This window comes from Myotis myotis, unplaced genomic scaffold (assembly GCF_014108235.1).
Source record: "Myotis myotis isolate mMyoMyo1 unplaced genomic scaffold, mMyoMyo1.p scaffold_m19_p_3, whole genome shotgun sequence".
Taxonomy (NCBI): domain Eukaryota; kingdom Metazoa; phylum Chordata; class Mammalia; order Chiroptera; family Vespertilionidae; genus Myotis; species Myotis myotis.
The window spans coordinates 161,704,194-161,843,811 of record NW_023416335.1 but is presented as its reverse complement, the minus strand read 5'-3'; the positions used below and the strand labels follow the sequence as shown (position 1 = coordinate 161,843,811).

At 49.0% G+C, this 139,618-nt stretch overlaps 7 protein-coding genes and 3 pseudogenes across 8 annotated transcripts in view; 2 read left to right on the top strand and 8 right to left on the bottom strand.

The window, feature by feature from the left end:
• LOC118650882 (keratin, type II cytoskeletal 6A-like) overlaps positions 1-795 on the bottom strand; it is a 5,316-nt gene extending 4,521 nt beyond the window's left edge. The window contains exon 1 of the mRNA XM_036299378.1: positions 256-795. Coding sequence (XP_036155271.1) covers positions 256-795 — 540 coding nt within the window. The remainder of the gene's footprint in view (positions 1-255) is intronic.
• Positions 796-11,208: 10,413 nt separating this feature from the next.
• On the bottom strand, positions 11,209-17,415 carry KRT5 (keratin 5). The gene is made up of 9 exons (XM_036299374.1): positions 16,740-17,415; positions 15,948-16,162; positions 15,139-15,199; positions 14,933-15,028; positions 14,196-14,360; positions 13,704-13,829; positions 13,235-13,455; positions 12,431-12,465; positions 11,209-11,870 (listed from the first exon to the last, which is right to left on the bottom strand). Exons 1-9 carry the CDS (start codon positions 17,307-17,309, stop codon positions 11,542-11,544), a joined length of 1,818 nt encoding a protein of 605 aa, XP_036155267.1. The 5' UTR covers positions 17,310-17,415; the 3' UTR covers positions 11,209-11,541.
• Positions 17,416-40,082: 22,667 nt separating this feature from the next.
• Positions 40,083-49,143, bottom strand: KRT71 (keratin 71). Its single transcript, XM_036299387.1, has 9 exons — positions 48,579-49,143; positions 46,035-46,249; positions 45,283-45,343; positions 44,702-44,797; positions 44,181-44,345; positions 43,867-43,992; positions 42,388-42,608; positions 41,697-41,731; positions 40,083-40,893 (listed from the first exon to the last, which is right to left on the bottom strand). The coding sequence occupies exons 1-9, from the start codon at positions 49,023-49,025 to the stop codon at positions 40,682-40,684; spliced, it is 1,578 nt and encodes a 525-aa protein (XP_036155280.1). The 5' UTR covers positions 49,026-49,143; the 3' UTR covers positions 40,083-40,681.
• A 9,860-nt stretch (positions 49,144-59,003) lies between these two features.
• Positions 59,004-67,426, bottom strand: KRT74 (keratin 74). The gene is made up of 9 exons (XM_036299385.1): positions 66,915-67,426; positions 66,087-66,301; positions 65,591-65,651; positions 64,991-65,086; positions 64,311-64,475; positions 62,098-62,223; positions 60,131-60,351; positions 59,707-59,741; positions 59,004-59,227 (listed from the first exon to the last, which is right to left on the bottom strand). The coding sequence occupies exons 1-9, from the start codon at positions 67,383-67,385 to the stop codon at positions 59,034-59,036; spliced, it is 1,584 nt and encodes a 527-aa protein (XP_036155278.1). The 5' UTR covers positions 67,386-67,426; the 3' UTR covers positions 59,004-59,033.
• On the top strand, positions 61,862-63,852 carry LOC118650892 (annotated as a pseudogene).
• Positions 67,427-77,459: 10,033 nt separating the features above from the next.
• KRT72 (keratin 72) lies at positions 77,460-86,592 on the bottom strand. Its single transcript, XM_036299389.1, has 9 exons — positions 86,032-86,592; positions 84,243-84,457; positions 83,137-83,197; positions 82,674-82,769; positions 81,953-82,117; positions 81,015-81,140; positions 79,407-79,627; positions 78,740-78,774; positions 77,460-78,017 (listed from the first exon to the last, which is right to left on the bottom strand). The coding sequence occupies exons 1-9, from the start codon at positions 86,488-86,490 to the stop codon at positions 77,827-77,829; spliced, it is 1,569 nt and encodes a 522-aa protein (XP_036155282.1). The 5' UTR covers positions 86,491-86,592; the 3' UTR covers positions 77,460-77,826.
• A 5,937-nt stretch (positions 86,593-92,529) lies between these two features.
• On the bottom strand, positions 92,530-104,142 carry LOC118650884 (keratin, type II cytoskeletal 73). 2 transcript variants are annotated; one of them, XM_036299381.1, is made up of 9 exons: positions 103,117-104,142; positions 101,391-101,605; positions 100,542-100,602; positions 99,777-99,872; positions 98,878-99,042; positions 96,594-96,719; positions 95,994-96,214; positions 95,012-95,046; positions 92,530-94,258 (listed from the first exon to the last, which is right to left on the bottom strand). In XM_036299381.1, the coding sequence occupies exons 1-9, from the start codon at positions 103,561-103,563 to the stop codon at positions 94,011-94,013; spliced, it is 1,614 nt and encodes a 537-aa protein (XP_036155274.1). In that variant the 5' UTR covers positions 103,564-104,142; the 3' UTR covers positions 92,530-94,010. The 2 variants fall into 2 exon arrangements, with proteins under 2 accessions (XP_036155274.1, XP_036155273.1); XM_036299380.1 differs by having other exon boundaries at positions 92,530-94,261; positions 103,117-104,141.
• An 877-nt stretch (positions 104,143-105,019) lies between these two features.
• On the top strand, positions 105,020-107,889 carry LOC118650891 (annotated as a pseudogene).
• A 6,587-nt stretch (positions 107,890-114,476) lies between these two features.
• LOC118650669 lies at positions 114,477-120,624 on the bottom strand (annotated as a pseudogene).
• Positions 120,625-128,031: 7,407 nt separating this feature from the next.
• KRT2 (keratin 2) lies at positions 128,032-135,585 on the bottom strand. The gene is made up of 9 exons (XM_036299368.1): positions 134,906-135,585; positions 133,732-133,946; positions 133,299-133,359; positions 132,373-132,468; positions 131,586-131,750; positions 131,156-131,281; positions 130,146-130,366; positions 129,027-129,061; positions 128,032-128,935 (listed from the first exon to the last, which is right to left on the bottom strand). The coding sequence occupies exons 1-9, from the start codon at positions 135,503-135,505 to the stop codon at positions 128,478-128,480; spliced, it is 1,977 nt and encodes a 658-aa protein (XP_036155261.1). The 5' UTR covers positions 135,506-135,585; the 3' UTR covers positions 128,032-128,477.
• Between the last annotated feature and the right edge of the window lie 4,033 nt (positions 135,586-139,618).

Here is a 139,618-nt window from a genome sequence, read left to right as displayed (position 1 = left end):
CCTTTGTTCCATGGGTATCAAAAGTTGAGAATTTTTCCTGGACAGGAATGAGAGACATTTAAGAAATTCAGCAGTTCTAAATGGTTTCCATCTCCTTCTGCCTGTGATCAACATGGAGCTAATCTGGCATCCCAGGAGGGAGCCAGGCTGAGTCCCTTTTTCCCTCCACCCTATTCTCCCCCCGAGAGAACATGTGTTGGTCCTCTACTTTGGGGACTGTGAGTCCCCACTGGAGGACAGGTCCTTCTGGCTCACCTTGTCAATGAAGGAGGCGAACTTGTTGTTGAGGGTCTTGATCTGCTCCCGCTCCTCAGTCCTCACCCGCTGGATGGTGGGGTCGATTTGCAGGTTCAGAGGAGTGAGGAGATTCTGGTTGATCGTGACCTCTTGGATGCCTCCAGGGGGGCACACAGGGAAGCCAGCGCCCCCATAGCCACCACCAAAGCCAGCTCCACCACCGAGCCCAAAGCCACCACCAGATCCACCGCCAAAACCAAATCCACTCCCGGCTCCACCTCCAAAGCCAAAGCCACCTCCAACTCTGCCACCATATCCTCCACTGATGGCACAGCTGCCACCTCCGATGGAAATCCTCTTGGAGCCCCCCAGGCCATAGAGGCTCCTGCTGCCAAAGCCAGCTCCTCCACACACTCCACCGAGGCCTCCACTGCCCCTGGAGCGGCACACGGAGACACTGCTGAAGCCAGAGCGGCTGACCCCAGGGACTCTGGCTGAGCTGGCACTGAAGCCACGGTGGCTGCTGCTTTGGGTCCTGATGGTGGATTTGCTCGACATGGTTCCTGAAGGTGAGGAGGTTGAAGAAGGCGTGAGAGGCTGGAGGGTAGAGCTGAGAGCAGCAGGTGTGTGATGAGGTTGCAGGCAGCAGTTTATATATAGTGGAAATGGGCTGGGCTCAGTCCTGGAAGGTGAGCTTGCAAATTGGGGAGGGTTGGGCTTTACAAATAGTGAGGTCACCCCCAGCACCTAGAAAGGTATGAAATATGAAGATTGTATATTTGGCTTCCTTTATTCATGGAGAAATTCTCCTGCCCTCCAGCCTTGTCTTGATCCCCATACAATAAGGCTGGATATGAATTCACTGAAGTCATGAGTTAGTCATGATCTCAAACAAAGGAGACAAGGCACTGATTTGTGTAATTGTCTCTTCCTTCTGCTTACTCAGCCGCTCCTCTGTGTCCCCTTCCCACACAGGTTTTCTGGTCTACCAGCACCACCCTTTTCATCAGGGTGGGACTGTCTCCGAGGGCTCACAGGTATTTGCTCAATGCCCTGAGCAAGAAGTGGCCTGCAGTGTTTTTTTCCAGCTCGTCTGAACCTGCCCTTTCTTCGGGAGCTGCCACATGTTGTTCCTGGTGGCCTTGTCATGGGAATGGGGGATACTTTGGGGTTAAAACCTTCCTTTGCAAGGCAAGAAGGACAAAAGGGTTGAGCTTTTCCATCACAATTGCTCTCTGTCCTATTCCATAAACTTCCCAATTGCTAGTTTCCTGAGAGGATAAGAACCTTCACCCAAGGCCACTCTGCCTCTGAGTGTCTCCCCACGCCTGTACTTCCCTCCCTAAGTGTGCTTTTCCATTGAACTGATGATCATGTCAGCTTGTCTTTCCAACTGGAATTCATGGGACACCATTTCTCTGCTGTTTGCGAATGTTCACTTAGATCTTAACTTAAAGAATCTAAAATGAGTAGGACAAAAATCATTAAGAAATTCACTAAATTTTGATTCCCACAGATTTTGATATTTTTTGGGTTCAAGGATCAGACATCTTAATGGGTGTGGAGAGAAAGTTGAGGGGCAGATAGAAGCAGTGAATCATAAAAATGTGCCCTTACATGTGTGATGCTGTCACAAGTAACTTTCGAGTGTATATTTCTAATCTCAGCTCTTGAAATCTTAAATCTCTACACATCTTCTCAGAGGAGAGAAGGCTGTCGGATGAGTGCTGTGTTTGGTTTAGAGGAGGAGGAGGTTCATTTTTTTTTCAGTCCAGACATTAAAAACTGAGTGCAATGAGCATTGAGAGCAGTTGTAGGCATGTTGTTCTATGAGAACATCTGGTTAAATGGGAAACCAGGGGAGGAAAGACAAACTCCCTCATTGGGGTGACCTGAGGACAGGACCTGGTACTATTTTATAAGCAGTCCCATCTTTCCAATGTTTTTAGGGGCATAGCATCCAGGCGGGCAGGGCATTTCCTACCCAAAGGAGGTGCTAACTCAGCGTCTGGCTGGAAAGAGATACCTTCTCAAGACAACGGAAGAAGCTCCCCTCCCTCCACCCTGGTTGCACAATGGTTGACCAAGAAATGTGCTGTCACCAAGTTCTGGGAAAGAAACGATCCTTCCCATGGCACTGAGCTCTGATACATGCTACTTTTCTCAGGCCTGAGGCTTTAGGCTTGGCACAGATGATATCAGGTGGGGTAGGAAGCTTTGGCAAGTCAGGTGGGAGCAGCATGCATTTGCCCAGTGTTTTATGTCCATGTCAATGCCCATGACTACTTTCACACTATGATGGCAGAGTTGGGTAGTTGTAACAGAGAATATATGACTTGCAAAGCCTAAAATATTTACTAGTTGACCCTTTCAAGAAAAAGTTTGCCTCCCTGTCGGTGTGGCTCAGTAATTGAGTGTTGACCTATAGATCAGGAGATTATAGTTTGATTCTGGTCAGGGCACATGCCCCAGGGGGTTGTGGGCTTGATCCTCAGTAGTGGGTGTGCAGAAGGTAGCCGATCAATGATTTTCTCTCATCATTGATGTTTCTATCTCTCCCTCTCCCTTCCTCTCTGAAATCAATAAAAATTTATTTTAAAAAAGAAAATGTTTGCTAAGCCCTGGTTAAGAGCATGGGCTCTGGAGACCTAGTACTCAGGCTTTCATGTGTCTGTATGCAAAGTACTCATTTTTACAGATGTCAACTGGGGGTGGGAATTGTACCGATCTCTCATTATTCTGAGGATTATAGGAAATAATTAATGTAAAGGCCTTAGCAGTGCCTGCACATAAGTTCTCAATGAAGATGAGCTAATATCATTATTATAATGGAAGTATGGAAAAGACTTGGTGTATTCAGGCACCCTCCAGAAGCTTCAAGAACTGGAACACAGGTGCAGCTTGTGTGTGTGTGTGTGTTTGTGTGTGTGTGTGTGTGTGTGTGAGTGAGTGTATGATATGAGGGGGTGGGGTGAAAGAAAATAAAAGCAGCATTAGTAAGGACCTAGAAGTCACACATAGGCGGATGCCTAGGCAACACCTTGCCCAACTTGCTGGAAAGTAACAGTAGCAGGAAGTTGGAGGGAGGATCAGAGTCATTGACGGGAACTCAGCAGGCTGCTCCTTCCCTCCTCTGGAGTCAGGCTCCTCTGCTGGGTCCTCATCTGTCCTCTGGACTGTGCACACAGGGGCAGGCTGTGGTCAACTAGCACAGGTGACCAGATCAGTTCCGCCTTTAGTCCTAATTTTATCTATTTCCAGGGTGGGGGTGGACTCATCGCTGAATGAAGTATATAATTTAATTGCAGCAGGGGCATCACATTCAACCATTTAGCTTATCAGAGGATGGTTTAACTTCAACATATTACCCAATCCCAAGTTTGACATACACACCAGACAGCACCAGCAATATAAAGTAACATTCAATTTCCTGATACAAGTATTTTGCCACTTCATTGTACTGATGGGGTCATAATAATCTGGCCACTCAGTGTATATTATATATAACGATATACTTTTTTTCAAACTTTCCATTACCACCTGCCAGAGAAGGATGCCCTGGAATCCAATTCCAGTGACCCTGAGCATGAGTGAGGTCACTTGAGAGGGCTCATGGGAGATGGTGAGGGCTCCTGAGACAGTAAAGGAGGAGCTGGAGAGAAGCGACCCTGTGGCAGATCCATTTCTGATTCTACTCTTTTCTAGTCCCATCAGCCTTAAGGTCAACTTTGTACTTGATTCATTTGCCCTTGATTTTCTATATCTTTCTTTGGGTCTGGGGAGATGCTCTGTGTTTCCTAATTCACTTTTAGACAGGCATCCTCCCGCCTATCCACCCACCCCCACACCCCGCCCCCGCAAGCTAAGCAGTACTTCTTTCCTCCTCTGGAGTCCAGCCTTCTGCTTTGGCATCCAGGAGTGAGTTGTGTTCATAGGTCGGGAGTAGGGGGCGGGGAGGGGGGAAGGGGTACACTGGATGGCTAGAGAATTGACTTTTTAGATGAAATCTCTCCACTGATCCTGAATCATGTTCCATAGTAGAGCCTAGAGGAGTTATATCTTCCCAGAGTAACAGGGTGGGGAAGGCCAGACCTTCATAACAAGATTAGAACAAAGAGTGATAGTTCAGACAACTATGTGAAAGAAACTAAAGCAAGCTGTGTGAGTAAGTCCAATGACAGCTGGCCTCCTCCCCAGCAGCTTGCTGAGCCCAGCCTCTACTCTCTCTCAGGAGAGCCTCCTTGCAGTCCGGTGCTGTCTCTTATTGCCAGGGAATGAGGAATGCCTGTGGTCTAAGGCCCAGGGGTTAATCTGTACTGCATTTGCCCCAGCATAGCTGAAGGCAGGAGGGAACCCCTGACGTCTGAGCTCATGGAAAATCTGCCTCAGGAGGATTTGCCTTGTCTTTCTGCCTCCCTGGGTGGAGCTGACAGATGAGAATGAGGGATATAGGCTTTTGTCATCACCTATCAAAAGCTTAAGACTAAGTGCCTACTCCTGCAAGCTCCAGCGCAGGATGATGCTGTTCAGAGGAAATCCCACAGACCCAGTCCTGTCCCTAGGGAGCACCCATGGAAAGAGAACATGCAGCCACACGTTTATAAAGAACATAGACAGTAGCACCAATGCTGGAGCAGAAAAGGCAGCCTTCTGTGATGTATAGAGTGGTTCAGAAAGTATAGAAACTTTCAAAAGTCCATTACTTAGTAACTAGGCTGTTTATGAACATGCATTATGCACCAAATTGAAGCATTTTCCTGTATTTCTCGCATGGTCCACCCACTTTTTGCATAGAACACAGTGATGGGGTCACATCTCTGGACATGATACCTGAGTGGGCTTTGTCCACAGCTGCTAGAAGTTTCTGACAACTCCATTTCCAAGCAGGATGGGGCTCCACTTTAGGTCAATTGTGAGGTCCAGAGGCCATTGAAAGAATACCTTCCACAGTGCTCGATGAATGATCCATTCAAAGCATTGACCTGCCTCTGGAACTGTGGTCCCAAATCCCCAGATGTCATTCCATGTGGCTTCTAGTGGGGATAAGTCAAGAACCTCAGATTTGTCCCACCTGGTCCTCATGGACTGGAGGAGATGTGGAAAGCATTGTGGTTGCCATTTCAACCGCCAACAACAATATGCAACACAGGGTCTGGGATGAACTGGGGTATAATTATTAGCCTACAGGATTAAAGCATGTTATGTGCCGAGAGCATTTATACAATTATGGAAAAAACTGTGAATTCAACTACTTTTGTTACATATTCCTATAAAACCTAGTTCCTGAGTAATACCTTTTTGAAAGTGTTCATTTCCTTTTGACTTGGTGTGTACATACTGATACTGGGTAGGTGGTACACTTGAATGCTTAAGTAACTGGTAACTGCATAATTGGACTAGGGACTGAAGGACTTATTCAGACAAAGGGGGGCACCCTTGGCTTTCCTAACCAATGAGGGGAAACTAGTTGGAGGAGGAGGAGCATGTGTAAATATGAGAGAGGCATTTAGATGCTCAGAGGCAAGTGCTGTTGGCAGTGAAGAGAAGTGCTTTAGAGCAGATGCAAGGGTGGAAAGAGAATGAGCTGAAAAGCAAGGTTAGTGTAGATCATGCCTAGGATGAGCAGGGCAAAAAGGCATGGATGAGGGAATGAGGAGCCAGAGTCTCCTTCTGTATGTATTTGAGGTCTTTGACAAGAACAGGGGTTGAAGAGAACCATACCAGAGCTCCAGAGGGGCCAATAAAAATCTGAGAAGAATAACAGGTGCAATGGTATCTTTTTCTCTCCACTGCATCCCTCACATTCCCTGCCTCCCTTCTTAGTCTTGCCTCCATTCTGACCATCTGGTTTCTACCTCCTCACCACTGAAGGTCCGCCTCATTGTACTATGTCATTTTAAAAAGTGTAGTTGGGTAAAACATATTCCAACAATTCTCTAGTGAGATGCACAAGTACCTAACTTAAATAATGTGAATGATTGAATGGGGAGCAGCCTATGGAATGATGCCTCACTACATTTGCCTTCTGGTGAAAGTCCCTTTATTTTAGGTTAATTGTGAATGTACTGCACGATTCCCTCAAATTCAGGATGATTTGGAGTAAGTTATCTCAACATCATCTTATTCTTAGAAAATGAATATCCTAGAGAGTAAACGTGCCTCAGGCAGTTTCCTCTGAGATTCCTTCATATTGAGTGGCTACTTCCATCTGTTAATCCTTTATAATGTCACTATTAGCCTATGGTGGGGATTAGTAACAGGTCATTGATAACCTGGCACAAGTCTGTGAAATTAAAGTTGCAAAGGAGGCCTCAGGGGGATCTAATAAAGTTAACTTCCTTCTGATTTCCCTCTGGCCCTCCCTCAGCTGCTTCTGGGACATAGTCTGGATTTTTTGAATAGACACAGAAGAATACCCAATATGGCTAGGGAAGTTTGTACTCTGTGGTACAATCTAGATCCCATTCCCAATTCACTTCTTTCTTCCCCGTTTCTACCATAGAAACTTGAAAAATGAAATATTCTTTCTTTTAGAAAAATTTGGTTTCTAGATCTATAATGTACACACAGTGAAATGCACAGATCTACAGATGTTAAGTGCAGAGTTTAATCCATTTTGACAAATTCATGCACTTCTATAACTCACACAATATCAGGATACAGAACACTTCCATTACTCTAGGTAATTCCTTTGTGTCCTTTCCCTTTAATCCCATTGCCCCAAGCAATCATTGTTTTCATTTTTCCCTCTTGGATTAACTTACTTTAGAACTTTATGTAAGTGGAATCATATAGCATATACTTTAATGTTTTGTGTGTGTGTGCATGTGTGTGTGTGTGTGTGTGTGTGTGTGTGTGTGTTTGTGGCTCAGCAAAATGTTTTTGAGATTCATACAGATTGTTGTGATATTTGACAGTTCATTCTTTTTTATTGCTGAGTGATATGCCATTGTATGAATATACCATAGTTTCTTTACCCATTCAGACTGGTGGATTCCTAAGATATTCCCAGTTTAGAGTTACCTTATATGAAACAGTTCTGAACATATTGTGAACATTTGTGTGGATGCATGCTTTCATTTTGTGCAAGTAAATACCTAGGAATAGAATTGCTGCATCAAGAGTAAATGTATGGTCAGCCCAGCCACAGGCACACACCACACACACACACACACACACACACACACACACACGTAAATGTTTATTAGTGTTTCAAATGGTTGTACTATTTTTAATAATAGAGTTTAATTTTTAGAGCTGTGTAGGTTCACAGGAAAATTGAGCAGAAAGTATAGAGACCAGAGAGTTCCCATATACCCCCTCTCCACTCACACAATAGCCTCCCCCACTATCCACTCCCATAGCAGAGTGTACATTTGTAACAATTGATGAATCCATCCTATATAATAAAAGCCTAATATGCTAAGTGTCCGATCATCCAGTTGGCTGTTCAACCAATCAAAGCATAATATGCTAATGATATGCTAAGGTCACTCAACCACTCGCTATGACGTGCACTGACCACCAGGAGGCAAACACTCCGACCAGTAGGTTAGCTTGCTGCTGGGGTCCAACTGATCAGGACTGAGTGAGATGAGCTGGACACACCCTGGGGCCTACCTGAAGTCCCTCCCTGGCTGGCCAACCTCCCACATCCCGCCCTGGCCCCATTCGTGCACCAGTGGGGTCCCTTGGCCTGTCTTGCACCTTCTCACAATTCAGGACCCCTTGGGGGATGTCGGAGACCCAGTTTCAGCCTGATCCTGCAGGCCAGGCCAAGGGACCCCACTGGTGCATGAATTCATACACCAAGCCTCTAGTGCTGCTATAAACATCGTGTGTAGGTTTTTGTGTATATACTAGAGGCCTGATGCACAAAATTCGTGCACTGTGGGGGGGGGGGCGGGGTCCCTCAGCCCAACCTGCATCCTCTGGCAGTCCAGGATCCCTTGGGGGATATCCACCTGCCGGCTTAGGCCTGCTCCCTGGGGGATTGGGCCTAAGCTGGCAGTCAGACATCCCTCTGGCAGCCTGGGAGCTCTCAGGGGATGTCCGACTAATGGCTAGTGCTGCCGCCACCACCGCTGCTTTGGCCAGCCATGAGCCAGCTTCTGGCTGAGCAGCACTCCCTCTGTGGAAGCGCACTGACCACCAGGGGGCAGCTCCTACATTGAGCGTCTTCCCTCTGGTGGTCAATGCATGTCATAGCGAGCAGTTGTTTCTGGTCATTCCACCATTAGGGTCAATTTGCATATTACCCTTTTATTATATAGGATACGTTTTCAGCTCATTTGAGTAAAAAATATTAAGAAACACTAGAGGCCCGGTACATGAAATTTGTGCACTGGGGGGGAGGGTGTCCCTCAGCCCAGCCTGCACCCTCTCCGATATGGGATCCCTCTGACAATCCAGGACTGCTGGCTCCCAACCACTCACCTGCCTGACTGCCTGATTGCCCCCCAACCACTCCCCTGCCGGCCTGATCGATGCCTAACTGCTCTCCTCCCAGCCTGATTGCCCCCAACTGCCCTCCCCTGCTGGCCCAGTCGCCCCCAACTTCCCTCTCCTGCTAGCCTGGTTGCCCTTAACTACCCTCCCCTGCAGGCCTTGTCCCCCCCAACTGCCTACCTCTGTAGGCCTGGCCACCCACAACCTCCCTCCCCTGCCAGCCATCTTGTGGCTGGGGGCACCACCATCTTTGAGGGCCTAACAGTCAATTAGAATATTCCCTCCTTATTGGCTGTGGGTGCCGCCATCTTTGCTATGGTGTGAGGGTCAATTAGCATATTCCCTTTATTAGATAGGGTAATTGTTGAATTGTATGGTAAGAGTTTTGTAAGAAACTGCCAAACTGTCTTCAGCGTGGCTGTACCATTTTGCATTCCCACCTGCAATGAATGAGAGCTCTTGCTTGACATCCTTGTCAGCATTTCCTGTTGTCAGTTTTGGATCTTCAGCTTTCTAATAGGTATGTAATGCTCTCTTGCTGTTTAAACCTGCATGTCCCTGATGACTTATGATGTGGACCATCTTTTCATGTGCTTACTTGCCATCTGTGTATCTTCTTTGGACAAGTGTATGTAGTGTTCAGCCTATTTTCTAATTGGGTTGTTAAGTTTTCTTATTGTTGGGTTTTAAATATTCTTTATATTCCCTGTAATAGCCTTTTTATTGCATCTGTCATTTGCAAATATTTTCTCCCAGTCTGTAGCCTGACTTCTTATTCTTTTGACAGTGTCTTTTGCAGGGAAGATTCTATATATTGTCCCATTGGCCCATTTTTCAGTCATTTCCTCAATACCACATTTTCTAATTACTGTATCTTTATATATAAAAAGTCTCAGTATCTGGAACTATAAGAACTTTGTTCTTCTTTTTCAAGATTGTTTTGACTGTTTTAGAGCTTTTTATTTCCATATAAATTTTAGAATAGGCATATCAATTTTTATAAAATACTGGCTGATATTTGATTGAAATTGCTTTGAGTCCATAGTTCAATTGGGGAAAACTGACATGTTTACAAATTAAGTTTTCCAATTCACACAGGTGGCATATACCTCTGTTTGTGTGTGTGTGTTTTTAATTTTTCTTTAGTCATTTTCAATAAGCTTTTGTAGTTTTCTATATATGTCTTTGGCTACATTTATTTCTAGGTATAAGATTTTAAAAAAAATATTTTTTATTGATTTTAAAGAGAAAGGGAGAAGGGGGGAGAGAGAGAGAGAGAGAGAGAGAGAGAGAGAGAGAGAGAGAGAGAGAAACATCAATGTGAGAAAGAAACATTTATCAGTTGTCTTCTGAAAGTGCCTTAACGGGGAATTGAACCAGCGACCTTTCAGTGCACAGGACAATGCTTAACCAACTGAGCCATTCATGTGGGACAGATATTAGATATTTTTGATGCTACTGGAAATGGTACCTTAAATTTTATTTCCTAATTGTTTCTTGCTAGTATGAAGAAATAACATAGTTTTTTGTATTGGTTTCCTAGTGACCTTGATGAATTCACTTACTAATTGTAATAGTTTGAACTTTTTATTTCCTATACATAATTATGCCATTAGTGAATAACTATAATTTGCTTTATTTCTTTCTAATTCTTAAGATGTTTACTTCTTTGTCTTGTCTTATTTCACTGGCTATAATATCCACTGTAATGCTGAATAATTGTGGTGATTATAGTCATCTTTGCTTCCTTACTGATGTCAATGAGAAACTTGATCATTCACTATTAAGGATAATGCATGTTGTCTGGTTTGGGAGAGAGATGACAATTTGATTTCTTTTATTCTGTTAAAGTTGTGCATTATATTATTTTTTGAAAATGTCAAACTAGTCTTACTGTAATAATGTTTGACATTTGAGGGCTTCTAAGCTCCACTCCTCCCTCTCCCTCTTCTACCGACATCTGAGAAAACCAATAAGAAAGCCTGAGTAATGCCTTCTTTGTGACTGGTGGGAACTTCAAACCTGGCCCCACCCCAGCCACCATAAAAATTCCACTCTAGTCTCCTTCCCTGCTCTTTCACGGCATATTTGGACCAGCTTGCTCTCTTCAGAAAGCTTTACTAGTATTACAAGAGTAATATACATTCAAGTAACAGCATAAATCGGCTTAAGTAAAATTTATAAAAGGAACATGTTTTCTTCAGAACCCAAAAAGGCCTAAAAGATGTTGGGCCTGCTCTAACATTGTGGGTGCTGAAAAGATCAATAGCTGTTTCTTATCAACTCTACAGTCTGTCCAAATTGCAATACAATGGACACTCCCATTCATCCCCTCCAGAGAGTCCTTCATTCTAGAAGCGTTAGCAACCTCCTCTCATGCCTCCTGGAGTCTCTGGACCACTCAGGATGGCCACACCCAATTCTACCTGTGAATCATCAAAGGGACCAGCCACACCTGGACAGAGTGACCCTCAGGAAGTCTTTAGGCTGATTGTAGACTGAAAAAATAATTCCGCACAGCAATTTATATTATAAAAGCATTTTATTGAACACACTCTGAAGGCAGTCAGAACCAGAACTAAATTTTGGATTGGGGTGGGGTCTCTGTTTTGATGATTTAGATACTGGAAAACTTTGGATTTTTCTCTCATCAAGGACCACAAAAGGCTGATTTGAAGAATATAGGATCTAGGAGATTGGGCCATTTCGGGAACCAAAGACTGTGGTCCTGCCATAGGCTTGTTCTGAACTACACGTCAGCAAAAGAGAAATCTTAGCTTAGCAACCACCTAGAAGGGGCAGTTGTCAGGGGCCGGTTGCTGCCCTGGGTGGCAGTGACTTGCAATAAGCAGGCTCTTAACTCTTGAAGCTCTTCCGGGAAGACGAGGTGGTGGAGACAAATTTAACGCTGGAGGCGCTGCCTCCTCCACTGACGCTGCCTCCTCCACTGCCGCTGCCTCCTCCACTGCCGCTGCTGCCGAAGCCAAGCGCCATGCCAGGGATCACAGTGTAGCCACTTCCCCCACCTCCACCAAATAATCCACTAGAACCTCCACCAAAGCTGCCGCCAAGACCAAGGCCGCTGCCCAAGCCAGCGCCACCTCCATAGCCACCTCCATAGCCAACTCCATAGCCACCTCCAGAGCCACCTCCGTAGGCAGAGGAGACATTGCTGGTGACGACAGCTGTGGAGAAAGGAAGGAGAACTTGGTGAGACCAGTCTGCCAGATTGATCCTTCAAGTCCAAATTATTTGATCCTGCTAGTATAAGCTCTGTACCTGGCCCCTTTACAGCATAGCAAATGAGGCCCAGGAGAACTAACTCATTTACTTAAGGTCCCTAACAGGAAGTTGGTGAACATAGTAGGCAAGGGATGGTGCTAAACTCAGGGGGAGGGGGTAGGAGGGGAGGGGGTAGGAGGGGAAGGGGGTAGGAGGGGTGGAGAAGGGGGGAGGGGGTAGGAGGGGTGGAGAAGGGGGGAGGGGGTTGGAGGGGTGGAAAAGGGGGGACCATGGCAGGGGGGCAGAGTACAAGATGTGTAAGATACAGTCCTACCCTTTAAAAGATAAAACATAAGCCACGTTGCTTCAAATCTCCAAGTGTACCCTATACCCTCCACTAAGTGTATGAAATAACCAATTATTGGAATGGGGAGTATCTGGAATCTAGAAATAGCAAGATTCTGAGTTGGCACCAAACACTGCATATTATTATCATTGTTAATATTTGTTTAAAGTTACTTACAGATGTTGACTGGTCCAACTCCTTCGCCACTCAGTCTGAAAGGAAACAATTGAAATGAGAGTTAAAAACTCCTCCAAAGACAATACCCATAGTCATGTTTAAAGTTGCCAGCCCTATGAACAAAAAAAAAAATGCCAAAAACATACAAAATAAAGAAAAACCACCCACACCCTGCTTAAATTTAGACAAAAATACAGCTCACTGAAGGGACTTCCCAAAGAAGAGGACCTGGCCTAGAACCAGGTTATCAAAGGGAAAATTATAATTCACTTTCTCCTCCACCCATTATATGAGAACTAAGAGACTGTGGGAACTATGAAAATGTATGAAGCAGTTTTTGCCTTGCAGGAACTTACAGTCTGTGAGAGGACTTGGCATGGACAGAAACACTTCTAACAGAAAGTAGGCAGAGGGCAGTGTTAGAAGACTGAAGAAAACAGAGTAGCTTGAGAATCCAAAGGCAGGTGAATTTAACTTAGCTGGAGGGATCATGAAAGGCTTCCTGAAGGAAGAGGTACTTGAAAAATGGGGAAGACATTGATTAAGTTGCTTAATTGTTTGAAGGAGGGGCAGCATCTGAAAATACTGGTGGTGGGAATCGGTTTAGAAAAGTGAATTGGGACCCTTTTGTATAGGTCAGCTGTGTGCCCAGGTGTCAGATTGGATCCAGATTGATGATGGATAATTATCATGCACAAGAAGTGCTCACTGTGCGTGTGTTTTACATGCTGTAGTGGAGAAGAAGCTCCACTTATCAAATGTGAGGCCATCCCGGGCTTGTGATGTCAGCCCTACGTTGCCCACCTGCACTCCTCGCCCTCGAGCAGCTTCCTGTAGGTGGCAATCTCCACGTCTAGAGCCAGCTTGGTGTTCATGAGCTCCTGGTAGTCTCGCAGCAGCCGGGCCATGTCCTGCTTGGCTTTCTGCAGGGCGTCCTCCAGTTCAGCCAGCTTGTTCCTGGCGTCCTTGAGGGCCATCTCCCCACGCTGCTCAGCTTCAGCGATGGCATTCTGCAGGTTGGCGCACTACTCAGGGAAAGGAAGAAAAGTGGACACTTTAGTAGTGAGCTGGGCCTGTGGTGTCTCTTTCTGAGTTTCCAGAGAGAAGTCAGTACATTTATCCTGGTCATTGTAGATGGGGGAACATTGAAACGCTGGTTCTTGTTCCAGCTGTATGTGTGTGTGTGTGTGTGTGTGTGTGTTTAAAACAAGCAAAATGGGTCTCCCTTACAGAGCTCAGGCCTCCTCATTGCCTTCTTTTGACTTCTCCTTACCTGCTTCTTAACGTTATCGATCTCCGCTCTCAGCCTCTGGATCATGCGGTTCATCTCAGAGATCTCATGCTTGGTGCTGCGGAGATCATCTCCGTGCTGACCAGCTGTCCGTTGCAGCTCCTCGTACTGGTGCCACCAGAAAAGAGGGAAAGTTCCATTTATATGAGGATGGAAACACTTTCCCAACGTTCATGGGCAGGAGCTACCAAGAGGTGGCAAGCGGTGGAGTTATCTGAGGCCTGGGGCTAGTTTCGACTTTATCCAGGTGGACCTGGTCTTAGATAATTTCCTCTTTAGTGCTTTTGCTCTCTTGGAGACACTGGTGTGAGAGTCTCCTTAAGGTTCTTAAATTTTTGTGGCAAAGGCATACATGACTATTCTCATAACTCAACCCAAGAGTTTTCAACAGGTCTCAGGAGACCTTAGCATTCTGTCATGGCCTGGAATCCCAGACACGAGTCCATCCCCTGACTCATTCACCACAGCACTCACCTTGGTCTGGTACCAGGACTCGGCTTCTGTCCGGCTTCGGTTAGCAATGTCCTCATATTGGGCTTTGACCTCGGCGATGATGCTGTCCAGGTCCAGGGAGCGGTTGTTGTCCATGGACAGCACCACAGATGTGTCTGAGATGTGCGTGTGCATCTGGGCCAGCTCCTGCAAGGAGACTTGAAGTTAGTCATCTTAATCTGTGTTATTTTATGCCAGGTCCATTAAAATATTCCACTCATTGTGGTATGTTAACTTGAGAAAAAATAATAACCACCTACATCAAACATTTAGTTATGTTAATAATCCAAATCATCATTAAATTTATTTTTTTAAAAAAAAACTTTAAGCACTCTGAACCTCCAAGAAATGCCTACTGTGTAACATCTCAGATGTGAGTTATGACCCAAGTTGGTCATATTTTAAAAGAATCTAGTTGACTGGTCTGTTACACTGGAACAAGCTAGAGAGGGGAGGTTTGGGAAAGGTGTACTGTGCCTATAACTCACTCTAGACCTCACTCGGCAAAATGATGGCTGAAGAATTTGCTTTAAATGTGACTTTGTTTTTTTAAGGATTGGCTTTATAAGTAATAGGGTGAGTAGTGCTAACGGGATAGGAAGAACAAGGGTGTGTCCACAGCTTTGGAGCCACTGAAACTCACTTCATCTGGATACCCTAATTCCTGGTGATGATCCAGTGACCATCTCTTTGGGGCCTGAGTAGGGGGCATTTCTTACCGCCTCAAAGAACATCTTCAAGAAGTTGATCTCATCCATCAGTGCATCGACCTTGGCCTCCAGCTCCACCTTGCTCATGTAGGCGGCGTCCACATCCTAGAGATACAGGGATGGTTGGCACTACACCCAATTTCCACCCTGACTTAAATTAACGCCATCCTAAGAGAGCATAGCCACAGGCAACAGGTTCTCTTGTACCCACGCACCTTTTTCAGCATCACAAACTCATTCTCAGCAGTGGTGCGCTTGTTGATTTCATCTTCATACCTGGGGGTAAAGGAATAGGAAGGCTTATTAGGAGATGAGGGGCAGGTGAAGCCTAGGGTCTTTATTGCAGAAAGTCACCTGTGAGTCTGCTTTCCCACTGGAAAGGGGCCGCTCTCCTCCCATCATGAAAGCAGGGAGGGAGGGGGCACTGGTAGTGTGACCCTTTGGGAAAGGTCCTTACTCATTAGGATCCTGTTTCCTTTTTAACTGCCCATCAGAGAGTCATTCTATTATTGCTGTAATTCAGTTGCTTGAAGAATATGCCTATAGAAACCTGTGTTGTTTCTTCCCAACTCCACATCTAGTCAATTTCCCTAATTCTTTTTTCAGCTTTCACAGTCTTAAAACAACAAAAACAAACAACTAGCAGCATGGGGGTCTAAAAAAATTACTGGAGCCATGAAGGTGAGTTATGTCATCAGTTCTCGTGTTGGAGGGAATCCATCACACAGCCCATAGTGTGTACTCTGAGTATACTGGGGAGGAAAGCCCCAAGAGCAGGAATCACACTGCTTGCTATTTCCCCAGGGTCATCAAGCTTGTTGCTCTGGCCAGTGGCTAAGTGCCTTGCATAGGGACTGAGCTTGGGGCTGGAACTTTCTAGACATGGACCTGGATTTCATTTCAGTACTTCAGGTGTCCATGGAAGGCATATGTGTCTAGCCCGTGGGGAGGCATAAGCAGTAATCTGGTTATCAAGTTCATCTGGTGCCAAGAAGACATTAGTCTCCATTCCACCCCATCTCACTTGTTCTTGAAGTCCTCCACCAAGTCCTGCATGTTCCTCAGCTCTGAGTCCAGGCGGCCCCTCTCCCCCAGGACACCATCCAGCTGTCTCCTGAGGTTGTTGATGTACTGCTCAAACAAAGGCTCCAGGTTCTGCCTCACGGTCTTGGTGCCCTGCTCCTGCAGCAGGGTCCACTTGGTGTCCAGGACCTTGTTCTGCTGCTCCAGGAAGCGCACCTGGAAGGCACAGAGTCTAAAGATGGAGAAACCTGGATTTCATGTCTCAGTGATCATCACCAGCTTCTCTCCCTTCTCATACTCTCCTCCTAAACCTTTCCCATGTGCCGTCCCTGGTGCTGGACCCTAGGAGGGGAGGCACAGAGTGAAGCACCTAACCTCACTCTCCTGGGGAGACAGGGCACTTATCCAGGGCACAGATAGCACTGGGCACGGCTGGGCAGAGTGGGACCCAGTGCAGTGGTGGCTGTGAAGGCACTCAGGCTACTGCTCGATGAACTCATCCACCTTCCTATGCAAGCAGCCCCATTCCATGAAGCACAGAATTCCTTTCTTTGCCCAATAGTAATCAAGGAGCCCATATGGGGTAATTAAACGGGAAGAACTAAGACCCTGTCTTCCAAGCTGCCAGTCTAGTTGGGAAAGTGAGCCACAACTCTGGGACAGAAACAAGTAGAAACACATTCACTGCAAACTAGGAGGGTATTTGCACAAAGTCAGAAGATGTTCCTCTTCCTACTTTCTTTGGCATTTGCTCCACACTCATAGCGGTTTTTCACAAAGGATTGGGTCCTACCTTGTCGATGAAGGAGGCAAACTTGTTGTTAAGGGTCTTGATCTGCTCCCGCTCCTCAGTCCGCACTCGCTGAATAGTGGGGTCGATTTGTAGGTTAAGGGGAGTCAGGAGACTCTGGTTGATAGTGACCTCTTGGATGCCTCCAGGGGGACAGACGGGGAAGCCAGGGCCACCAGCACCACTTCCAAAGCCTATGCCTCCTATGATCGGATAGCCACCACCTCCACCGAACCCAAAGCCACTACCAGCACCACCGCCAAAGCCAAATCCGCTCCCGGCTCCACTTCCAAAGCCATAGCCACGTCCACTAACGTTAGATAGGGTTCTATAGCTACCAATGCTCATGGGGATCCTCTTGGAGCCCCCCAGATTGTACAGGCTCCGGCTGCCATAGCCTCCTGCTCCACCAGCACCCCGGATGCTGACCCTGCCAAAGCCACCGCCACCACCACCCCCGGATCGAGACACAGAGGTGAAACTGGTGCGAGAGACAGACGGGGTGATGGCAGAGGCGGCACTGAAGCTGCGGCTTCCCCCACTCCGTAAGGACACACTTGACTGGCGAGACATGATGGCTTGTTCCTGGAGGAGCAAGAGGATAGAGCACTAGAGGTTGGGATGTGCTGGAGAGAATAGAGCTCAGCAGGATGCAGAGGTGGCTCTGTTAACCGGACTTGCACTCCCCCTTTTATACTAGAACAGGGCTGGGCGGGACAGTTGTTGAGCTGTGAAATGATTAAGTGGGCTGGGCACGCCTGGGGGGGCAGCTGTGAGCTCACCGTCACACCTGCACATGGTGCGGGGTGCAAACGCTGCCTTCCTGGCAGGCTCCGCTCAGTTAGGAATAACCCTGCCTTGCAGCACTGATGCCTTGGCAGCAAGTCGCACTTCCCCTTGGGGGCCCAGGGCTGGGAACAGCCCAAGATGGATGCCAGGAAGCGAGGGGGCACTTGGCCAATGTCCCGAGGGATCCTTACAGGACCAGGGGCGTTGTAAACCACCCAGCACAGTATGCACTGTCTGTGAGTGACAGACAAAGTGAGTCCCCACTTGCAGTCATCTGCCCTTCTCACTCTTCCAGACAGGAGGTTGCTGCAAGGATTTTCAGCACTTGGCAGGCACCTATGGCCTGATATCTCAGCTATGAGCTGGAGGAAAATAGAGCTGGTCTTTACTGCAGAACTTCCTTTCTTGGGAGAGGCACAGTCATCCCTGAGCCCAAGGTAAGATTCTCCTGCAAGGTTCGGGCCAGAAAGGCTCTCTGAGCCCCAAGCTCAGTCTCTGGTTTGTACCACTCTGCTCTCTGCAGGGGCAGACCTCTCTCCACAGCTCCTCCTAATTCATCATTTTCTGTCGCGTTTGACCTTTTCCCTGGCACTTGGGCCTGGGCAGGACCCTGCAGGGTGAGCGAACCCAGGGGTCCCTGCCATCTCTCACAGAAGTCCTGGGACTCAGCCTGGCAGTCACGTCCCTCTTCAGGGGGAGCTGCTCTGCCTGCTCCCAGCCCCCCAGGTGTGTTCCAGCAAGCCCTGGGTTATGCCACTAGGCAAGGAGTGAGTCATCGAGTATCTGTTGATACAGGCTGAGGGCCGCCACAAACACATACCTGCAGGAGCTTCTAATCTCATCAGGAACGTGTTGAGAATCCGCCGGCCTGTTATAACGGAGAACCACCCGCTCAAACAGCGGGAACTGCTGCGCTTTCTCTGGGCCCGGGCCCAAAGTCTTCTTCAGGGCCAGGGCAATGGAAAATCGAGTTCTAAGTCTTCGGATTGTCTTGCCAGTGAGACTAGACAGAGCAGGTTAGGGGTACAGGGAGCTGGCATAACCACCTGCCCAGTTGTTTGAGGGAGGCCCCTTGTAAGATCTTCTGCAAAGCTTATTTGGGTGGGCAGAGGCACCAGGTGGAAGAGAGGGGTCTGTTAGGCTTTGGCAAATGTCTGCCCTAAACCACACCTCCTCTTTTCGGCTACAGACCTGAATGGAGCCACCTCTTTGCCTCCACCAAACAGAAGCAGGACTCTCAGGCAGCACTTGGGTCATGAAGAGCTATGGGGGGCACCTCTGGGCTGGGGCTGGAGGTAGGAGTGGGGTGGGAATGGCTTGAAAGCCTCAGAGCTGAGAGGCTATGTTCTGAAGAGTAAAGGAGTGGGGACCCAGCCTGAGCTCTGGAATCTCTAGTCAGGGCCTGCCCTTGGCCTTGAGGAAGGCACCACTGTGGGAAAATGACTCGGAGCTGCTGGGGCTGTGATTGCTCACCAGGGGCTGTGATGGGAAAGCTATGGACAGGTAAATCCAGACAGACAGATCGATGGCCCGAGCTACCTTACAGGTTCTGGGCAAGGAGGTTAGGTTGCCTCCCTGCCTGGAAAATTCTTGAGACTCTCAGAGATGAATTTTAATGAGTTCACCAATTTTACACTTTGTGGCCTCTCAGGGAACAGATGTGTGTCTTAGGGTCCCTGAGACATATGAGGGGCTCTTCGGCCCCTGACAGAATCGATGCGAGCTTGAAGCAGGTGTCTGGGGACTCCGAGCATGAGTTCTCTCTCTCCACTGGAAGATCACCCTCAGGGTATGTCCCACACACGCAGGTCCTGGGTGTTGTCCCCACAGCCCTTGGGGAAGCTCCACCCTCTTGAGATGCCGGGACATTTTCTTCTCTCCATTCCTCCTCCTCCCAGCTGTGCTGTGCAAGGGGAAGGACTTGGCGGAACAGGAATGCCTTCCGGCCAGCCTGAGGATCACTAGATTGTCAGGCTCCGATTCACATAATGGGGACCAATGGTGTGTGGGTGGCAAGAGGGCGGGGGGTGGGGCAGCAACACTATTCTGTCCAGCTTTGTGGGAACCCTCCCTCGCAGCAGGCAGGGCAGCCTCCCACAATGCCAGGCCTGGACAGCTATAAACAATGGAGAGGCTCCCCTGAGGGGGAAGAGGGGTAGGCACTGCACACTGCAGTGTGGGAGCGTCCCACCCCAGCCTGGAATTTTCACTGTGGCAGGAGCAGAGGGATTACACGGAGCTTACCCAGTACCCACAGAGGCAGTTACCAAGACTTGGCAGGACACATGACTTAACTGCACCAGGCATCATTGTTCTCATCCACAAAAGACGAGTGCAAGGCTAAGCGAGCTGTCGTGGCTGACCCTGCAGGCGTCCCTACAGAGGGGGGCCAGGAGGACTGCCCTGGCCTTCCTCACAGAGGTGCGCAGGGACAGAGAAGAGGGGCAGTGTTTCTAAACAGGGACACACCTCCCAGACCAGGCAGGGAGCCGACTGGTCCAAGCATCCAGGGGGCAAGGATTAGGCAAATTCTGCAATGCAAGCCCAGGGCTCCCTCCTAGGATTTGCCACTGCAACCTGCATGCCTTTCGTAGAGGAGGTATGGAATAGTGACACAAACACTTGCTAGAAGGTGGTTTTGCCCATGTCCTCAAGGTCTCACAGGACAGTACATTTCCCAAGGTAAAGGGAGACAGCTGGCTCACCCTCACATGGCCGCCCCTGCACACTGGAGGTGCTCAGCAAACACTTTTTAAATGAAACTGACAGATATAGGTCATCTCCCTCTACTCCGTCTCTAGATCTTTGTGTGAGGCCCTGCCCAGCCCATGCTGAGTCCCACAGTGTTATCCCCCCTGCTCTGTCCCTGGATCCATGTCCAGAGGGCAGGTCTTTTGTCCCTTTCAGCCTGGGCACCCTCTGAGGACGGAGTTCACGACTCTTCATTCCTTGGGCTTCCCTTCATTCCTCTCCCCCATCCCTGCCCTGAAGCCACTCTGCACCTGAGCCCACTAGGATTCCCCAGCCACCATGTCCCCCTCCAGTCCCAGCCACCATGCCCCCTCCAGGAGAGAAAGAAAGCTGCAGTGTCGCCTTAACCGGTTTGGCTCAGTGGGTAGAGCGTCAGCCTGCTGACTGAAGGGTCCCAGGTTCAATTCCGGTCAAGGGCATGTACCTTGGTTGCGGGCACATCCACAGTAGGGGGTGTGCAGGAGGCAGCTGATCCATGTTTCTCTCTCATCGATGTTTCTAATTCTCTATCCCTCTCCCTTCCTCTCTGTAAAAAATTAATATATTAAAAAAAGAAAGAAAGAAAGAAAGCTGCAGTGTCCTCATCTTTGCAGATCAAAAGTGGGAGCAATAGCTGAGGCATGAGTCACCTCCTCCCAGGGCGATGGTTGGCAGCCCCACGGCCAGTGTTGAGCCAGCATCGGCAGGATGGGGAAGGGCAGGTGGAGCAGCACGAGCCCCAGCAACTCTTCACAAAACCTGTGCCTCAGGGGGGAGTTGAGGGAAGAATTCTTCTGCCTCCAACAAACCCAGCAGGAATTCTGCCCACACCCAGCTCTGGGTCCCAGCTTTGATCTCAGCAGGATTCTCAGAGTGGCTGTGCCATAGAGGAGACTGGCCCTCTGTGGACTGGGGAGCTGGATACCCTAGCCCCATGGTCAGCAAACTGCGGCTCGCAAGGCACATGCGGCTCTTTGGCCCCTTGAGTGTGGTTCTTCCTAATATTTAGGAGTACCCTGATTAAGTTAATAACAATGTACCTACCTATGTAGTTTAAGTTTAAAAAATTTGGCTCTCAAAAGAAATTTCAATCGTTGTACTGTTGATATTTGGCTCTGTTGACTAATGAGTTTGCCGACCACTGCCCTAGCCCTCTCTCATGTGCCATGTCTGGCCAAGGCTGCCCTGTGATGCTGGGAACCCCAGCAACTTCTCTAGGACTTTCAGGCCCCACCGCTGCCAAGGCTCAGTTGGGCTTTGGAGGTGGCACCTTTCTGCTTGTTCTGTGGGTCCCAGTAACAAGTGGGCCCTGGAGTTGCATTTTCCTGTGCAAGGCCTTCACACAAATCGTGGGTCACAGCATAGGTTCAAGAGCCAGCCGGCCCACTCTGGGCCTGTCTTGTTCCTTGAATTGTGGGGACCCTGGACACATACTAGTATCCCAGCCTCTCACTGCAGTTTTCCACCCCGGTGCTGGGAGATAAGGAATCTGTAGGCGCAGAAGGGAAGGGGCCTGGGCTCATCAGAGGAGGCCTTGCAGGCTGGAATTTTCATTTGGAGCTGGCTGAGGTTGGGCAGGAAGGGTGGGGTACATATGCAAGGGGATATGAGGAGCAGCCTTGGCCCCCACCCCTCAGATATAGCAGGCGATTAGCACTTGTGGGGCGAGACTGCAGAGCAGAGCACTCAGCCTCCCTCCAGCAGGTCCCTGCAAGTCTGGGGAATGTTCTTCCCTCACATGAAGGTGTTTTGCCAATGGCATACCAAAGCCCTAAAAAAATCCCCCTCAGTGGGTTGAAACTGTGGGCTGGAAATCAACAAATACTTTAATTAGAGGAACTAAAAAAAGTAAATACAGAAAAAGCCTCTGCCCTTTGCTTTCTCAGGGAGGGTGGTTTTGTCTTTCTTAGTAAACGCCGGTTTGGGACTTACCACAGGCCAGGCTCCTACAAACTGCACGTATAAACCTAAAATGGTGAATAAGCAAAGTGCTTTTACCATTTTCTTGGCATTTGCTTTGGTCCGTCCATGTGGTGCCTGGTGCTCTGGAAATGTGCAGCCTTTCCCTGCAATGGAAAGGCAGGGACGTGATTCATTTATACCGGCTTCGATGACTGTGGTGTCGGAGGCGTGCAAGGGAGTGTGAGTACATTCTTAGCCAGCTCATGTTCCTTTCCTCCCTGCCCATTGCTGCTCCCGCCACCGGAGCCACAACAGGGATGGGAAGGTGGAGGTAGAGATTGGAGCTGCCCTCTCAGAGCCTCTGCTTGGCACACCGTGTCCTTGTCCCGAGTAGCTTTAGGGCAAGGTGCAGGGGACAGAGTTTTGTTCCCATCTGACTTTCTTTTCAGCTGTGGGTGAGCTCCAATCACACAGGGTGAGGGGTGAGTCAGTGCAGGCAGTGACTGGGTTAGGGACTGGGAAGAAAAGAGAGGACTTCCCCGAGGCGGGAAATGTTGCTGCTCCCAGGGTCAGCCTCAGAAGACCTGGAGACAAACGGACACCTTCCTGGCCCAGCTGCAAATTCCTTTCCATGTCGCATAGGCACATAGACTGCGGGCCTTGCTCGCTGTCCACTGGGACCAATAGGCACTGTCGAGGGCTTGGGAAAATAGGTTAGCTTTGCCCTGGCTGGTGTGGCTCAGTTGGTTGGGCGCCGTCCCATGCACCAAAGAGTTGCCGATTCCCAGTTGGGGCATGTGCCTGGGTTACAGGCTTGATCCCCACTGGGGGCCATTGATGTTTCTCTCTTTCTAAAAAAGAAAAATCAATTAAAAAAAAATAAAGAAAATAGGTTAGCTTTTCCAAGAGAGACATGGCATCAAAGGCAACAGACATAAGAGAGAGAAATGTGTTTTCAGCAATTGTGGGATGCCATGTACTGGGCTGCCACAGTGGGGGTACAGTAGTGAATGGGACAGGTCTATTGGCGGGGGGGGGGGGGGGGTGATGAAGGGTCTGAGGACAGAGCTGGGTCTCCTCCTAGATCTCCTTTCCAGGCCCAGGACAGTAACCCATACCACTCACCTGGTGACAGGGTGGCCATGGAAAGGCTGGCTTAGGGAATCCTTCTGACCTGGTTTTGGGAGACACTCAGTGCCCATAAGCCAGGGGTCCTCAAACTACGGCCCGCGGGCCACATGCAAATACAAATATTGTATTTGTTCCCGTTTTGTTTTTTTACTTCAAAATAAGATATGTGCAGTGTGCATAGGAATTTGTTCATAGTTTTTGTTTTTTTAAACTGTAGTCCGGCCCTCCAACGGTCTGAGGGACAGTGAACTGGCCCCCTGTTTAAAAAGTTTGAGGACCCCCACCATAAGCCATCCAAGGCAAGCATGACCTCTTTCCTATGGGCCTGACTGATTCCTCCCCATCCCCTCCCAGCCATGTCCAGATGTCCCTCAGAGACTCATTCATATAGGAAGAGGCAGAGTTCAGAGAGGTAAAGGCCCAACCCCAAATCCCTCAGCGAGGCAGGCTCAGGGCCAGGGCTAGGTCTGGTCCTGTCCTGCACGCCATCCATTGTCCTGCACTGCCTTGCCTGGGCTGTTTAGCAAGAGCCACTCAGTCCCACTCCAAGGCTGCATGTCTCCGTCACCTTCAGAGAATGACTTCCTGAGGCCCGTGTGGAAGGCCTGTGTGTATCAGACGGCTGACCAGCGGCTGTCATGGGGGATGAGGTTTTACTGCTTCTCACCACTCCCTGCCCAGAGCCCTGAGAATTTCTGGCATTGACCTGGGCCTTTCCAGGGCGGAGACTAGCCTCTGAGCCAAAGTCAGCACCAGGGCCCATTCCCCTAAGGCGCTTGCCTGTGGGTGCTGACACAGGTGGGAAAGGAATGGGTGGTGGAATCCCCTTTCTATCTTTCCCCTTCCCTACCCCCCACTCCAACCAACTGATAAAAGGAGTGATAATTCACACATGACTCAGTGTTTGGAAGCCCACTGTCAAATCCATATCCCCTGAAACAGTTTCCAAGGGCTTCCGTTGCCCTCATGCCACCACCAGTCCCTGGGTTTCCATGGCTGATCAGCCTCAACCCTGCACCTCTAGCGAGATGGGTCCATTCACACCCTCACCCCAGGACTTACCCACTCCCTGCTTTCATGCTAGGATGAGGCAGTTACTTGGAGCGCTGGCTCTGTCTCTCTTCTGTCTCTGTTTCTCACCATCTCTCTGTCTTGGCTTCCTTGCCACAAAACATGAGGCAGAGATGCAGATGCATTCTCAGGCAGTCTTTACCAAGTGGCTGAGGAAATGTGTCTGACAATTGCTGGACAGGGCACCTTTCTGAAACTCTGGACTTTCCCTAATCCCAACGCAGCTCAAAATATGGCATGCGCCAGTGCCAGGGTGTGCTCTGGGACGTGATAGGAGATGGCACAGCAGCTGCACTTACATTGTTCTGAATGTACCCGGCACAGTTCTGGATGTATTAATTCATTTAATCTTTACAGCCTCATGAGGTGGACCTATCATTATCCCTATTTTATGGATGAGGAAACTGAGGCCCAAAGAAGTTAAGTAGCTGGTAAGTGACAGAGCCTAGATATTAACCCAGGCAAGTGTGGCTCCAAAAGCCCTTGTCTTCACCATAGTTCAGTTACCAAGACCCTGACTTGACCCTTTAGAGAAGGACTGGAACAGTGGCTCTGGTCTCCTGCCAGCCTGTGAGGCCAGAGGGCTTTAGATGCCACTCAGCAGTCAGTGTGTCTCAGCATCTTCCTGCAACCCTGTGGATAGGAAGTTCTACCTTGAGCGGAAGTGGTGGATGGATCCTTAGGGAGACCTTTCCCCTCTCTGGACTGTCAGAACCCACAGACTCTGGAGAAAACTCCAGTGGGTTGGGGTCACCTCTACAACTTTTCTGGCCATGAACATTGGAGATCACTTACTGTCACTCCTCTCCCTACTTCCCCAGACACAGGGCAAAGGCCTAGGGGCCTCTGTGGCCATCTCTTCCCCATGGCCAAGAAGTGTCTGATGACCACCCCCCAATACCTCCAGAGTCTTGGTTCAGCCTTTTTCTTTCTAGTTCTCATCTCTCCTGACCCAAAACTCCCTATGGCCAAGACACCCAGATAGGACCCCACAGAACTTTACTCTGAATGAGTAGAGGCCACGAACAGGAGAAGATGATAGGGGACAGCCCAGCCTGGGGGTTATTTGGCGTTTTTGATCCTTTGGGATGGGCCAAGCTACCTAGTGGCCTCATAGGGATTAGACCATCTCCTTGCACAAGGCTGCCTCCTACTCTGAAAAGAAATTAACCCCATTTCATTCAAACATGCAGCCTCATTTCTTTTGGTAACATTGGGTCTGATTTCCTCCAGTCCCTCTTTGAAATAAATGGCAGTTGGAGTGCTTACTATGAGCCTGAGATTGTGCTAAGCTTTAATATGCATTGTCTTATTCACTTCTCACATTATCCAATGGTATTAATGCACTATTATTGCCCCTGTTTTCTGAAGCTCAGAAAGGAAATGTGTTTTATCTAAGGTCACACAGCTAATAAGTGTTGAACCTGATATTTGATTCCAGGTCTGGTTGTTCCTAGAGCCTATGTTCTCAACCAGAACATAAGCGGTGATGCCCCAGGCTCTTCAGGGCGCCCACCACCCCAATAATCTCCACCAGCAGCCCACACATCAGAGCATCCTCAACTAAAGAGACCACCTAAATGAAAACCGTGTGCTCTACTGCAAACAGCTTTGAGACAGGTCTGCCACTCCATAGCTTCTTTCTAACTAGATCCTAGCCTCTAAACGTCATGCCCACCCATGAAGAAATTCTGGAGGTACCACTAGGGAAGCGGTTCTCAACCTGTGGGTCGCGACCCCTTTGGCGATCTAATGACCCTTTCACAGGGGTCGCCTAAGACCATCCTGCATATCAGATATTTACAATATGATTCATAACAGTAGCAACATTACAGTTATGAAGTAGCACCGAAAATAATTTTATGGTTGGGTCACAATATGAGGAACTGTATTTAAAGGGCCAGAAGGTTGAGAACCACTGCACTAGGGTCATCGTTGCCAGTGTCCCCACAAGATGGAACTTCATACCTCTCTGGATCTCTGAGTCCCTAGTGTTCACTTAGCCATCAGCCTTCCCAGGCAGGGTATGTGCCAAGGAGTGAACAAAGCTCCATTCACAATGACCCTCCTCCCACCCTCACCATACCTTGCTTCCCTCCTCAGCAGTCCAGGACTCCCAACCGGTTTCTGAGTTTGTCCCAAGGGCTTGTCTGATCCATCAGCCTCCTCACCCTCCAGGCCTTCCCCAGAAGGGGCAGCCTCACTGTCCAGGGCTAGGAAAACACTTGGTGCCTCACAGCCAAAACATCATGACTTATCCAGCTGCCAGCTGACCTGGGCATCCTGGGCCCCCTCAGTCTGGCACCAGTCATGGCCTCCTGCAGGTTGGCACACTGCCCTAAGCAGAGAACAATAGTACGTTATGGTCTGCAAGACCTCAGACATAACATGGCTTCATTGTTTGGAGTCTGGAAAATGATCTCACGCTGACCCTGAGAATTGAGGTTATCTCTAGTCCCCGAGTGAAGCACAGCCCTTCTTTGCTCAAGAACACACAGTAGCTACCTATTAGCCTTATTCTTATCTCCTCATTCCTCTGGGTCCCTGTTTCTCACCAACCCTCCTACCAAATGTGGTAGTAGAATAATGGCCCCCAAAGATATCCAAACCTTAGTCCCCATAACCTGTGGATACATTTTACTACATGGCAAAGGGAAATTAAGGCTGCAGAAGGAATTAAGGTTGCTAATCAGCTGACCTTAAAATAGGGGAATTACCCTAGACTACCTAAATGGGTCCAGTGTAATCCCAAAGCCCTTAAATGTACAGGAGGGAGGCAGAGAGGAGGTCAGAGTGATGCCATATGAAAAGAACTTCATCATTGCTGCCAACTCTGAAGAAGGGAGGAGCCATGAGACAAGGAATGTGGGCAGCCTTGGAAGCTGGGAAAGGCAGGGACTCTCCCCTGGAGCTTCCAGAAGAAATGCAGCCTTGTCAACACCTGGATTTTAGCCCACTGATATTTATTTCAAATTCTGATCTCCAGATCTCTGAGATAATAAATAACTTTTTATAGCAGCAACAGGCAATAAGTGCACCATCTCTATCGAGAGTCTGCTTTGGCCAAGGGAATCTACTCTGCATCCTCCACACCCAGGTTACCCTCTCCCAACTTCTCTTCCCTGCCTCCTCTACTCAGCCCTGCTGGCCCTTCCTGCTTCCTGAATTCTGCTCCTCACAGATCCCCTCCAAAACTTCCCATTGCAGAGGCTCACTTTTCATCTCATTTATGTGCCCATTACACATGTTACCACCAGTCCCTGGACTAGGTCCATGGAAAACAGTAAATAGGCTACATTCACCATCTACTGGGGAGCTTCTGTTGGATGCATGTTTTCCTGTCCCAGGGTCTGTATGCATTTTGGCTTTCTGTCCACAGGTGTTCACAGGCCCCTGAGTCCGCCTTCCTCAGTACTGACCTTTCCCTCCTGACCTCTCTGAATTTCCTTGCTCCAAGGCTTAGCAGGAGCAGTGTCCATTGTGAACTGAGAGGCACAGATGCTCCCTCATTGGCTGAGGGTGGGAAGGATGCAGGCTGGAGTCAGACCCATCCTTCGGTTACTACTTAATGAGAGTGAGCCATCAAGCCCATTCCTGCTCCATCCTGGGCCTGGCCTCTTAGGGTGGACCCAGGCTGCTTGATGAAGAGCACCCCACTTTGCCAGGCTTCATTATGCTTCTTGGAGGGGATTGGTCTCTTGGTGGCCTCATTTACTGGCCAGTTGATTTCGCCCATTGCTACCTTTGTCTGCCTTGGGTTCTCCTCCTATCTCCTGCTGTTAGCTACAGATCTTCATGCTAGTGAGATCAAAAAAAGCAAGATGGGCCCTAACTGGTTTGGCTCAGTGGGTAGAGCTTGGGCCTACAGACTGAAGGGTCCTGGGTTCAATTCCGGTCAAGAGCACATGCCTGGGTTGTGGGCTCAGTCCCCAATAGGAGGAGTGCAGGAGGCAGCCAATCAATGATTCTCTCTTATTATTGATGTTTCTATCTCTCTCATTTTCCTTTCCTCTCTAAAATCAATAAAAATATTTTTTTAAAAAAGAAGAAAGAAAGGAAGAAAGAAAGAAAGAAAGAAAGAAAGAAAGAAAGAAAGAAAGAAAAGATGGTAGTTTGTAAGGATGAGTCTCTGTGGGATGGTGAGGAATGTGTCCTGGAATGTGACACCATGATTCGTGTCTCCCTGAGGACCTTGTGCTGGTGAACAAATGCTGACATTTCCCAGTGGTCTAGCTCCTTGTGAGGGAGGCAGTGGAAATCAGCCTCACCTTTCTCTAAACAGTCCCCTGAGGGCTCACCCCAAACAGAACAGGCTCTGTCTATCTTCCCAAAGGCCCATAGTTTTCTTGGTTGGTAAGAGCAAAGAGCACTCTTTGTGTTGGAATTTTGACAGAGGTCAATTCCTGGAGGAGAACAGGGTCATGCCTAATGAGTTCATCTCATAATGACCTCAGCTGGGAGCATAAGCTAAAGACAGTCTTTCACCTGAAAATAGCTCTGGGCTGCTCAGGAATTCTGCCCTCTGCTTAACCCTATACCCTCATGAGGATTCCCACAGCCCGTGACCTTTCCACATCCCTCCAGGGAAATGAGCACGGGTTACGGCTCTTCCACTGGTGGTGTTCAACCCCAGATAGAAGTTGAAGGAGCAGAGTAAGTGATATTTTGGGTTCACTCCCTGAGGAAACCAATTCAGCATGGATGTTCTAACCCCCTAACAATGGATTCAGATTACCCAATTGGGCGCCACCTTCTGAGTCAGTGGGACAGGCATCTTCCAAGGCCTCCAGCACCATCAATTACCTGCCTCGTCCTGGTTCCAGGATTCCAGTTGAGCTTCGGGCTGGCAGCAGGTGGGCCACATTCTTCACTCTGATATGCTCAGATCCAGGCTGTGGTGGTTTTCCATGAACAAGAATCCTAATATGTCTGAGGCAGGGTCTGCATCCACAGATCCCCTGAGGGCTGAGGAAAGGAGCACCTTCTTTCACCTTTCACAGAGCCTCACTCTCCCTGCTCTCCTTCACCCCACTTCCAGCACCTGGAATAGGCCTTCAACTGGACTATTAAGCCTCTTCCCTGGGGCAGATGGCTAGGCCCTGGGAGCACTGGCCCCCAGTCCCCTGGTGGCAGCCTGTCTCCAAACAATAGGTGTTCAGAAGTTGTCTCCCTTCTGCCTTCCCTCATTGGAAGGTCACACTGTACTTTCTGGGAGGAACCAGAGAGGGTGCCATCCCCCAGCCCCACTGCAGGTCAGAGAGGGGAGCTCTCCTCTCCTCAGACCCACCAGCCCATTTTCAGACAGTTCTCATTAGAAGCAAGTTCTTCCTCATCGTGAGTTGAAATCGGCCTCCTTCCAACATTGGCTTCTCAGTCGTGGTTCTGTTCTATGGATTTCTGAAAAACAGGATCAGTTCCTCTTACTCCTTTGAAAAATTTTCTCTGTTTGGGGTCATTTCTTAGTCACATCCCTTCTGTAACTCAGAGGACACTGACCCTCAGGGAGAATATGTGGGTATACCCCCAGCAAGCCACACTGCAGCAGCTTGTCCTACCTCCCTTCTCGCAGCCCTCCAGAGCTGGCTGCAGGCCTCAAGGACTGCCCAACCGCATGTAGGGATCTGGCCTCTCCAGCCAGTGCCTCTTTGCTCCTCTCTAATACGGTTACAACCCCTTAAATATTTCCCAAACGACAGTCATTCGAGTGCCACCCTCATGATTTTGCCTAAATCCACAAGCCACCTGTATTGTTATTTTCTTTAATATTTTTCATTTAAATTGGCTTGTGAGTTTATCCAATATATTTATTATTATAAGACAACTTTGTTAACTACTGAATGCCATCTTTTCTGATGCACATCCGTAAAACGCCAGGACTGTAAAGCAGCTGCGATAGAGTCTGGGATGAGTTTGTGTGCCAGCAGTGATGGTCGGCTCTGCTTTGGGAAACACAGCTTTAACACGTCTGCAGGGAGTGAGCTGTGTTCCAGGGCCCTTCCCTCTGCTCTTAGACCTCATTTCCCATGAAACAGAGCCCCCTCTGTGGCACTTAGGAGGGGCAAGGGGCAGGGCAAGGGGCAATACCTGAACTTCTTTCATCCTCAGAATGTACAGCTGCACATTGACCAACAAGTACACCTGACCCAGAGTCAGGGAGGTGGCGAGTCCATTTCTGTAATTATATCATCAAGTGTCTGCAAACCACAAATGAGCACTTAGAAAGACAAATTACAGCCCTAGAGGGTGAGTGTAGCAAGCGGCAGCTTCTGACCAGGCAGACAAAACAACTGGAGCTGTAGGGTGGTTCGGCCCAGGAGTGTCAGGGAAGAGTCACCCAACCCACCCTCCCCTGTGATAGGCAGCACCTATTTAGAGATGTTGGAAACCACTCTCACTGACCAAATGAAGGACCTAGGAGAAATTTCTGAAAAGTTTCTCACCTTGAGGAGTTTCCCTGTCACCACTCCACCAGGTTCATGGCCACAATGGCCACCCCCTAATGATGGCCCTGACCACATGGGCATTCGGACACTTAGGTGGCCTTGACCTTGTCTGAAAGTCCTGCCCAGTCTACCCTTTGTCCTCCCAGGCCCATATCATTGGTCCCACACAATCTCCAACTTCTCTGTTTTCATTACTCTCTGGGACACCTCTGCCAACACCAGTGCCTCAGATCTGGCTCCTGAAGACAGAGCGGAGACCTGGAGCAGACACAAGAGGGCACAGTGATGTTCCCTCGCCCCGTTCTCCAGCACACTGTCAGAGTTCGAGAGTGTGGGGCTGCTGACCCCACCAGACTTCTGGCTGGTGACATTAAGCACGTTTCATAGTCTCGCTGGCCCTAAGTCTCCTTACTTATATAGAATGGGGGTGCTAATGGAGTTGTTGATGAGGATTTAATAAGAAATATTAACTTGAAAAATTAACCTAGCCCATGTTTTGGCATACAGGACACCCTCAATAGACAATAGTTATTATCATTATTCCTACCTTCCACACTTCTCTCTGTACTTATTTCCCATCTCCTTGATGGGCTCAGCACTGCCTCTCTGGCTGCTCCATCCTCCTGACCTTTGACCTAGAGCTTGGCCTCAGTGCCTAGTTCTTCTCTAGCCTATGTCCCAAATGTGGGTCCTGTATCCAGGAACACCCTTATACTTAATCACAAGGGCCACTGCTCTGGCCCCACTTTAGCAGGCCCTGCTCTGGCCCCTTCCAGCTGCTCTCTCCCCACAGAGAAAGAATCTTCAGGGCTACAGGGGCAAGCACATCTGGATCCACACTCCCCTTCAGACCAGCTAAGACTCCAGAATTCCCTCCTCAGTCTTCACTCATCCCCAGCCTACTTGTCTAAGTAGGTTATTTACATCTATTGAGTCTCTATGGTGGAAATGCTATGTGATCATGCCCCATTGTACATCTCTTTGCAAATCTAATCAGTGACATCTTATTGGTAACTCGAAATCATTATTGTGGGAGCATTTACACCAAAGGAATCACCAAACACTGCCAATCAGATCTTCATTTATTATTTTGTCTATTGTCCAGAACCACACTTTCAATCATCGTTGCCACCAGCCCCATGTGGCTACTGAGCACTTGAAATGTGAGCAGTTCAAATTTAGATATGTTGTAAATGTAAAATACACACTGGATTTCAAAGACTTAGCATGAAAAGTATATCATTAATAGTTTCATATTGATAACAAGTTGACGTCATAACATTTTGTACATATTGGGTTAAGTATACTATAGTATTAGAACCAATTTCAGCTGTTTTTTAAATATGGCTACCAGAAAACTTAAAGTTCTATGTATGGCATGCATTATGCTTATGTTTGATAGCCCTGGTCTAGATTTAATTAAGTGATGGAGAAAACGTTACGAGGATTAAACTTAAAAGTATGTGTGTCTGTAGCCATTATATTGTGAACAGGTAAAAAAACTGACAAAATACTCATCCAGTATTTAAAAACTGCCATTTGATTTAGCAAAGAGGTGGCCACTCACATCACTGCGGGACGAGTGAAGTTCCAACGTCCATCTTCACTGTTTCACTTCCAGCTTAATTGTTGGGATGGAAATATGGACCAGTGAGCGAGATGGAGCTGGACTTGTTTGTCAGATGTAACCATGAGCTAGTTATGGGTATACGAGCTTAGCAAAACTCAGCTGAAAGCATTTTATGAGACTCAGTAGTATTACAGGGTTTACAGTAAAGAGTGGTGAATATTTTATTATACTTTGTAAATTGTGAGTTATGTATATATCATTACAACTTACAATAAACTTATGTACATACATATAAATATGTAATATGTATGTATACATATTTACATCTATGCATATGTATATATGTGTGTTTATAATGAATATACACTTTTTTTTTTCAGAGAGCTGCTTGCTAAGCATTTACCAGCACACACTGTCTCCAACCTTCCTGCTACCCCAGGGCACTCCCCAGGCCCTGGCCTTGGGGACACAGACAGACTGTCCCTCTCCATCCTTCACTTTCCAAAGCTGCAAAGCTCAGAGATGTGGAAAGAGGCCCCTCCACCTCCTCTCCCCCCTGCCCTTCTGCTCCATTTCATTTGGGAAGACTCTTCAGTCCATTTCTCCTCTCACTCATCCTGGCTCAAACCCCAGTTTCCAGACAGCAGCCCTGAAAAGTCAATCACAGAGCCATGGAAATTCTACTCCCGGGCGTGGCCCTGAGCCAGAGCCCTGCCTGCCTGCTCTTGCCCTGAGACCCTTGCAGCTAAAAGACAGCTTTGGCGATGACTACTGGCACACCTGGTTCTCCGGGCTGTCAGGTGATCCTTCCCAGCCCCATGGAGGATAGGTCTGAGTGAGACAGGGTGGTGAGTGAGCACAGAGAGGAGTGTGGTGGGGGTGAGTGGTGTTCAGAGCGCTGGGGACACAGCTCTATAGGTTTCTTGTACCCACCCTCATCGAAAACCCCTCGGCAGCCTGGGGGGAGTTCTGTCCTGAATGCTGCACCAGAAAACAAGGCACTTCCCAGGCTCTGCCTACCAGGGTCCTCTGGAGGAAACTACTCTTTGACTGAGACTGCTGAAAGGCTGGGCACTTGGGGAATCAAACTAGCACTCCTGTTTAAAGTAAATCACAAACTTAGCAACACATACATGTCAGGGGCAAGGCATGGCTTTAGGAGATTCCGGGGGTTTTGTTCAGGAAAAAAGTACAGGGCACAAGCCCCATTACGGTTGGGAGAGACTGAGAAGGAAGCCGTGGTGGGCTCAGAAGACCTGGGGGAGCTCCCTGGAGGAGGCAAAGTTTTCAAAACATGAGCTCAAATACTTCAGTCTTGCATAGAAGATGAAGAAAGGAGGTGACAAGCACTCTTGCTCCTGGGAAATCAAATTAGGATCAGAGTCTCCAGTGAATCTCTAAAAATTACTCGCGGTTTCCTAGGTAGTTCTCATTGTCTCTAATAACAGTAATAACAATGACGACAATATAATAATAGCTAACATTTATTATGGTCCTGGCATGTTATGTCTCAACCACAGCAATGCCAGGAGGTAGTTATTATTATTGTTATTATTCCCATTTTTGCAGAAGAGGAAATGGACAGGATAATGAACTTGCTGTAAGGCACAGCCCTACCAGATGGAGTCTGGGATCAGAGTCCTCACCCTTCACCCCACATGGCATTGCCTCTGCAGGATCCCCATCATGCCTTCGTTCCGTAGTTCATGCCATTTTTCTGCAGGTTTCCCCTTCACTATCCCTTTTGGTGATTTTTTAAATGGTAAGCAATTGACTAAGTGGTTTTATTCTCATTGTTTAGATGAGGACACAGATACAAAGAGGTTGCAGAGTAAATGCTGAGACAGGAACTATGCACTAATCTGGAGCAAATGGAGGAAAATAAGTGTGGCTAAGTATTTTAATCTAAAGGACCAAACTTATTCTGACAGAGTATCTTTCCTTTGTGCCCTTCCTTGATAAAATGATGAAGGCAGTAGCTGGAAATTGTTGCTTTTTAATATCCTTAAAAAAAAAAAATAGAAGACTGGCAGCCCTGACAACTGATTTGGAATCCTCTTCACATCCCACCCGATGGGCCCGGAGTTCTGGGCTTGCTCAGTGCTCACCGCACACCTCTCCCAGCTGGGGCATTTATCCCGGGGCGCCTATGCTGCTGAGGAAATATAAAGGATGCTCAAAAGGTGGTGCCCACCTGCCTCCCACCAAGTTGGGAAGATGCCCTCCATTCTTCCTGACCGTGGACGAAGGGATCTCAGAGAGCGCTGGGCCTAGGCTGACTTGCCAGCTGAGGGTGGCAGAAGGAATACCCCCATCTTTCTGGCTTAAGAGGGTGTGGTGTCCTTACCAACCCTCCATTTCAAACCTGCCTTAGCTTTTATGCAGCCCCTTTCCCCGACACTCTACCTTCTGGACTGGGGGAGAAAATCAACAAGAATCTTCCCACAACCCACACTTGTCCCATCCATTCCTCAGGCAGTCAAAGCCATGAATCATCCACCTTTTATTTGTTTTGAGGATTTGCCATGGCAACCTCTCTCCTGATTTGGCTGTTTTCCAGGACTATTCAAATTCTATTCAAACCAGAAAACACTAGTTCCTAGAAGACACGTGTTTTCTATTGGTATTGAATCCCTGGGTCATCTAGGTTCTGAATGATGTGTGGCCTCGCCTTTGGTTTTAGGTGGCTTTTTCTCCCTCTTCCACCAGCACTGGCCATGGGCAGTGCTTACATTCCAGACTAGAATGGGAGGAACAAGAAATTGCTAAGGCAGAGAAAGGAAGAGACTTGGACTTGGAAAACATCTTCTCTCATGGAGCTGGTGTTGTGACAAGGCCACCGTTGAATGAGGGCGCTTAGAGGACTGCGGTCAGGCTACATAACCTGAGAACCTCCACCCCTGAGAAGGCAGATGGGTGAATGAGGCAGGTAAGAAGCAGTCTTTATCACTAGGCAAGGTAACACATACTCAACAGGGAGTCCCGGTTCCGTGTAGCTGTAGGAGTGACAGTCAGACAGAAAACAGAACTTTTCTAAGGCCAGGCTGTGAAACATGAGGGCTCTGGAGTCTCCTTGGGAGGTCCTCATGAGAAGTGGAGACTCAAGGGTGGCTGTAGACGTGGCTGGACTGGCCACCCCACCTATGTCGAGAGAAAGAACTGTCCATTAGGAGCTGTCCTGATGCCCCCACCACTAAGAGGAGAGGCTTCTATGACTGAACGGTGACAATAGGGCCACAGTCTCTGCAGGTAGCCTCTGGTAGGGAAACCTGAGATGGGTTACATGGCAACCACTGGGAAAGGGAACCCAGCCCAGTGTCCAGGAATCGGAGACTTCAGCCTTCAGATGATGGAATATGATGGATGGAAGTTCTGACAGATAATGGGCAGAGAGCCTTCAGGATGTCAGGGCAGGGTGGAAAGGCACAGCAGCTGGGTGGGCAGAGACAGGTGGTTCCCAGACCCAGAAGCAGGGTGGCAATGTGGAAAGAGTGTGGGCTTTGGAGAAAATGACCTCACGGAATCCTGGCTCCATGCACTGGCTCTTTGGTCCTGGGTTTAGTATGTTTCTGTCTTAGGAATAACAGCATCCTCCTCGGAGAGGTGGCACAGGAGAAGTGCCATGGGTGACGTGCCCAATGCAGGGAGACTCTGGTCCACAGGAGGTGCCCCATAAACACCCGTTTCCATTCCTTCCCTTCAGACCCTGGATGGTACCTGGGCCTGGAGCTGGGAGAGGGAAATGGAGATGAAAAAAGGAGTTGAGCCTTAGTCACGGCCAAGAGGCCTCAACCCCCTTGAGTGGACCCTTGGGTACCAATGTGGACCTACTGAAGCATAAGGTGCCTTATAATAAAATCTCCAGAAGTGGGATATGCAAATAATAATTTTAGAAGCGTTGGTCTAGTCAAACCACCCTTGCAACTCTTGAGTCCCCTGTAATACCCCTTAAGAGCTGTTGAGTCTGTTCTTGAACACGTCCAGCAACGATGAGCACCCTGTTGCTTAAAGCGGCCCATTCCATCCTGAGTTTAGTTTACACCAGTCAGTCCTTCAGTGCAAGGTGCCCCACTTCACCTTCATCCTCAGTTTCTCACTTCTCATCTCTTACTTTCACCCAACCATGCTACAGGGGCTTGGTACCTACAGTTAGCACCCCAGGAATACACCGCAATCCCAAATCCCATAGCAACTCACTCAGGTCAAGGGAGATCTCATTTCAGTGAATTTTCCTGCCCAGATTTTATTGATTTTATTAATCTTCCCCCCTGGTGTCCTTCCAGCCTGGATTTCAGGAAGCAGAGGAAGCCCAGCAGAGACTCTGGTCTTCTAGGACCTGGCCTGGGCTTCCCGCCTCTGGGCCATGTTTTCATGCGTGTGCCCCTCATGATGACGCAGCCAGTCCAGGAGCAGCTTGTTGCCATGGATAGGAACATGGATGTGTCTTGGGCCTTGGTCTGCAGTCTGTCCCCTCCTGAAGGACCATGGGAAATTCAGCCCCAGGCCAACAGGCCACTTTCCTGACATGGCAGCATGGGGAGCTCCCTGATTAGGGCCGCACTTTGTGCTTCGGATGCTTGTGAGTAGGTTTTGCCCTTCTGGTCCTCATGTTAGCTGGGTGTGGGGCTCCCGCAGGCATTGTTATGGCAAGAGTGGCATGTAGGAGCCATGGGTTTGGAGTCAGAGGCCTGGGGTGGGCTCTGTCCAGGACCCTTTCTGAGGCGTGGCTTCAGCATAGGTGTGTGGGAACTGGGCATGAGGCACAGCCTCTGCATGTGGTCCTGTGGGAAGAAGGAAGCAGCTGGGCAGCAGAGGAAACCAGGCTGTGCACAACTCAAGGACCCCAAAGACCTGCGCTGTCTGGGAGAGACCAGGACTGGCCCAGCTGTAATTCACTCAGGGCAGCCCCAGTGATGCTCCTGAGAAGCTGGTCCCCTGCACAGCTCCTCCTCTGGGCCTCCAACTCCACCCTCCTGCTGAAGGCCTCCACACCCTGAGGGGAAGAATGGCCATGGGCATCATCCCCACTGTAGTGCGAACTTAAACTCCATTTCCTCCCTTGCATGTCTCCAGACAGCCTGCTCCTCCTGGGCTTCACGGAGCAAGGACTGAGTGGGAATGAGCCAACTAGGCTGCACATGATACACTCTCTGGCTTCCCAGACAGCTGCCCTGCCTCCCTTCCCCTGCTGCCTCAGGCCCCACCTGCACTCTCCTCCCACCCCACTGAGTGCCACTGATCAAGATAAAAATGTGTTCAGAATCCCCTCTGCTCCTGAGACTATCCAACCTGCTCACCTCGGGGACACGACCTCCTCGCCCACGCTGAGCAGTGCCACAGAGCTTTGGGGTCTGAGCCTGGCTCTGCCCCTGACAATCCAGGTGACCTTAGAAGTGACCCCTGCCCCTGCCTGGGTCTCAGCTCCTCCAGTGGTGAAATAGATAGAGCAGATCCTGCTATGCAGCACAGAGCGCCCCACATCAGGGTATCAGGGTATCAGGGCCGAGCAAGGAGTCACAGCAGCCCTGAGTCCCCTTCCACGCTCACCCTACAGTCGAGTTCCTCCTGGAACCCACCCAGTGGTAGACACAGGCGGGGTGGCACCGCCAAGGACAGACTCCTGCCCCTGCACCCACTCTCCACCCAGCCCCCTAAAGGGCAGGCAGTGGACAGGGTACCTTTGGGATTGTCTCCTTCCCAGGGTGGTTGTAGGGAGGCAGGGGATCTGAGTCTCAATGTCTTATCTGTGAAATGGCAATAGCAGTGTTCCCTCGCCCCCAGTGCTGTGCTCAGAAAGTGGGTAGGCAGGTACCTGGTAAACTGTAAAGAGCCAGTAGACACCAAGAGGAAGGCAATACGTGCCACCACTCCCTCCAGGGTGGCCGGGGCAGGCATAGCTGACTGGTCCTGCCATCCTTCCCCATGGATATGGACACAGCCACGGGATCCTCAAGTTCACACTCTTGGCCAGCGGTGCTCAGCGCCAGCTGCTAACTTTTAAGACACCAGGGAATGCTTGGACACCACCCCAGTGGCCTGCCTTAATTGGTTTAGGGTAGGGGCTCAGAGAAAACTGTAAAGTTCCCAGGTTATTTTTCAGCCTGTGTATAGAGCCACTGCTCTTGGTAATCACAATCAAATGACCACGTTGCTGCATCTAGCATAGTGGCCACCTACCCTTCCTGCTAGTCATAGTCATTCACCCCTTTCCCTAGGGCCCTCTGTTTTCCCAAAATCATCCACCAAGCCCTGCCTGGTCTGTAACCCACACCCAGCCTAGCCCTGTCATTCTGGGACCTGTCAAACTGATAGCAGGAAGTCCCACTGTCTCCAATACCTCCATCTGCTGCTCGAGAACAGACTTGGGACAGGAAAACCCTGCCCACCTAGGAGACCCCTGTAAGCCCTGTGCACAGAGAGGTGCGGGAGAGTTATCCACTCCCTCCCTGGACCTGGGGATAAACCAGCAGCCTCCAGAGCAGCAGCCTTCATCCCTGTGAATCCAGCATTTCTTCTAAGCCTCTGACTGGAAAGTTCTTTCTGCTATCCAATCTCAGTCCCTACTGCTGCAAAGGGAGCGAGGGGACAGAGGCAGCAGGTGTGTGTGGGTCCTGTGCTAAGGATATAGCAGTGTCTCCACCCGGTTCTGAAAACACACACACACACACACACACACACACACACACACACACACACACACGCATGCACCAGGCCTCCCCTTGTCCCCAGGAAAGCAAACTTGTTACTGAATCTTGATCTACCTTCTTTCTTCCATCCACACCTGCAAATAGTGGTGTTTACTTCCGGGTTGAGGGCATCCAGGAGACTCTGGCTGAAGGTCACCTTCCGGGTGGTCGGAGGTTAGAGCCTGGCTCAGTGACCTTGCCATAAGCCCCAGCCACCACTCTGAAGTTCTATCCGCCCACCCAGCCCACCGAGCCCTTCCTCCAATCTCTCCACCTCCATCTTCAGAAGCCCCAGGGCCCCAAGGATTTCCCGGCTGAAGTTTGTGGGCTCGTGCTGGCCACTGGGGAATCTGCCCACCTGTCCTCCTCGCCTTCCTTCTCACCAGAGGGCAGGACTGGCCACCACCATAGTGATTTCAGGGTGAACAGGTGTTTGGGGAGGTGCCAACTACAGTCACTGAAAGTCACAGCCTGCCCGACCCCCAGCTCACTCCACCCCAGTTGAACCTCAGGTTCTAAAAACTTGTTTCCTGTCTTAACTTTCCAGCAGAGAGGCTCAGAGTGAGGGGCCCCCACACACTCTACCCCCCAGAAGTCCAGGCCTCTGAGCAGAGAGGAAAAGGTTGAACAGATGCAGATTCCTGTCTGCCAAGCCCCCGTCCTCCTTCCAGGGAAGACCCAGTTCTTAGAAAGAGGCCAGGTCCCTGTTAGGAGCAGGACCGATTCTGCCATTGGGCACAAACAAGGTGGCACACACCCTTCCCACGTGACTCCTTCTTCTCCAACAAACCCTCCGCCTCTTTCCAGACTCTGCGCCATGCTCCTCTCCCTGCAGCCCAGTGGTGTTCGCAGCCCCCCCGCCATGTCTGCTCTGGGAGGGGCTTCTATTTCCACTCTACAGGGAAATTAACCTAGTGTGATATGTGTTCTGTGTGTCCCTATGTGTCTGTGGAGTGTGTGGGGCCTGCTCGTGTGAGTATCCTAGGGGAGTCCATGTACACAGCAATCCTCAGAGAGACCACCATCAGATTGTGCTGTTTATTGAGGATGCAGTGGGAGGGCCTATGAGAAGAAAGAAGTGAACGGGCCTCCTCTTCTCTGCTTCTGGGCGCAGAGAGTGAAGAGAGACGCTGCACTGTGCTTGGTTTCATTCAGAATGAGTTGTGAGTCTGAGCAGGTTAGGTGGGGACTAGGCCTCTCAGTTGTTTGTCCTTTAGTCCTCCTTTTCTTGGACAGAGAGATAGCTCCTAGGGCAGTCAGGTTCCGGGATAAAGGTCCCAGTGTGAGAGGGGCCTTGGTCTGAGATCCAGGGCCCAGACAGAGTAGTTGGAGGCTGGGCCAGAGCCCGGAACCAGGGTCTGAGCTGACGGCATGGCTGGAGGACCACAGCCAAGGATGCCAGGCGTGTGCAGGGAAGAATTTCACAGGGTTAGTCGTCCACACCTCTCCAGGCTCCGGAAGACACAGGTTGGGAGAAATGAGGTGGCCAAGGCCAGAGCCTGGGGTACAAGAGCAGGGCCAGCAGGGTGGGGGTGGGGCTGACAGTGGGCTGGGCAGAGCACGTGTGGGAGCCAGAGCCCCTGCTGGGGATACAGGGGTGGCAGGAGGGCATGGCAGCCCTCTCTACCGACTGGCTTTCTTGGAGGGGGCGCTCAGGCTGGAGCCCTTCCCCAGGGTATCCTTGTAGTCACTGGTGCTGCCCCGGCTCCGGGCATCTCCTCCACGGACGCTGCACACTCCAGAGATACAGCTGCCGCTGCTGGCCACGTAGCCGCCACTGACAGAGCTGGGCCGGAAGCCATAACCACTGCTGCCACTGGTGCTGCTGATGATGGCTGCAGGGGAAGAGCCGGTCAGCACCCCTCAGCCAGAGCTGGGGGCTCCTCTTGGAGCAGTGGGTTGGGTGGGGGCTCTGATCACAGTTGACCCTGTCCCGGGGCAGGGGTGGGGGGTGGGTTCCCGAGACATCTTCACCCATATCCTGCCCTTGGCTTGCCCAGCTTATACCCACTCTGGCTGCTGCTTAACTCTCAGAAGCTCATATTTTTGGTCCCGGCACCAATGTATCCACCTGTCACTCTGGACACTACCCTCTGCCCTTTCTATTAACCTTTTCTGCTAAATTTCCCATCCCCAACCTCCCCTCTCTGCTAACTGTCCCACAGATGGACTCTTCCAGAAGCTCTAGTTTAACACTCTTAGCCCCGCTGAGAAAGAAACCTAGAGATCTAGCACTGTCGGCTGGACCTCCAAGGTCCCCCGTTCACTAATTCCAGCCGCTATAAGTCCCTAGCCCAGGTCTGATCACAACTTGCAGACGTGGCTCCCCAAGCCTCGCCTACACCCATATTCATTTTCTTGCAACATGTCCTTTGTTTCCCCATCCCAGTGGCATGTCTCCCTGTTCCTAGCTGCCAGCCCCTGGGAATAGTAGATGGAGTGATAAGGAGAAAGGAACACTGGGCTGGGAGTCAGGAGGCCTGGTTTCTGACCATGCCTCTGCTATCTGGCTCTGTGATCTCAGGCAAAGGTTTTTCCCTCTCTGGGTCTCAGATTGCTCATCAACACACAGGTGTGACTAAGCCCCTTTCCGGTCTGCAGATTCTGCAATTTTAGGTCCAAACATACAAGTACTTACAGATGCTGACAGGGGAAGGATATTCTCCTGACATCCTGTTAGGGAGAGAAATAAAATGAGAGCACGCAATCATACAACCCATGATCTATTAACCTCAGAGCAAGTGCCTCCAGTAGCCTGATGTGGGTTTCTAAGCCCTATGGGCACCTATGAAAATTCCAGGTCTTCTTTGGCACAAGCAGAGCCTGAGAAGTTGGGGAGCTGTCCCTTAATATTTGTGGTAACCAGGCAGCAACCCAAGTCAAAAAGTAGTTCTTGTGAGGTGCACATGTAGGGGTGGTATGCACACTTCCCAGGGGCCAGGCCTAGGCACTGAGCCTTTCTGTCTCCCAAGAACATTGGGGAAACCAGAATGGAACATCTTCCACAAGCTCATCTTGTGCCTGGACAGGTAAGGAACATGAAACAAGAAGACTTAACATAGCAGTGAGGGTTTTTTTTGTTAGGGAGCAGGGGGAGTACACTCAGGGAGGTTGTGAGGGTTGGATGAGTTTGTCCACATAGGACAGTGCCTGGTATGAAGTAAGTACTCACGCCCATGTAGGGATTGCTAATAACTATTACTATTATAACTATTCGGTCATCACTGCCCCTTCACTCCCCAAGAACTCATCTTTTCTGGGTTAGGATGTGTTAGGCTTTCTCCTGAGGTCCCCCCCAAACCCTTTCCTACTGAGCACGCCCCCCTCACCGGCACTCCTCGCTCTCCAGCAGCTTGCGGTAGGTGGCGATCTCCATATCCAGGGCCAGCTTCAGGCTCATGAGCTCCTGGTACTCACGCAGCATCCGGGCCAGCTCCTCCTTGCCTTGGTGCAGGGCAGCCTCCAGCTCATCCAGCTTGGCCCGGGCGTCTTTCAGGGCATTGTCCCCCCGCTGCTCGGCATCGGCGATGGCCGTCTCCAGGTTGGAAGCCTAAATAGGGAATTGGAGACGTTGGAAAACTGAAAGGGGTCATTGGAGTCACTTAACATCCAAATACCACTCATTCTTTGAGATTCCAAGCAGAGATGCCCACCTCCAGCCTTCACACCTCTTGCTCCTCTTCTAGGCTGGGCCCCTTCTGGCATCAGCAAGTCCTTCCTTAGCTCTATCTCCACTCCCCTGTGTTTAGACGTTGGTGGTGATAACAAATAGAGTGCCTCCTGCCCTACTGAGATGATGGCTAATTCACCACCACTTCAGTGAATGCAAAGACATTTTACTTGGCCAAGGATACAAAATGAGTGAGAGTCACATTGGCTTTCTGCTCTTGAGTTGTTTAAAGTCTGGGAAGAGAGATCACTGGAATATGGTGTTACAGCTACAATGACAGTGCCTGACCAGGTACGTGGGGCCACAGTGAGGGGACAGGGAAGGATTCTCCAGGACCTACTCCTATTTCCCAAGTACTTACCATCTGCCTGGCACAACACTCAGCCCTTTATCCGCTTTTTATACACCTAAACTTATCTAGTCCTTATAACACCCTGTACAGTGAGGACAAGTGACTTAGTGTCTCAGAGCTACTAAGTGTTAAAGCTTGTCAGAGAGTGGGAGGAGCACTGGACTCGGGATCAGGAGACCTTGGTTCAAATCACAGCTCTGCCGCTTACCAGCTGTGTAACCCACTTAACCTCTCTGAGCCTCAGTTTCCTCATCTGAGTCTTCGTGAGGATTTAATGTGATACAATTATAGGAACTTGGCTATAACAATTATATACCTGCACCTTGTCTTGCCATCTACTAAAGCAGTGTCTGCAGCCTATATGTCAGGCACCATACTAGATGCTGGAAAAACAATAGGGAACAAAGCAGCCAGCTCCCTGCCTCCTTCAGTCCAGTGGAAGAAGAGATGGGCAGGTGCAATTATAGAAGTGTGACAAGTTCAGGCAAAGCACCAATGCCAAGAGAGCACATTTATTGGGACAGGGGGACAGGGCGCCTGGCACCACACTCAGCCTGGGGGATGAGAGAATGCTTCCTGGGGCAGGGGGTTCCAAAACAGAGGTCCTTGGCTGAGTAGGTACTGAGATGCCCCAGGGATGTCTGCTCTAAATGTTTGAGGCAGCGACCTCATCTGGCCCCTTTCCTCTCATGGGTGGAGATTTTGGGAAGTTGCCATCCTCAGCCAACTCATCTCCCCTCCAATTGTGCCCACCTGCCCCAAGCCACAGGCAACCTGACCCCTCACCTGCTTCTTCACATTCTCAATCTCTGAGCGGATTCTCTGGATGAGCCGGGTGAGCTCCGAGATTTCATTCTTGGTGTTTTTCAGGTCGTCCCCATGCCGGCCAGCTGCCAGCTGCAGTTCCTGGAACTGGGGACCCCAGAGCACAGAGCCAAGGATAAGCATGGTAAACATGGTGTGGGAGCACCCGATGTCTCAGGTTGGTGATGTCATGGGGCAGGGCACACTGGACACTTGACTGGACACTGCCTCTGTCCTGGGAACGATCAGACCCAGCCCTCATACTTGCTGAGGCTGCCCTCTCAGGCCCAGCTCACCTTGGTCTGGTACAGGGCCTCGGCCTCGGCCTTGCTCTTGTGGGCAATCTCCTCATACTGGGCCCGAACCTCGTCTATGATGCTGTCCAAGTTCAGGTCCCGGTTATTGTCCATGGACAGGATGACAGACATGTCACTGATGTGGGACTGGATCTGAGTGATCTCCTGCAGGGAAACAAGGATAGTCTCAGGACTTGACAGTCAACGGCAAAAACCTACCCCAAAGAAGGTGAGCAAATCCTGGTGATGTCAAACATGAGGTTCCCAACCAAGGCTGCTGCTCCCTGGGCTTGGCAAGTTCCCTCTGGGCCCCAGATTCCTGCCACCATGGAGCCAGGGTTGGGTCCATTTCCTTCCCACCCAGAGGTGGAGATTGAGGAGCCTCTCAGAGCCAAGGTAGGAGGTGAATAACTAACCGGGGGAACTCCTTGAGATCGAGGGCTCCATGATCTCCCAGCCCCCAGAGTAGAATTTTACCCACTGGCTGCCCTCAGAGGGGTGGAGTGGAGAGACAGACTCACGGCTTCAAAGAGACACTTGAAGAACTTGATCTCCTGGTCCATGGAGTCCACCTTGGCCTGCAGCTCCACCTTATTGGCATAAGCTGCGTCCACGTCCTGAAAGATGCCCCAGCCATCCCCTGGTCACTGCCAGTGCACCCGAGGAGGCAACAGCTGCCCCAGCCTGGGTGCCCTGCACAGGTGAGTGCCCCTCTCTCCCCCCCGCTCCTTGATGGTCCCATGGAAAAGGAGAGGAAGGAGCATCCTGAAACTCTGCCCCATCAGCAGGGATGGGCACCCCTAAAGGAAGGAGGCCCCAGCCCATCTCTGTGATGTATGAGCAGACTCTGAGGCTGCAGGGGGAACCTGTGTGTCACTCTCGGCTGCTCTTCACTATGGACAGACCCATCCATGGGAAACATCAGCAAGGCCATCCTTCTCCTGCCTTTGTTTTCTCTCTTCTGAGTAGTTTTTCATAGCAGTTCACTGCCTTCACCTCACTGTTTCTGAATCAGCTCACGTTCTCTGAGAGCAGAGCACACTGCAGGCTCAGCGTCTCCGGGTTCCAGGCAGCCTGGACTCAGGGCCTGCCTCCCCCTCACCTTCTTGAGCAGCACAAACTCGTTCTCTGCAGCTGTCCGCCTGTTGATTTCTTCCTCATACCTGCGGAAATGCCAGGGCGGGGTTGGTTAATACGTCTCACTGAGAAACCTCATTTGCCCAGGGAAGACCCTGAATGAGGAGTAGTATGCCTGTCAGAGGGCACAGGTGCTGAGGGGCTGTGGAGTACTGGGCCAGGGGGGCCAGCCAGGCAAGGAAGGCTTCCTGAGGGAGGAGACCTGGTAACCAAGTTTGGAAGAAAGAGATTGTTAAAGGTTCAGCTTCAAAAATGAAGAAAGAACATGTAGAGTGAATGTCCTGTGGGAAATCCCAGAGGAAGCAAGAAACAATCTTCTCCCTCGACATTTGAATGGGAGCGTTTCTGGAGTTACTCCTCATAGCAGTTCTGGGAGGTCAATGGGCTTAAACCTCCTTTTACCAAGGAGGACACAGAAGCTTGGGGAAACATAGTGGTTACCCAAGGTTTCCCTCACCCTAGAGCCAGAGTTAATCCTTTGACCACTGGCCAACTAACTAAGCTGGACATTTGTCCCAAGTGTCAGGCCAGAGGCTGGAGGGGCAGAGAGCAATTTCTGGAGTTTTGTTCCGGGGGGTGATTCTGTTTCATGTGACAATGACACTGCCCCCCACCTCCAAAAACTTTAAGCTGGGGTAGCTGCCAGGGCCCCAAGGGCAGGATGCATTCAGAGGGACAGGGCAGCTGTTGAGCTGCAGGGGGCCCCTTCTCGCTCACCTCTTCTTGTAGTCCTCCACCACGTCCCGCACGCTCCTCAGCTCCGAGTCCAGCCTCACCCTGTCCCCTGACAGCGTCTCCAGCTGCTTCCGCAGGGTGCTGATGTAGCCCTCCAGGATGGGCTCCAGGTTGTTCTTGCAATTGTTCAGGTCCAGCTGCTGCAGCAGCTCCCACTTGGTCTCCAGCACCTGGTTCTGCTGCTCCAGGAACCGCACCTGGAACCCGAAGCCCAGAAACTGTTGAGCCCCCACAGAAACAGTCACACCTGTCACTCACAGGGCACTGTGCAAAGCTCTCTAGCCCTCACAACAGGCTGCATGAGGTGGGCGAGTCCTTAACCGTATTTAATGGAGAGGAAACTGAGGCGTAGAGAAGTTTAGCCTCTTTCCAAGATCTGATGGTTTAATAAGTGGTAGGGCCAGGACTAAACCCAGACATGGGTCCCATAACTCATGTATCCAGTTGCTCAGAGCCCACTGTGGTCAAGTCAGCACAGGACAGGGATGTGCCTGTAGGTGCCAGGACAGAGTCAGGCTAGGTTCATCTTTGGGACGGTTGACCTCTCTGAAGATTGGTCTGCTGTTTATTTTATAACACATCAAGCTCAGCGAGGCTCAGTGGCCCAAGAGCTTCAGTTATTCTAAACTCCTGAGAGGCCCCAGCTCTACTGGGCTCATGGCCACTTCCTCCTCCCCTTGTCCTGCTCTTCAGAACCATTTTCTCAATGGACAGAGGGGACTCCTGCTTCCACCATGGCCATACTGGGCCAGGGCCTTAACCAGAGTGGGTGGATCTGCATATGCCTCTCTTATTTGGCTTGGGGTGGGGAGGAGGAGCACTACTCTTTAAATGAGGTTGAATCCCTAAAGTCAGAAACACAGGACCTTGAGAAACAGTCTGGGACTCAATGTTGGGACGGGTTAGCCACCAAACAGCTTGCCTCCAGCAGGTCAGCCAGCGTTTGGTTTGGTCTAACGGTTAAAGTCTAACCAGTCCTGACTTTTTCATGTATATCCATAAGGCCGAGCATTAACCACAGAGTAAGCCCTACACCGAGGACACCACAATACTTATCTAGACCACACACTGGACACCCCTGGATCTCTGAGAGGATGTACTACCTTCTCTGATTGTATTCTTCTCGAGACTAAAATGGTTTGGGAACTGCCCAGGCCTTTGAGCCTGCTTTCCTCTCACCCCAGTCAGACCACCTTTGTTCATAGAAGTGATTGTCTTTGTGTTTGTCTTTCTTCCCATTTCTCCAGACTTCATCCTTTAATGGTATTTGACCAGCCCAGCCAATGTTCAGTTCACTCCCATCCCCCAGCCCCATACCTCAGAACATCTTGATCTTCCAAATGACTTAGAGAAGTAAGAAGCCACAGCAGTGGTGTTGGCCCCTTAGGTGAGCAGGGGCAGCAGGGAATCCTCCCTTGAGCAGGAGATGAGAGTTGCAAGGAGTTGGGGGTTCAAGGGTGCAGCTATGCTCTGGTGGCTATTGACCGTCTCAACCACTGGCTTTGTCCTGGGCTGACCTGTCCTTAGTGTGTTACTGTGATGTAGCCATCATGGCCCTCAAGTCCCTAGTACTTGGTTTGGAAGCAGGAGGCTGAGTGTCCAACCTCATCTTCTCTCCCTCAGATGACCTTGGGCATGGCATTCATTTCCATACTTTTGCTGACTTATAAAATGGGAGCAATAATCTCTTATCTACCGAAAGTCAGGGGCCTGTCTAGACTGGATGATCCCTTGAGGTCTCTTCCAGCCCTTTGATGCTCTCCTTCCCCTAGCTCTCTGGAGATTAAAATGATAGTAACAATAGCAACCACTGGGAGTATTAAGTATGTGTCAGGCATTGTGCCAAGATCTTCCCGTGCATTTTCTTTTATAAACCTGACAATGACCCCAAAAGGTAAGTATTATCTCCATTGTAGAGATGAGAAAACAGAGGCACCGACAGGATAAACAACTTTCCCCAAGCACACAGCTGGTAAGTGATGGGCCAGGGTGGAAGCCAGGTCTGACTTCCCCAGTGCACTATTCTGCTTCGAGAAAGGCCTCAGCCAACTGAAACACATGCTCTGAGCAGAGCCACCGGGAACGACCAGCCCTGATGCTCCTGAGCCAACAGTCAAATGACAAGTGCACGAGATCAGCTAGCTATGGATGGGAGGCCAGTTTCCCTGGTTACTCTGGGGCAGATTCCTTCTCCCTGGGGTCGTTTTCTGCACACAATCTGCATAGACCCAGGCTTAGCAATGGCCCCAATCTAGCCCTTGAGAGTAAGAAGCAGGATTATTCTCTTGGGCTCTCCTGCCACTAGCCCTGATAAGCCCTTGCCAGTAGAGATTGACCTGCCTCTGCCTTTTCTAGGAAAAGACTACACAAGGAACCTTACACAAGTCACACTGATGTTAGAAAATACCTGTCTTGTCCACAATAAGTCTCTCTTCATCCTTAACTTCAGTTTCTCATGCTGTAACAAAAGCTCACATCCCAAGAAGAGACACTGCCTACAGATTCCCCAGGTCCTAGCAGACCCACCTTGTCGATGAAGGAGGCAAACTTGTTGTTCAGCACCTTGATCTGCTCCCGCTCCTGGGCACGCACTTTCTGGATCTCAGGGTCCAGCTCCACATTGAGGGGGGCCAGGAGGCTCTCATTGACAGTGACCTGGTGGATGCCTCCAGGCGGGCACACAGTTGGGCACACAGGTCCCAAGACCACACTGCCAAACATGCTGCCAGCAAAACCGCTGGCCCGGCCCCGGCCAAATCCATAACCTCCACTCTTCCCGCTGCCACTGGCCACGTTGAAGGAGATGCCCCGGGAGCCCCCCAGGCTGTAGAGGCTCCGACTCCCAAAGCCCCCGCTGAGCCCTTTACCCCCTGCCCGGAAAGAGGGCGAGCTGCCCCCTGAGAGCACAGCGGAGCAGCCACTGAAGCCCCCCTTGGTGGCAGCTCCTGACTTGCAGGTGAACTGGCGGCTCATGCTGCTGGTGGAGGCGGAACTCAGACTCAGGAGGGAGGAAGGCAAAATCCCACACGGGTTCCACAGGTTGCTGCGAGGACCAACAGGTGCCCTTCCTTATATGTGTTTGGCACTGGGGCTTGTGGATGGGCAGTGAAGAGCTTAATTCGTGGGTTTGGCGTGCCTGGGAGCAAGAAGTCATTTTCTCTATGCTGAGCTAGAGACCAAGCCCTCCCCACCTCTGAGACAACATGAAACCTTCAAAGTGCTGGGCTTGCAAGCCTTGCTCATGTAATTTGGGTCTTATCTAATTAACCTGTTGTCATAGGGCAATTTGCCGCAGGCCCAGCCTCTCCAGGGGGATGTCGCTGGCCCTTCATCCCTATCCTGATTCTCTGGGTTGTGGGCTTCCTCTCGGGGGCTCAGGAGGGTGGAAGGAGGTGGGCTGCTCTGGACAGAGCAGGCCACAGGGTAGACAGAGTATCTGCGGACTCCAACCACAGCGGTGCCCTCCTCTTCCCCAGAAAGGGGCAGATCATTAGGCGTGCACCCCTCCCCCACACCTCCTGGAGGCATAACCCACCGATGGCCTCTTCTCCTAACCCATAGAGACAGCAGCTCTCTCTGCTGGGCTATTGGGGGTGGGGTGACCCTCCCCCCTGCATGGGGCATGAGCAGCCCAGGTCAGAGTCAGCCATGGACACCGGGGGGCCATGCGCTTCTGCAAGTTCTCCAGAGAAAGGGTGTCCACACTTTCCTTCTCTCAAACTCCCGCAATAAGGCAAGAGACAATTGATGTTTAGTCCTTCAAGCACTAGACAGAAAGAGGAAGAGGAAAGGAGGATGGAGCTGGGGAAGGTGGCCGAGAAATTGAGGGAGTCAACTGAGAGGGGAAAGGGGAGGACAAAGAGAGGCTTGCTCAGAGCCTGGAGGTTTCAAGGGAAGACTCCTGGTGGAGGGAGGTGGGTCCCATTTGATCATTTGTCTTTCCTTCGATGTGTAGGACAGGAGCATGTTTTTAGAGTTCAAATAGAAGAAACTGCTGTCAAAGTGAGACTGAGCTGCTGCCTCTCCCCAGACCCATGGGAGCCAGGAGTGCAGGCTGGCGGGGAGTGGGCTCCCCAGTGCAGGCCTCCCTAAGAAGGTGACCCAGCAAGCATGATGCCATCCTGCTCCAAATGGTCCTGTCGTCCCTGTGATCCCTGTCCTAGATTCTGCCTGCTGCCCCTCTATACTGTGTTCCCGGCTCTGGGGTGGGTCCTGGTTCTCGCACATGACTGCATTGCTGCTGTGGCCCCTTTTCTTCCCCTGGAGATTGCCCTTGCCCAGAGATCGCTGCTGGGCCCTGTGACTCTTGGCTGCAGTGACCACAGGAGGGAGAATAATTTGGAGCCAGGCTGGAGTGGGGTTCTCTCTCACTTTGCTTAGGGGACCTGGATCCCTTTCCCCTGCCATTTTGTCTTCATGGCTCTTATTGAAACCATCAGAATTTCTATTTCCTACCTTCTCTCTTCATCCCTCCTCATCGCTCCTCTCCATCTTCTATCCATCCTTCCCCCTCTCTTTTGTCACCTCTCGTTCTATTGCTCCCCCACCTGCCTTCTTCCCAGGGGTCTTCCTGGGTCAGCATAGCCCAGGTCTGCACTCTCCTCCTCTCCCTCAGCCCTTAGCATGGTCTTGGTATGTGCTGGAAAGACAGTGACTCTGTGGGCAGCTGCCATGAAGTTCCTCTGAAGGCTGTGTCACATGTCATTTCAGTTTTTCTTTGTAAAGAAAGTAGAGGTTCTCTAGATCGAAGACCATCTAGTATACTTTTCCCTCCCTCCCTCCTCCTTCCCACTCTCCCCCTCTCTTATGTTCTCCCTTCAATAAACCTCTGTTGAGCCAAGTCTCTTGGCTTGATCCACTTGTCAAATATTTACTAGCTCTTACCAAGTGCTGAGGGGGGCAATGCAAAGTACCCTGCCCTCAAAGCACTTGGTTTCTGCATCCCTCCAAATACAGTGTTCCTGGGAAAAGCATCTCATCAAGCTATTAACAAGTCATTAACACCTTATCGTGAATTAATCAGATCCTGGCTATTAGGTATGAAACACCCAATGTTGTTGATGAGGATGATGATAGAACAGGAAGGAGGAGAGTTCTAGGCCACCCACAGGAAGGGTGGGCCCAGGTGGGGCTCCTGGGCTGCTTGTATTTTTTTGCTGGAAGGAAAGGGGGAGGGACAGAAGGAAACTCGGATAGGACCACAGTTCACTGAGGTTTCCAAGGCCCTTCCCAGGCCTTAACTGAGATTTAGGGAGACTCAGGGGCAAAATGAGACAGAGCCCCTTGCTTTGGGAGACCTCTTGGGGAAGGTGGAGGATGTGATCTATTATATTTTAGCTTCATTTCCCTTCATGCCTTTCCGGGGATCTCCCAACTTTCTAGGTGGGAATGAAATTCTGAGCGATGCTTAGCCAGGCATGGAAATGTCTGAGCTGCAGTTTAACTCCCTTGTGAAACAGTGGAAGGGAGTGTTTCCGAGCTACCAGAAACATCTAGCCCGGGCAGTCAAGGGAAAATTTAAATTGTGTATTAAATAAATTATATTTTGTATGTCTCTTGGTTTCATAGGCAAAATGTTTTATTTGGTTCGCACAATTTGTAACTTTGTAATTTCATTTCTACCTCTATGGTGATGATCACTTTGCCACATTTGGTGTGATCCCTTGGCCCCAGTAGGGACCCACTTGCACTCCCCTCAGTCTTCTGGGGTCTGAGAAGCCTCCAGAGAAGGTCTTGGAAAGTGATGGGCAAGAACATTTAGTCCAATCCAAGATGTAATTGCTGAGTGAGAAGAAAAGGGAATGCACAGAAGAGAGGCAAGACCTGAGGACACTGAGTCCAAAAGGACTGCCCAAAGGAAAGGGTTTGAATTCGAGTCCTTTAAAGGGAGAGGGCTTGGGTGGATGGGCAGAGAGGAAATGTGAAAATGGCCCAGACTGCCAGGAGAAAGGGTATTGAGGAAAGGACCCTCCGGGCTGAAGTCATCATATGAGTGAAGGGTGACCATGAGGGGAGGGACCCTAGGTCCCAAGCTGTACATGGGATAGGGCAAGTGGTAGGGGGCCACTGAGGGCTTGTGAGCCAGGCAGAGTCTGAGCCACACATGTTTGAGGAAGCAGAATCTAACTGCTGTGTGGGTAGGAGCAGGGGGTGGGGGTGGGGAGAGGCTGGAGGTGCTGAGAGAGAAGCAGGTAGTGTTCTAAGGAAATAATTGTCTCCAAAATTAGAGAGAATGAGCTGGGCGATTTGGATGACATCAGCTCAGGCCCTGCCAGCCCTCCTCAATGCGCAGACCCAGGAAAGGAGCATGTTGTATGTGAACACCCACAAGCCCCCTCCTCATGTCCCTGCATCCTCCTGGAGTTGCAGGCAGGCAGGGTGCTCAGCCCCAAGCCAGTTGGAGAGAGCACAGTCCCTGGGGAACGTGGCCACAATCAGAGCCGCTCATCTACGGGCAGGTCAGCTGTTCAGCAGGTTGGCAGCTGGCAAGGCCAAATGTGAGCTCACCCCAGAGGAGCTGGGATATAAGGGACAGAGGAGAGCCACCCCACCAGGCACTCAGCTCTGCTCCCATCCTGCAGTGTGGCTGCCAGGGGTGCCCCCCAAGGCAACCAGCCCCTCGCTCAGCTCTGAAGCTGGAGGCACCTCCTTTGAGCTTTGCTGACCATCTCCTTCCTCCATCCTCACTCCAAGCCTCCGGCAAAGTGTGTATCCTTGGGCTCTGAAGACCTAAGTCCTGGGCCTGCCGTGTGACCAAGGGAAGGTCTCGCAACTTCCTAAACCTCTGTTTCCACATCTCTAAGAAGGGGGATACTAATACCTATTCCACCTACTCCCCAAGGAGGATGGCAGGCAACTTGTAAATAATAATAATGGTGATGATGATAATAGTAGTAGTAGCTAACACACAGTGTGAGCTCTGCCAGGCACTGCTCTGAGCACTTCACCTATATTAGCTCATTTAATTCTCACAACAGCCTTATGAGGCAGGTACTGTTATTATCCCCACTTTACAGATGAAGATACTGAGGCACAGGAAGTTAGGTAACTTACTCAAGGTTGCACAGTTAGTGAGTAGCTGAGCCAGGATTCAACCAGGCAGCCTGCCTGCAATGTGTACTCTTAGTCTCTGTCTACACCATCCTGGCTTCCTCACGTACAAATGCCCAGTGCAGGTGCCTGCCCTATTCCAGGTGCACGTGCCCAACTCTAGCCTCCCACAAGCTCCAGTTCCGATTTCCTGCTGTCCTTCCTACATCTGCACCACAGTGTGGAAAACTGAGCTCACACTTCCTATCCCACATGGGCTCTGCCATGAAATGCGTGCTCACGGCCATCCTCCTAGGTCAGTGATGGCGAACCTTTTGAGCTCGGCGTGTCAGCATTTTGAAAAACCCTAACTTAACTCTGGTGCCGTGTCACAAATAGAAATTTTTTGATATTTGCAACCATAGTAAAACAAAGATTTATATTTTTGATATTTATTTTATATATTAAATGCCATTTAACAAAGAAAAATCAACCAAAAAAATGAGTTCGCATGTCACCTCTGACACGCGTGTCATAGGTTTGCCACCACTGTCCTAGGTGCTCCCCGCTCTTAGAAAGTCACCTGTCCTCTGTTGCCCCAGCTCCTCTGTATCTATCATCACTGCCATGGCCCAGGCTGCACCTGATCCTCTCTCCCTCTGCAGGAAATCCAGTATGCATTTGCAGTCAGTTCTCATTCCTCCTATCTGGATCCCTCCAACCACCAAATCTCTCTGGATTTATTTATGCTGGACATTTCAGATGAATGGACTCATACAATATGTGAGCCTTTGTGTCTGACTTCTTTCACTTAGCATAATGTTTTCAAGGTTTATCCACACTTGTGTATCAGTGTGTTAGTCCTTTTTATGACTAAACTAGAGGCCTGGAGCATGAAATTCATGCATAGGTGGGGTCCCTAGGCCTGGCTGGCATTCAGGGCTGATCAGGTTCCCCACCTCCCTGCCTCTTCCTTCCCTTGCCACCTGCTTCCACCGCCACCCACCCCCATTTTCCCATCCCAGCCCAGGGGCCCAGCCCTGATCAGGCAATCAGGGCTTGCCGGCTTGGGGGAGAAACTGGGAGGTTGGCCGGCAGGCCCCATCAGCAATCAGGCCCTGCAGGCGGGGGCAGCTCCTGCATTGAGTATCTTCCCTCTAGTGGTCAGTGCACATCATAGCGACTGGTCATTCCAGTCGTTCTGTAGTAACAGTCGCTTAGGCTTTTATATATATAGACTAGAGGACCACTGCACGAAATTCGTGCACTTGGGGGGGGGGCCCTCAGCCTGGCCTGCGCCATCTCACAGTCTGGGAGCCCTCAGGGGACGTCCCATTGATGGCTTAAGCCAGCAGTTGGACATCCTTAGAACTGCCATGGAGGCAGGAGAGGCTCCCACCACTGCCGCTGCACTCACCAGCCATGAGCTTGGCTTCGTGCTGATCACCAAGGGGCAGCTCCTATGTTGAGCATCTGCTCCCTGGTGGTCAGTGCACATCATAGAGACTGGTCGTTCTGCCATTCGGTCAATTTTCATATTAGCCTTTTATTATATAGGATAATATTCCATTGTATGAATATGCCACAATTTTTTTTATCCATTCATTTGTTGATGGACATCGGAGCTGTGTCATATTCCTTTCAGGCTCCTATAACACATACAATAGACTGGTGGCTTATAAACAACAGAAATTTATTTCTCACAGTTCTGTAGTTTGGGAAGTCCAAGATCAAGGTGCCAACATAGTTGCACTCTGGAGCAGGCCCTCTTCCTGGTTCATAGCCAGTGCATCTCACTATGTCCTTAGATGGTGGAAAGGGCTAGGGAGCTCTGCAGGGTCTCTTTTATCAGAACACTAATCCCATTCATGAGGACTCCTCTCATAACCTAAGCAACTCCCAAAGGCCCACCTCCTAATACCATCATCATCTTTAGGGGTTAGGATTTCAACATGTGACTTTTCGTAAGACATAAACATTCAGACTATAGCAGGCTGCTTCCACCTTTAGCTATCGTGAGCAGTGCTGCTATGAGCACACATGTACATGTATTTGTTTAAGCACTTGTTTTCAATTCTTTTGGATATGTATACTTAGGAGTAGAATTGTCTAATTTTATGAGGAACTTCCCAAGTGTTTTCCACAGTAGATGAACCATTTTACATTCCCAACAGCAATGTATAAATGTTCCAATTTCTCCATATCCTCACCAAAACTTTTTATTTTCCATTATTTTTTATTACAGCCATCGTACTGGGTGTGAAATGGTAGCGCACTGTGGTTTGGATTTACATTTCCTTGATGACTAATCATGTTGAGCATTTCTTCATGTGCTTGTTGACCATTTGTATGTTTTCTTTGAAGAAAGGTTCATTAGAGACCTTTGCTCATTTTTTAATTGGGCTGTTTGTCTTTTTTTGTTGAGTGGTAAGGGTTCTTTATGTATTTTAGATGCTACACCCTTTGCAGAGACATGGTTTGCAAATATTTTCTCATTCTGAAGGTTGTTTTTTCCCTTTCATAATAATGTCCTTTAATGTGCAGAAGTTTTTCATTTTGATGAAGTCCAATTTATCTATTTTCTCTTTTGTTGCTTGTGCCTTTGATGTTATATCTAAGAATTCTTTACCAAATTCAAGATCATGAAATTTATCCCTGTTTTTTTTTTCTAAGTGTATTATGGTTTTAGCTCTTATATTTAAGTGGTTGGTCCTATTTGAGTTAATTTTTGTATATGGTCTGAAGTAGGAGTCCCACTTCATTCCTTTGCATAAGGGTATCCAGTTGTCCCTGCACCATTTGTTGAAGAGACTGTTCTTTCCTCCACTTAATGGTCTTAGCACCCTTGTCAAAATGGTCATAGATGTATGGGTTTTACCTCACAAAATATTTTTAAACACATTGTGTGTAAGACCCTAAGAACACTAGCCTCTGGGTGTCTCTGTTGGGTGAAGCTCCGTTGAGTGTCTTCTAATTGCTAAGCCCAGCAATGAATAAGGCCAATCCTTGTCCTTACAGACCCCTGATGGTGATGGAATCAGTCATACAGACAGATCATTTCAATCACATGTGGAGATATCACAGTGGAGATGAACATCGGGCACTGCAAGGTTCTAGCCAATAAACACTCAGTTCAGCCTGGGGGTCCAGGAAGTCTTCCAGTACCTGAGCAGAATCTCAAAGGAGCAGTAAATGTCCAGGGAATAAAAGGTGTCAATGACAATCCATGTACAGAGACTGTGTAAGCATGAATGTCACCCAGCCAGATGACCCACCCCTAACTGGAAATTTCACTGGAGGTCTCCATAGAACAAGTAACCAGATACTTACCCTCCTAGACAGTATGGGTGCTCCCTCACTCCCCTGGGTTGCTCTCCAACCTAAGCTCCCACATACACCTGTTCCTTCTAGTCTCTGCCTTGCATGCTGAAGCTTGACCTATGGAACTGAAGTTGGTCACCACTGGGCCTGACTCCATGCTTTCCCCTTTTGGACTTCAAAAACACTTCCAAATGAGTCCTAAATCAAGAGCATGGTCACCACCCTGCACTTCTCAGGATCTTAAGCCCCAGATGATAAAGAATCTCCCCATTTCTGATGGGGATTAGCTGCAACCAGGAGAGCTGCCCTTCTGCCACTCTCAACATTCCAGCACAGGACACATTATCTCTGTCCCCCAAGATCATATCCATGTAACCTCTGGGTCCTTCACTGTGCATCCAGGGCTGGGCACAGCACTCAGGCCTCATAGTTCAGGGGTTAAAAGCGTGTCTGCATTGTGGCCCTGGAAGAGGCAATTTAATGGATGGTTCATGGATTCCACTAAAGCCTATTTCAAGAAGTGAATCCCATCTACTCTACCCCGAGCCCCTTTTACTGGGTCACTAGGAATTTGGCCTTTTGTGAAAGGCAGAGCATCCGTGCTAGGAAGGACTTTAGGGGTATTTGGTCCTGGAGTTCATGACCCAGGGAGTCCACTAATGGGCTTTGGGGGGTGGGCTGTGACCTCTGAACATGCAGACATAATTCTGTATACTTTCCAAGGAAAAAGGCCCATAGTTCCCATCAAATCTCAAAGGGGTCATGACCCATCAGGTTAAGAACCACTGATTTGGTCTGAGCATAGCAGGTGACTGGCTAGTGACCAAGCTGCAATAGAACCCCCGTAACTCCCAGCGCACTCACTGTTCTCCAATACCCACAGAGATGACCCAGAAACATCAAAGAGAGGCATTTGGTAAGAAAGCCCACCAGACTCCTGGAATCTTGTTCTTCCCAAGGTTTATTGCATCCTGGCACACACAGAAGAGGACCTCCTTAATACATGGAAGGCACAATGAGGTCAATGGAGGCAGCAGCTTGGGACCAGAGGCCCTGTCCTCACTAGGCCCCATCCCTGTTCCCCTGAGAGCTGTCAGAGGAACAACTGGGTGCATACTCATAACACAAGACAAATAAGAAAGCTGACTAATGGGCTGAATTCTTCCAGCCAAATCTGAAGGACTTGGAAACTCAATCAACCCCACTACCAATATCAAGAAATCTGAGCCCTCCCACCGCTCACCAAAACAAGTTCACAAAACCTGCACTCAAACCTACTGCAATAGTGTAATGTAAGTTCTCTCTCTGGGAATCTATGTGTCTATCTTTCTGATTATTTGATAAAACTCTCCTCCTTCTCCAGGAAGTCTTCCTTGCTTAGCTCCTCCATTCTGATCACTTCTCAGCATTACTGCACTGGGCTGCCATTCCCTGATTTGTATAAATGTGTGGCTTTGCATGTGTGTTCATATCTCCTATCAGCCTGACCTCACCACCAGAGAAGGCTGTTCTGGTCTGCCTCTAGCCTCCCAGAAGGTTTGTGCACGTGTGCTAGGTGGGGTACACTATCATTATGGGGTGGGCAATTTGGAGAGATTGACACACTGGCAGGAGTGCAGCTCTGACATTAATTGAGGGCAATTTATTGAATATACAGCAGACATTCAGTCATGACTCATACAAAGGAGGAACTGGGTGTTGCCATTCTTAGAAATATTTACATCAAAGGCCATGGCTTCTGGGCTGGGAGGTACCACCAGAAACAGATAAAGATTCCCTCGCCAAACACAACTCATAGCAAGAAGAACTGAGTCAGAAACTACGGCAGGACACAGCCCAGAGAGAAGACCAAAGATAAATCACAGCGCTTGACTAAAAGAGTCATGAATTTGACATTCCCTTTGTTAAACAGGCAGTGTTGTGCCATGGAAAGAACACAGACCCTGGGGTCAGCCTGATCTGGCTCATCTCCAGACCCTGGCACTTAGTGAGTGATGGAGACAAGTTCTGCAGCCTCTCAGAGAATGAGTCTTCTCATCTGTCCCAAGGATGCTGACTGCATCTTGCAGGAGGGATGAGAATGAAAGGCAAAGCATGTAGGGAGCTTGGCATGTAGTAGGTTCTTGACATGTGGAAGTAGCTATTACTGATAATAAAGGTAGTGGGTGGGGGGTGGGTGGGTGGCAGAAGATCCCCAGTTCTCCTTCATTTGGCCCTGTGACTATGGGCACAGCTGCTGTCTGAGACTATACACATTTTCTCCTGCTTAATGGAGTGGTTCTGCAAAGACCTTTTCCCCTCCCTGCTGACTCTTCTCCATCCTCTCCCTCTCCTTCCTCTCCTCTCTCTGTAGGGATGATCATAGCTAAGACCGAGAAGATAATTATAGCCAAGACCCCTGCCAGTTGAAGGCAGCAAAGAAAACGAGGAGTCACAAAATGCACACAGGACCTGAGGAAACAGGGAGGTGAGGGTTCCAATCAGAATTTGACAGTGAGACAAGCCATGGTTCAATGGCCCAGGGTTCTAGGCCTCGGGGTGGAGGATTGGGGTGTGGCAGGTGTCTTCAGGCAGGGCATGGGCAAGGGCATCTCTTCTCTGAGGTGCTGAAGCAAGGGGCCATGTGGCTCATCAAGTGTCTTTCCTGGCTGGGGCACTGACTGGGATGCTCTTGCCTTGAGAGTCCTTGGGTTCTGTCCCTGGTGCCCCTCTGGTCATGGTCTGCTCACTCCAGGTGCTGCCAGAGCTTCCCGCCGCACTGCTGGCACCAAGGGTGGTACTGGCAGAGGAGCCGAGGTGGTAGCTGCCTGCACTGCTGATGACGGCTGAGGAGGCAGAGCCAAGAGCAGGAAAGGAGTTCAGTAGAGTCCGTCAGCAGGTGAGCCATCCCCCTTAGTCCCACAGCAGCCCTCAGCATCAAGAAACACCACAAAGATGAAGCGAGACCCTCTGGTGAGCCCAGCATGGTATGAGGTGAGGGCCACTCAGGACAGACATGCTCCCTGCCCTCCTGGAGAGTCTCAGACCACCTGCTCCCAAGGCCATATTCTCGACCCTTTCTCTCAATGATGATGCCCAGGGGAGAGCTAGGGAGGACTGGGGTGGGCATTACTTCATTCACTGCTTCCATGGGACAAAAGGGGACTAGGTTTCCTTTGAAGCCAGAGAAGCTTCACAAGACATTTCCAGAAACTCCAAGCTAGGAGCAGACAGTGAGTGGAGAAGGAGCATCACCTTATCCTGGGGTCCCCGCCTTCCCATCCAACCAGGATCCCCACCCAACCCAGCTCTCAGGGATACTTACAGATGCTCACAGAGGACGGATTCTCACCGGACATTCTGAAGGACAGAAAGTTAGAGGAGAAAACCTCAGGGGGTGTGTCTAGATTCAGCTAAGCCTTAGCGGGCTCCTCCTTTTATATGTATATTGTTTTAATTCAACCTTATAACAACCCATAAGATGCAGCTCATAATCCTCATTTTATAGATGAGAAAACAGAGACCTGGGGACAGTAGTGATTTACCAGAACCAAACAGCTGTAAGTGGCAAAGCTAGCAATTAAACCCAGGTCTCTCTGACCCCACTGGCTCTTTCCACAGCACCACCGACCACCTGTGCTTCATGGCGCTCCCAACTGACCTTCCCTTACAGGAGGCTTCCAAACGGCCCTCATCCTAGCGGAGAGCCACCCACAGCCCCTTCTCCCTTGGCACCTTTGCCCCCTCACCGGCACTCCTCGCCCTCTAGCAGCTTGCGGTAGGTGGCGATCTCCATATCCAGGGCCAGCTTCAGGCTCATGAGCTCCTGGTACTCGCGCAGCATCCGGGCCAGCTCCTCCTTGCCCTGGTGCAGGGCAGCCTCCAGCTCGTCCAGCTTGGCCCGGGCATCCTTCAGGGCGCTGTCCCCCTTCTGCTCGGCATTGGTGATGGCCATCTCCAGGTTGGCACACTGAAAGGCAAAAAATGGGGAGATCTTCAGAACACAACAAACTTTTTAGATCTTAAAGGTTAGGTAGCATAACCCCCTCACTTTACAGATGAGGCTCAAGTGACAAAAGGGAATAGCTGCAGAGCCAACACCAGACGCTGGGTCTCCCCTACTTTCTGTTGCAGATGGATATTTAAAGTTGTGAAAAGCTGTCAGAGTGGTTGCCTTTCAGGAATGCAAACTTTTCGATGTTGGAAAAGTTGTCTAAGGGCTGGGGTTGAAGCCACCAATGGCTGTAGGTTCCACGTATGCCAGGTCCAGAGAATTGTGCTGAGACCCAGCCAGGATGCCTCTAAGGATCAAATAACACACCAGTTGCCATTGTGATAGGATTTCTGCCTGTAAGACAGCTCTCATTGGAGACCCGTTCTACCATTTAGCAATAAGAGTGAGCACTCTGTGAGGATGGTCTGTCTATCAGTGGTTCTCAACCTTCCTAATGCCATGACCCTTTAATACAGTTCCTCATGTTGTGGTGACCCCCAATTTCATTGTTACAAATTGAACATAATTAAAGCATAGTGATCAATCACAAAAACAATATGTAATTATATATGTGTTTTCTGATGGTCTTAGGCGACCCCTGTGAAAGGGTTGTTCGACCCCCAAAGGGGTCTCGACCCACAGGCTGAGAACCACTGATCTAGACGGTCCCCAAGTCTGGCCTGAAATTAGGCCTATGGCCGCAGAAACTGGGCTCTGATGAACATCTGGCAGCCCTGTGATGACAGGTGCTAACGGAGGAGGAGCAGTCCGTGGAGCCTGTGTCTGGTGGGGAAGGTTGTGAGGTGTGGGGAGGAGCGTGGGCTCTGGTCTTTCAGTTTGGCAAGCCTGTCACTAGCAGAGTTGACCTGGTTCTCTGGGGAGAACACAGGAAGGATTTGCCACCCCTTAAAATCATCTTCCCACTGACACAGTGCTTAAGGTTTGCTGCTTCCAAGTAAGACAGGATCCTTCCGGTGAAATAGAAACGGTACTTCGGCATAGGACAGGGGACCCGGAGGGCTTCATCTGCTGTCAATCTCACTCAGCCACCATGAACCTGTCTCACCCTGAGGGGCCCTGAATGCACACCCCACACATCCCACCTGTATTGTGTGTCTAGTGGGAGGAAGAGGCATGGGGGCTGCCCTCAGAGGGTCACACTTGAAGGAGGCATGGGCCAGGTTCATTGCACACAGAAAAAAATCTGAGAAAGAGGGGAAAGGAAGGAAAAAACCTGGATTCTAATCCTGGCTCTATTAATAACCAGCTGGGGTCCTGGCTGGGTAGCACAGTTGATTGGAGTGTCATCCTGCTATGACAAGGTTGCAGATTTGATCCCCGGTCAGGGCACAAACAAGAATCAACCAATGAATGCATAAATAAATAGAACAGCAAATCATTGTTTCTCTCTCTCTCTCTCTCTCACATACATACACATACACAGCAATCAATAAAAATTTTTTTAAAAACATAACAAGTTGGGGATCCTGGATAAGTCACTTCCCTCTCCAGCCCAGGAGTCAGATGAAATAAGCTCAAGGCTCCTCCCAATTCTGAGCAGGTGCCTGCTCTGACAGTGGGTGGGAAGGAGGGAGAGTGGATGGCTGAGGAGCTCCTAAGCCCAGGTGGGGGAGATTTGCTTTTTACTGAAGGGTGGGCTCCAATTTGTCCACCGCAGAGGGTGAGATTGACCCTGGTGTTCTCTGTGTGGTTGCTGCCCACCTGCTTCCTCACATTGACAGTCTCACAGCGGATCCTCTGCACGAGCCGGTTCAGCTCTGACATCTCGTTCTTGGTCTTCTTAAGGTCGTCGCCGTGCCGGCCAGCTGCCAGCTGCAGCTCCTGGATCTGGTTTCCCAGAGATAGGAAGTTGGTGATAAGACAGGACTGCTCAATCCATTCAAGGTAGGAGAAGGGTCCCAAGTAAACATTTCCACCCCTGAAATGAGCCAGGGGAGGTGGCTCCAGAGCAGAAGGTGATGGAGACAGGACCTGAGCATCCTTCTAGCTGTTTGGTGATGGTTCTGACCAAGAAGTCCACCTGCTTCTCTAAGCAGAACCTGTTTGCTGGGCCTAACCTCCCTTCTCATCACCCTGCATACAGTCTTGGGTTGGATAAAGGAAAAGGCAGTTCGTATTATTTGTTAAGCACTTCCAAAATATAAGAAGAGCTCTGACTCTTTCCACTCATTTAGTACTTCTATGTAGAGGCATCTTTTAAAAGCTAGGTTCTATTCAGGTTCAGGTTCAGGTTCTGTTCAGCTATGAACAGGATAGGAGAGAGGTCCCTGCTCACATGAACCATACATTGTCCTGCAGCCCTTTCATGTAGACAGGAAGCCGAGGACAGCACATATCCCTGGGGTGATGTGATTTGGGGCACAGGACTTGTAGCTCAAATCTTTCCCTCTCCCCTTGGCCAGTTCTTCAGAGAAGAGGGGCTGATGTGGCTATGGATGGAGAAAGTGAACCTGTATCCTTGCTGTTCTTGGGCTTTAATGACTGTGAAAAGGAGTGCTAGAACTGACAGGAGTGAGCGCTGAGAGCCCAGGTAAGGCTCTTCTCAGTGACAGCCCCAAGGGTTTTACTCCAAAGCATAGCTCCTCTTACTTAGAAGGCATCTAGAACTCTCCTCTTGGAAGCCCTCCCTCACTGATCAGAAAAGAGCTCCTGGCCTTTTTGCCCTCTGAACGCCACCACCACGGTGGTTGACAAGAATGAGCGCCTTATGCAAGGCAACAAAAAGGGAGCCAAGAAGAAAGTGGTTAATCTATTTTCTAAGAAAAATTGGTATGATGTGAAAGCACCAACTATATTCAACATAAGAATATTGGGAAAACACTAGTCACAAGAACTCAAGGAACCCAAATCGCATCTGATGGTATCAAGGGTCGTGTTTTTGAAGTGACACTAGCTGATCTGCAGAATGATGAATTTGCATTTAGAAAATTGAAGCTAATTACTGAGAATGTTCAGGACAAAAACTGCCTGACTAATTTCCACGGAATGGCTCTTACCCGTGACAAAATACGTTCCATGGTCAATAAATGGCAGGCCATGATTGAAGCGCGTGATGTCAAGACTACCAGTGAGTGTTTGCTTCATCTATTCTGTGTTGGTTTTACTAAACACAACAATCAGATTAGGAAGACCTATTATGCTCAGGATAGACAGGTCCACCAAATCTGGAAGAAGATGATGGAATTCATGACCCTAGAGGTGCAAAAGACTTAAAAGAAGGGGTCAATTAATTTGAGATAGCATTGGAAAAGACAGTAAAGACTTGACAATCTATTTATCCTCTCCATGATGTCTTTGTTAGAAAGTCAAATTCTGAAGAAGCCCAAGTTTGGATTGTAAAAACTTATGGAACTTCATGGTGAAGGCAGAAGTTCTGGAAAAGCTACTGGGGATGAGCCAAGTGTTAAAGTTGATTGAGCTGATAGATGTAAGTTCCCCCTCCAAGGATCTATTTAAAATTCAGACTTTTAATGTGACAAATAAAAAAATCCTATTAGTTATTTTTTTAAATGAAAGAAAATAGCTCTAGGCTTCCTCTTCTTCATATCTGCCCACCCCAGCTCACCCATATGCACTGTGCTTTATATCTGTTACACTCCTTCTGCTCCGTGGCAACATGTCCCACCTCCTAGAAATACCTTTGTTTTATAACAAGAACACCTCACTTTTTTCTTCCAACAGAGGATTGCCTATCCTCTGTTGGATATGCCCATCCATGCCATTTTTTAAAAATTATCTTTGATAATGGCCTCTGCCAATGATTCTTTTTGGGTAGAATGTCGTTAAGCCATTGGTAATAACCCCTTTTTCATTCAGCATATCTCCAAAGATATTTCTCCCATTCACTGGTGGAGGTGTACCTTCCCAAGAAAGAAGGGCTGGTGGAGAAAGGAGATCCCCACCCCAGTGCCCACCTTGCTCTGGTACAAGGCCTCAGCCTCGGCCTTGCTCTTCAGGGCAATCTTTTCATACTGGGCGCGGACCTCAGCAATGATGCTGTCCAAGTTCAGGTCCCGGTTGTTGTCCATGGACAGGATAATGGAGGTCTCACTGGCATGAGTCTGGATCTGGGCTATCTCCTAAGTTGAGAAGTGAGGACAGAGTCAGGGTCCCCCAACTTCTCTCCTGTGCTCATCAGTCTCTAGGCCTGCAGCCCTGGAAGAACGGGCTAAGGAAGTACCTGATGGAGATCTGTCTGTGGAGCCGAGGGAGAAGGCTCACAGGAGCAGGACACCCTCTGTACCCCCCAAGGCTCCCCCCTCCACTACACAGGCAACAGGTAGTGGGAGAAATTTCCTATGATTTACAGACACAAGAATTTTTGCTTTAGCAGGACTTCATGGGGTCGTTTTTTTTCTGCCTGTGAGCAAGGTCACTTTATAGGCTCAGATGAGATCGTCTCCTGTGTCTATGGGCTCTGGGGACCAGGATTCTACACTGTCATGGTCTCCCAGTGCAGGGTCTTGCACTTTTCCATCAAAACAGCCTTCATACTGTTTATCCTAAATCCCTCCTATTGGCATCTCCCTGGAAGAGCCAGATGATATTCTCAGCTGGAGAGAGGTGGGATGGGGAAGGGGAGGAATGTCCTTACCGCATCGTACAGACACTTGAGGAACTTGATGTCTTTTTCCAGAGAGTCCACTTTGGCCTGGAGCTCCACCTTGACCATGTAGGCTGCATCTGCATCCTGCCAAGAGGCACCAAAGCCATTGGTCAATACAACCCCCCTCCCATCAGCTGTCTTGTCCCTGCCCCAAAGCCATCTGATTTCCTGTGTTTTGCCCACAAAGGAAAACACATTGATGAATACAATCACTCAATATTGCTTTTCTCTCAGACTCACTGAATCTTTGGGAATAGGAAAAGGAGAATGAGGCCTACTTGTTCTCTGCTACACCTGGAGAAAACAAAGCCCAGGGAGGTGGGGTGAGTTTCTTCAAGTCACACAGGAAGGCTGAACTGAACCAAAGTTTCCCAATTCCCAGACCAGAAGTCTCTCCTGACTGACTCTGTCCATTTCCTGGATGTATGCCCTGTCTCTTCAATTTGCTGGAGACCAGAACTATATATGACTCCATCCCCATTCAGGCACCAGCCCCTCCCCCAAGAGACCTGGGCTGAAATACTGAGCAGAGTTGGTTAGGATGGGGTGTAAGAGAGACCAGAGTCTTTAGGCTCTTCTCTCTCTTACCTTCTTGAGCACCACAAACTCATTCTCAGCTCCTGTGCGCCGATTAATCTCCACCTCATACCTGTGGGCCAGGAAAGAAGATAGCAGAGGCCTCAGTCCCAACAGCCAAGTAGCCTTGTCTTCCCTCTGATTGAGCAAGTGCTCAGGATATAAAGTCCCCACAAGCTCTCCTAAAGGTGAGCAGTGCAGAAGCTGGTGGTGGCAGTGCTATGTCCCTGAGTTACCTCATCTACATTCCACTTGCTGGAAAATATTCAGGTGTCTATTATGCTCCCCAAACTGGCCACTGAACCAGTCAGGGAATCAATGAGCATAGGAACTTTTCCTATCAACCAGATAGGAAGGTATCAAACAGGGTCTTTCCCCCACAACCAGAGAAGGGGTGTGAGCACTGACCCTGGTGCTTGCTCCTTTCCCTCCTAAAGTGGCTCAAAAATTGGCTGAGCCCAGGAGCTTCTGGGAACATGACCCATGATCTTTGGTGGTACCTGCTCACCTCTTCTTGTAGTCCTCCACCAGGACCCGCATGCTCTTCAGCTCTGAGTCCAGCCTCACCCTGTCCCCTGACAATGTCTCCAGCTGCTTCCGTAGGGTGCTGATGTAGCCCTCCAGGATGGGCTCCAGGTTCTTCTGACAGTTGCTCAGGTCCAGCTGCTGCAACAACTCCCACTTGGTCTCCAGCACCTGGTTCTGCTGTTCCAAGAACCGCACCTGCACCCATAATAAATGCTATCATGTCCCATGGACTTACACCATTGACTCCCCAGGTTATGTAGATTTTTCCTAAAGTCATTTGACTCAAGTCCTGACTCTACTCATGAAATTCCATATAAAATAGACCCTTTGCATGCTCATTCCACAGCCTTCTGGACAAAATCAGTCACTGAAAAAGGTGAGTCCATAGCTTTCTTCTGTCACCTGAGCCAGCACCCAGGAGATGCTCTTCCTTGTGTCTGTACATGTTTCTTCTGTACCATGAGCCCTTCCCCTAAATAATGCTGAGTCTGTTAACCCCTTGTCTTCTTTAAAGAGCTGGAGGTTCATCCACCATCCTTCAGAAAACCATCACTTCTTTCTCATGGTTTCTAAATGGCTACCCTTTACCCAGTTTCCCACCCTTCTCTGTAAAATCCCCAAAGAGAGCAATACATACATTTATTTCTTTGTGCTACCTAGCTTCCAGGCCTGTTTTCTCTGTTATGATCAGGGAGTCCTTCTAGGGTCCAGCTGCCACCTTTCCATTTGCAATGCCCTGTCCACTCCCAGGCAGCAGGAACCACTCATATCTTACTCAACTGTCTTATCCTCCTCCTATGAGACCTACCTTATCGATGAAGGAGGCAAACTTATTGTTCAGCGCCTTGATCTGTTCTCGCTCCTGGGCACGTACTTTCTGGATCTTGGGGTCCAGCTCCACATTCAGGGGTGCTAGGAGGCTCTTGTTGACAGTGACCTGGTGGATGCCCCCAGGTAGGCACATGGATGGGCACACAGGCCCCAGGGCAACACTACCGAACATGCTGCCAGCAAAGCCAGGGGCCCGGCCTCCTCCATACCCAGAGCCGGGCCAGAAGCTATAACCTCCAGTCCGAACATCACCACCAGCCACATGGAGGGAACTACATCCATCCCCTCTGAGACTGTAGAGGCTCCGACTGCCGAAGCCGGCCCCAGCTCCTTTGCCAGCCCCGTGGTGAGAAGCCACACTGCCCACAGCCTTCCTCAGCACCACTGCCGAGTACCCACTGAAGCCACGCTTGTCACCACCAGACTTGATGCTCAGTTGCCGACTCATGATGGGAGAGAGGGAGTTGACAGAGCTGGAGAACAGCAGTCACCAACAGATAGAGAATACGAAGGGACACCCACAGCTCTGGCTCCTTTTATCCTGCCGAGCCCTGGACACCGGAAAAGGGCGTCTCTCCACCGTATCCTTTCCTCCTGCTAAAGGGCCAGGGGCCATGGACAATTTGTGGAACAGAGATCGCAAGCCCTTTGCTGCAACAAAGCACCTCTGATAGCGAGCAGAATATGCTGCCCTTGCAGACTGGAGGGGTCTAATAGACGTTTATCTGTGCTCCTAATTAGGGACCTGCAGAGTTATCCCCTTCACAGATCTCCTACCTTCACTTTTCCTGTGCTGCCTCCCTCTAGCTTATCTATTACCAAGGAGCAGGGGAAAGGCCTGCTTTGTCCACGGGGGCTCAGCCCAAACCCCCAGGTTCCTCCCCAGAGGCCCCATCTCCCTATAATCTGATCTTATTGAGGAGCTGGGATGTCCATGCTGAGGATGGAGAGACTGGAAAAGGACATGGTGGGTCTTCAAAGATCTGGACCCAAGAAAAAAGTCCCAGGGGCCACTCTAAGGACCACAGCTGTCCAGCAATGGAACAGACATCAGGAAAATAGTGGAAATGACTGTATGGCCCCCAGCAGTGGTGCTGTCTGGGGCTTTCTGTCCTGGGCAGGGCCTAGGTAGTGGATATTGCCTTTTCAACAGTGAGAACCTTTCCAGGGAACTGGAGGTTCTTCCACTGAATATTTTTCTCCTGGACAGGGTAAGCTCTTCCATTCTAGGAGGTCGGGCCATAGAGCAGCCTCAGGAGCTGGGACATTCGCTCTTCTCTCTCTGGGGATAACATCTGTCCTCGCACTCCCTAGGGAAACACTCCATGCCCAGTGTCCAAGGTACAGAAGACCCTGAGGCTCACTCCTGGGTTCAGGGTGGGCTGTTCTGCTAGTTTCCTGATCACTTTAGGAAGCCACTCAATCTTAGATCAGAAAAGCCAGTTCTTTACAATAAAGTTCAGGTAGTCCTAGGAAAGGGCGATGATACGTTAAAAATGCTAAAAATTATTTCAAAAACAGGCACCTGGTAGCTGCCCTAATGCAGGACTCTGACCACTTCTATAACTAAATTGGGGAGCCTGGAGCCATTGGGATAGCCAGAGGGTAGTAGACAACTGCTGTGGCTGCTGGAGAAGGGAAACGGGGAGACAGTGAGCTGGGTACCAGGATGCCTATACGCCTGGCTGCCTCAGAGGGTTTTCCCTTTATCGTGTTCTCCTCTCAGCCAGAGGCAGCGGTGGAAGCTCCTTCTCCAGGAACCCTGCCTCTCAACCTTCCTGGCAGGGCCGAGCATGAGAGAGCATGAGAGGGCATAACTGAAGTGGGTTCTTGCACTTTTCTAAACCAGATTGTGTGTGAGCCTGGTGTTCTGAATATCAACAAACTATAGTGAGTCCCTTGACTGGGAATGACTAATGTATGGCTCCAGCCCTCAAGGAACCTGAAGATCAATGAACAGAATTCATAAAAAGAATTTAAATCTGGGGCCAAAGCTCCAGAATAACAGGAAAGAATTGTGAACAGGGATTAGAGGTGTGCAGGGGAGGAGGGGCTAATTGTGATTGGCATTTTAGGGGTCTCCAGAAGGCCAGTTTTATACCCCCAACAGTACCCATCACAGGGGCTGGCTCCGAGTAGCCACTCCCAGGCAGGGGGGATTGAAGTATGACCTGAAGTAGGAGGAGCAATGGTGGCAGCAATACAATCAGTTGTGATCATAGTGACAGTAGTAACAACAAAAGTCAATGTTTATTGTTCACTTTGCACGTGCCAGACATTGTGCCAAGCACTACAAGGGTTTCTAATTTAACTCTCATTTTACTAACTCCACTTTACAGTTGAAGAAACTGAGGCCTAGAGATGTTCAGGAACTTGCCCAAAGTCACTCAGCTAGTAAACCAGAGCTGGGGGTGGAATTCAAGAGTATCTGGTTTCACAGTCCCTGCTCCTAACCACCATCATCACATAATGTCATAGAGATTAGTCAGAGATGCAAAGACTTTCTGATATGGACTTCTGAGTTCCTTGGGCCGCGTTTCTCTGGTTCAGAGAGAGAGTCAGCCAAAATAGGGATGGGCAGGGGAACGAAAAGAGTCACTTTTCAGCAGGGCTATTTTATTGTAGACCCCTCCTCCAGTAGCCATCCCTGAGGGGCTCCCTATGGGAAATACACATGGTTCTGGTGGGCTGAGTCTCCTGGGCCAAGTCTGTGCCTCCACTGTGGGGCTGAGCGTGAGCTCTGTCTGCTAGGGGAGCTGGACCTCTTACCAAAGACCTTCTCAGGAGAACATTTACAAAGTAGGAAAAGTTCAAAGCTAGATCTTCAAGGCTAGAGAAGACGTAGGGTGATTAAAAAATAGAGTTTCAGGTGCCTGGGAAAATGCTGGAGAATGAATTAAGCCCATCCATGTTCCAAGGTGATGGGCTGGGGAGAGCCAGGACTAGGGCTAGGGTCCCGGCACCTTTCAGTGTGCATTCCACACACACTGCCTCTCTATGCCAGGTCCTGTACTAGGGGCTGGCAAGTAAGGGCTCAGTGATAGTGGTGGTGGTGGTGATGATGACAGTGGTGATGGTAGTTGTGACACAGAAGAAAGAAGAGGAGGCAGAGGAGGGTTTCCAGACAACAGTGTTGTGACTGTGGCCACACACAGGTGGCCCCCCTCCCAGCTGGTTCCTAGGGAATGAAATTGCAGGCGATTTTCTTTAGCCTGCACAGTCAGATCTCAGACAGCCCCAATTTTCACCTTGCTGGCTACCCTTTAATTAGTCATCACACTCCACACCCTAGTCTTTGAGTTCACTGGACTAATGAATGTCCCCAAGCCTGAAGAGATTGGCTTATTCAATGAATGTAAAATTGAGTGCCTACTGTGTGGACTACTCAATGCTGGACACTGAGGGAAGGAGACTTCTAAGACTTTCTCCTTCCCCCCTAAAAAAATGGAAATTGAACTGGAGGAGAAAAAATATAAACTGAGGAGAGTTGTTTTGCTGTAGTTTAATTCCACATGCCTGTATTCAATAATGTGCTTAACTGAATGGCTTAGATAAGCTGTTATTAAAATCCTGATTTTTAAAAAAATCAAAATGAAATACATTGGGTTCAAAATACATTGAGACCTGGAAGGTGATCCTGACTGGACACGTGCACTGCATCTGAGAGGCCATGAGCAGCCCAGGTGGACTGAAGGGGAAGGTTTGACTTGGGGAGGGGAGGTCAATGGGAGAAAGATGGTGGCTAAGACAGTTCCTGCAGACTGTGGAATTGTAAGAGGGTCATGAGGGGAAGAAACATCACTGAGCCAGGGCTTTAGGTTAAAGAACAGATTCCATGTTACACAAGGAGAACTGTGAGAGAGACAGGACCCTAGAGAACCCTGAAGGAGCCAATCCATTTGCTCCACGCTGTCCTGCCACTAGTTAAGGGAATTCCTGGAGGGTAGAAGTCCCTCTCAGCCGAGCACAGTACCCTGGAGGTACATAGAAAGCACTGCCACGAATAATCCCAAATGGACACATCCAAAGTCATGTCTGCTCGGCTGGAGAATGGACCCTGAAGGTCATTTTCCACCCATTGGTTTTTTGACTACTCTTGGGCATAGTCTAGGGAACCAGCGTTCTGTAGATTAAGGTCATTAATGGAAAGAGTAAGAAGCTTGAAAAGTTTTGGGGCTAACTTTGGGGTGACAAGATTTGGGGATAAACCACAGCACGTTGGAATCAGAAAGGACTTGAAACTGAGTTATCTGATCATTTGAAAATGAGCTCAGTGCAAAAACCTAAAGCTCTCTGCCTGTCTGAACCAGTTTGAAAGGTGCCCGTTTTTATCCTTGTCCAAAGTTAGCTTAAACAGTAGATTCATCAGCTTTTCTTTCATTCTTTACCTCCCCTCCCAACACCCTACACCTTCCTGGCATGAAATTCTCCGAGTCCTGGCCTATCGAGTCCCACAGCAAATGGGATATGCACCAAGCAGTAGGGCAGAGCTATCGCTGCAGTCCAGGGCTCTAGACTGACCACCTGGCCCAACTCCCCAGGATTGATGACTTATCCAGTGCTACGACCTGGGCGGCCAATCACCCAATCACCCCTTATATTGCAGAGTGCAGAGTCCCAGATTCCCCAGTAGTTTGTAGGGGTCACTGAAGTTGCATCTCTCTTCATCCATCTAGTCCCTCTTCCCCATGCCCATCCTTACACACACAGGTTAACGTGAATCCTCCAGATTATTAAGAAAACAGGTAGCTGGATCTCATCTATTTAATTTCAGTTTCACTCTCACTTATCAAACGCAGGCACTGTGCTGAGTGAAATCCCAGAGGGCAGTCGGAGCTCTGAATCCCCACCGGTGCCACCTTAGTGTCAAGACATTGTGCAGTGAGCCTCTGCTTGATCGGACTTATCAGAGGATGCTTAGTGATCTGACACCTAGTGGTGGTTCCCTCAGCACAGGTGGTCGTAGAACTTTCTAGCAGCACTCCTTGGCGTCTCTCCACAAACACCTCTTTCTGAGTCTAGGGCCTTCCTGTCAACTCCTCAGTATTAGCACCCCGGATCTTGCTTCTGCCCACTGCAGCCTAGCTCAGGAGGGGCATGTCCCGGCCTTCCTGCCACAAGAGAGTTTAACCAAGAGAGTGTAACTGTCACAGCGGTTTAACCAAGTGGCTGCAGGGCCTCGGCCGCCTTTGTGCCGGTTAGAAAGATGCAGCCCTTAGCCTGAGTGCACAGCTGAATTTCAGGCCCCACTCGCCCCTCGTGTGCACAGACCCCAGGGCCCTGGGGCAGCCTGGTTGGCTTGCCTGAATCTCAAGCACAGGCTCAAGACATACAGGTGAGCTGGAGCCTGTGGCCAGAATTCTGTGCTCTCAAGGGGAAGGCCATCAGAGTCTCCCGGCTCCCCCCACGCCCCAGTTGTCCCCTACTCCTCCAGGGCTGGCTGAGTGCTGTCTTCCAGTCCCCTGGGTCTTTTCCTTCTCCGAGCCCTGGGGAAGTGGTGGCCCCCCTGCTCCCCCCTGTGTCCACTCTGGGCTCTGTCCACTGTTAACTGCCCTACTCCGCTTCCCTCTGGCTCAGGGACCTGCAGACTGTTTTTCATTTTTCCCAGCCCGAGTGTCCTTTTGCCCTGGCCCGTGTCTCAAGAGCTCCTTTCTCCGTTCACTCCCTCCCCCACCCTGCCTTCTTAGGCTCTATGACTGCACAGACCCCTAGTCCTTTAGTGTCAATCAAGCAGTCTTTAGTTCCCTTTCTTTCCTCTTTTTTAAAAGACAAGCTCTCTGGGCTCTTTGCAATCCCCACCCCCACCATCTGCCTCGTCATCACAGGGAGCTAGATGCACAGAGGTATGCCGGACAAGTGCGGTCTTGCTCTAGGAAGGACACGTTTTCTTCCATTTGCTTGTTTCAAAATACTACCAGGCCCCCACTTCTGTATTATTTCATCCAACTCCTTACCTCAGTCCCTTCCACTACCAACCACTTCTGGAAGAAGTTTATAAGTTATTTTCTGGTTCCCCCCAACCCCCTTTATTGCATGACTCTTTTTTTTTTTTTGAAAGAGAATAGAGCAGCTGGGGGAAATGCTTTAATCTTTTGATCGTGACTATGAAGTTTGAAGCTTTATCCGCCTCTTCCTTTACCCATTTCCAAAGCAAACATGCGGGCTGCGCACAGGTGGCAATTAAGCCAGTCATCACTAATGACATGCTCTCTATCTCCCATCAGAGCACCATGCACAGCCCTATTCAAACAGGAGGGAGAAGGTCATCCCTGCCCCTACCCCATCCCTTGGAGAAGCTGCTGGAGAGGTGGGCAGGGCCTGGGGTGGAGGAGCACCTGCCTCAGGTGTGGGGGAATGGCCATCACTCTCTCCTGGGCCCACTTTATAACTGAGCCCGCTAGACCCTGGGGACAGGGTTAGGAGGGGGACTTAAACACCCAGGCAGGGCAGAAGCACTCAGGGCCTGGGTGGCCACAGCAAGGTAAAAAGTGGGAGGAAAATACGGGAAGTAGGATGTCAAGAAAGAAATATAAAAAATAACTGAATGTGTTAGGAAAAGGGAACTAGGAAAGACTGAGTGAGGAGGGATGAGTTTGTCCTGAGGGGAGGGGCTAAAGACACAGAGAGGGTAGAGGATGAGCCCAGAGGCTGGAGGCAGGGGCTGAACTGACCCCAGCCCCACCTGAGCCTGCAAGGAAGGAATGAGATACCTACTGACTGCAAGGAACCACCTCGCCTCACTGCTGTGCCAGGGGGCCCTAAGCACCGCCCTCCAGGATGCAGCCTGCCTTGGATGAAGCCACTCAAGCTGGTGGGGCTTAGGTGATGCTCAATGCTGGCACCTGAGGCTGGGTCAGAGTGTGAGCTTCTCCATCTGGAGCTGAGACCACAGCCCAGCCCCTTTGAAAAGTTCTGTCCACCTTCCCTGTAGAGAAGGAGGCCCACAGAGCAAGTCCCCATCTCCACAGGGTCAGGGGCCCCCGCTGAGGCAGGTGGGACTTTGTGGCCTGGCTACAAAGTGTGACATGCAGCTATCAGTTCAGGAGACTGGTTGTGACATGAACCTGCAGATCAGAGAGTGACGCACACCAGGACGCAGGCGGTCTGTGGGTGTGAGCCGGTGGACACGGGGCACACTGGTGAACATGGGGAAGAAGAGGAACAATGCGGCAGCCTGGAGCACGGACAGGCACTCCGTGTCCCAACAGAGGGCCAAAGGAGAGGGCTAAGAGGAACCAGTGGGCATGGAGGGGAATCTTCTGAAAATGAATGTGGCTGCAAGGGCCAAGGAGAACGAGATGGGGGAAGAGCTGCTGGCCTGGGATTGGAATCAAGCAGGAAGCTAGCAGGGCAGGGGAGCCTCAAGTGTAGAATTGGAGTGAACACTTTTTGACAGCTTGCTTGGTACATTTTAACTTGTTTCATCCTCACACCAATCCAGTGAGGAAAGTACTCTTATTTTTCCCACTTTACAAATGAGAAAACACAGGAGCAAGGAGACTGAGTTGCCCAAGTCATGGTTATAAGTGGCAAAAGAAACGAACCAACAATGGGATTCAGACTCTTGACTAGCCCAGCGCAAAGCATGTTCTCTTACACAGTGTGATTTTGTGTCCCTCTCACCTCCTCCAGGAAGCCTTCCCAGATTGTCAGTGTTCAACTCTGATCCCTTCCTTCCTCTGTAACCCCTTGGCTAAACCTTGCCAGTGTCTCCATGTCTGGATTATCTGCTGAGAAAGAGAGAAAGGGAGAGAGAGTGTGTTTGTGTGTGTGTGTGTGGGAGAGAGAGAGAGAGAGAGAGAGAGAGAGAGAGAGAGAGAGAGAGAAAGTGAGTTCAGAGCCCTCCCACCCCAATACAACCAGGGCAGGGTTTGCACTCAGAGAGGCGGGGGGAGGGTAGAGGGGGGTGGCGGGACGTTATGAGGTAAGAGAAGGGGGTCCTCATTCCCAGGACCTCTGGATCAGCACCAAGATCAACATTCTCAGGCGCCCATTGAGGAAGAGCTGTCTGAAGGTACCGAGTTCTCTGACTAGAGGTGAGGAGGTTCAGATGACAGCAGCACCAGCCACCACCACCACCCCCCCCCCGCCACCTCCTGGTAGAGGAGGGGTCACAGAGGAGAGGAAGGGGGGCCAGGAGCCAGGGCCTGGGCAGTATGGAGGCTGGGACTAGCCTGGGCAGGCTAGGGTGCGAAACAGCTTCTCTTCCTGCTGACAGCTCATCCAACACCTTCTCTACTGTGGGGAAGTCTCCCCTGGGCCACAGACAGAAGGTGCAGTACTTGAATCTGATGGCAGAGGGCAGTATATGCACAAAATACAGACACCAAGGAGTTACAGGGTGTCCCCAAAAAAATGTATGCACGCTTTGAATAATTATTAATTCCAATGGGTTAAATCTGTAAAGTAAGAAACATCAGTTGAGCTTTCAGCTGTTAAAGTGTGTATATATTTTGGGGACACCCTGTATTTTACCTGCTTGGAAATAAGCAGTTGGTGACTGAATGGGGATGTGTGTCAATGAACAGACCCAGCGCCCTCTGCCCTGCACTTAGTTCATCTCAGCCAGGGCTCTGGGCACAGTCCTGCTGTGGATCGACTGGTCGTGAACCAGTGCCTGGCCGGCAAACACAGAGGGCTTCATAAACACGCTTCAATGACAAGTATTATTATAACAACTAACATGTATTGGCTGCAAACTGAGTTCCAGGCACTGTATTTTTTCCATTATCCTTTTTCACATTTTCAACTCTCCTCTAAGGTGAGAACTTTGATAGGTAATGAGGTGTAGTGGCTGGAAGTGTGGACTATGGAATTGGACTGGGGTTCAAGTCCCAACTCTGCTATTTACTAACCATGTAACATTGGGTGGGTTTGGTAAGCTCTCTGAGCCTCGGTATCCTCGGTAGTGAGATGGAATTATTACAATAGCAATAATGCCTATCAGATTACTGGAAGAGTTAATTAAGTTTCCAGACATAGCGTACTTAGGAGAATTGCTACTGAGACAGTATCTGGCAATAAGAACCAGCTTGCATCAATCCTCTTTCACAAGAACAGAATCCTGCACTAGGCCACATGCAGCCATTGGAAGAACCAGGATCTGAAGCCAGGTACACGACCCCTCAGCCAGTGGTAGGCCCAGAGGGCCACCTGCCTGAGATGGTACTGGCTTATACCTGTTGTCTGAGGATCCAGGTCAGCATGTGTCCAGAACAAAAGTTTGGCTGACAAATTACATAAATTGTACACATGTGTATGCATAGGAAACACAATTTTTTTAACCCAAATCTGTTTTATCATTTGCATGCCAAATCATCGGGACGTGCGTGTACCTTGAACTCTCTCCCCAGTGAAGGTATATTGAGTGCTGACTGTGCACCAGACTTGAGGACCCTGGAACAAGGGGCTGAGAGGAGTGTGGGGAGGAGACAGACATGAGTGTAGCTAACATGACACTAGGAAAATAAACACCAACTTAACACAGTTGAGGACGGTGCTGTGGGCTTGCAGGGCTGTGAACCTGGGAAAAGCACTTAGCCATCAGGCCTGTTTGCCTCCCATAAAATGAAGGGACAAGGGAGAGCTGTTGAGCTAGCAGCTCTAATGTTCCCTTGCATTTAAGCTTTATGACTTAATAGAACCCACCTGGAGGGACCAGAAAATGCAGGAACATGGGAGGTGGCATTTCAGCTGGGCCACAGAGGATGAGCAGGTTTTCAATAAATGGGGCGTGATTTCTGTGATTGAAAAATCATATTTGCAAAGGTCCATGGGCATGGAAAGTCCTAGCCTGCTTGGAGAAAGACTGGAGTAAAAGGACAGGAATGATGTGGGAGAAGAAGGGGTCAGGGGCACCTTGAATGCCACTCTCATCCTTGGAAGGTGGTCTCACCCTTAAGGATTCTGCTCCTTAGCACCTTGCTCAAGTCACCTGTGCTGATTCTGAGAAAACAAACACTGTTGCAGAAACATACACACATACCTAAAAGAGCACCCTTCTTACCCCATTAGTTTTCCTTCATAGTAGTTATCACTACTGACACATATTATTTATTCCCGTGTTAGTGGCTTATTTTTACTCTGCATGCCAGACTGTGAGCTCTCTAAGGACAGGGTCTGCGCCCGTGTGTTCACTGTAGTATTCCCAGTGCCTGAGCAATGCCTGCCTCACTAAGGATTTGTGCAGTGAGCCACTACTATGTGTACATAATAGATACAGACGCATCCATACAATTATATATACATGCAGGCCTCAAACTGCAGGGTGGAAAGACTTGGCAGGAAGAAGGGCCACTGTGCGGAAGGTTGGCCAGAGAGCGAGGAGGTGAAGGAAAAGAAGGACTGACCACTCTAGCAATGAGAGGCAGTTGTGTGGAACACTGGGTGCTTTTGAGAACCCGATGGAGAAGCCAGGCTTCCGTGTCAGGGACTCAGGAAAGCAAGAGTTAGACCAAGAGAAGTTAGAAGGGGCCGTGCAGATGTTGGCATCCTGGGCAACAGATTGACACTGAGAATCAAACAGCATTGAGCGTTTATTGCAGGGGAGGCAGAGAACTGGACACGACTCCAACCAGAGGGCAAAGAGGCCCTGGGCAATGAAGGCTCAAGAAAAGCACATGGGGACAGAGGGGCTGGCAACTGGCCACAAGGAAGCGTGCTGAGTCTGCATCTTATCTCTGCATTTAGGGCAGCGACCCAGTGAGAGGTGGTCCAGGAGGAGGTTGCCGAGCGCACCCATGACTGGACTTTCCGCACAGACGTGTCACCCAGCGCAGGACCACAGAGAGAGGGGAGGGGACTGGGATTGTGGTTACAGGGGCAGCACTTCCTGACTTGGGAAGGGGCGGAGAGAGAAGAGATGGATGGGGTCCACAGCTTTCTGCCCTTCATCTGGAGGCCTTCTTTTTGGTTGCACAGCTGCTGCCGGAAGTTTTGGTGAGGGGATCCTTGAACTCGCTGCCACAGCTGCCTTTGGTTTTGAGTTCGGCCCCAGGTTTGTAGCTGTAACTGCTGGAGGCGCCGAAGCCCATGCTGAAGCCAGCCCCTCCAGCTCCGGCTCCCGTGTTGCTGATGACAGCTGCAATGGGCGAGAGGAGAACCCAGCCCTGTCATCCGGGGCCCTCCCTTAGTTCTCTTCCCTATGGTGGCTTCACATTGAGACAGATTCTCTCTGTTGTACCTTTTTAGTGAACTGGCAGATTTTCATCCACACTGTCCTTTTTGATGCACTTGGCCTTTTCCTGTTAGGTGTGTCACTCAGTCACTATCCGACTTTAAGCTTCTGCAGGTTCTACTAGTGAATTTGCCCACAGGAAGGGCCACAGGAAGAAAGGCCTTCCTGGAGGCCTGGGGCTGCCAGGGTGTTCCTGCCTGTCATAGACAGCATCTCCCCTCGCTTTCTCTAGTTTTTAAATCTGGAGGAGATTTTAGCTTTCTTTTTCATCATTTCCCTTTCAGGTTTCCCTCAATAACCTCTTGCTGTCATTCAGGGCTTTTATTTGGGTCCGGCATCAGTAGAAATATAATGTAGCCATTAAGCATTATTCTTACAACAGACTCTTGGATTATACACTGTTGAGTATTATTTTATTTTCTAAGGTTATACTTGTATTTCATGATATTATTCTTTTTCTCCATCCACTGCTTCTCGTTGGTGACTAAAGCCAGCTCCCTTTTTGTGCCCCTAAGTTGGCCCTGAACCCACTCCAGTATTCTGACTTCTCCTTGGTGTCATGGAATTAAAGGAACTCAGACTTGTGATAGGTGACCAAGGGCAGGACTGGGCCTGTAGGTACTTACAGATGCTCACAGAATTTGGATATTCACCAGACATCCTGAAGAGGAAGAAGAAAAAGAGATAAACCCTCAGTAAACCATCACCCGAAGGTTCCAGGGAGTCTCCTGTGAATGAGCTTCTCCTCTCAGAACATCCCACCTCTACCCCATTCCAGACTCTTTTCTTCCCATACACCCCAGTGGGGCCTCTTCAGAAATGGAGAACCAAGATGAAAAATCTGCCACATGGAGTCAACACTCCATCAAAGTGGATTTGAGATTACCTGATGTGTAAGATAATTGTGCCTCCACTGCCTTCTAGTTATGCCCTTGGTCTTAGACAAATAAGAGGAATGAGCGCACATCCTCACTGGGCCCCAACTTTGCTAGAGTGACCTTGAAAGTGAATGACTCTTGGAGGTCATCCTGCACCACGAAGGGCCAAGTGATGCTCTGTTTCTCAAACGTTGCTGAATCAGTACTGCCTCTGCTCCCACTTCTTTGGGATGTTTTATAACTCAGTTCTTCTTGCTATCTAACTTCTTGCTGTCTTTCCTACGCAGCATGTTAAAGCCCATTTTCTATAAGATTTTACCTCAGTAGGACCTGAACAAAACCAAACTGTTTGCTTTCAATCTTCCTACTAATGCAAAGCGATAACTGGTCCAGACAAAAGATATTTGGCCCTCACCGGCACTCCTCGCCTTCCAGCAGCTTGCGGTAGGTGGCGATCTCCACATCCAGGGCCAGCTTTGTGCTCATCAGCTCCTGGTACTCGCGCAGCATCCGGGCCAGCTCCTCCTTGGCCTGGTTCAGGGCAGCTTCCAGCTCGTCCAGCTTGGCCCGGGCGTCCTTCAGGGCACAGTCGCCCCGCTGCTCGGCATCAGCGATGGCCGTCTCCAGGTTGGAGCACTGAGGGGCAGATGAATTCATCTGAGATCCTGCTCAGACTACCTCCCCTCACTGGGTCCTGACTGACAGTAAATGCTTTGAGGTTGTCCTGGTTCCTCCTCCTTCGGACATCACTAGAGGAGAATCTGTCCTTCCCCGACTTCAGGCACAGTGCACCCTAACTCATGCTGTGGCCTGTGAAGGTGGAGCGTCTCTACCACAGGATAGAGGAGGGAAAGGGCACCGAGAAGGTGGGCACCTGGCACGTGGCCCCTGCCCTCTCCCTCCTGGTCTGTAACATGGGCTATATGATTCTAATGCCAACCCAGAATAGTCTCTGGGTAGCTGACCTCAATGTTGCCTCACAGTGTAAAAGGTTGTCTTGGGAGATCCTGTAAATCATGAAAAAAATTGAGGACTAATAGAGTTCCTATTAATTAAATGTCTGTCCAATAAACACTGAGAGTATGGCCTCCAAAATTTTGCAGGCAATCATGCTACATGGCAACGCCTTAAGCGATAACTGGCAGGTTTTACAAGCTGACAGACACCTGTGGTTGAGTGGAAATGTAACTTGCAGAAAGAAGCTGTAGGTGGGGCTCAGAGGCTTCCATGTGAAAGCTGGGGAGGTGGGGGTGGCATGGGATGGGGAGCTTCTGGAGCCTTTAGTCTTGAGTGTGTGTTCTGGTCGCTTGGCTAAGGTTTTGGTGGGATCTAAGTGTCTGGCCTCTCTTTTTGGTGTGTCCCTTTCTCTGGAGTCACATTTGTTTCACCCCAAGGACAGCAGCTGACCCTAAGGCCATGTGGAATTCTGGCCTGCTGTCCATCTGGTGTCACTCTCCTCTATCAGGTAGGCCCCCCGCCAGGCAAACACCCATTGCTTTTTGGGTGAGTGGCTAACAGCCGCAGCGGAGACACCTAGGACCCAGCTGCCCGACCCAAAAAAAACATGTCCCATCTCAGAAGTGGGGCAGGCAAACCCAGAGCAGAGCCCTAAGCCAAGGCGAGGGTGGGAGGCTTTTAATCCCTACTCTTCTCTAACATCCACTGCCCTATTCTCCTTCCTCCAGCAGATTCATCACATGAAATCTCCCAATGCCTTCCTTCTACCTACTGCACTGGGTCTAAACCCCACTGCCTGGCTTTGAAGGCACCTCTTCCTCTCTCCTTTCTGCCTCCCATCCCAGTATAATCCCACCCTCTCAGGCAGCTCCAGCCCCTGGGGACTTCTACAGGACTTAGTGGGTGTGCAGCACACTGGGTGGATGTTTCCTCCTTCCATATCGGCTCAGACTATTCTCTCCTGATGAATTACAAACGCCTGAAGGAAGGACCTTTTCCATATTTGATCCTATACAGATATTGATGCTCAGTTAACCCTGTAGCTGACTCATTGCATAGAACCCACCTGCTTCTTCACACTCCCTATCTCTGAGCGGATCCTCTGGATCAGGCGGTTGAGCTCTGAGATCTCAGCCTTGGTGAGGTTGAGGTCATCCCCATGCTGACCCGCTGTGACCTGCAGCTCCTGGATCTGAAGTTGGGAGCAAGAGAACACGAACACAGGACAGTTGAGCATCCACCTTTCAAGGGTGTTCAGCACGGAGAGGGAGGTCCACATGCCATTCTCATTATCCAAGCATCATAGACACAATCGAATTGAAAAAGGGAGGAGGGGAAGGAAATGGCAGAAAGAAAGGGGAGGAGGGGGAGAAAGACAGCTCTTTCCTTCTGGATAGAAAGGTCCTGCCCCATCAGCAGAATCGTTGGGCTCGCAAATGTGAGAGCCTTGGTGGAGTTCAAATTTCCTGTCCTTATTTTGACAAAGTTAGGGACAGGAAGAAAAGCCAAGGCATCTGGATTATCCACAGAAATGGTATCAGAGTCATGTCAGAGCTGTGGCTGGTGTGGCCTCTGCTGTCAGTAAGGGTCATGGCAGGGGAAGGGCTAAGCTCCATATATGTCCCCAACTCATGCCAAGGCTGCAGTTGGGCTCTAGCCAGTTTGGCTCAGCGGATAGAGCATCTGCCTGCAGACTGAAGGACCCTGGGTTTGATTCTGAGCAAGGGCACATGCCTGGGTTGCAGGCTCAATCCCTAGTTCGGGGCATGCAGGAGGCAGCCGATCAATGATTCTCTCTCATCATTGATCTTTCTCTCTCTCCCTCTCTCTTCCTCTCTGGAATTAATAATTTTTTTAACTGCAGTTGGCCTCCCTGATCCACAGGGAGGCATTTCCACAATCCCAACTGCAAGACAAAGGAGGTCTCCACCCAGCCTAAATACACATGCATGCACATACATGCACACATAATGAGAGGGCAGCACCTGTGGTCACTAGGCACACCTTGGTCTGGTACAGAGCCTCAGCCTCCGCCTTGCTCTTCAAGGCAATCTCTTCGTACTGGGCACGGACCTCATCAATGATGCTGTCCAGGTTCAGGTCCCGGTTGTTGTCCATGGACAGAATGACAGATGTGTCACTGATGTGCGACTGGATCTGAGCGATCTCCTGGGAACAATTAGGGGAGTGGAGCCAGTTAAAAGCTCCCCCTGAGGGGAGCGTGTCTCCTGATCCTCCCTGGTAAAACCCTTGCTGTCCCTTTCTGCCCTTCCTTAGCAGAGCCCAGCAATGCCAGTGTCTGCGGGGTGTAAGATGCACACACTGGGCTTTCAGCCTGTGTGGGACCATCCTCTCCACCATGGACTCAGGACTGCTCCCACTCCTATTTCACACTCTGCAGCAACATCCACCCTCCACCCATGCAATCAAGTCTAAACTCAGAGTGCTCTAGGGAGTTGCCAATGACCTTCTCTTTCTAGGCCCCTCATGCTTTAGCACAGGTCAGATCTCTGAGACTGTGAATTCCTGGAAGACAAGAATAATTTTTTATCCATTATGGTTTCCACAAAACCCATCTCATAGTTCAGCACATAGTAGGGCCTCAGCTGCACCGAGTTGAAAGGCTTCCCTGCCAGCCTTTGGTCCACACAACAATCTTGGCCAAGGGCCAGAAGCCACTTGTAAGAGGAGCAGACCACGCGAAGGAGGGCAGTGAGGTCCTTACCCCTTCGTAGAGGCACTTGAAGAATTTTATCTCATCTGTCAAGGAGTCCACCTTGGCCTGAAGCTCAACCTTGTTCATGTAGGCAGCATCCACGTCCTGGGAAACACAGAGAGCGGCCAGCTGACCCACCTCCCTCTCACCTTCCCTCCCTTTTTTCCTCCCTTCCTGCCATAAGAAGCCTCAGGTTCCCTACTCTCTCCACTCCCCTACCCCATGGTTCTCAGGGAGGCCCCATCACTAAGAGCAAGCCAACTAATATGCAGTGCAATGGTGCACCAGAAGTGTAACAAATGCTGGGGTTTCAAACAGATGGATTCTGGGTGCAGCATATAAAAGACTTGGTGAAAAGAGCAGGAAAATTAGAATCCCAGTCACCCCTGCCCAAGGGACTAAGGTTCCTTTTCCTCAGCCAAGTCCTCAGAGAGCCCTCTAGGCTTTCTCCATCCTTTCCTGCTCCCCTTACCTTCTTGAGCATCACAAACTCATTCTCAGCAGTTGTGCGTCTGTTAATCTCCACCTCGTACCTGCGTGGAGCAAGAGAAAGGAGAGAGCACAGCCACTGGATAATTCAGTTCTGCAAATGCTCACTAAGCAGTTAGTGATCATCTCTGTGCTGAGAGCTGCAGGGCAGTGGTCTTCAAACTGAGGTCATGTACCCCTGGGGCATGCATAGCGTTCCTCATGGGAATGTGACAAGGACAGGCTAAAGGAATCAATTTCTAGCTCCTTAGTTCATATGCCATCTGCTCTAAGATAGATCTGAGATCTATGAGGGAGATGTCATGCAGGTCCCACTGTCCCACCTCCCTTTCACAGCTACCCCTCCCTGAGACAGCAGAAAGATGGACCCTCCTCCATCTGGCACCTTAGTAATGTGCACTAGCCCAGCGTGAAAACCTCACAGACACCAAACAAAACCTTATCCCACCTGTTTCCTCTACATATCCTGTTCCAGGTGCAGCAAGGTCTTGGAAACAGGTGTTTGTATGGGGTGAAATGTTCTTAATACAGATATATTGTGGATCGGGGAGATAAGAGTATTGATCATTCCACTTAAAGTTCTCACTATCTCATCCTTTACTATTATCAAAGAATGTACGATAGGACAGTTGAGGGAGCAAACAACAGAGAACGTTGGAAAAAATAATTAATACTAGAATATGGCTTTTTTTCATACACTTTAACATGAGCACATCTTTTCAGCTTTTATTACTTGCTAAGGCAAATCACTGACTGCCAGGAAGAAAAGCCTTGTTGAATGGCTGAAGTAGTTCATGTTAGTGAATGGGAATGTGACATTTTCTAAAACTGCCAGATTTTTCTAATTACACTGGATAAAACACAGAAAACAAATTATATGATTTATCTCAGATTTCATGTGTGTTATTCAAAAGATAATTGAAAAGTTCTTTTTAACAACTTATGTTATGAAATAGTTGTCCTCCTGTCTGAACCTCTCTCTCTCCCTTACGGGAAAGAAAATTGCAATAGGATCAGCAAAAGATCCAAATCAAAACCCCATCTGTAATCAAGACCCTCCAGGGGCATAACCTCTGCCTTTCCACTCACCTGTTCTTGTAGTCCTCCACCAAATCCTGCATGTTCCTCAGCTCCGAGTCCAGCCTCACCCTGTCCCCCGAAAGTGTCTCTAGCTGCTTCCGCAGGCTGCTGATGTAGCCCTCGTACACGGGCTCCAGGTTCTTCCTGCAGCTGTTCACATCCAGCTGCTGTAGCAGGCTCCACTTGGTCTCCAACACCTGGTTCTGCTGCTCCAGGAACCGCACCTGGAACCCAACGATGGTCATGACCCAGAATCCCCATGCTGTTGACTCTCAAAAGTGGGGAGAAGGCTCCAGAAATCAGATGCAGTCATTCTAGTATGGGGGTGGGGCAGGAAAGAGCAAGTCTCATTAGAGAGTAGATTCAGTCCGGGGGGGATCATGCCTATCTGGGTCTCTAGGACAAGAAATAAGATCCAGTCTAAGAGAAATCAGGAAGTGTTCTTAAGCAATGCTGTAACTGCCTCCATGGTTATCATGTGATTGAGGGAGCGTCTTCTGCTATAAATGCTGGTGTTTTCAGAGTGGAAGGAAATGGGAAGCAGGAGAGAAACAATGACGGGGGGATGGCATTGGAAAGTTACTCCCATGGTTAGTATGTTCTATCTCTTGTACAGCCCAAATGGCTCTTGATTGGCTTGTTTCTTTGGTTTTCAGAGTGGGCTATGACATCTTTACAAGCTTCTTTCCTACTCGACCAAAGGTTTCACATTTTGGGGGCTACATAAGCTCAGGCACTCCGCTACTCACCAGCATTCTTCTTCTCACCTATCTCTTTAGCCTGGGGGAGAGAAGGAAATATCCTAGGGAAGAACACACTTGGAGGAAGAAAATGGGATGGTAGCTCTGTGTTTTCTACTCCTGTCTTCTCTCCTCTAACTACTTCTTTCCTCTTCCCGAGCATAGTGGTGAGGGACAGGCTCTACTGCTGCCTGTTCTAGCAACTGGGGCGCTTTCTTAGCCTTCCTCTGTCTGACTTTCCTCATCTGCGTGGCAGAAGGATAACAGAACCATGGGTTGCACGTTGATAAACAAGAACCACTTGGGACAGCACCGGGCACTGAGGCGTGTCAGCGATTGTTAGTATTATGTCCCCATCACTCATGCTCTAGACCTTCTGCTCCAGTTGGAGAGAAGAGAAGCCCATTCCCCATCTCCTCCCCATTCATTCGGGTCACTAGCTCAGAATCTCCAGAGATATCTTTCCTATCACCCGGATTTCTGAGTACCCTCCACACATACAGAACACACACATACAACTTGACATGCCCTCTTTCTAAATATTCTCCCTCAGGCTCACCCTTCAAATTTCTGGGCCTTTTCAAACGTCTCCTCTAAAAACCATCTTAGCTTACAACTGTATCCCACTTCTTACCTTCCAAGTCCTTCCCCACTCACCAAGCATCATGTCCTGTGACACCCATTGGCCTCTGTCCCACTAGTGACCCTGTCCTGAATGTGTGTCCCCACCCTCTTGTCTGACATTGAGAGCCCTCAGATGGCCATTCCACTCTCCTCCTGCCCCAGACACCAACCCCCTTCCCAGGGTCTTCTCCTGCACAGAAGGAATGAAGCTTTGGTTTATGGGGAGTGAATGCCTGCCACTGTTCGAAGGACAACCAATCATCCTCATCACAACCCTACTAGGTAAGAGCCACTCCTGTGCCCACTTCACAGATAAGGAAAGGGAGGCTCAGAGGACTAGCTAACTCGCCCAAGTTCCCACGCAGCAGTCAGTGGCAGAGGGAGCGTCCCTGTGTACAGCGGTTACCAACGCAGGAACATGTCCCAGGACCCACCTTGTCAATGAAAGAGGCGAACTTGTTGTTCAGCGCCTTGATCTGCTCCCGCTCCTGGACACGCACTTTCTGAATCTTGGGATCCAGCTCCACGTTGAGGGGGGCCAGGAGGCTCTTGTTGACGGTGACCTGGGGGATGCCACCTGGCGGGCACACAGAGGGACACGCAGGGCCCAGCCCGGCGCTGCCAAAGACCGTGCCCACAAAGCCCCCTAGGCGGCCGCCAGTGCCTGCACAGTGGCCCAGCGCGAAGGCGCCGCTCCGCCCCGCGGAGGCGCTCAGAGCCAGGCGCCTGCCGCCCCCCACGCTGAAGAGGCTCCTGCTGCCGAAGGCGGTGGTGCCCTTGACGCCAGCCCTGAAGGAGGCGGAGCTGCTGCTCACCCTGCCCGAGATGACTGCTGAGCAGCCACTGAAGCCCAGGCGCTCGCTGCCAGGGAAAGAGTGCAACTGCCGGCTCATGGCTGCAGGATGTGCTGTGGGGCGCGGGGCGGGCAGGAGGCAGGAGAGGGAGCAGAGGGCACTGGACCTTCTATCCTGGCTCACCCCTTAAATAGCGCGGGCCTGCTGGATGGAGTCAGCCTAATTTGTAGGTCTGAAACATCATTTAGGTCACTGGGGGCCTCTTGGGTTCTTCATTTAGGAAATTACCATCCCCTATCTGAGATTTTTGTCTCTTCCTCCCTGAACCTCCCATAAACCCCCCATAAAATGCCCCCAGAACCCTGCATTTGCTTTGCTCACCTCCTGCATTATAATAATTTAGCTGCCTTATCGCCACTTGCTGCCATCCAATTACTGGGGTTATCACAGCCAACATCTCCTGTGGAAGCTTCCAGCGGGTCTGGCGGCTCTGGATGTGTGGGGGGAAGAGAGAGGATTAAGGAAGCAGACGTCCAGGCCGGTTCTGCTTCAGGACATGACCCAGGTCAAGAATATTCCAGAGAATCATCTTTAGCCTGTCCCCTGCTGCTTTCTTTGGGGTCTGGAGGAGGATGGCTCCACCCTGAGTATGGGAAGGAAGCCGGGAGAGTTGAGACTTCTGTCCCATCTGCAAGGAACTCTCAGTTTGCTTGGGGGGTGGGGGCGCAGGACACAGTGAGAGACTTAGGTCACTGACAGCCCTGGTCACAAGTGCTGGGGGTGACTTGGGTCCAGAGCTAACATGTTTCTCCAGAAAAGCATTTCTGGAATAAGAGTGGGGAGATACTAGCTGGGGGGTGGGAAGAAGATGGCCTGGGAAAGTTTAGGAAGATGGTCTTTCCTGAGGTTGTTGGGTTTTTGGGGGGGGCGGGGGGAGGTACTTCTGAGTTCTTTAATAAGAGAAGAGGGATATTTATCCAATCCAAGGAACCTCTGATCAGGACATTTCCTGCCCTCGTGTCTCTGATTATGGATCAATATGTGACCACCTATTAGGAACAAGGCCAAGAAGGGCTGAGGAAGACTCTTCAGATCTGAAATTAAGAACCAGATTCTAGAACTTCATTCCATATAAGCATAGGAGTATCCTTCTTTGATTCTGGCCCAATTTCCTTTTCTCCAACCTAAGTTGCCTTCAATTCTTCTCTCAGAAACAGCCCCGGATAGGTTTCTACTTCATCATTCTATTCTCAGTTTGGTCCTCGGTATGTGTCCCAGTTCCCCCATCAGATTGACAGGTCCCTAGATTAACCCTCCCTTCCCCTGCTCCCCCCAAGCTCAGCCCAGGCCTTGGCACCAGGGACACTCAGGATGAGTGTGAAAGAGATTGGTGCTTAGGATGAGGCTCATTGCTGTGCCCTCTGTTATACCTTGGAGCCTGGGCTCTCTGCGGGGCCCTCATGGAGTAGCCAGAAGGTACCTGGGGGTAATTGGCTGACTCAGCCTCCACTGAACCAATCACAGAGCATAATAACCACCAAGGTGTTTACCTCATGGAGAACAAGGCTGTAGGGGCATCGGTGAATAATGGAGTTGGCACCAGCCACAGATGAGCAGATAGAAGAGTCTGGGGTGTCCTGCATGGGGAAGAGGGTGGGCTTTCTGTGCTGTCTGAGGAGCGGAGGAGCAATGGTAGTAAGCCTGGGTGACCAGCAGACCCTTTAAGAAGCTGAAGGTTATGTTTTCCATTATTTCATAAGTTTTTTTCCCCCTTGACCCATAATTTTAGCCAGTTTTTTTTCCTGCAAGCCAGAAGGGTTTATTAATTCTGGTCATTAATAATACAAAAGTAAGAAGTGGATTAAAATTGGAACAGGGGAAGCTTACATAGGATTGGCTATCAAAGGGAGCCTCTGAAGTCTCCTTTTTTCTGGAAACTTTCTAAGGAGCTGAGACAGCCATCCGTCTAGGACCTCCCCACTTCTGCTCAGGATTAGGGAACAGGTAAGATGACCTTTTCTTATCTTCCCATGAAAGGTTGACTGGCTGCATGAATCAGGAATTCCTCACTACCCTCAACCCGGGCTCACCTTCCTCACAGATTATGAGGAGACAGAAGTGACACATCCAGGTTCCAGAAGCATCAGATGTGTGGGCAGATCAAAAGGTGGCTGGAGTCTGAGAGGAGGGCTCTGCACTGCACCTGCCTCTGACAGCAGCTTGCTGTGTGACCTCGGCCTGGTGACCACCTCTGCACTCGTTCTGGGTGAAAGCAACCCTCTGACACCACAGCTCAGCCATGTAAGATGGAGAAAACCCCTGTCAGTGAGGGTTTGCAAATGCATTGCTTGTTATATTGGGTTTTTTTGCCCTAGAACACTAGCTCTTGGGAAATGTATAAGGGTAGATTCCATGATGGGTTGAAAAACATTAAACCAGTTACTTATTGCAAGACTTTTTAGATTCATTAACATGTTTAGTGCTTTCTGCTACACAAAGGGTGCTGCCAAAGTCAGTGTTTTCCACACACAGGGACTGGAAGTGGGAGTGTGAATAAGGGTTATTTTTTTCTACCTTTAATAGTTTTGCACTATCTAACATGAATATATAATACTGTATATTTATAAATCAGTTATGTTTTTTAAAAAAAACTAGAGAAGAAAAAAAAAAGGAAGGCTGTTTTAGTATCAGAAAGAGAGGAATATATACTTTAAGAAACACTGAGCAAGTTATCTCTGTTTCACCATTAAATCAACTTAAGTTTCCTATATTAAACATACTTACAACATCTAAAAACATGAAGATCTAAGTGTAATAAATATACTGTGCAATCTGATCTGGTTTATGGCAATATGCCCAGGGATACCCTATCAAAACCAAAAGGAGGGTCTTTGCCTGGACTTGAGAACATGCGCCAGCATCGTCCCAGCTCTGCTCAAAGAGAAAGAATTCTCAGGCTGGTAACCAATGTTGGTATCTACCCAGGAAAAGGTTGTGCCCAAAACTGTTGGTGCTCACCAAGTGTCCTTGTTCTCCTCCTTGTTTCCCAGCCTCCTTTGAGGTTCAGTGGGGGATTTGGTCCAGTTAATATGAGTGGTATTGATCAGACTACACAGTATATTTTTTAAAAATATATTTCTTTATTGATTTCAAAGAGGAAGGGAGAGGGAGAGAGAGATAAAAACATCAATGATGAGAGAGAATCATTGATCCACTGCCTCTTGCACCTGCTACTGGGGATCGAGCCCACAACCCAGGCATGTGTCCTTGACCAGAATAGAACCTGGGAGCGTTCAGTCCACAGGCTGATGCTCTATCCACTGAGCCAAACCAGCTAGAGCCACAGTATATTTATTATACTTAGATCTTCATATTTTTAGATGTTGTGTGTTTAAATATAAGAAACTTCTAGGGTGAGGCAGTTAGCCCATGTGCCTCCTCTGTTCTTTCCCCTGTTGCTGTAGCTTTGCAGGCCATGTGGGCCACGTGGTGGGGCTACAAGAGAGAAGAGCCAGGTTCCTGAGACACCCACTGGGAGAACCATGTAGGAGAGCTGCCCCAACCTGCCTTGGACTATGAGTGAGAAATATCAAGTTAAGCCATGAGATTTCAGAGTTTGTCATTGAGGCAGTCAATGTTAATCATCTGAATCGAAGCATAGAAGTTGGAGGGTAGAAATATCTCTTAGTAGCCAATGCTCTTTATCCTTAATTCATGTCCATCACATAATCTTCTGATCACTATTAGATCTTCTCTACTTCCCTTCTCACTTAGCTGTTGAAAGGATACTCTATCCTAGTAATACGAAGAGTGATGATAATAACAATCCTATCTAATAAAGATGGAATATGCAAATTGACCATCACTTCATGACAAAGATGGCGGCGCCCACAGCCAATAAGGAGGGAATATGCAAATTGACATGACAAAGATGGCAGCAGCTGGGTTGGGATGCTTGCATTGTCACCATGGCAACGACACAGGCGTTCCGCCCTGCCCAGTCACTCCGAGACTCTGGGCATTGCGCGAAGGCAGAAGGGGGCTCCGGGCCAGAGCAAAGGTGGAAAGGTGGCTCTGGGCTGGAGCGAAGGTGGTGCTGGCAGCCAGAGGAAGGAAGGCATATTCTTGCACGAATCTTTGTGCATCGGGCCTCTAGTGGTTTAATAGTATACTATGTGTCATTCACTGAATTAAATAATTCTCATATATTCTTTCATTAAATTTAATTCTCATGACAACTTTATGAGGAACTACTATTATTAACCCCTTTTTATAGATGGGAAAACTGAGGCTTGTAAAGCAGAAATATCTTGCCTAAATCACAGTTCATAAGTGGCAGAGGAGGACTGAAACCTGGGTCCATCTGTCACCCAAGATGTTAGCTTCTCCCACAGCTTTACAACACAAAATCCCAGCTCCTCAGCAGACTTGAAAGGGCCTCTCTTATGTGGCTGCTTCCTGGGGAGCCAGCTCCAGGTGCTACCCTCCCTCTCCAACTGCCAACCCTCCTCATCTTCCACCTCACACCCCGGCAATCTGACCTGTTGTCACTATGCTAGTGCTTCTGGCTACTATGCCCACTCCCTCCTTTAGTCTAGGCCCGTGGTCAGCAAACCGCGACTCGCGAGCCACATGCGGCTCTTTGGCCCCTTGAATGTGGCTCTTCCACAAAATACCATGTGCAGGCATGCATGTACAGTGTGATTGAAACTTCGTGGCCCATGCGCAGAAGTTGGTATTTTGTGGAAGAGCCAGTATTTTGTGGAAGAGCCACACTGAAGGAGCCAAAGATCTGCACCTGGCTCGTGAGCAGCTGTTTGCCAAGCCGTAGTTTGCCGACCACTGGTCTAGGCAATAAACTATCCTCTGAAAACGCTGCACATGGACCTCCTCTGTCCAGGACCTCCCTGAAGAGCCCCACTCTCCTCTGCTTCAGTATCTTCTTTTGTTGCCAATATCTCACTGTGGCAGTTACATTTCTTATAGTTATGTCTCCATTAAGGGCATGGACCAAGTTTATATATCACTGTATCCCTGGCACTAACTCATGCCATGTACATGATAGATGACAGTAACATTCATTGAGTTGACCACAATTTCTTCATTGGCTCCAAGAGTGCATTCCCTGAGACTAGTTATTCTGCCAACCAGTTCGCCTTTGGGCAATAAGTCAACTGGCATATTATCCTATATAATAAAAGCTTAATATGCAAATTGTCTCTTCGGGAATTCGACTGACCAGGTGTTCAACCGCTCACAATGACATGCACTGACCACCAGGGGGCAGCGCAGAATGAAGGAAAGCCCTGGCCAGCAGCCGGGAGTCAGGGGAAGGAAGTCCCCAATTGGCCCTGATCTTCGGCCAGGCCTAGGGACCCTACCTGTGCACAAATTTTGTGCACCGGGCATCTAGTTTATATGTTCTCTTTAAAGTTTGAATTTTATGAATTGCTTTGCTAGCAGCTAAACACCTCTTTCAGTGAACTAATGAAGCTAAATTTTGCTTTTTGTTGTTTTTTTTTACCTGTAGCACATCTACAATGCAGCTTTGTGGCTGATTCATGTTCTTTCTTCCCCTCATGTGTTTTTTTTTTAAATACCCACACCCCCTACCCCTCCCCTTTGGCAACCATCAGCTTGTTCTTTATGAGTCTGTTTCTGTCTTGTTTATTCATTGTTTTATTTTGTTAGGTTTCACATGTAAGTGAGGTCATAATGGTATCTGTCTTTCTCTGACTTATTTCATTCAGCATAATACCCTCTAGGTCCAACCATATTGTTGCAGATGGCAAGATTTCATTCTTTTTTATTGCTGAATAATATTCCATTGTGTGTGTGCACATACGCAAGCACCATATCTTCTTTATCCATTCACCGTTGATGGACATCTAGGTTGTTTCCATGTCTTGGCTATTACTAGTACAGCTGCAATGAGCATAAGTGTGCATATATCTTTTCGAATTAGTGTTTTTGTTTTCTTCGGATAAATACCCAGAAGTGGAATTGCTGGATCATATGGCAACTCTGTTTTTAATTTTTAATTGCACCAATATACAATCCCACCAACAGTGTTCCAAGGTTCCCTTTTCTGAAGTCAAGTCTTTGAACCAAAAAGATTGAGGACAAGATTCTGTTTCCACTAACCTTTATTAATCATGAACTTTGTACCAGGCATTGCACAAGACATCCTCATATTGTCTTACTTTAGCCTTACAATGATCTGGGGGTACTATTCCGCCAATTTTATAGCTAAAGAAATGAGGCTCCAACTGATGGCAAGCCGTGCTCATGATCCCCAGTTACTTGCAGAATCTGAATTCAAAGCTATTGACTTGAAGTTTAAGACTCTCTCTGGACCCACCGTGATCCTGTTCAGATGCCTCTGTGAGCACAGCCTGAATGTGGGCCAGCTTCTCACTTGCCTTTTGTTCATGTTGCATCCTGGCAGCAGCAGCAGCATGGCCTGGGACCCATGAGAAGCCTACTGAGCACAGAATGCTTTGGAAGCTGAGTGGTGTGTGTAACAGAGATGGCCCTATGTTTAAACACAACTCAGACACTTATACATTCACATCCATACTCAACCCACTGAAACAGCAACAAGGACCAAGAGAACATTGGTTATTACATTAAAGAAAATCTACCTTTGGCCTTTTCTGGAATGACAGTTATAACTGGAGCCTAGGTTTCTGGAACTGGCCTTCTGCTACCTCTTGACCAGTTTGAAATCTTGCCACAAGTATTGGCTCCCTATCCTTGCTGACAATCTAAATGGTCTTAAAGATTACCCATTCACTGGAGCGTTGGTCTGAGGAAAGCATGACTTAGAAGGTGCATCTGCTGGGGTGATGGGGAACAGAGATGAATCCTGAGCATCACAAAATTCAGTAGAGGTGATGGTGGGATCTGGCAGTTGTGCAAGGATCTCTCTCACTCAGATCTAAAGATACTTAGGGACTCTTTGGAACACACTGGACCTCAGATGCCCAGGCTCCAGGTCATTGACCTCCATGAGGCCTGAGATGAGGATTCCCTTAGGAGAGAGAGCATCCTGTTCCTGAATGAGTTTTATAAGTTTATTGGTGAGACACGGGAAACATGGAGGCGAGGTCTGAACAAGGACAAGAGCTCACATATTCACAGCCTTCCTTGATGGGAAAAGCCTGCAGGGGTACTCCCAGCTATAAAATCTGCAGGGACCATGCAAGGTACAATGTATAACCAGATGTTTCCCCTGAGCTGGAGTTGCTCTCACAGGAGACAGGTCTCTCAGTGCACCTTCAATCATATGTACCCATGGATCACATGGCCAAATAACTCCCTAAACCAGGGCATGGAAGGGGCAGTATGAGGATGGAGGTTACCTTTGAGAAAAAATCCTTCCACTGCAAGGAGAAGGATTCAGGAAGGGGAGGCCCAGTTAAGAGGTCTCTTGGTACAGAGGCAGAGGATGGGCTAGATTCTAGAATCCCGATTCTACATTAAGAAAGACTAAGGCAGAGAAATGGAATAGAGGAGATGTCAGTGGCAAAGAAAACCAAAAGAAAATGTGACAGAGGAGTTTCCTGGAGAAGGGAGTCCAGAGGAAACCAGGGCAAGGCAGACAACTGTCTTTCTCTTTATCTTGTAGTTTTCTTAGTAGGTGAACTCAGAGCTGAGGTCTTCCCAGAGGGATCCTTGAATTCACTTGCACTCCCCAGCCTGGTTTTGGCCTCCCCTCGAGGGCTGCAGTTTCCACTGCCAGTGACACAGCCTCCAGACAGCATGCTGTAGCCAACAGAGCTGGGCCGGTAGCCATAGGTGCCCGTACCACTGAACCCGAAGCCGGCTCCTGTGCCCGCGGTCCCAGCTGTGGAGCTGCTGATGACTGCTGAGGAGGATGGAGGGACAAGTGATAAGTGTGTGTCGCAGAGCAGGGGTGGCCCTGAGTCCCCTCCAACTTCCCAGTCCCAACTAACAGTCCCAGTCTCCACTTTAAGCAAATACTTCACATAAACTGTGGACTTGAGTTGAGTGACACACACTCAATTCCTGGGCAGCTCAAGCACCAGGAGAAGCAGCCCAGATCCCATAGGACCTCCAAATCAGGAAACTTCTCCTTCTCTGAACAAACAGAAATAGCAAGGACTTCCCCTGAAGAACAGATGTTGCCCAAGCAAGTCTTGCATCTAATTTTAGAATCCAGTCTTATTTTTTTCAAAGAATATCCTGATTGGTTCATATAGGGGAGTTTTGCTAGCCTGTCTTAGAAGGAGACGGAGCTGAAGCTGTAGGGCCAGCATTAGAGCTGGTGTGCACAGTGTGTCTATGCCTGATCTCCACTCTCAGTGAGTAGGTGTGATTCTTCCTGCCCCCTGCTTCCAGGCTTCCAGGCTTCCATCATGTGCAAATGCTGAGAGTTTCATCCCAGCATGGGAGAGATTTCGGGGTGGGAGGGAGGGGTCAGGGACCAATGTGAAAGGTCAGGAAATGATGGGAACAGAAGCAGCAGGTCTCCGCTGGGAGGTGATTATGACAGTGGAGCTCGGGCTGTTCCATGGGGGTCCCGGTCACAGGCACCCACTTAGTTTGTGCTTGTTAATGGACTAAAAGCATTCCCCCATAGTCATGAAATACTCACAGATGCTCACAGAGTTGGTGTATTCTCCAGACATCCTGCATGGGGAGAAAAGCACAGGTGACTCCCTCACATGGAATCTGTGCTACCCTCACCACAGCCTGAAAGCCTCGGCCAGACTAGCTCATGTCCAGGCACACATTGCACCTGCATATCTCTAAGCACCTCCCTCTCCATCCTCAGTCTACTCTCCCCACTTCTGAGACTATGAGCTTGCAGCCTTGGAGTCCCCAGTAGCAACACTACCTCCTGCCAAATTTCTCCTTAATCCACTTTTTCATTCCTGAGAGGCTACGGCCTGGATAAGTACATGTGGAAATAGCATCAGGATTTGCCACTGGTGGACTAACTGTATGATTTCAGGACCAGTAACCTGTCCTCTCTGAGTATTTTGTGTAAAATGGTGCTGAGGTAGAACAGGGTTTTTTAAATATCAGTGCTTCAGGTACCACCCTCCCAAGTGTTTCTATGACCATGTACAACTCATACTGTTATATAGCTAGTATTTTCACTGACTCTGCTTTTTATACAAAAATGTATTTCTCTTAAAAGGAAGTATTATATCACCAGGATAAACAGACAACCAGTACCTACTATCTGACCAAACAAGAACAAAGAAGTAGTAATAAAATCAAAATAATAAAAATTAAACAATTAGAAAAATTGTGGCTAGGTGTGTTGTCTGCTCAGAGACTGAACCTGGGTCTATTCTCTTTATTAATAGGGGTATTTACAAGTGGCAGGGCAGTGGCAGAGATGTAATAGCACCATGCAGAGATTTTCTCCAGTCCGAAGACTAGAATGAGAAGAACTGTAAAGGAAATCTCTGTCTCATCAGATCCTGTGCTATTTAAGGCTATGTGGGTAACCTGAAAAGCATCTCCAGCCACTCCATCAGCCTGACCCCCACACTCTGGGAAATTGAGTCAGAGGATTATAAAAGTTCTTCCCCCTCTAACACTCTAAGATCCCTCCCATCACCCACCTGCACTCCTCGCCCTCCAGCAGCTTGCGGTAGGTGGCGATCTCTATGTCCAAGGCCAGCTTTGTGCTCATCAGTTCCTGGTACTCCCTCAGCATGCGGGCCAGCTCCTCCTTGGCCTGATGCAGGGCAGCCTCCAGCTCATCCAGCTTGACCCGGGCATCCTTCAAGGCACAGTCACCCCGCTGCTCGGCATCAGCGATGGCTGTCTCCAGGTTGGAGCACTGAGGGCCAGAAGGTAGCATCCCCCTGAGTTCTAAGGCACCCTGAGCCTCACTTCAAGCCCCACTCCCCCGATCTGTTCAGAGTGGTTCGACCTTCCTCTGTCCTTGCCCACGTCCTAGAGCAAAGCTGCACCCCCATGGTGTTGGGGCTTGTCAACCTGGGACTGTGAGAGGTGGTATCCTCAGACACTTGGCTTCCAATTGTTCCCAGACTTCATTTGGGAGCTAAGTGTGGGGGTTGAGAGCAGGGGGTTCTATTTGAGGACTGGGGTCCTGAGATGGAGAACCAAGAGAAGGAGAGGAAGCAAGGGGGAGTGTATGTGATGGGCAGTCCACCCTTCCCTTGGGAGTAAGCCAAGAGCCCCTAAGTCCCCTTCACCTGCTTCTTCACACTCTCGATCTCCGAGCGCAGCCTTTGGATAAGCCGGGTCAGCTCTGAGATCTCGTTCTTGGTGTGTTTGAGGTCATCCCCATGCCGACCAGCTGCCAGCTGAAGCTCCTGGAACTAGGGGGAGATGGGCCAAAGCAGGGATTTTGACTCAAGGATGAGTAGGGGTCTCCAATTTCACCAGGCCTATCAGCCTCCCACTCAATAATTGGATTTATTTATTTTCCTTAAGCACAATTGCTCTCACTGATGGTTAGATTTGGACATAAGGACTGTTGGAAGTCTCATACTCTCCACACTGAAATTTTATAACACACAACTCCAATTATGGTACTCTTCTGCCTATAGCCCTTCAAAGTCAAGGTCATATTCAACTCCTAGTATGGCATCAAGTTGCTTTGAGATCTGGCATCCACCACCTTCTCCATACTCATTTCTCACAGCCTCTGCCCATCACCTACCTAGCTTTCCACGTGTGCCAAATAGTTCTATGTTTCCTCAATATGCCACATACTCTCAAGTCTCTAAGTCTTTGCATGAACTTCTCCCTCCATCTGGAAAACCCTTTCCTATCCATTCTCTCTTCTTCCCTAGCTGGCTCCAACTCAGTCAGCACAGAATCACTTCCCACAGGATGCCTTCCCTGATCCCTGGTTGGGTGCACCATAGCCCCTGCCACACTAGTCCATAGTTCTTATGGACTGTACTGTGATCACAAGTTTCTAAATCTTTATCATCAGACTCAGAATGACTAGAGGGCAGGCACCTTTTTATTATTGTTATTTATTTCTGAATTCCTAGTACTTAGCACAGAGCCTAGCTAGTGTTCAAAGAGGTCTGATGGATAGAAGAATGAATGAGTAAATGAACCAAAGAGGGAGCTGAAGAGCCGCCCACCTATATTTCCTGTGACTTCCTTCCCTTCACAGTTCAGCTGGGCCCCAAGCTACTGGCAATCTTGCTGGGCATGGAGGAACATTTTGTATATGAGTGGCGGGGATAGAATGACTGTATCTAACACTAGTCATGAATTTTGGATCACCTACACTTTGGGGATTATTCCTAGATTTGATGTCATCGATTGGATAGTCAACAGAGGGTATTCCATTTCTACCCCATAATTTGGCTGAAGGGAAACACAAAAACATATGACATTCAGACCTCTAGTGTCTATGCATTGCTTGTTTCTGTCCCTGGGTGCTTGGCCTTGCCAGTTCTCTCATATCTGGCCCCAGTATGGCCCTAGATTCAGGATTCCTCTTCTGAGACTCTGGAAGGAAAGGGTCTTCTCTCTATGATCCTGTGTTTTATTTTGGGGGGTAATCTTAGGACAAAAAAACACTATGGCAGAACAGGTGGCCTTCTCTTGCTTCTCTGCAAGGCTATGTGAGCACAACTTCCCACACTCTAGCTGGGAGAGAGGCACTGACTCCCCCAGTTCTGACCCATGCAGTCTCCTGAGTGATTAAACCACACAGCCACCCCTGACCCTAGCTTGCAGCAGAAAAGTAGAGGGATTTGGGGCCTGGGAACCTGAGTTGGAACCTTTATCAAGAAGCCCTGGACTGTGGTGTCTACCAGTCTTTGAAAGCCTCCCTTCCTCCCACCCCTGCAGGCCAAATCTATCTGTCCCCAGGGTAGCAAGGAGTGGGTTGGGGGAGGGATAAACAAGATAAAGAGAGTGCGGATTTCCCTTGAGTAGGAGCCTGATAAATAGCAAGGAACAATTAGGAAATTGCCATTTAGATCTGAGAAACCACATTATCTAAAAAATTATCTTCCCACCCACAACCCATTAGAGGAGTTAAGATCTAAGGGACTCAAGCACCCCCTTTATTCTTGGACTTGGACTTGAATGAAAAGGTAGGAGTTACCTAATCTCAGATCACACTAAAGAGACCCCCTAATTTATTATAATTAACAAGGGATTTGAGATGCTAACTGCCCATGTTTTCTTCCTTCCCAGACGCAGTTCAAAACTCTGCCTGCAGAAGCTGTTCCTGACTTGCCCCATCTGATCCTAGTTCCCTAACCTCTGTCTCCTCTGCATTCATGACTCTGTGCCACATTTGTTTGCACTCAGCTGTGTGTGTCCTCCCATGGCTGTCATGTTCTAAGTAGATCCTAAGGGCAGAGCTTCATCTTCCCCTCCCTTTGGGCTTCCACCAGTGTCAGGGAGAGTGTCTTGATCCCAACTAGTATGTGGGCCATGGTGGGTCATGGGACTGGACCAGAGGTCTTAGAACCCTTGACTCTGGAAGGTATGCAGCCTCACCTTGGTCTGGTACAGGGCCTCAGCCTCAGCCTTGCTCTTCAGGGCAATCTCCTCATATTGGGCGCGGACCTCATTGATGATGCTGTCTAGGTCCAGGTTCCGGTTGTTGTCCATGGATAGGATGACAGATGTGTCACTGATGTGGGATTGGATTTGAGCAATCTCCTGCATGGGAAACAAAGAGGCATGAAATGTCTTTTGTGAGCAGAGGAAAGTGCCAAGGTGATGGCCCTATCCCAGCAGGGGAGCCCCTAAACCCTCCAAAAACAGATGCAGCTGTATTCTCCAAAACGTATAAAAATGGACCTCACCAGCCCAGAGGTTCCAACACCACACCTAGAAACTGCTGAGTGGGTTTGAAGCAGCCCAAGTAGAAAACAACCCACATGTCTGTCACCTGAACTGGTTAGAAGTAGAAAAGGTGGGGAGGAAACAAGCTGGACACCACATAAGAGACACTAAGGACACCACAGCCCACAGATGCTTAGCCAACAGGCTGAGGCTTGAAGCCAGATTGTCATAGAATCAGTAGAAAGATTTTGAGGCCTCCCCACCTCCATCCCTAAGGATTTCTGACCAAGACCTGAGGAAGTGCCCCAAGTGACAGAGATAAAACAGGCAAAAATGAGAATGTGCTCCGCTGAAGATCAGTGGGAACTCCTTAAGCACCCCAACTTCCTGGAGGATGTGAGAGCAGGCCACCGGAGGTAGCCTGGGGCTGATGGCACACATCATTTGGAAGTACGAGGGTATATTTCACTCTTGCCTTGGATCTACCAAGTTCCCAGCATCCAAATACTAGACACCTGGGCTCTTAAAGTTACTGATGAGTAAATAACTGCTCATTTACGTCTGTCCTTCTAGAAGACAGAGTTGGGGGTGGGATGGGGGAGCCTTACCCCTTCGTACAGACACTTGAAGAACTTGATCTCTCCATCCAGGGCGTCCACCTTGGCCTGCAGCTCCACCTTGCTCATGTAAGCCGCATCCACATCCTAAGGGAATCCAGGGACCCCCTGACATCACCCTTCTTCAAGTCCAGACAGCGTTCTCCTGGGAACTGGCACCCCAGCACTGACTCGGTGACAGGCTGCCTCAGAGAATGGAGTCAAGACCAAGGGGGCAAGAACCTGACTTCCACCCAGGACTCATTGTGAGACCCTAAACAAGCTCTTGGTGATTATGGAACTCCTTCTGCCCCATCCTAAAATGGGATTGTTTTACTGCCTCTATTTCTCAAAGAGAAGGTACAGGAGGGAGCCCTAGCCCCCCCCCCCCACACACACACACACACATACACACACACACACACACCCGCACACATGCACAGTCTGTCATTCAGACTGCAATTTGCCAGAGGCAGGCAGAGTTGGGAAGCAAACCTATAGCCCCTCTCAAAGCATATCCTGTTCCCAAAGCCAAAGTGGGTATGACCTGGGGATTGACAATCCATGTCTAGGCTCCTGCCCATTTACATAAAACACGAAGCTGTTCTAGATAAACACCAAGGTGTCCCAACATGTCCCAAGCAACAAATCCTTCCATCTGCCTTGGCTCCAGGCCCTTGTAGGGAGCACAGACTTCAGTATCCTCTCTGATGTCACCTCACCCACCCTCCACACTCCACTACTTGGGTAACCGAGGGATATACACCCCCTCCTCACCTTCTTAAGCACCACAAATTCATTCTCAGCAGTTGTGCGCTTGTTTATTTCCTCCTCATACCTGCAGGAAAAGCATCACAGTGAGCAGGGTGTGTGTGTGTGTGTGTGTGTGTGTGTGTGTGTGTGTGTGTGTGTGTTCTCATTATGAAAAGAGAAAGGAGGTGCTCATGTTGTGTATCTTTTAATAGGTATTATTCTACATCTTTGCAATTGTGGGCAGGGTTTGAAGCAATTCCCTCCTGCGCCAGGTGACCAGATGGTTTGGGGTCTGAATTTCCTCTGCTGTCTGGAGAATGAGTAGGTTCTTCCTCCTCCCATTCAGTGTCCAAATTACAGGAACATGACACTGTCTTTCGGCCATGATTCTTGTGTCCGACAACCCCTACCAATAACTCCACCTCATCCTCAAGCATGAGTTCCAAGGCAGCCAGCACTGTCCCCTGGGGTAGGAAGAAGAAGCATGGCCCAAATGTACAGGATCTGAGGGAAATGAGAAAGGAAGCCCAACAGAAATCCAAGCTCCCTGACATGCAGAGGAATTTCCTTGGAACTTAGAGGCAACTCAGGAACCAAGAGTCTGTGGGGCAGGCACACATGAACTCTATCGAGTGAAGAAAAGAGAGAACATGCCCTGGAGGTAGTCTCTGTGAGGACAGTTCTGCCGCTTTCCAAGAGGCTGGCTGTCCCCTGTCCAACTTGCTCAGCTGTCATCTTGCCGGGCAGAAGAGCTCAAGCTGGGTCACTCCCACCTGAGCTCAGTGCTCCTGAGACCAGAGGCAAATGTCCCAGTGCCTGCTGGGAAAACCCAGCCCAGGAGGTGGTCAATCTGGGTGCAGGATCCTTGCTCACCTCTTCTTGTAGTCCTCCACCACATCCCGCATGTTCCTCAGCTCCGAGTCCAGCCTCACCCTGTCCCCCGACAGCGTCTCCAGCTGCTTCCGCAGGTTGCTAATGTAGCCCTCGTACAGGGGCTCCAGGTTGTTCTTGCAGTTGTTCAGGTCCAGCTGCTGCAGCAGCTCCCACTTGGTCTCCAGCACCTGGTTCTGCTGCTCCAGGAACCGCACCTGGAACCCAGATCAACAGACACTCAGTCATGGGGAGAGGCTGTGTGTTTCCTTTTCTGGTTGGTAGCTGTGTTCTCTTATGCTGCATTAGCTTAGAGTGTAAGCCTCATGTCCCTCCCCAGCCAGGCCCTTTGACTGAGGAGTTCTCTTTCTGTGAGAATGCGACACCATCAGGAAGGGCTTCAACATCATTTCCCTCTTATCAAGATACGTCTCCTCTGTATCTGTCCAAACCTGCTTGGACCAATGTCAGTGGTCAGCCTTGGCCAATGCTGACCTTAAATATGTAAACTGACCTGTATTGGCCTTCATGCTCCTGCGTGGCTCGGCTCAGACCCAGTAGCCTGGCCTGTGCTCTGCCTACTCTCTGTCTCCTAGGTCATGGCCTTTCTCAGCCCAGCCAGAGGTCGGTGTTCAACTGACCTGGGGTCTCAGCACCTCCTATGTTGCTTTCATGTCCAAATCTATGATCTCAGAGCATTTCCCCAGCATTCTCAAGTGGCAGTTTATAAATATTATATCATTTCCTTGCACAAAACCCTCTGGTGGTTCCATATCACCTACAGAGTCAAGTCCAAATTCCTACTTATGCTCTTCATAATGGGCCCAGCCCCTCTGCTGCCATTCACCTAACATTCACACAACCCAAGGTGTCCTGCTCTCCAGATAAGCCCTTTATGCTGCATGTGACTGCTCCCTTTCCTACGTTGCCTTTCCCCACCTTCATCTGGCAAACTCCTACTCAGCTTTGACCACCCTACCCCGCTGTCATCTTTGGGAAGCTTCCCCTACACCCTGAAGCTCAGGAAGTCTGCTTCCCAAGACGCTCCTACCTCTTTGTTCATCGGTGGCTCTCAAACTTTAGTGTGCATCAGCATCACCCTGGGGGCTTATTAGAGCTGCACATCCCAAGGCCCCACTCCAAGAGTTTGTGGTTCAGCAGGCACAAAGTGGAGCCTGAGAATGTGCATTTCTAATCAGTCCCCAAGTGAAGCTGATGCTGCCAGTTCAGGGACCATTTTTGGAAACCTCTACTCCAGTACACTACTAATTCCCAGGTGCCTCGCCCTGGGGCCAGCATGTCCGTTTTGGATGTATTACAGGCTCTGAGTCTATCTTCTGACCAGTGTCTGAGCTGGTCTGGGTCCCCTAAGAGGATGAGCTAGGCCCTATGGCATTCTAGACATCCTAGGCTGCCATGGACCTCTCCATTGTCTGGCTTCTAAGTTTCACGTGCCATCACTCTCCTACTTCTCAAAGCGTGCCACTGTCCCTGCCTCCAGGAGACCTTCCCAGACTAAGCTCTCTAACTCCTCCTGCCCCTCTGGCCACCCTGACCTCTCAACACTGATGTCCAGGATTCGTCCAGTTCCTCCCTGCCCAGTCCTCGGCGGTGTCTGCATCCTGGGAAAGTGGCCTGTCTTCCTCTGCCTCAGACTGGGAGCCCCCAAGGACAGTGAAGGTGGAAGAACAAAGGGGCTCTACATTCGGCTTTCTCCAGAAAGTCCCACCTTGTCGATGAAGGAGGCGAACTTGTTGTTCAGAGTCTTGATCTGCTCCCGCTCCTGGGCACGCACTTTCTGGATCTCAGGGTCCAGCTCCACATTGAGGGGAGCCAGGAGGCTCTTGTTGACGGTGACCTGAGAGATGCCCCCTGGAGGGCAAACAGATGGACATGCGGGCCCCAGGGCCACACTGCCAAACATGCTGCCAGCAAAACCGCTGGCCCGGCCCCGGCCAAATCCATAGCCCCCTGTTCGCCCGCTGCCACTGGTCACGTTATAGGAGATACTCCGGGAGCCCCCCAGGCTGTAGAGGCTCCGGCTTCCAAAGCCCCCGCTGAGCCCTTTGACCCCTGCCCGATAGGAAGGCGAGCTGCCCCCTGAGAGCACAGCGGAGCAGCCACTGAAGCCCCCCTTAGCAGCAGCTCCCGACTTGTAGGTGAATTGGCGGCTCATGCTAGAAAATCCAGAGTGCTGGAATAAGAAGCTAATCCTTAGCTGAGATGCAACTCACAAGCCTAAGATCTTGGTCTCCCCCTTTATAGGGCTCGAGAGGAAGCCACTGCCCTAAATTGTGGGTTTAGTTTGCCTGGGAGCAAGAAATCATTTTCTCCCAGCAAAATCAGAGATGCCACGTAAATAACTTGAAAACCCCTAAAGTGATGGGCTTGCAAGCCTTGCTCATGTAATTTGAGTCTTATCTAATCAACCTGGGGTATTTAGCCTGGCCAAATTATGCCTAGAAAGATCTTGGCTGGGAGGTTTGTCACAGACTCAATTGCCCTTCCCCAGGGAGTGGGAAGGGGAGGAGTGGATTGCGGGGGTGCAGAGGGGAGACCTTTAATTGACAGTGTCATCTGTGAGAGATCTCACGACTGTACCAGCCATCAGATGGGCTTCTTCAGGGACCACTTTTATGTGGTTAGGAGGAGACTCCATGACTGAGCTTCCCAGGGTTCCTAGAGATAGTTCTCATGGTGGCCAGGACGATTGGTGATGAGCCAGAACTAGGAATCCAACCCAGCCCTCTGGCTTCCAGCCCCTGTTGTGGCCTCCCAGGCACATCTCCTGCTCTCTGTACTGGTCAGGCTGCCCTGCACACACTGACTTTGCTCCTGCCTCTCCCACCGCCCTCACCCTTGACCTTGAAATAATGGTATTGCCACCATTCATGGTGGCTGACACTGGTGCAGTGCTTTACAGCATTAAAAAAAAAAAAAAAAAAAAAAAGCTTCTGAGGAGGTGGCCTGTCTTCCTCTGCCTCAACTGGGAGCCCCCAAGGACAGTGAAGGTGGAAGAATGAAGGGGCCTCTACATTTGGCTTTCTCCAGAAAGTCCCACCTTGTGTGAAGCTCACTTAACCCACTTGACCTGGGGAGGAGCTTGATGATCCACATTTCACAAATGGGAAAACCAAGGCTCAGATAGTTGAAGACAGCGAACATTTCATGAGCTCTTTCTCTGTAAGAATCTCAAAAGATACAAATTTCCCACAAAACCTAGGTCCAGCCTTGAGGATTCCCTTGGATGGTCTCTGTCTCCACATTCAGAGGGGCCTTACCATGCAGGCCTTACTTGTCTGGCCAAACAGACAGAGAGCCATTCACCTCCTCAGTCATTCATCCATCCACTCATTTAACAAACTTTGATTGAGGTCTGACTCTGTCCAGGGTACTATGCTATGGTCTAGGGTCATAAATTATAAGGCAGTAACCTAGTTTACAATTCTAGGATGAGGGAAGACACTTAAATTTCATTAGATCCTAGACATTACCAAAGTACTCACAATTCCCCAAACCCAAATATATTCATAGTACATAATTTCCTCCATAAAAATGCAATTACTTCACTAGCCAGAGTGCTTGAATGAACAGCTCTCCAATCCCTCTTGTCTATTTCTGTGCAGAGATGATGGCCCCATCCTGTAGTATCCTAATATATAAAAAGCCAGAAGCCATCATGACCTAAATGACCAGATGGATGATCGAACAGCAGGCTCCATTGATCAGGGGATGGCTAATGGGGGAACCGGGCTCCCTCAGGCTCTGATGAATCCGTGGCATGGCGACTGGTGAGCGGGGCGGGTGGAAGACAGACCACTTGGTCCCTCCTCCCAGCCCTCAGACTCCAATCAATCAGTGGCAAAGGTGGGGCTGAACTGGGGACTGGCTCCCTTAATAGTGCTGCAGGTTCAATCTCCAGAGGACAGGACAGGCACCAACAGACCAGCGCTGCTGGCATGATCCCGACAGCGCTGCCACCTCCTGGAACTTGGCCTCAGGCACTGCGGCCGCTTCCCCTCCCTAGACACTCCACAAGGAATAAAGGATACCACCAGCAGCACCAGGGGCGACCAGTGGTGACTGCTCTCCCCATGCTTCCTCCAGGTCACTCAAGCCGGGCCCCCACCCACCCCACTCCAGATGAAGTGTGAGCACTACACACGAAAGGAATGTAGCAAAAAAACAAAAACTGATGACCAAGAGAATGCTGCAGTCAACATCCGGAGTCCAACTCAGGAAAACGGAGAGAAGGGAGAATTCCATAAGTTGGCTGATGCCAAGATATTTCTGAGTGACTGCCTGGCGTGTGATAGTTGTGTGACCGCAGAGGAAGGAGTCCAAGTTTCTCAACAGAACACCAAGGACTTCTTCCGTGTTCTGAACCTTAATAAGAAATGTGACACCTCACAGCACAAGGTGCTGGCAGTGTCTGTGTGTCCTCAGTCTCTGCCTTATTTTGCTGCGAAATTCAGCCTCAGTGTCACTGATGAAGCCAAAAGGCTCTGCAGCTTCCTCAAAAGCCTTGGGGCACACTGTCTTTGACATGAAGATAGCTGCGGACTGCAGCATCCTGAAGAGTCAGAAGGAATTTGTGCGTCGGTACTGCCAGCACCATGAGGAAGAGCCCCGGCTGCCCATGCTGACCTCTGCCTGCCCTGGCTGGGTCCAATATGCAGAGCACATGCTGGGTCACCCCATCACCCCCCATCTCTTCACGGCCAAGTCTCCCAAGCAGATCATGGGCTCTCTGGTGAAGGATTACTTCGCCAGATGGCAGAACCTGTCCCCAGACAAGATTTTCCACGTCATTGTGGCCCCATGTTATGATGAGAAACTGGAGGCCCTTTGAGAAGATGTTCCCACAGCTTTGCATAGTTCCCGGGGTGCTGACTGCATATTAACCTCAGGTGAAATTGTCCAGATAATGGAGCAAAGTGACACCACCATGGACACTCTGTTTGGAGAAATGAAGGAGGAGGAGGCGAGGCTCCACAAGGGTACCAGCTCCGATGGATACCTGGGGCACATCTTTAAGCACATAGCCAAGGAGCTGTTCAATGAGGACATGGGGGTGCTCACCTACTGCATCCTGAGGAACAAAGACTTCCAGGAGGTCACCCTTGAAAGGGACGGAGAGGTTCTGCTATGCTTTGAGACTGGCTTTCGGAACATCCAGAAGTGGTCCTGAAGCTGTAGAGGGGCAAGTTCCCCTGCCACTTCATTGAGGTCCTGGCCTGCAGCGGGGATGCCTAAGCAGCAGGGGTCAGGCCCAGGCGAGGAGGGCATGCAGACAAGGAACTGCTGCAGCAGATGGAAGGCATCTACGCTGCCATCCCCGTGTAGCCCCAGAGACCAGCGCCCACGTTCAGGCGCTGTACCAGGAGTGGCTGGGGCCATGGGGGGGCGGGGCAGAGGGCAACTCCCCTCTGGGCAGAGGCAGCCCTGCACACTGCCTTGCAGGGCTCAGGGAAGCCTGCCAGGACATCAAGTGGTTAAGGTATAGCAGACGCCTGGCCTACAGGCAGCCTGAGGAGGGGTGTCAGATGTGTGAAGAAAAGGTTTAGCATCTCTGTCATTGCTTTGGTTTTCAGAATTCCCTGCTCCCCATCTGTCGGCTCCCTCCCTCTGAGGGGTGCTGTCGTCATCACATGAGAGAAACTGGAATATTGTATCTTGAGAGGATTGCCCCAATGTACGTATCCTTTCATCCGATGATGAAAAAATCCCAAAGAACAAGAATGAAGACAGACTACTGTCCTTTAGGCTTAAAAAAAAAAAAACCCGGAAGTGTCTTGCGAAGAGCTGAAACTTGGTTCTGCCCACACACCTCAGAGAGATTGGATGAGGAAATGGCCCAGTTTGACCCTGATTTTACCCACTTATGTTACTCTTGAAGGTGTCTTTTCCACAATATGAATAAACTGCCACCTTTTGGAATAGACTCATACGAAAGTCTGCATTCCCAACTTTTCTTGAAACAGATCTATGTTCTGCAGCTGTGGCCACCATCCTGAGATCAGGTCCTGTCGCTGGGAATCAGGGGGCACTGGAGTGGAGGCCCCCCACCGTGCCCTTTTACATTCAGGGATTGAGCTGAACTCACTTTGGGGGAGGCCTGGCAAGGGTGACAGGTGTCACAGATGGAAGGATGGAGAATGGAGAGGCAGACACCCTGCTCAGTCCCTCCCTGGGTGGGGTCAGGCAGATGAAGGCTGGCCAGCTCACCCCATAATTGGGTGAGACAGCATCCTCTGTGTCCACCTCTCACCGCATGGGCCCAGCCACTCCCCTCAGCTCCGGGCAGCCCTCTGTGTTCCACGACAGTGCACTCTGCCTCCGCATGCTGCTCGCCCTAAATGAGAAGGAAGAGAGTGGTTGGCCCACAGACAACTACACAGAAAGATAGGGCTCACAGCTGGTGAGCGCAGTGGCAGTGGCAGGAGCCTCTCCTGACTCCATGGCAGCTCTAAGAAGCAGCAAGCTGAGTGGTAAGGAGCAGTGGCATGTAGGCGGGCGGTAAGGAGCGAGGGGTCCTAGACTGCAAGAGGGATTTCCAAATGTCTGCTTAGGCCTCAGGGGGAACAGGCCTAAGCCAGCAGGCAGACATCCCCTGAGGGGTCCTGGACTGCAAGACTATGCAGGCCAGGCTGAGGGATCCTCCCCCTCCAGTACACAAATTTCATGTACCGGGCCTCTAGTATTGTATATTATAACACAATAACATTACCTCTAATACTGTTGTACCAAACAATTGCCAAATTCAACCTTCCCTTCTTTTTTTAATATAAAATAGCTATTTTAAATTAAGAATAATCATTTTCTTAGTCTCAATTTTGCTACCAGCAATGGCACTTGGCAATCTTTTCAGAATTTTTACACTAGGATTTTTACAAAGGATTTGTCCCTTTGCAGTTTCTCCCTAAGGCACAAGTTAAGCCCAATAAAGCTGTGCTATGATGACGATGCTGATTGTTCCAGCCAGAATCACTCCCTAATTGGTTCTTTGCACACACTAGAGTCAAGGGAGACATGAGTCAGACCTGTGTCTCTGCAGAACTACAAACTGCCATCCCAGGCCTTCAGATCGCTCCCTAAGGACTGAAAGCAGGTGCTCATGTGGTGAAGGCCAGCTCAGCAGCATGCTGTGTGAATGTTAACGTGCAGCTAGCCCCTCACCCCACATGACCTTCACTTCCCCTCTCTCACCCTGGCCTTCCCTCCTTGTGAACCTGCTACAAGGCACCCTGGAAACCTCTGGTCACTTGTCAATCCAGCCACTCCTATCTGCCCAGCCTCCCCAAATTGCACCGTTTCTCTGCACTCATTGAGAGTCTGTACCTGTGTTCCACGTGTGTGCCAATCTTCCCCGGTAGCCTGGAAGTTTCTTGAGGATAAGTCCCATCCTCCCTCTAGTCCTTTTTACCCACTGCCCAGAACCATGGGGTGAGGGATTCTCAGGAATTCTTGGAGGGTACAAAAGGCTCTTAGGAGCCCCCTGGAATCATCCCCCCTACAGACAGGACCCTTAGCACCTGTGTTTAAAACTTTCTTAAGTGACTTTTAAAAATAGTGGGCCATTACATTTCACATCCTGCCACTGCTCTCTAAGGCGGGGATGGGGGGGGGGGGCGGCGGGGAGAAACGATGCCAGATAAGCCCTTATTAATCTTCACCCTATCAAGGAGGTACAATTAACACATTTTTACAGGTAAGAAAACTGAGGCACAGAGAAGTTAAGTTACTTGGACAAGGTCACACAGCTGGGCACCGGGAATGGAAGCCAGGCAGTCCACTGTAGAACCCATGCACTTAACCACTGTGGCCTGCAATTTTTTTAAAAAAATAGTCCATTTCCCCAACTCTGAGATTATTATTCAAAATGTCTGGGGCAGGGCCTGAGCTTATAGAGTTTCTAATCCTTCCTCATACTCTTTTCTTTGGAGCCTGAACCCACTCTCAGGGGCTCTGTCTTTTAAGGTTACAGTCAGTAGGAGCATTAAATACTTTCAGCTCACATTCCATTGTCCAGAACTTAGTTTCATGGTCAGAATTATTTGGAAATGTAGTCTTTAGGTGGGTAGCCAGGTCTCATCTACAATTTCTATTTCAGTAGCAAGAGAGGAAAAAGGACACTGTGGAACGAACAGCAGGCTTGGGAACACTCTGTCTGCTAGGTAAGCACCCTTGTCCCTGTATCATCCATCCACTGTTTAAAACTCCGCAATGGGGCCCAAATCTCTTGAGATAATACAGCAGCAGGATGACTAACCATCCCGGTTTGCCTGGGACTGACTGGGTTCTCAGGATGTGGGACTTTCAGAGTTCTTTTTAATTGGTTTTTTTTTTTAATTAAATCTTTATTGTTCAGATTATTACATTTGTTCCTCTTTTTTCCCCCCATAACTCCCCTCTTCCCAGTTCCCCCCCCACCCTCTGCCCTCACTCCCCACCCACTGTCCTCATCCATAGGTGCACGATTTTTGTCCAGTCTCTTCCCGCCTCTCCCACACCCCTTTCCCCCCCAAGAATAGTCAGTCCATTCCCTTTCTATGTCCCTGATTCTATTATAATCACCAGTTCATTCTGTTCATCAGATTATTTATTCACTTGATTCTTAGATTCACTTGTTGATAGATGCATATTTGTTGTTCATAATTTGTATCTTTACCTTTTTCTTCCTCTTCCTCTTCTTAAAGGATACCTTTCAGCATTTCATATAATCCTGGTTTGGTGCTGATGAACTCCTTTAGCTTTTCCTTATCTGTGAAGCTCTTTATCTGACCTTCAATTCTGAATGATAGCTTTGCTGGATAAAGTAATCTTGGTTGTAGGTTCTTGGTATTCATCACTTTGACTATTTCTTGCCACTCCCTTCTGGCCTGCAAAGTTTCTGTTGAGAAATCAGCTGACAGTCGTATGGGTATTCCCTTGTAGGTAACTGAGTTTCTTTCTCTTGCTGCTTTTAAGATTCTCTCTTTGTCTTTTGCTCTTGGAATTTTAATTATGATGTGTCTTGGTGTGGTCCTCTTTGGATTCCTTTTGTTTGGGGTTCTCCGCACTTCTTGGACCTGTAAGTCCATTTCTTTCACCAGGTGGGGGAAGTTTTCTGTCATTATTTCTTCAAATAGGTTTTCAATATCTTGCTCTCTCTCATCTTCTGGCACCCCTATAATTCTGATGTCGGTACGCTTGAAGCTGTCCCAGAGGCTCCTTACACTATCCTCGCATTTTTGGATTCTTTTTTCATTCCGCCCCTCCGGTTGGGTGTTTTTTGCTTCTTCGCATTTCAAATCATTGACTTGATTCTTGCGCTCCTCTGGTCTGCTGTCGGGAGTCTGTATAATATTCGTTATTTCAGTCCGTGTATGCTTAATTTCTAGTTGATTCCCCATCATAACATCGAGGGTCTCATTAGTTTTCTTGTAGATCTCATTAAGTTTATCGGCAGCTTCTAAACAGTTCTTGAGAGACCTTAAAAGTGTGGTTCTGAACTCTATATCTTCCATTGACAATTTTGTCCTGTTTCTTTGTCTCCGCATTTTGTTATGCTTTCTTGGTGCACCCCCTAGTGGTCTTTGTTCGCAGTCTTGTAGTTAAGCCTTGATTGTTGTAGCTAATACCAGGGAGGGTTTGACCTCCAGGCCAAGTGGCTGTGAGAATCAGCTGTGTCTGCAGTGAGAGAACTTCTGTCCTCTAGGGAGGTGCTAATCTAGCCTTTGCCTGAGGCTATCAGGCAAATGCCTCTGTGCCGGGCTTGGGCGGGGCGGGTCGCACAGGATCAACAGGGTGGGCCAGAGAGAGCAGTTATGGCGGCTCTCAGTCCTGTCCCCAGGGGCTCTGCCTCTCTGAGTCCCAGCAACCGCTGCAAACCTCGGGGAGAAAGCTGCACTCGCTCTGACCGAAGCCAGACAGTCCCGCTTCTCCCGTTTGAGTCTGGGTCCCTAAAGCCTCGCCCGTATCTGGAGCTCAGAGTCTGCGACTCCCTCCTGATTGAAAACGCCAACCGCGCCCTCCGCCGCCAGCCCGCTCCGCACACTCCGCACCTCAGAATTTGACTTCAGCACTGCGCCTCCTCTGAGTGTCCGTATGCGTTTCTCTTTCCTCCTAGTTGTAGGACTTCCACTCAGCCAGCGTTCCTGTGGTTCTGGGTGATGTCCGTTCTGTCTTTTAGTTTCACTTTTGAAGTAGTTGTTCAAGGCAGCAAACTCCGGCGTTAACCTATGCCGCCATCTTGGTTCTCTCTTAATTGCTGATAGTATTAAAAATGTCCCCATTTACCCCCCTCTCAGAAAAACCGAACAAGTTGGTCAGCCTACACAGAAAGGCTCTCATCTCAAGATATGACCCAACCCACCTCTCCTACTATTTTTCTCTCCAAGCTCTGCCAGGCCTCACTTCCTCAAAAGAGCCCTAAGAGCCATCTTGTCAACCTCCTTTTCATTTAGTCAACCAATAGTTATTGATCACCTACTTTGGGTGTGACTTCCTCACAGGGGATAGAGCACCTCTATCTAAAACACTCCCTACCCACACTAACCCCTCCTCATCTTTCCATGTTCAGGTGTCAGCTTCCAAGGCTCTACATCAGGGAAGTCTTCCCATCTGCCTGGTCTGGCCCTTGCTCCTGACATGCCAGAGATAGCACTTACATCACTAAGCTCTGATTGCACATTCACTGGCCTGCCTTCTTAGTAGACAAAGGTCTAGGTCACCTTTTGTACCTGTGTCGAGAACAGAGTCTGGAACATAGTAGGTGCTCAATTAATGATTATTGAATGAGCTTAGGGCTGGCTCAGACAAGTAGCTATGCCCAACCCCTCCCTAGCCACCTTCTCTCCTCTAAGTGCTCATGACAGGGAACTGATGACCCCTCCCAATCCAGCACCGCAGGACTCCATGGTGTGTTGGGCTGGAACTGCTTTCTGGGTGAAGCTGGAGACAAAGCAGCAGAAGTGCCCTCCCAGCCTGAGCCCCCAAGAGCCATCTTGTCAACCTCCTTTTCCACTAAACACCCTCTGGCCATTTACCTGATAATAATCCTTATAACAATAGCTACACTATTACCCCTTAATTAGGCAATAATGATTCCAGCTTGGCTGCCAAGTAGAGCTCAAGAACCTGAAGTTAGTTATTTTAAAAATGCATCTTTCCCAATAAAGAGAAAAGGTAAGGGTCATTTTTGCCTACCTCCCAAAGCTAAATAGAAATGACATGCCCTACCACCAGCAAGATAACTGAGTGGGGAGAACAGTGAGTGAGCGTGTGTATGTATATGTGTGTGTGTTTCAGGATGACAAGTGGGAGTGAACAATATTCATGGCCCACCTGGTCAGTGCATACACATTCCCAAATGAATGAATTTCCAATGAAGAAACAGGACACAACATCTTCTCCATGGAGAGTAGGGCCCCAGGGCTCTCTTGATGGCCCTTGTAGCTCAGCAGGTCACACTGGACATTTATTTCAAATTGAACTCCATCAGGAGTGTGGTCCTAACATATATTTGCTTCTCTTCCATTTTTATCCTCCTCCCTGGAGAAGGGGAGACACATGAACCCAGCCCCCTCTCACGTTGTTTTCAGGTGAATGATGCACACTGGCTTTCCCAGGATGAGGAAAAGGGATGGGGCCAGGCTGGCACGCCTGCACTCTCCAGATCCCCATAGGCCTCTCTCTCCCCTCCTCTCTGTGGTGGAAGCCTGGGACCCTGGCCTCACTCTGTGGGCACTGGCTGTGTGGTCTTGGACAAGTTGCTTCTCGTAGCCTCATGGAGGGGATTTGAGAAAGTTCCAGGGTTCCCTTTGCATCTAAGATCCTATGCTCACCTCCAGGCTGTCAGGGCCCCCTGAGTCCCGTGGTGGAGGGATGTCTTTCTCATAAATTCACCCAGGCTCTGTGAATCTATGGGAGGCAGAGTCCTAATACCCCAGACTGGATTACATGGGGCTTTAGAAAATCAAATTGGAACAAGTTCTTGATAACCCATGGCTGCAGATTATGAGTATAATGACTGACACACATGAAGGCAGATAACAGAACTGATAGTGATCATAGAAAAGGAGGTGTGGAAAAAAGAAAGAAAAGGAGGTGTGTGTATCTGTGCTTCAGGAACGAGATAGAGGAGAACTTTGGCATCTGCCCCACAGAAGGGGACAGTTGGACTAAGAACACTACAGGGGTGCAGGGCCAGTCAGGGAAAAGGTGACTGACAGCCCTATCGGCCCACTGAGACTGCATGGGAAGGGTTTCCACTGGGCCCCAACCTTCAGATGTATGAAAAAAAAGAACTTGTTTGACCTAGGAGCTTGTCTCCAAATTGCCAAAGGTGCTGTGTGAAATAATCAAGATAGATGTCACCAGATCAGAGCCAGAGATTCAGCCTTGCCTCTGGGAGGGAAACCTACAAGTTTCTGTGCCCTGAGCTGGGGCCCTGGTTTCTTGTTTAACTTGACTCTTTGTTTCCCTCACCAGAACCGGTGTTTCCAGAATTCCCAACCTGAGGTCTGAGTCCTTGGGAGCCCCTCCTGTCCCTGCAGAGCCCACAGGCCTGGCTGAAGACCCAGACGCTACACTGAATTTTCAGGGTGGGGGCCTACCTCCTCTCACAGAGACTCTGCCCCCTGAGCTAAAGCCAGTCATGGCTGTATTGGAAGTGGGGGCTGTACTTGGCACCACCACTGTGGGGAGACAGAGAGGGAGGACCAGAATAGTTGTGGGCATCCCCACATGCTTTCTAGGTTGCTGAACATACAGGGCACTGAGGGACATCTTTCTGAAGTGTCCTATAAAAAAACAGTGACTTCCACACCACCCATCCATCTGGGCCACCTCTCTACCACAGAACTCAGGGGTTCCTGGCTGCCTGGACGTGAGCATGGGATCCTAGGTGCAATGGGAACTTTGGAACTTCCTACTCAAATCCCTCCATGGGGTCACATGACAAGAAGTGACTAAGACCACATAGCCAGTGTCTGCAGAGTGATGCAAGGGCCCCAGCCCCTTGCCTCCTAGCAGAGGGCTCCTCCCTCCTTAGCTAAGGCAAGGGGAAGGATGACTCCTGACTGGCCAAAGAAGGAGAACCCCCTGTTATTCACAGTAGCTCACATTGTTGGTGACTTCTCCAGACAGCCTGTTGGCATGAAAACAATCAGAATAATCAATACATCCTCTGACCCAGATTCAGAGGAAGATAAACTCCAGAAGAAAGATATCCTAGATCCGATCCATAATTTGTAATTCAGTTTCACTCTGGAAAACACCTGGGTCCCAGAATTGCATCAGGTCCCACCGGGAATAACAAGGGCCCATGCTCCCAGCACAGCAAGATCAATACCACTGTTCCCAGACTCCCACACTGTTCTTGCTGCCTGGTCCCCTTGGCCCTCAAGTCCCTCTGCACCCTTTCCTCAGCCAGGGCTCAGTCCATTCATTCTGGACTGGGCAAAGTTAAGAAAGGCTATGCCTTATTTTTCTGTCTTTCTCAATGGAAGAGAAATCTATCCACTTTTCTCTCTGGTCCAGAGGTCTAGAAAGATAGTGCGGAGGAGAGCCAGGATCCAGGATCCAGGGTCATCAATGCTAATCATGTATACTTTGGACAAAGGCCCTGACTGGACACATACCCCACTACCACTGACAAAATTCAGGTTTCATTTCAGGAATAATGAATGCATTAATTGTCCCATCATACAGATAGGAATGCTGTTGCAGGGTCACTGCTGATGGATACCTGCCCATTCTCTAGCCTCTGGGTCCCCCACTTGATCTCCTTGCCCTCCAGCAGCCTGCAGTAGTTGGCTATCTCCACGTCCAGGGACAGCTTGGCTCCCAGAAGTCAGGCCAGATGTTCCTTCTGCTGCTGCAGGGCAGCCTCTACCTCAGCCCACTTGGCCTGGGCATCTTTATGGGCCACCTCACCCTTCTACTCTGGGCCTCCACAATAGTATCTTGCAGGGCAGTGCTCTTCAAGGGCCAATTGCAGGCAATAAAGGAGGCACAAGAGACCAGGTACCTACCTGTACCTAGCTGGGCTTCTCTCTTGCCCACCTTCATAATTTATTGTGGAAGGTGTGAGAATACAGAAAAGTAGGGAGAAAAACCTATCCTAACATCACCACCCCCACAAAGGTTACAACTAGGTGCCCCACCTGGTTCTTGAGGTTGGCAATTTCTGCTTGAAGTCTCTGGATGGCTCGGTTCAGCTCAATTACCTTCATTTTAATCACTTTGAGGTCATCACCCTTTCTCCAGGCAGTAACCTGGAGATCCTGGGCCTGGGACCAGGAAAAGGCAAGAGTGAAAAGGTAGCATGGGGAGAGCCAATCCCAGGCTCCTCTCCTGAGACCTCTGAACCATCTGCCCAGTCTGGTCTTTGTGGTCAAAACCAACCTATAGGGGAGACATATTCCTGTCAGCTAGGAACGTAGGGTCTAGCTGAGGAAACAAAACAAGGTCAGGCTTCCTGAAAATGTGCTTCCATGGAGGTAGGGTGGAGGCAAAGGAGAGCCTGTACAGGTGGAAGGAAGCAGGCCTGGCTGAAACACTGGCTGCCATGATACTTGGAATTAAGAGCTGACTGTACTGGTTAGAAGGTCACCTTGGTGTCTCAATGTGCCTGAGTCTGCAGAATTGGGTGGCCTCCTCTCCCATAGGACTGGCAAGTCCCCAAGTAGCCAGAGCTCTAGTAATTCCCAGAGACTTTAACAGGCACCCTGCCCATTAATCTTCAGGACAGGACATATGAGATCAAGTGATCCTACCAACCACAAGGCCAATACAGTGGTTCAATCCCTGTTGGCATGGGTGGGACCCTTATATGTCTTCTGGGCATAACTCAGCACAGGACACTTCTCCAGGTGGGCACCTTGGTATGGTACAGGTCCTCAGCCTCAGCCTTGCTCCTCTGGGTGATCTCCTTGTACTGGGTCTTGACATCGGAGAAGATGCTATTAAGATCCAGGTGTGGGTTGTTGTCCATAGAGAGGACCACATGAGTTTCCTTGACTGTCAGATCCTGTGCAGCAGGGCATGGATCAGTCCTTGGGAAAAAGCACTCACCTTTTGGAGTTCCCAGTGCTACCTCATCACCAGCCACGTGGAAGCTCAGGGGCAGCTCAGGGACAGCTCAGGGAACCTTCTCCTTCTTCCTTAGTCTTCCAAGCATCCCAGGGCTCCCAGGGAGCTTAGACAGTCCCCTAAACTCAACCACATAGAAGACTTGGAGGAACTCAATCTCCTGGTATAGGGCATCACTTTGGCCCTGAGGTCCTCCGTGACAAAGTACACACTGTCAGCATCCTGAAAAAAAAAAGAGGCAGCGGGCCCTGTGGACTGGAAGAGCTTTATCTGCACTGTCTGGATGCCACAGGGAGAGTAGCATCAATAGAGCACCTCCAAAAACATCTAGAAAACTAGGAGTGAGAACAATGCCAAGTGAATGTGCAACCTAGCGGTGATATTCTTAAGAAGTTAAAAACAAGACTTCTGAGCCAGAAATCAGAGTTGGCTTCATTCTTCTTGCAGCCTTGAACTCAGCACAGTGCTGGCTGGAAGGTTAACCGGGGCTGGGGATTCATCACAGCTGAGGAGGCTGAGCCAGCACAGAGCAGGGTGAGGAGATCCAGCACTAAGATTTGGGGAGAAAGCCCCTGCCTCTCACCTTCGCACCACAGTCATTCTCAGCATTTGTCCTATTATTTATTTCTGCTTCATATCTGATGGGATTCAATAGATAAAAAGTCTGTTATGTCTAAGATATTCCCTTTTCTCTGTTCTCCTACACCCTAAAGCAGTGGTCAGCAAACTCATTAGTCAACAGAGCCAAATATCAACAGTACAACGACTGAAATTTCTTTTGAGAGCCAAATTTTTTAAACTTAAACTATATAGGTAGGTACATTGTTATTAACTTAATTAGGGTACTCCTAAGGCTTAGGAAGAGCCACACTCAAGGGGCCAAAGAGCCACATGTGGCTCGCGAGCCACAGTTTGCAGACCACGGCCCTAAAGGAACACCCACAAACAGATTCACAAGAAGAAAACAAACAAAGATTCCTGGAAAGGAAGTCCAGTTCTATGCCATAACACTTCTTTCAGACCTAGACCTAGCAGGCAGCAGGCCTGGGTACGTGGGCTGAATACCACTGTCCTGCCTTCACCTGCTCACTCACTTCTTCCTGTGTTACTCCACGGAATCCTGGGTGCTTGTCAACTCTGCCTGCTGCCTGATCTTCTCTGCTGTGACGTGGTCCACCTGCCCCCTAAGGTGGCTGATGTAGCCTTTCAAGACAGGCTGCAGGCTGGTGGTGCAGGTACTGACATCAGCTGCTGCAGCAGCTCCCGCTTGGTCTCCAGGACCTGGTTCTTCTGCTCCAGGGACCACACCTGCAAACAGGAATTCCAAGGACTTCCGGGGCACAGCATAATGGACTGGAGAAGTCCTTGCTCACCTGGCAGAGGGATAAGTGATTCCAGTGTAGCATTAATTCCCAAAATGCTATGATAGAGGTTGTTTTGGCCCTATTGCTTGAGAAATTTCAGTTATGTGTATTTGGCCAATTGCTTAGAGCAGTGGTGCTCATACTCTGGAGGTATTAGACTCAATCATTTGGAAGATCATAAAAAACACGGTATCCAGGTTTCTTAACGCAGGACTAGGTCTAGTTTCGTGTGGTTACCAATTTCCCTGCTTGATTGACTCCCACCAAAGCGTGAGAACCACCGGCCTAGATCCATGGTCGGCAAACTGCGGCTCACGAGCCACATGCGGCTCTTTGGCCCCTTGAGTGTGGCTCTTCCTAAGCCTTAGGAGTACCCTAATTAAGTTAATAACAATGTACCTACCTATATAGTTTAAGTTTAAAAAATTTGGCTCTCAAAAGAAATTTCAATCATTGTACTGTTGATATTTGGCTCTGTTGACTAATGAGTTTGCCGACCACTGGCGGCCCCTAGATCATTTGGGAAGAGAGGATGTCAGAAAGAGACTCATCAATGAGCCAGCAAAATAACTCACTCTCTGGAACTTTCTTTTACAAATAGCCACAACTATTTGGTGCAGACAAAACATACCCTGTCCTCACCCTTCTCACTATATTTGTGACATTGCAAGAGAGAGCAGCAATAGGAGTAAAAGAGAAGAGTGAACTGATAATGTGCACCTTGAATCTGTTGAGCACCTTCCTGATAAAGATCGGGAGGCATTTCTTCCTATAGCAAATCTCATGCCCAGCATGCCCACGCCCTCTCACAGCACAGCAGTCCTCTGAGGCCCGAAAAGGAAGAACACAGTTTAGTTTTTCCCAAAGCAAGAGCATATATATATATATATATATATATATATATATATATATATATAATTGATTTTTTTACAGAGAGGAAGGGAGAGGGATAGAGAGTTAGAAACATCGATGAGAGAGAAACATTGATCAGCTGCCTCCTGCACACCCCCTACTGGGGATGTGCCCGCAACAAAAGTACATGCCCTTGACCGGAATCAAACCTGGGAACCTTCAGTCTGCAGGTCAACACTCTATCCACTGAGCCAAACCAGTTAGGGCCCAAGCAAGAACTTTAATCAAGCAGGAACCCCATACAAATTCCCATCTTTTTTTTTTCAGCTTTATTGAGGTTTAATGCACAAATAAAGTTATAATATATTTAAAGAGCACATTGTGAAAGTTAATTATCACTCCATCACATCACATATTTACCCTTTATGTGTGTGAGAGAGAATACTTAAGTTCTACTCTCAGCAAATTTTAATTATACGATACAGTGTTATCAACTATGGTCACCATGAAAGGACACTGTTCCTCAATGCACCAGCTGCACCGGTAAGTCCACCCAAACCCAAACCCAGAGCTTTGGGCATAGTCATCAATTCTACTTTACTCCTTACTGGCTTCTCCTCTTTTTTCCCAGCTCGAAGTCCTTGCAACAGTGTTCATAACTGACCCTCCCTAAGGAAGACCACCCTGAGGAAGGTGGGGGTCGGCAGAACTAGAGCTTTCTTCCCGGACAATCCTGAGCATCCCATCAATGCAAATCCCATTGATGCAGCCTTCCTGCCCCCCATTTTCCCCAAGGCTATTCAGTGTAAACCTCTATCCAAGGCTGGTCCAAGAGCAGATTGTTTGGGGTAGCTAGTATAAGAAGTCTGGCCTCCTTTTGCTGGTAAGACTAGATAAGACCTGAATGTTGGGATTCCTCAAGGCTATGGACATCACTCCCCACTCCCAGCCCTGACCAATAGAATTTGAAAATCACCTGGCCAAATCATTTGCATTGGCTCCACACTCCACTTCTTTTCCGGAGCCCACTAACTGGGCATTATCTGATTCTGGTGGTCTCCATTCCCTGGCTTTGGGAGCAAAAATGCCAGTTTGCTCAGAGAGAAACGCCTGGACTCAGAATCACATGGCAACTTATGGGGAAGAAACCATCTGCCAGTGTCTTAAAGTGTCCCTTACAAGACACCCAGTGACCATTCTGGCTCCTTTCAAACTGGACCTCTCATCCCATTCCAATGTACTGTTCCTGCAAGAGGGATCATCTTTACTTCAGGGCAGGACTGGAAGGCCCCAAGTTTGACAAGTTGCTGAGGTTCAGATCCAGTCTCCTGTGGAGGTTTGGAGAACATGAAACACCAAGTGGGCACCTTCCACCAGGACCAGCTTTAAGAGATAGGGACTGAACTAATTGACCTCAGGTAACACAGACCTGCACTGTCCAAAAGGGTAGCCACTGGCCACATTTCCATTGTGGCTGAAAGGCCTTGTCTGCAGCTCCCTGGAGTTACCAGGCCTGGCTGTCTGGTCTCCAGGCATCAGCACTCACCTTGTCAATGAAGATTCTTAATGTTCTCAAAAATGTTAAGGTTCTTAATCTGCTCCCACTGCTGCTCCGCCTCCTGGGCCTTAGGGTCAATCTTCACGCCCAAAGGCTCCAACAAGCTGGGGTTGATTACAACTTCTTAGATGCCCCCAGGCCAGACTGTTGGGCCTACTGACCCTAGTCCCCCCAAACCACCACCAAAGCCAAAGCCCAGGCCACCCAGGCTGCCCACCCCAAAACATCCACCCCCTTGGCCATGAGCCAGACCTCCAGCTACACTGGTAGAGATGCTCCTGCTCTCACCAAGACTAAGGAGACTCCAGCTACTGTAGCCTCCCTGCCCAGCGTAACCTTGGCAGCAGCCGCTGCTCTTTTGGAACAACAGTGAGTTCCTGCCCATCTCCAGCGCTCTCCTGGCAGAATGGCTGAGCCACTGCCAAAACTTCTACTCTGGCACTTCAGGCCATAGACCTGCCTGCTCATGCTGACTCAAGGGGAGTGAGTGACACTGAGAAGGTGGGAAGAGGTGTCTTAATGTTTCCCTGCTGGAGTGTGGAAGGCTCCCCGTATATATTTCCTGGAGTTGGCAGCAGGCCAAGGATAGGTTCATGGGTTTGTTTGGCTCCCTGAAAGTGACAAGAAAATAAATAACACCATCTACTTGGCAAATAGGTCAAATAATTGTTGCTTAGTTAGCAAGGTTTGCTTATTATTGTTTATCTATCAACTATCAGCTGACCTCAGCAATATGACATATATGCATTTATACACAAAAATCCTTCAAGTAGGGTGTTTTCTGAGATTGCTCATATTTCAACATTTTTAGTTTCTACCAGATTGGTACTGAAACTCAAGATACATCTCCTAGAACAGCGGTCGCTAATCAGTGGTCTGCAGACCACTGGTGGTCCGAGAGGTCCGAAAGGTTGGCCACCGCTGTCCTAGAAGCTTTAGGATAGTGATGCTGATGAATTAGAAACTGTTATCAAGAGAGAACATGCAATGGAGTTTTCTCTAGTTCATGGGAATTGCTTCTACCTCCTTACCAAAAAAATCTTTTTCCCAAAACAAATGTCCAAAAAATAATAGAGATTAAATAAACTATGTCCATCAATGGATATAGTTAATAAAAATGATAATTATATAGTTTGTTTGTGTTTTAATATTAAGTGAGAAAAGGAGAAATCAAAATTGAATAAGCAGCAAGACCACTGAATTCAAGGCACAGAATGGAAGGTTTATAATAAGACTGGAGATACCGTATGAACATAGCTATATTCTTTTTAAAAACTGACTGAAGCTAAATATTTTAATGTTCTCTCTCTCTCTATTTTTCCAAGTCTAAAGTCATCAGCAAGCATTACTTTCCTAACAGAAGCCGCCAAGCTCTATAGGGCTGCAAGCTCCTCTGCAGGGAAGTGAGAGCAGCCCTTCTTTTAGAAACTCAGACGGCCCAAGGACCCTGATCCCTTCTTTTGGTCACTCCCTAACTGTGAGGGCAGCTTCCTGAGGGAATATTCTGGATCAAAGCTCCTCTCACAACCTTTCACCCAGGCCAGGAAAATACGGGTCCCACACTGACTAGCAGTCCCATCTCAGGCCCTTCATCCTCCTCTTCCCGCTGAGGCTGCAGGCCTGGCCGAAGTCACTGTGTACAACTGTGCATGCACACATGCACCGGCAGGGCTCAGCCACTCTCTCAGCTGGTCTCCTTTTCTAGACCAAGCAAAGAAGCTGGGATGCCACCCCCACCTGGAATCCTGTACCCTGCCTGCTCAGCTGGGCCTCAGTAGCAGCCCCCACCTGTTGTACGAACACCTCAATCCCATCACTGGGAAAGATCCAGGAAGAGGAGGAAAACAGAGTGGAGTATAGTGGGAATGGTTTGGGATGTAAGATCATAGCCTTGATTTTTTTATTCCGCCTTCACTGCTTCCTGTGGTCTTTTATCGGTGGGCTTCTCAGCCTCAGTTTTGTCATCTGTCAAATAGGGTGATAATGACACCTGTCCTTGCCACTTAACCAGGGTGATATATAAACCATTCAAGAGAATGAAAATAAATGTTAGTTTTTACCATTGGTATTTTACTAAGATAAATGTTTCAGCCCACATCTTTTTTCTGGCAGCAATCTTGTTTAATCCTCACAACAGCTCTATGAGTACTTTCATTTTTTAAAAATGAAAACTAAATTTCAAAAGATTAAGCATTTTACCCAAATGATGCAATTGGTTTAGTACTAGAAATAGGATTTCAATCAAGACTGGCTGACTCTAGAACTTGATTCATAAGTGTTGAGTTGAATCCATAATTATCAAGTAGACATGGATTGGGAGCCTTGCTAAGGTGGTGAACTTCAAGCAGGTTTAGGAGGAAGCAGGGACAGAGGGCGGTGTTTACAGAGACATTGGGGAGCCCCAGTAGATGTGAGGGCTGGGAAAGAGGGGGTCACAGAAAATTAAAGGGTGAACGTGACAGCCAAATCAAGGCTGAGGAGATTAACTGTGACCAACATGACAGGAGGAGGGGCTGTGTGTTCCCAGGCAGAGGCAGATCATGCAACCCTCTTTATTATTTTCTCTTTTCCTTCATAGGTTTTAATTTGAGGAGAAAGTATCTGGGACCACTAGGCTGGCAAAGTTATCTTAGATAGAACACCAAGAGCCCAAAATATTTTGAAGTATTGATAAACTGGAATTCATCAACATTAAAAACTTTCTCTCTTTGCTAGATGCCATTCCGAAAAATGAAAAGATGATCCGTGCACTGGGAGAAAATATTCCCAATACATGTATTTGACAAAGGACTCTTATCCAGAATATCAATTCAGTAGGTTAAGCCACCCACTAAAAATTCTGCACAAGATTTGAACAGACATTTCCCAAAAGATGTACAAATGGCCAATAAGCACAGGAAAAGATGCTGAACATCACTAGTCACCAGAAAAATGTTATTAAAACCACAATTAGATAACATACATACACATTAGAATGACAAAGACTGACAATCCCCATTGTTGGAGAGGAGGGGGATCAGCTGGAACTCTCCCACGCTGCTGGTGGAGATGGAAAACACACTCCCTCAGCCCAGGACTGGGTGTTCTAGATCACCTGGTAAGTGTGTATTGACTTTATAACAAAATGCCCAATTGTTTCCCAAAGTATCTGTACAAGTTTGCACTTCCAACAGCAATGGGTGAGGGTTCCAGTTGTCCCCCATCCTCTCCAGTGCTTGTTTGTTTGTTTGTTTGTTTGTTTGTTTGTTTGTTTTAGACACTCCAATAGGTTGCAGTGGTATCTCGTCATGGCTTCAATTTGCATTTTCCTAGTGATTAATGCTGTTGAGCATCTTTTCACAGGTTTATTTGCTATATCTGTCTCTCCTCTGAAAAAGTGTCTATTCAAATCTTTTGTTCATTTTTATTAATTTGTCTGTTTTCTTACTAGTGAGTTTTGAGAATTCTTAATATATTCTAGATACAAGTCCATTCTAGATACAAGTACTTTATCAGATATGTGTTCTGCAAATATTTCCTCTGTGTTTTGCTATGGCTTGTTTGTTTTTCATTCTCTTTACAGTGACTTTCATTCTCTTTAATCTTGATATAGATTAGTTTTTTAATCTTTTTTTCTTATGTCTCGTGTGCCTAACCCAAGGTCATAAAGAATTTCTGTTACTGCTTTTTCTACAGTGTGTATAGTCTATTTCTGACTCTCTATTCCATTTCACCAATCCATATATCTATCATTTAACCAGCACCATACTTACTTTTTCTTTTATTATTTATCTATTTATTTTATTTTTTGTTAATCCTCACCCAGGATATTTTTCCATTGATTTTTAGGGAGAGTGGAAGAGAGAGGGGAAGACAGAGAGAAACACTGATGTGAGAGAAACACATCGATTGGTTGCCTCCTGCATGAGCCCCAACCAGGGCCTGGGCTGGGGAGGAGCCCTTGACAGGAACCAAACCTGGTACTCTTTGGTCCACAGGCCAATGCTCTACTCACTAAGCCAAACCGGCTAGGGCTTTTTCTTTTATTTTAATCTTCACCTGAGGACATACTTAGAGAGAGGGAGAGAGAGAGAGAGAGAGAGAGAGAGAGAGAGAGAGAGAGAGAGAGAGAGAAAGGTCTATGTAGGATGTTTGTTGCCTTCTGTATGTGCCCTGACTGGGAATTGAACCAGCAACCTTTCAAGACACAGGACAGTTCTCAACCAACAGAGCCATGCTGGCTGGGCCAACATCGTACTATCCTGATTATTATTATAAGTCTTGAAATCAAGTAGTCTGAGTCCTCCAACAGTTTTTTCAAAATTATTTTGGTTAGTTCAGGTACTTTGCATTCCTGTGTACATTTTGAATAATCTTATCAATTTCTACCCAAAAAAAAAGTCTTGCTGTGACTTTGATTGAGATTTTGTCAAACATATACTAGTAGATCAATTTGGGAAGAATTGATATCCTAGCAATATGAGTCTTCCAATCCGTGAACATGGTGTCTCTCTCCACCTACTTAGATGTTTTTTATTGTTTTCATTGTTGTTGTTTTTTCAGTTGAAAAAAACAAGAACATACACATGATACACAAATTTTTTTACCTGTATATCTAAGTATGTCATGCTTTCATGGTGCTATCGTAAATGATGCTGCCTTATTAATTTTAATTTCCAACTGTTTATTGCTAATTTGTAGTCTGTAACATTGCTAAGCTCATGTGTTAGTTCTAGTACCTTTTGTGTAGAATCTTTGAGATCTTTTACATAAACAATAACATCATATATGAAAAAAGTCAGTTTTATTTCCTCCTTCCAATCTGTATGTTTTTATTTCTTTTTCTTGCATTATTGTACTGTTTGGGAATTCTAGTATGATACTGAATAGAAGTAGTAACAACAAGTATTTTTGCCTGTTCCCAATCTTAAGGGAAAAGCATTAAGTCTGTTGAAACCAGGAATGTGAATTTTGAATGAGGTCCCCAGGTGACTTAATGCACCACTTCTGCTTCCAAAATAGCTCTTATATTAATAGTTATTTGTAAATTTCTCATCCATCCCCTAACTGGAGTGTAAGCTCTCTGTGGGATGGAATATCCTGTGAGTGCTGGTACCCTCAAAATAGCCAAGGGCAGTACCTTGCCCACAGTCATTGTCCCTCAGACAATCACTGAACTAAAATGAAATGGGATGAGGGGTTCCTTTCTACTTGCTGAATGGGATGCTGCTCGATTCAAGAATCATTTGATAAAGTCAAGTGGGTCTTCAAATTTTTAAAATATAATAAATAAATAAATACATAAAATGAAATAGGATGAAAACAACACAGAGTTTCAGGTGCTCATGCCCATCCACACACTGTGTCTCTAAGCCTCTCTCCGGACTGTGTCCCAAATCCCCCACCAGTCTGGGAGGCTTAATGAATGAGCCCACCCAACAGCACAGACAGGGTTTTTTTCACCAGAGCCTTGGGGGAAACATGGAGACAACTGCATCCCATCTTCTTTAACTGGTACAGAAATCAGCCTTGGGAGAAGAAATGATCAGTGTAATGTCACACAATAATCTCCCCCCACCCGCAAGGTGAAGGTCAGCATTTAAGTCTCTCAACTCCCAGTGCAACTTCCCCACTTCACAGCAAGTAGAGGAAGCATGAGTGCTCCATTCAACAGGGCTTCCTGGAGGAGGTGAGTTGTCCAAGGACTCTCATTTAAGTTGACAGGGAAGAGTTTGGTGAAGGGGTGGAAAGAAGCTTATTTGAATTTTCACTAGGACTCCCAGGCAGAGAAAGGGAGGGAACCATGAGAGGGAGTGTGTCCCAACTATTCTGCAGCATCATCAGAATATAAATATTTAGCCCAGTTGCCTATGGAAATAGAGCTTGTAAAACCCTTCTGCTTGCATCCATCTATTTTTTAAGCCCAGGATCTGACAATTCAATTACCAGATTGAGAGGAAGATGGGCAGAGGTCCTGGAGGGAGGGGCATGACCCAGATTCCAGACTAGTCTCTTGGGGCTCTTAGGAGGGAAAGGAAAATCTCTTCCTCGAACTGGCCCCTCACTCCATGACCTGCTTACAGCCAGATCTCTTTCCAGCCTCAGGCCTGTATCCCCAGTTTAACCCACAAGGCTGGTTTTGCTTGGGGTCTGACATGAAAGTAACATGTGTCTGAGTAGATCTGAAAACAAGGGTTGTGTTGCAGTGTGGTAGGAGTGAGGAGCTATGAGCCACAGGAAACGCACACCATTGACAGTCTCAGGAATTCAGGTAGTTGGGAGTAAAAGCTGCCGTCTTGCCTGCCTTGCCTTCTTTCCCCTCAGAAAGTTTTCAAAGGGCTCACCATTCCTGAAGCCTCCAAACAGTGCATGAATCAGGGGTGGAGCCCACCTGGGGTCTTACCTGTTTTCTGACCTAAATCAGAGGTTCAAATTCATTGACTGCTAAAGCTCCCTTCCAGCCCTAAATGCCTAGGAGACTCGTCCCTGTGTAGGGTAATGTTCATGTTTGCATGGTATATACACCCTATAACAGCCGGGCCTCCGCACTTCTTCCCAGTCGATGCCTTCACCTCCCCAGACCTCTCCACCTGACCAAGGGCCCTTCTCTGAGCATCAGATCACCCTAGAATAGGCAGCTTCGTGTATTGTCACCTTGCCACCTGCAGCCTTCAGAGCACTTCCTGCCCGGCATCCTCACACAACAGGGGAAGCTTGTCGGTCAATGCCTCCCCCTGCATTTCTCAGAACTGTCTCTACAATTTCTAAGAACAGGAAGAGGCTCTCAAACTCAACAAAGGCCTCACCAAGGTTTTGAAGCTAGAGTAGAATGAAAGAGAAAAGAATCCCTCGGTATTTTTTTCTGAGTTGTTTTAAGCCACATCTGCTGCATCTAACCCAACCTCAGCTACCAACTCCCGTTTGTGCAACTCTGGCCAGTCTAGTACCAACCCCAAGAGCCCATCCCACCTTCCCGGCCATTCCTGAGCCCCCAAGGAGGTCCTAGACAGGTGGCAAGGCCTTGTGGGGAAGGGGCTGAAATCATCTGCACACTCACAGGAGAAGCCGCCTTGCTTGGGACACCCAGGGACAGAGGCTCCCAGAGGGCTGCGGGACAGGGGAGAAAAGAAGGGCCCACCATCTGCTGAATGTGTTGAGGGACTTCTCTGATGGGAGGGGGATGTTCTTGAAAATAGCAGTCTCTCAGTTTTGGATGCCACTTGATAGTCCCAGAGTCTTGCCCAGATAGTCCCCTTCAGCCTCGTTGAGAGCCCCCCACAGAGACATAGGACTGCAGGCACATAGATAGCCTGTGACCTATGAAGGCTGAGGAAACTGCCCTGGAAGCCCATAGCTGCAGACAGCCTGGATGGGAGCCTTGGGAGGTCAGCTGGTTTGCCCTGAAGAGAAGGGGCCTCAGAAAGTGAGGTGGGGGCGGGGGGGCAGTCTGTGGGAAATGCTTAAGAAGAGTGGCTTTTTCTGGAAAAGAGAATTTTCCACAAATCCCCCTATCAACTTCCTGGCAATATGACAGTGCCCAAGTCTGAAAAATACTTTTTGAGAACATCACACTCACCCCCTGACCCCAGGGCTAGCCTTCTTCATCACTGTCCTTGAAGACTTCCAGAAGGAAAACTCTTCTGGCCTCTTCCAGCCACACTGCTCGGGGCATCACGTTCCTCCCCAGGTAGCCTCTTCCTTACCCTCTCCAGATCTCTCCATTTTCTGGTGTCTTAAGTCAGACAGCAATGAGTAATAGCTCCTGGCTACCCACTTCTGCCAAGGCTTGACATGAAACACACATCACATGCTATGAGTTGCAAATGAAGTTTATTGTGCAGACACCAAGACCACAGTACTTTAGATGCAGAGACAGCAAAACAGGCTATATACACAGAAACATATTTCCCTGGGGGCACTGCCAGGGGAAAGGTGCAGGCTTTGAAATGGGTCCTCAACAGAATACTTGTGGGAGGTGGGGAGGACCACCAAATGGGCAATGCAAGGGGGGCCCGGGAGTGGGAGGATGGCTGGAAGCACAAACCTAGGCAATGCAGATTCTTCCCCAGGGGACAGAGGGTGTCACTGGCTTCAACTAATTTATTTGGAGAGGAGATATTTCAAAAATTCTATGTGGGCATCCCTTTCCCCCAAAATGCTATCAGAGGTGGATGACAAGATTTGATTTGCTGTCAATTAGATGTACAGAGACAAGCTTCTACATTCTGGAGTGGGAGAATCAAGAGCAGGACTCCATCTTTATGTGAAAGAGAAGCTCACGTTGGAACCATAACCTTCACCAGAGCCATGCTTCTGAGAACCTCCCCCTCCCTTTTTAGAGCCACCTCCAGAGCCATATCCCCCTCCTGAGCCTCCTCTAGAGCCTCCTCCGGAGCCATAACCTCCTCCGGAGCCATAACCTCCTCCAGAGCCATAACCTCCTCCAGAGCCTCCTCTGGAGCCTCCTCCGGAGCTGTAACCTCCTCCAGAGCCTCCCCTGGAGCCTCCTCCGGAGCCGTATCCTCCTCCGGAGCCAGAGCCATAGCCTCCTCCGGAGCCAGAGCCGTAGCCTCCTCCACCGCCACCTCTGCCGCTTCCAGAGCTGTATCCTCCTCCTCCTCCTCCTCCTCCAGAGCCATATCCTCTACCTCCAGAACCAGGGCCTCCATAGCCGGCTTTGGCTGCCACGTTGGAAGACACAGTGCTGCTTGTCACAGCTGCAGAGAAAGACGGTGTTACCACAACAAGTTCTGACTGCCTCAGCCTGCCTCCACCCAACACACCACCCACAGGACAGGACCCACTTACACACAGTCACGTTGTTGCTGAGGTCTCCAGACATCCTGATAGGGAGAGAGAGAGAGAAAAGAACTCAGGGCAGAGCACTTAGGTTCTACATCCATGTTGCTCCCAAGTGCCACCTACAAATGTGCAGGGAGCCTCTAGCATCAGTCCCCCAGAGCCTTAGAGAGCCCACCCTCTTCTGTGCTGCCAGATCACAGAGATGGGACCAGCCCCACATTTTCACACTGCCTGGCATCCCAATCCATCTAAGTTTTCTGCTCTATTAAAAATGATCAAAAGGCAAATTTTGCACCCCATTTTTAAAAATCCATTTTAGGGAGTCTGATATTCAAAATCCAAGCCATGCCAGAAATTTTGAAAGGAGGCTGCACTGTGTGAATATTCAGTTCAGAAAGAGCTTCAACTCCCAGTCCCACTCTCTGCCCCACCCTCCTCTGCTGCATCTGGAATCTTTCCCATTGCCTCTGCGAGCTGCGGGTAAGAGGCCTGGCCTCACAGACAGGCACAGAGCAACAGCCCGAGCCAGCAGCTCCCTCTCTGTCATACTGGCTTGCTGGGGGCCCAGGCAGCTTTCCCCCTCCAGTTGCTTATAGCCAGATGAAATCACTGGGGATGCTAATAGCACTAACAAACTTTTCCAAACACATTGGAGAGAAAGGTTCTCTTTAGGGAGGTTAGAAAATGGTTCTGTTTATGACTCCAGAAACCTGCAAAGAATTAGGTTTGGCGCTTGCTATGGGTGAGCATGCCCCAGCCAGTCCGCATGTCCCAACCCTATTCCAGATCACAATGCACCCCGCAGACCCAGAAAGCAAGGTTTCAAAATGTCTAGGACTAACCTGGTTTCACAGCATTTTGCTTTCTCTTTCAGGAAAGACTACAATTAACTTATTGCTTAAAGTAGCTTACTCTGCCTTATTAGTCATTCCATATCAATAAATCTACCACTGTATAATAATGCGTTATGTCCTGAATCTCTGCTTGGGATCATCTCGATGTCAGCTCTCAGCCATCAGAAGACCCTGCTCCATTCTTGCTTCCCCTGCCTTGGCCTCCAGCCCTGACTCTAAGAGAGAAGGGAAGGGTAGCCAGGGTCCCTTCAGCCCTCCCAGTGCCTTTCACCTGTATTCCTCGCCCTCCAGCAGCTTCCTGTAGGTGGCAATCTCCACATCCAGGGCCAGCTTGGTGTTCATGAGCTCCTGGTAGTCACGCAGCAGCCGGGTCAGCTCTTCCCGGGCCTGCTGCAGGGCCTCCTCCAGGTCAAGAAGCTTGTTCTTGGCATCTTTGGTGGCGTGTTCTCCCCTCTGCTCAGCATCTGCAATGGCGTCTTGCACATTCTTACACTAGGAGAGAAGGAGAAAAGGTTTCTCTAGAGAATGGAGTCTGCAGAGAGGGAACAGAGGTATTCAGGGTGTGGGAAGCCAGAATCGCTGGCTCAGGCAGTGTGGACTTGCCCCAGAGTTAACGCAGACTACAAACAACTGTGCTAAGACTTGCGGCTGTCTCGGGGGCATCATCTTCCCAAGTCACCTTTGACTGTACCCTTTTGAATTCCCCATGAAGGCCTTTGATCCTCACAACACGGGGCCAAAATTGTTATGGAAACATCTGATGTGGACTGCTTCACCAATCCTGTTATTTATGGAGCAAATTCTGCCCCACATCATCCCTTCCAAAGCTAATGTCCCGCCCTATGCCGACTCCCTGCTTCCCTGCCCTTCACCACGCAGCCGGCTGTGCTCAGGGCTGTGCCGCAGTGGGAAGCTGTGGCTACAATCCACGCAAGTCCAACAACCTCTTGCTTTATTTGTTATTATTCCCTTTCACTGGTGTAAGCAATCAAAAAGTGGGCACAATTATTTCCCTGCACTACTCCTTGCTCTAAATGTCTCCTAGGCCACTCTAAAAAATTCTTATAAGTTTTAAGTTATGTTAAACTCAAGGCATTTGGGATCAGCATATGCTAGATTAGAACATCTCAGATTCTCTCTCTCTCTCTCTCTCTCTCTCTCTCTCTCTCTCTCTCTCTCACACACACACACACACACACACTTGCACACACATACACACCCTCCTTCCCCAAGCCCCACTCAACCAGTGGAGCTGCACCAGCCCTCAGGGCCAGTCCCCACCTGCTTCTTCACATGTTCAATCTCCCCTTTCAGTCTCTGGATCATGCGATTGAGCTCGTTGATCTCCATCTTGATCTCTTTCATGCTGTCTCCGTGTTTCCCAGCAGTGACCTGGAGCTCCTCATACTGTATGGGAAGAGGAAGACAGTTGCACCTGAGGGGAAGGTTGGCTTGAGCCAGGGAAAGTCTGATACTGGTACAGGGAAGGTCAACCAAGCCAGATGTTATGGCTGCATTTGTGGGAGGTTGGGGACCATCTCACACCCCGAGAAGGGCTCCATGCCAACCCCAATTGGGGGCATTTGGGGTACTGTGGACACTTTTTCTGGGGAATGATGCCTAATTTCCATTAGATAAAAACACTGACCATCGTATACAGTATCTGGCTGGTAGAAGAAGCTGTGGCTCTCCTTCAGCACCTAGTACTTGCCTTGCTCTGGTACAGGGCCTCAGCCTCAGCCTTGCTCTTGAAGGCAATCTCCTCATACTGGCTCTGGACCTCAGCAATGATACTCTGCAGGTCCAGGTTGCGGTTGTTGTCCATGGACAGAACGACATTGGTGTCGGTGATAGTCTGGTGCGTCTGGCTCAGCTCCTGCAACACACGGAAAGTCTGGCCATGACTTCTCTGCCCAGTGAGGCAGCACCCCCTCCCCGGTAATCAGACTCTGCATGGGAGTTAAAGTGCTATAACCACCGTTCCTCAGCCCCTGCCAAAGTTGTCCTGAGAATGGTAGGAGAGGAATCTGTATTTCTGAGCCTCCTAGACAGCCTTCACCAGTTATGCAGTTTTGTTTAGTTTCTCCAGAAAGAAGCTGGTTGGTGGCAAATGCCTTATATTTTAATTCATGTTTCAGAAGTCATGTATGTTCACTTGGGCAGGGAGCAGAGAGATATGTTACATTTGACCTCCGAAGTATACTAGACATCAGGATAGGGACAGGACAGGTCTCTTCCTAAAGGGAGATGAACGCTGGGGAATGGAGTAAGGGGAAGTTGTCCTAGTGTTTCCTAAGCCTTATTTCCTGTGACATCAGAGAAAATTTCTCTCCTCCAAGACCTACACTATAGAAGCCTCTTGGTGCCGAGGAGTGATGGCAAGTTGAAGTCAGCCAGTTTATAAACCCCACCTATACCACCTTTTCAACCATTGGGAATGACTTTCCTTTGGTGGGAAGAGGGGGAAGTAGGGTTCTATCCAGAAGCAGCCTCCTTACCGCATCAAAGAGGGCTTTCATGAACTCAATTTCCTGACTCAGCACATCTACTTTGGACTGCAGCTCCACCTTGGCCATGTAGGTATTGTCCACGTCCTGTAAGAAAGGTAAGGGGGTTCTGGTGAAACTCATGACCCCCACTCACTCACTAACCTTGTATCTTTCTGGGTATGGGCCCCACCCTCTCTCAACACTTCACTCCACCCAGTCCCTGTTAGCTGCTCTCCAATATCCCAGGTACCTCCAGATGAGCCATGTCCCCATGGGACCTCTTGGGCATGGAGTCCATGATGTGCCTCTCCTGGCGGCTCCATGCCCATGGTCACTGCACACACACACACACACACACACACACACACACACACACCCAGAGACCATCAGAGCTCTGATAGGACCAAGTTTTGTCAACCATTCTCTCTCTCTTGCTTGATACACTATGGGACATAATGACCTTTGTGGCTTTTAATAGTCCCAAACTCTCCCATCCTGTCTGTCTATTCCAATCTCTCCTGAATTTCTCTGGACTGTATACCAAAGCCTCTATAGGAACCAGGCTGAAAACTCACACTTTCGCCTTCTAACCTTTGTGGGCACCACCTGCAGCTTCTTTCAGCAGGGAAGTCCCATTCCTTCCTCAGCTCTTTAGAGAATTAAGTGTTCTCTGTGCTTGCATCTTTTGTGATCCAATATAGGTTTTAAGTAAGTTACTGATGGGAAAGGCTCTAGCAAATTGCATATCTTTGAAAATTGTCTCCAGAAGCTTGAACTGCAGAAACACTTTTGTTTCCAAGAGAACCAGGGATAGACATGCCCACCCATTTCCCTGGCTACTCTCTTTTCAAGCAGAGTTGTTTTCCAGCCTGTCTGGAGCACAGGCTTCTAAAGCACCCTCATTCCCACCCCAGCCATGACATTCTCTAACTCACCTTTTTGAGTGTCACAAAATCATTCTCAGCAGCTGTGCGCTTATTGATTTCATCCTCATACCTGTTGAGACCCAAAGAACATAGCTGTTAGACTATTCTATATCGTTCACTTTTTTCTTTTCCTTTTTCTAGTGGATTCCCCCAAAAAATACAAGATTTTCTTGGCATATTAAGCACTCTTTAATTGTCTAAATTGAAACTATGATATCCTAAATGAGGATGCTTTCCTATAAATGAACTCTCAAACATGTAAAAAAGATAATTTCTAAAGCCCTAAATATTTTTCTCACAAAAAAAAAAAAATGATAAAGATCCTGATGCCTCTCCCCTTTATCACCACAAATGCAACTGGGAGATGAGTAGCTTGCTAGGTGAATGATCAGGTAGCTCAGATCAATATTTATCTCCATGCAGTGTTTACTCTGCCACCTACCTCTTCTTATAATCCTCAACGAGATCCTGCATATTGTTCAGCTCTGAATTTTGTGATGTCCTTTCTGCAGTGAGTGAATCCACATATTTCTTCAGTTGGCCAATGTATGCCTGGAAGATGGGGTCCAGGTTGGTGGAACGGGTGCTGACGTTAATTTGCTGCAGCAACTCCCATTTGGTCTGCAACACCTGGTTCTGTTGCTCCAGGAACCGCACCTGCCATGGCCAGAAGGAGAGGACATGAGCTCTGGATTGCCTTCCTTCGGGACCTAGAGAAGCCTACACAGCATCACCCTCCTGAGCTGGGGGCCGGGTCATGCCAGACAGAGCTTACACGGTCCCTGCCTCCACACCGGGAAAGCTCTACAGACACCTAATAGTACATTGAACATTCTCTATGCACAGAACTCTTTTCCTACTTCACCATCCACCGGTTTGTTTACCACTGTTCCCAAGACTCTAGGTCATTTCCCTCCCATTCTAGTTTAATTCCAGGCAAAGGTCCCATAAATTCTGGGGAAAACCCAAAAGGAGGCATCCACTGGCACTGCTCCTAGGGGTGACGAATGTGAGAGCACAGGAAGGCAGGGCTCCTCAGTCTAGTGTTTAAGAGCCTTGTAAATGCTTAGGTTCAACTGCCTTGAGATAGAAGAAAACCCTATAACACTCCAACGTGACACCAATAAAGACTTTAAGGGTCACAAAACTGAGAATGTTTCTCTTAAAGGCAGGAATTTCATTCATCCCCAAGCAGATATTTTAGATTCAGCTTCCCAGAATTCAGTAGAGTAATAACTTCTAGGGAAGGAAAGACAATCTCAGAAGATGTCTTACCAATCCCTTCCAGAACCTGCTGTCCCATGGCCTGCACCCGTCAGTTCGTTACTTATCTATATCACATTTTCAGTGATTTTTCAGCATTTTCCATTAATCTTATTTATTTAGGCAAAAACAATAAAGCCCTGGGCACAAATAACTCCTCACTGCAGACTGTTGTGCATGATGGGTAGCCCACGAAGCCAGCACCTTTCCCATTAGGATATTGCTAATAACTCAGGCTTGTCAGATCACACTGATGGTCCCTGACAGAAACAAATCTCTGTGGTTTGCTTTTCAGGTAGCACCTGAAGTAAGGCATCCTAAGCATCAGAAGGAGCCAGCGTCTCATGACTCACCTTGTCGATGAAGGTAGCAAATTTGTTGTTGAGAGTTTTGATCTGCTCCCGCTCCTGTGACTTCACATTCTGGATCTCCGGGTCAACTTTCACATTGAGAGGTTGCAGGAGGCTCTGGTTGATGGAGACTTCATGGATGCCTCCAGGGTATCCTCCAGGGCCCCCAAAACCTCCAGGACCCCCAAAACCTCCAAAGCCACCACCACCTCCCATGCGGCCTCCACCAAAGCCGCCTCCTCCAAAACCTCCACCTCCGAAGCCACTGCCGCCTCCGAAGCCACTGCCGCCTCCGAAGCCACCTCCGAAGCCACCTCCGAAGCCACCTCCTCTGCCACCAAATCCACCACCGGAGCCAAAGCTGCCACCTCCTCTGGCCACACTAATGGAGATGCTCTTGGTCCCTCCAAGGCCAACAAGACTCCGACTGCCAAAGCCGCCTCCGCCCAAGCCACCTCCGCCACCGCCATGACGGCTCAGGCAGGAGAAGCTGGTGCCTGACCTCCGGCTCCCACCAGAGACCACAGCTGAGCCGCTGCTGAAGCCCCGAAAGCCTCCTCCACCTCCTGATCTTCGAGATTTGCACTTGATCTGACAACTCATGATGCCTTTGCCCAGCAAGGGAAGTTGAAGGTTCCTGAGAAGACTTAAAGCTGGAGACACAAGTCTGCTATTGGGAGACTGTCAGGGTCCCCTTTTATTCTGCTACTGGGTGTTGGTGTGTATGGGTGTGGGCCCACTTATGCAAGGGTTTGGTCTACCTGGAAGCTATTCCTGGTGTGTGATTATCAAGCTAATAGCCATTAAAAATCTACAATCAGCCCCATCCCAGAACTTGCTTTGATTGCAGACTTCTCTGGTTTATCTAGGCATCTGTCATGCAATTTGATTTTTGTAAAATCATCAAAAGAGAGATCAGAATGTGGGTTTCTCAATCTGAAAAGGGACCTTCTGCAGAATGCTGCTCCCTGCCCTGGATCAACCCAAGGGAGGCCAGCTACCACTTGGGCCTGTGTAGGCTCGCCACCCAGTTCAACTAACCAGGGAGATAGCAGGTTTAGAGACTGTGGGAGCCCCTCAATACCAGCATTAGCGTTCTCCTTACTTTTCCCTCTGCCCCAGCAAGAGTTTTAGCAAGTGCTTTTGCAGGTGATGTGGGGAAATAGGCATCCTCTTGCAGAAAGAAGCTGACCTAGGATTGTGCAAAATAGTTGCTGTTCTTCAAACTAGCTTGCCTCTTTCCTTCCTGCGCACAGCAGGGATGCACAATAGCCAGGCATTGATGAGAGAGTTTTCTTTCCTGTAACCAGAAGTTTTTATAACCATCAACTCTCATTTTTCTACTTGAAAACCAGAAGATGAGGGGCTTAAGGAAAGTTCCTCATCTGTGTCTGTCTCACTCTGAGCACCCAATAAGAGGTCGCAATCAAAGACTTTTTTTAATATATATTTTATTGATTTTTTTACAGAGAGGAAGGGAGAGGGATAGAGCATTAGAAACATCAATGAGAGAGAAACATTTATCAGCTGCCTCCCGCACACTCCCAACTGGGGATGTGCCCGCAACCAAGGTACATGCCCTTGACCGGAATCGAACCTGGGACCCTTGAGTCTGCAGGCTGACGCTCTCTCCACTGAGCCAAACCAGTTAGGGCGCAATCAAAGACTTTCCACAGCTCCAAGATCCAAGTATACCTTAATTTTGTCAGTTGGTGAGTATGCTAAGCAATTAGAAAGTCGGGCTCTTCAATGATACCCAGGGTTGGATGAATATCAGAAGTCACCAAGTGCACAGAGCACCCACACCTAAACTTAGCCCAGTCCTTCCTTTATCCATGTGGCCAAATACATGGGAGAGGCACTATGGAGAACCACATATAATTTAAAGTCAGAAAATCTGTTTGAGTCCCAGTTTTGCCTTTTACTGTCTCTGTGACATTGAATTAAACTCCGTCCTGTATTCTTAGCTATAAAGTGGGAAATTGATCTGAAGTGTTTTGAAGACCATGATGCACAATACAAATGTTAGCTGTTGTTATTTTGGCTGAAGCAAAGAGATCTCCTTTTCTTTTCATGTGCTGTGACCATGTGAACTTCACATGGTCACCTAAGTTACAGAACCAGGATTTCTCAGATCCAAGGACAGAGTTAGCATACAATCATGTAAAACACGTAAGCTTCAAGTTTAAGCCCCAGTTTCATTGTATTTTAGTTAAATGACCTTGGATAATTCACAGTCCTCTTTGAGCTTCAGTTCCTCATCTATGGAAAGTGAATAGTAAGAAGACTAAGACTTTGTAAAAACAGAACCAGATAATAAAAACATGTGCTAAGCACAGTTCCTAGTTAATAGCAGAAACTCAGTGTGATTGACCTTCTTGCGCCACCTCCTTCACGTCTCCAATCCTGTCTTAACTATGTGGTGAGGAGGCAATGAGGGTAAAGTACAGGGAGCTAGTTATTTAAGAGGTTTGCTTTGCAATAAGAGAATGCTGAAGGAAGCAAATCCGTGTGTCTCCTTTATTTCTTTTCCTCAACTGAACTTATATAATCCTAAGTATGCAAATAAATTATAAAGCTAAAATCTTTGGAGAGAATCTCAATTCAAAGTCAAATGTCATTATCTATGAATATCTGAACTACGCCCTAATTGTCCATTACTCCATCATGACTGTGCTGAGGCCACGCCAGCTTCGGGGGAGGAGGGGTCTTAACCCCTCTGTGACTGAAAGGGATGAACATTTATTGAGCATCTACTGTGTGCCAAGCTTGTGCCAGGCCCACAATCGGCATGTTTTAGTGCTCTGTAACTCTGCTCTTCGCACAGCATCTCCCTTTCCAGTGTCTCTGCTGAGTACCTCCCCTTTCTAGACCCATTGCCAGTTTTTGAAAGTCAAATTGAAGAGGGAGAGTCCTCCTCTTCTCTCAAGACATGGAAGGTGGAAGAATGCAATGTGAATGTTATATAACATTTTATTTCCTTTTTCTCTTCATCTTTACCTTTTACAAAATGTCAATGTGCTTGTCTAGATAACAAGTTCAATATTCTTTAAAGGAGTAAAATGGGAGTTAAGACCCTTGGTTCTAGCTGTAATTTTGGACCCTTGGACCACTATGGTCCTCAATTTCTTCATCTATAAAATGGGGACATTATCCTAAATCTCCACTGTCCTACAAGGATATTGACCTGTGGGTGTAATGGGTTTTTAGCTTTGCTATCCCTGAGAGCAGAACAGCAATCCTATAGACAAAATCCTTTCAACCAGCTGCCAGCAAGTCCAGGCGCTGAATGCTTTTCCTCATAGGTTTTCCCCTGGCCCTGACCAGATAACTCCCTTGGCCAGAGAAGCAGAAAAGTAAGCTCGCAGTGTTAAGCAGAGAGGGAGTGAAGTGTTTCAGCCATGGGAAATAAATATGGGTGGTAACACCAGATTCTCCAGCAGGAATTAGTTTCTCCCTCCCTCTACTCTCTCAGCAGCGTGTGTACCTCCCTGACGACCTCATCACAGTCCTCCTTGTATTACAATGAGTCACATCCCTGGATTTCTGCTGGTCAGAGCCCAGGTCATGTTTATCTTAACCCTAGACCTCTGTTCCCTTAGAGCAGAGCAGTCACTTGGGGAATTAAGCCTACGATTTAAACATCATTTCTAGGGTTTAGGGGTTGGAATTGCAGCTTTTCCCTGACATGGCAATGTGATGTGAGCAATGCTTGAGTCTCCACAGTTTGCCTTGTACCTGGCGTTGTCTCAGGTTTCTGTCCCACCTCCCCCCAAACCCAAATCCGGGCTTCCCTCCATAGGCCATTGAGGTGAGTCCTTTCTGAAGACTGAAAGCATCAGCGGAACAGAGCTGCTGAGCCCTTGGGCTATCTGTTCACACAGCCACAGAATGGAAATCCATCTTTAGATTTCAAATACAAAACAAAACAAGCAACAAACCCTGCTCCTCCTGCTTCTGCTGCTGAGATCAGGCTGCTCAAAGGACCGACACCCATATGTCCAATAACACCAAGAAAGCAGTTCAGAAAGCAGAGAGGATGGCCAGCAGCAGGCTGGAAACAAGCTTTCCACAGGCTGGCCTGCAGCAGAAACCTCCCCAGGCAACTGTAAGCAGTCCCCGCACTGCCTGCTGAGCCCGATGCATTCCCTCAGAACTGCTCCAGCGGCTCTCAGGGAAGGTGGGACAGGAGACTTCCAGGCTCCCAACAGGAATCGCTTGCTCAATATCTCCTCCGGGACATTTCTTTATAAGTAGTATGTTAAAACTGCTCACTCATCTTCAGTCCCAGCCCCTGACCCAGTTCTCCATCGCAGCCCTGGGCCTCTCTTCCTTTCTTGCCAAACATGTTCTTTTTAGTTGTGTTTTGTGTGTATGTTTTTTTCCAGTCAATCCCTTTTCTTACCACCAAACACATGGCTACTGCTTTTACAGTGCCCTGGGCAAACTGGTTTTAACTGAGAAGTCAGGCTTGTGGGCAGTCTGGCCCACCCACCGTATGAAGTGCCCAACACCCCACTGTGCAGAAGTTCATTTCTGAATGCAGAGATCCCGGACTCATCAGGAAAGCCCACTACTCAGAAACAAGGCAAAAACAGAGAAGGGATGAGGGCATGGACATTGCCAGGACACAATAGAGGGGCCTCACTTGTTGGTTGAACTAATGAAGCAATCGAGCAACCAACAAAGGAAGCCTCCAGCATCATACGTGGCACA

What these genes read in the sequence shown, in the direction of transcription:
- KRT5 (XM_036299374.1), bottom strand. Translation starts at nt 17,309, where the DNA reads ATGTCTCGCCAGTCAAGTGTGTCCTTACGGAGTGGGGGAAGCCGCAGC. An exon ending in AGTTTGTGATGCTGAAAAAG is followed by an intron (nt 15,029 to 15,138) that starts GTGCGTGGGTAC and finishes CTGTATCTCTAG; the next exon opens with GATGTGGACGCCGCCTACAT. An exon ending in AGTTGGACCAGTCAACATCT is followed by an intron (nt 11,871 to 12,430) that starts GTAAGTAACTTT and finishes CTTTCTCCACAG; the next exon opens with CTGTCGTCACCAGCAATGTC.
- KRT71 (XM_036299387.1), bottom strand. Translation starts at nt 49,025, where the DNA reads ATGAGCCGCCAGTTCACCTGCAAGTCAGGAGCTGCCACCAAGGGGGGC. An exon ending in AGTTTGTGCTGCTCAAGAAG is followed by an intron (nt 44,798 to 45,282) that starts GTGAGGGGGAGG and finishes GGCATCTTTCAG; the next exon opens with GACGTGGACGCAGCTTATGC. An exon ending in TTGAGAATGTGAAGAAGCAG is followed by an intron (nt 42,609 to 43,866) that starts GTGAGGGGTCAG and finishes TTCCCTATTTAG; the next exon opens with GCTTCCAACCTGGAGACGGC.
- KRT74 (XM_036299385.1), bottom strand. Translation starts at nt 67,385, where the DNA reads ATGAGTCGGCAACTGAGCATCAAGTCTGGTGGTGACAAGCGTGGCTTC. An exon ending in GTGGAGGACTACAAGAAGAG is followed by an intron (nt 65,652 to 66,086) that starts GTGAGCAGGTAC and finishes CCTGGCCCACAG; the next exon opens with GTATGAGGTGGAGATTAATC. An exon ending in CTGTCAATGTGAGGAAGCAG is followed by an intron (nt 60,352 to 62,097) that starts GTGGGCAGCAAC and finishes TTTGCCTTTCAG; the next exon opens with TGTGCCAACCTGGAGATGGC.
- KRT72 (XM_036299389.1), bottom strand. Translation starts at nt 86,490, where the DNA reads ATGAGCCGGCAGTTGCACTCTTTCCCTGGCAGCGAGCGCCTGGGCTTC. An exon ending in TCGCCTCTTTCATTGACAAG is followed by an intron (nt 84,458 to 86,031) that starts GTGGGTCCTGGG and finishes GTTGGGTTCCAG; the next exon opens with GTGCGGTTCCTGGAGCAGCA. An exon ending in CTGGAAGGCGAGGAGTGCCG is followed by an intron (nt 78,775 to 79,406) that starts GTGAGGGCCAAA and finishes CTTCCTCTTCAG; the next exon opens with GATGTCTGGTGAATATCCAA.
- LOC118650884 (XM_036299380.1), bottom strand. Translation starts at nt 103,563, where the DNA reads ATGAGCCGCCAATTCACCTACAAGTCGGGAGCTGCTGCTAAGGGGGGC. An exon ending in TCAAGTGTCTGTACGAAGGG is followed by an intron (nt 99,043 to 99,776) that starts GTAAGGCTCCCC and finishes TTTCCCATGCAG; the next exon opens with GAGATTGCTCAAATCCAATC. An exon ending in CTGGAGGGCGAGGAGTGCAG is followed by an intron (nt 95,047 to 95,993) that starts GTGGGTGATGGG and finishes CTCCCCATGCAG; the next exon opens with GATGTCTGGAGAATACACCA.
- KRT2 (XM_036299368.1), bottom strand. Translation starts at nt 135,505, where the DNA reads ATGAGTTGTCAGATCAAGTGCAAATCTCGAAGATCAGGAGGTGGAGGA. An exon ending in AGGCCCTGTACCAGAGCAAG is followed by an intron (nt 131,282 to 131,585) that starts GCAAGTACTAGG and finishes CTTCCCATACAG; the next exon opens with TATGAGGAGCTCCAGGTCAC. An exon ending in CTGGAGGGCGAGGAATACAG is followed by an intron (nt 129,062 to 130,145) that starts GTGAAAGGCACT and finishes TCTCCCTATCAG; the next exon opens with GATGTCTGGAGACCTCAGCA.